This window comes from Nicotiana tabacum, chromosome 6 (genome assembly GCF_000715075.1).
Source record: "Nicotiana tabacum cultivar K326 chromosome 6, ASM71507v2, whole genome shotgun sequence".
NCBI lineage: Eukaryota > Viridiplantae > Streptophyta > Magnoliopsida > Solanales > Solanaceae > Nicotiana > Nicotiana tabacum.
The window spans coordinates 191,786,902-191,931,080 of NC_134085.1; the positions used below are offsets into that span (position 1 = coordinate 191,786,902).

At 37.5% G+C, this 144,179-nt stretch overlaps 5 protein-coding genes and 1 non-coding gene across 6 annotated transcripts; 1 reads left to right on the plus strand and 5 right to left on the minus strand.

The window, feature by feature from the left end:
- Positions 1–15,957: 15,957 nt before the first annotated feature.
- LOC107812606 (histidine-containing phosphotransfer protein 4) lies at positions 15,958–19,309 on the minus strand. Its single transcript, XM_016637752.2, has 6 exons — positions 19,161–19,309; positions 18,740–18,870; positions 18,483–18,551; positions 18,327–18,398; positions 16,593–16,665; positions 15,958–16,291 (listed from the first exon to the last, which is right to left on the minus strand). The coding sequence occupies exons 1-6, from the start codon at positions 19,221–19,223 to the stop codon at positions 16,244–16,246; spliced, it is 456 nt and encodes a 151-aa protein (XP_016493238.1). The 5' UTR covers positions 19,224–19,309; the 3' UTR covers positions 15,958–16,243.
- Positions 19,310–33,233: 13,924 nt separating this feature from the next.
- On the minus strand, positions 33,234–33,305 carry TRNAD-GUC (transfer RNA aspartic acid (anticodon GUC)). Its single transcript has one exon. It is a non-coding gene; the product is annotated as a tRNA-Asp (tRNA).
- Positions 33,306–33,783: 478 nt separating this feature from the next.
- LOC107828338 (NADP-dependent malic enzyme, chloroplastic) lies at positions 33,784–40,054 on the minus strand. The gene is made up of 20 exons (XM_075256254.1): positions 39,895–40,054; positions 39,496–39,773; positions 38,586–38,706; positions 38,395–38,469; positions 38,029–38,180; positions 37,828–37,933; positions 37,554–37,619; positions 37,357–37,452; positions 37,183–37,254; positions 37,019–37,102; positions 36,817–36,915; positions 36,655–36,702; positions 36,481–36,534; positions 36,283–36,381; positions 36,097–36,186; positions 35,897–35,974; positions 35,698–35,772; positions 35,522–35,612; positions 34,194–34,322; positions 33,784–34,091 (listed from the first exon to the last, which is right to left on the minus strand). Exons 1-20 carry the CDS (start codon positions 39,922–39,924, stop codon positions 34,003–34,005), a joined length of 1,932 nt encoding a protein of 643 aa, XP_075112355.1. The 5' UTR covers positions 39,925–40,054; the 3' UTR covers positions 33,784–34,002.
- A 10,394-nt stretch (positions 40,055–50,448) lies between these two features.
- LOC142182250 (uncharacterized) lies at positions 50,449–51,635 on the minus strand. The gene is made up of 4 exons (XM_075256402.1): positions 51,375–51,635; positions 51,213–51,269; positions 50,783–51,052; positions 50,449–50,670 (listed from the first exon to the last, which is right to left on the minus strand). The coding sequence occupies exons 1-4, from the start codon at positions 51,633–51,635 to the stop codon at positions 50,449–50,451; spliced, it is 810 nt and encodes a 269-aa protein (XP_075112503.1).
- A 4,591-nt stretch (positions 51,636–56,226) lies between these two features.
- On the plus strand, positions 56,227–56,835 carry LOC142182251 (secreted RxLR effector protein 161-like). The gene has a single exon (XM_075256404.1). It carries the CDS (start codon positions 56,227–56,229, stop codon positions 56,833–56,835), a length of 609 nt encoding a protein of 202 aa, XP_075112505.1.
- Positions 56,836–63,874: 7,039 nt separating this feature from the next.
- Positions 63,875–74,760, minus strand: LOC107828362 (ABC transporter G family member 35-like). The gene is made up of 22 exons (NM_001326201.1): positions 74,369–74,760; positions 72,417–72,626; positions 72,103–72,187; positions 71,812–71,971; positions 71,535–71,611; positions 71,329–71,382; positions 70,737–70,827; positions 68,955–69,256; positions 67,978–68,576; positions 67,663–67,823; positions 67,280–67,389; positions 66,996–67,149; positions 66,751–66,906; positions 66,496–66,671; positions 66,018–66,350; positions 65,657–65,947; positions 65,467–65,550; positions 65,228–65,361; positions 64,914–65,141; positions 64,636–64,807; positions 64,237–64,491; positions 63,875–64,147 (listed from the first exon to the last, which is right to left on the minus strand). The coding sequence occupies exons 1-22, from the start codon at positions 74,758–74,760 to the stop codon at positions 63,875–63,877; spliced, it is 4,497 nt and encodes a 1,498-aa protein (NP_001313130.1).
- Positions 74,761–144,179: the final 69,419 nt, after the last annotated feature.

Here is a 144,179-nt window from a genome sequence, read left to right on the forward strand (position 1 = left end):
ATTCCATGTCCTAGGTCGCCCACCAGTATAATGCGGGAATACATTTTTGTTTTTTTCATTTCTAGGCCGCCCACCAGTATAATGCGGGCATACATTTCCGTTTTCATTTCATGTCCTAGGCCGCCCACCAGTATAATGCGGGCATACATTTCTGTTCTTTTATTTTCTAGGTCGCCCACCAGTATAATGCGGGCATAAATTTCTGTTTTTCATTTCATGTCCTAGGTCTCCCACCAGTATAACGAGGGAATACATTTCATATTTTTGCATTCAGGCGCCCACCTGTATAACGAGAGGAATACTTTTCAGTCTTATACTGCAGATCTTGAAATCAGTAACCCACCGGAAGGCAGAAGGTTACAACAGGAATCCCCAGCAGGAAACAATAAAAATCCCCAGCACCGGAAAGCAGAAGGTTGCAACAAGAGGTCCCAGCACAAATTCAAGCGCATGAGTCAAAAGGAAGAAAAGACGCGTCTTGAAAGAAGCAACCTGTGAACATTAAATTATGCCCAGCATAACAAAGCTTAATGAAGGAAGCCATATCCCCAGCGGACCGAACAAAATGATGCAAACTGGTGATTCAAGAAAGCAAGAAGCCGGTGTCATCCCCGTCAGTTCTCGAAAGAAAGAAGCACCGGAATCGACGCAAGCCGACAAGAAAGCAAGGCATCAAGAACAAATGAAGAGATCTTATAATCCATAGTCTAGCCTAACTTCTTGATTTTTCTTTTAAGCATAGTGTAATAAGGAGGTCAACAAGCAGTAAAAGTAGTAGCAGTAACGGCAGCATTGCAGTCCCATGGTAGTACCAGCTACCAAAACTTCCCGAACTACATTGACCTGATTCCTGTTCAGCCCAAGATATGTAGGAAACCTCTGAAGCAAAGGTTCGGTCAAATATTTCAAAAAATGCTTCACACGGAGTACTCGAACGGGCAAAAATTGCTCGTATCCGCTCACTTTATCTTTGCACGAAAACCCTTCGTGTTTTCGGACAAAGAGGGGCAGCTGTGAGCACGTGATTTTTGTCCTATATGAGAATCACTCCCAAAAATCCAAAATAAAATAATTTTTCTTTGCGTGCAATTTTGAGAATTTTTGTGACATTTTGGATAATTATTTGTATTTGTCTGTGCATGTTTATTTGTTAAATTAATAAAAAAATATAAAAAATACGTCGCATTTTCGTTTAGGATTTAAGTTTACAATTGTTAGTAATTAAGTTTGTTTTACAAAAATGAAAATTACAAAAAATAGGCATCTTTTGTATTTTTAGCATTTAATGTCCAATTGTACAATTTTATGCTTAATTATTACTTAATTGTGTGTTAATTGTTATTGGGAGTTAATTTGCGCTTTTATAAATTAATTTAGTTCTATATGATAATTTAAGGATTTTTAAAATTTAGTTTTAGAAAAATAAAAGAAGAAAAGAGAACAAAAATGTAAAGAAAATCAGAATTGGACTCTTCTTCAAATTCAAGCCACAGGCCCAAAAAATATCCAACCATCCCTACGACCTGGTCCATTTCAAACCGGGTCGACCCAGTCCATAACCCAAATCCCCTTTGTCTTTCATTTTTTACAAAACAAAAACAAAACAAAAAAAAATAAAAGAAGAAAACCCTAGACTAAGTCATCCGCCCCCACCCCTCCTATCTTCTTCTTCTTCCTCTCTTTCTCCTCCTACCCCAAGCTCCTCCCATGGCAGCCCTTCCCCCTCACACCCCTGCCCCCCTCACGTCAACACACACACAACACAGGCTGTTGTTTCCTCTTCGTCTTCGTCCTCGTTTCAGCTGCGTCAAGCTTGAGCTCAAGCAGCCATGGCTTCCCCTCTCGCTGCTGCGTCTTCTTCATCATGCGTGATGCTGCTGCGTCGCGCCACTGCTGCCATGGATGCGTCCACCTGCTGCTACCCGCTGCTTCTTCTTCGTCGCTACTGCTGCCTCGACGAGCTGCTGCTGCGTCTTTTTCATCCTTCGTGCTGCTGCTGCGTCGTGCCACTGCTGTCATGGCTGCGTCCACCTGCTGCTGCCCGCTGCTTCTTTTTCGTCGCTACTGCTGCCTCGACGAGCTTGTTGCTGCGTCTTCTTCACCCTTCACTGTTGTTGCTGTCCGCTGCTTCCTTCTTCAAGTTCTTCGATGGAACGTTCGGGGTCGTCTTCGGCGTCGAATTGTTTTGGTGCGATAATCGCTTCCGGACGGATTTGTTTTCATTCAAGTTCTTCGTCGTTCTGATCCGGTTAGTTGGTTTAAGTTTCATTTCTGTCCGTAATTTGTTTGATATTTTTCGGATTTGAAATCAAATATGTTTAATATTAACTTCATGTTCATCGTTTTTTTTTGTTTTTTATCTTTCTTCAGTTTGTTTCATTCATTTTTCTTGTTTATTTTTAGGTAGAAATTGATTAGCTTAATTATAATGTTGTAAGATTTAAGTTGAAGATTCAATTAATTATTTTTCAGTTTGTTTTATTAATTTAAAAGGATTTAATTTTAATATAGAAGAGTGTTAGTTTAAATCGCTTGAATCCGTTGTTTGTTGTTTAATATAGATTTAATTCGTGTTCATTTTGTTTGAAATTCGTTTTTAATTCAATGATTTAATGTGAGTTTATGTTTTGGTTTTTCATTTTTTGATTTAGTTTAAATCATGTATCTTTGTTGTATTTTGTTGGATTTAATTTGAAGATCAATTGATTATTTGAGTTTAATGATTTGAATCTGTTTATTTATTTTTGTTTAAGTTTGATTTGAATTTGAGCTCATGCTTTGAATATATTTGTTTGTTATTATTGGTGAATCTGAAAATAGATTTGTTGTTTAAAAAGATTGTTCAATCAAAATAATTCCAGTTGTTTCTTGTTGTTCATCATATAGTTTGAGTTTGTTCATAAAATCTGATTAGGAATTGGTTATAGCTGCTATATTTTGGTTAGAATTGATTAGTTGAACTTGTTATAGCTGGCGGGATAGATTGGTAAATTACAATGTTTTCAGGGTCAAAATGGTAATTTTAGTAAGGTCAGAGGGGTATTTTTGGAATTAAAATTCTAAACAATTATTTATTTTGAGTGCTCTGTCAATTAAGATTAAAATAATATTAAAATAATCAATAATGGAGGGACAAGATATAATGATGGGGAATAATGCAATTGTTTAATATAAGCATGGGGGACAAGATATAATGGGGTATTTGTTTAATGTAGTGGGGGACAAAACATTAGGTAGTGCGATTAAAAGGGGGATGAGTGGGAAGATTGTGGGATTTATGTTTAAAAAAAATGCTGAAAGATGGTGATAAATAGAGGGACTTGATCAGATTTTTAAAGGGGGACAGAAAAAAGATATAGAAAAAAAAGGACAACAAGAAAGAGAACAAAACTGAAAAAAAAAATCTTCTACTTTCCTTCATTGTTTGAAATCAGCATTAATTGCTATTGTTTCATCGAAGCTTGAAGCTTCTTTCTTGGGGTTACTACTCCACCGGTTTGTAAACTCTGATACTGGTCTATTACTGTTGCTGGACTGTTGTTGTTGTGATGTATTGTTACTACTGCTGCTGATTCTCATCTTTATCTTCTCTTGTTTCCAATACCAGGTACATGACTATAATACTAGCTATTGCAAGCTAATAATGTGGAAGCATGAATACATATGAAGAATGGAATTTTGAAGTTTTAATTTCGCTTTTTCTTTGTTCCTTTTATTGATTGTATTTAGGCTCTTTCATTTATTACTGAATAATAATTGGAATAAGAGAAAATAACATAAGTTAGTCTTTAATGAATCGGTTTGGCATAACGGGTTAATTCACTAATTATGAAGGTTTTAACATTATCGACAGTAGGTTAATCGTGAACAAGTAGCTAAATTTAGCTAAGGCATGATTTAAACTAAATTTCGTGAATTAGGCATTAAGGCATGATTTGAGTTCAAACAAGATTAGAAGAACGTTTAAGTTTAATAAACTTTCTAATAAGCTTTAGTAATTATGGTTAAATCTAGTTTTCAAATGGTTGTGAATAATTAATATCAATAGTTTTTTTTATAACAATGCGAGTTTTAATCTAGCTATATTTGATTCTTTTGAATATTAGTTGTCGAATTTTTATTTTATTTATAATTTCGAATTTTTTTTAGTAAAACTCCTTTTCATCAATATTTGTATTAATCTAGCAATTAGTACGCCATGCTTTCTTAAATTCTTCTTCTTCAAAAAAAAAAGGCTCGTAATTAATTAGGATTTTCTTTCTTTATTTTAGAGACTAATTTTAATAGAAAAATGTAGTCGCTTTAAGATTTGTCTATTTAAAATAATGAGATGAGCCTCGCCGAATAAAAAATACAAATTTGCGGGGCTCTCAGTAAATATTTGCTTTAAAATTGCTTAGATTTCGGGATGGACCGTTTAGCAAAATTTCACAGCCCTACCCAAAGTAAATGATACGCTAGTCGCTTTAGGCGTGCCTTTAATAATTTAATCTTCTTAAACTCGGGTGCACATTTATGTGACCCAAATCCAAATCTCAACGGAGTCAAAGTGTGTCGACGATCATGGGTACATTGATTGTGACGCGGTTCGAAATACATTTTCACAACGTTGCAATTCCCTGTAAAATAATAATAATAATAATAATAATAATGAAAGCGGTAAAGAGTTAAAATCTGCACATAAGCTCATAATTGTATGAAAAATCAGATAAACAAGCCGAATATGACAGTTGAGCGACCGTGCTAGAACCACGGAACTCGGGAATGCCTAACACCTTCTCCCGGGTCATATTGGGTCGTCTGCAGGTGGTTATACTGAGGTGCATGGCGGCTTTGATTTCGGGGAGCGGAACGGAGGGGGCACTGCGCTGTTGGACTTTGCCAAGGCATTCGTTCTAGTGATTGCGAACTCAAGTTTTTCGAAGCGGGAGGAGCATTTGGTTACTTACCACAGTTCGGTGATGAAGACTCAGATTAACTATCTCTTCCTCAGGAGATGCGACAGAAGGTGGTGCGAGGATTGCAAGGTTATCCCAGGTGAGACCCTTGCAACGCAACATAGGCTGTTGGTGATGGACATTGGTATTATGATAAGGAGGAAGAAGAGGTCAGTACGAGGTCGCCCGAGGATTAGGTGGGGTTCCTTGACTAAGTATAAAGCTAAGGAGTTGCAACGAAGGTTTTCGGTAATGGGAGCTTGGAGAAGTAGTGGGGACGCAAACACTATGTGGTCGACGATGGCGGACTATATAAGAAAGGCGGTGAGAGAGGTGTTAGGGGTATCTTCAGGCTGCACCGGTGGCCACAAAGGAGACTGGTGGTGGAATGCAGTTGTCCAAGGTAAAGTGGAAGCAAAGAAGGCAGCTTACCTGTGGTTAATAGGGAGCACTAGCGAGGAGGAGAAGATAGTGAACAGTGAGAGGTATAAGGTAGCTAGGAAGGAGGCGAAGATGGCAGTAACGGAGGCTAAAACGACAGCTTTTGCGCGTCTATATGGGGAATTGGGGAACAAAGGCGGGGAGAAGAAGTTATTCTGACTCCCTAAGGTGAGAGAGAGGACGGATCGAGATTTGGACCAAGTGAGGTGCATAAAAGATGATGACGACAAAGTTTTGATGGGAGATGACCAGATTAAGAGGAGATGGCATACATACTTTCATAAACTTCTAAATGAAGAAGGGGATCAGGATATTGTACTAGGTGATTGAGGAATGCCGACAGTCCCCATGAATTAAGTGATTGTAGGGACATTGAGGTCGATGAGGTCATGGAGGCAATGCGTAAGATAAGAAGGGGCAGAGCTACGGGGCCAGAAAAAATCCAATTGAACTTTGGAGATGTTTGGGTAGAGCATGCTTGGAATGGCTTACTAGGTTGTGTAATGTTATATTCAAGACTAATAAGATGCCTGAAGAGTGGAGGTGTAGTACAATAGTTCCGTTGTATAAGAACAAAGGCGATATCCAAAGCTGTAACAACTAGAGGAGTATCAAATTACTGAGTCACGCCATGAAAGTCTGGGAGAGAGTGGTAGAAATGAGAGTGCGAAGGATGGTGTCTATTTCAGACAACCAGTTCAGGTTTATACCGGGGCGATCTACCACATAAGTTATCCACCTTATTAGGAGGATGGTGGAACAATACAGAGATAAGAAGAAGGATCTCCACATGGTGTTTATTGATCTGGAGAAAGCGTACGATAGAGTTAAAGGGGTCCCAGATGCCTACATTTGGGTTATTAAAGACATGTATGATGGATCTAAGACTCGGGTTACGACAATAGGAGGCGACTCTGAGCATTTTCCGGTTGTTAGGGGGTTGCACCAAGGGTCCGCGTTCATCCCTTTCCTATTTGCCCTGGTGATGGATGCACTAACTCATCATATTCAAGGGGAGGTGCCATGGTGCATGCTATTTGCTGATGATATAGTTCTAATTGACGAGACACGAGGCGGCGTCAACGAGAGGCTAGAGGTGTGGACACATGCCCTTGAGTCTAAAGGTTTCAGGTTGAGCAGGACGAAGACGGAATACCTCGAGTGCAAATTTGGGGCCGAAGCCGACGGAAGTGGGAGTGGAAGTGAGGCTTGATTCTCAAGTCATTCCTAAGAGGGGTAGTTTCAAGTACCTTGGGTCAGTTATTCAGTGGATCGGGGAGATCGACGAGGATGTCACACACCATATAGGGGTAGGGTGGATGAAGTGGAAGTTAGCGTCGGGAGTCCTGTGTGACAAGAAAGTGCCACCGTTACTAAAAGGTAAGTTTTATAGAGCAGTGGTTAGGCCTTCCATGTTGTATGAGACCGAGTGTTGGCCGGTTAAGAACTCACACATCCAGAAGATGAAAGTAGCAAAGATGAGGATGTTGAGGTGGATGTGCGAACATACAAGGATGGATAATATTAGGAATGATAATATTCGAGAGAAGGTGGGTGTGGCCCCCATGAAGGACAAGATGCAGGAAGCAAGACTCAAATGGTTCGGGCACATTCAGAGGAGGAGCACTAATGCATCGGTGAAGAGGTGTGAGTGACTGGCTGTGGTGGGCACAAGGAGAGGTAGAGGGAGACCTAAGAAGTATTGGGGAGAGGTGATCAGGTAGGACATGGCGTGACTTAAGATTACTGAGGACATGGCCCTTGACAGGGAATTGTGGAGGTCGAGCATTAAGGTTGTAGGGTAGGGGGAAGTTGTGAATATTTCTACAACGTACTAGAGTGAGACTAGCCAGTTAGGAGTTAGTCTTAAGATGCTATTGGTCAGCTACTGATGCAGGGCTTTATCTGCTGGATATTATTATATCTTCCATCTTTCTTGTATTTCCTATATTTCTTATATTTCTTATATTGCTGTTATTTTGTTATTTTATGTTATTTTGTTCTATGTTATGTTATGTTATTTTATTATGGGTCTATTTATAGTACTAATATATCGTCTCTTGTTTCTTTTTGAGTCGAGGGTCTTCTGGAAACAGCCTCTTTGTCCCTCGGGGTAGGGGTAAGGTCTGCGTACATATTACCCTCCCTAAACCCCAATTATGGGATTATACTAGGTTGTTGCTGTGTATATGATCTCGGATCGGAATTTTATGATTTGGTTAGATTTTTTAGGTGATTTGTGACTTAGGATCGTGATCGGAATACATTTTGAAAGTCCGTGGAAGGTTTAGGCTTGAATTGGCGAAATTGAGATTTTGGCATTTTCTGGTTGATAGGTGAGATTTTGATATAGGGGTCGGAATGGAATTCCGAAAATTGCAGTAGCTCCGTTGTGTCATTTGTTACGTGTGTGCAAAATTTTAGGTCACTCGGAGGTGGTTTGGTTGGTATTGATCAAAAGCGTAATTTAGAAGATTTTGGAATTCTTAGGCTTGAATCCGATGCAAATTGGGTGTTTTGAGGTCCCCGGGACCTCGGATGCGTTTTGGGTGGTCAATCAGACCATTTTATGTTGTGAAAAATTGCATAATCCCTGCTGTTGGTGTTGCAGGCTTTTGACCTTCGCATTCGCGATGCATGTCCCGTGTTCGCGAAGGGTTAAGGTGTGAGGCTGTGGAGTTGGCCTTCGCGTTCGCGAAGATGGTTCCGCGATCACAAATGTGTGTGGTCTCTGGTCATCGCGTTCGCGAGTCTCCTATCGCGTTCGCATAGAGGAAGGGGGATATTTGGGTCCCCAATGCTTTTGTTCTACGCGTTCGCATAGTAGAGGTCGCGTTCGTGACCTGTTGAGTTTGTTGTGCTTCGCATTTGCGAGAAGGTTATCGCATTCGCGTAGAAGGAATTTTGCTCTGTGAAGCAGTGTGCTTCGCGAACGGGAGGGTTATGCCGCGTTCGCGATGAAGAAATGCTTGGGCAGTCAAATTATATTTTGAAAACGGGGGTTTAAGTCGAATTTCATAAAAACCATTGGAGAGCTCGGGAGAAGGTGAAATTTGAGGAGATTTTCAGTGGAGCTATTGGGAAAATTATTCTTCACTCATATTTGGTTTAATTCCATGATTTGGTCTTGAATTTCATCATTTAATTTGAGAAATTAGAGTGAAAATTGGGGGGGAAATGGAATAAAAGTTTGAGATTTGTTTTGGGGATTTGAACTGGCAATTGAGGTCGGATTTTGACGGATTTGATATGAGTAGACTCGTGAGTAAATGAGGATTTTATTGATGTAATTTTTATTGGATTTTGAGACGCAGGCCCGGAGGCCGGGTTTGAGCAATTTCGGGATTTTTGATGTAAATTGGATATTTTCGAGTGAGCTTAGTTCTCTTAGCATATTTTAATGGTTATGTACTGATTGTGGCTAGATTTGGAGCATTCGGAAGTCGATTCGTGAGGGCAAAGACATCGCGGGCTAGAGTTTGGACCGGATCGAGGTGAGTAATGATTGTAAATGATGTTCTGAGGGTATGAAACCCCGATTGTACATCGTTGTTCTATATTGAGGTGACGCACACGCTAGATGACGAGCGTGGGTCGTGCACTGTTGGGGATTGTGACTTATTCCATCCCGAATGATTGTTCTACTGCGTATTTGATTGAAAATTATTTGCTATCATCATATTTTGAGCTGAATGCCATATTTGGGCCTCGTGCCAACTATTTGAATCCTTCGGGGAATTTTTTATTGATATTTTCTCACTGTTTTGACTTTAAACTTGTACTCAGTCATGCTATATTCTACTGTTTTCAAAACTCAACCATGTTTGCTCTGCTTTAACACTTGAAATGATATTTCAAATAATATTTTGGGCTGAGCATGATGTTTTACTGTTGCCCGAGTGGCTTATGTGATTTTGGCTAAGTAAGGCCGAGGGCCTGTATTGTGAGGATATTTTGGTTCGGGCTGCACGCCGCAGCGGTGATACACTGATTATGATTATGAGGCTGAGGGCCTGAGTTTTGTATGCCACGAGGTGGCTTGTTGATATGAGGCCGAGAGCCTAGTGATGATGCCACGAGATGGATTGATATTGCGTTTGGGCTGTAAGGGGCCCCTCCAGGAGTCTGCACACCCCTAGTGAGCGCGGGTACCCATTGTGATGTGAGATATACCTGAGGGACCGGTATTGTTCTAAGATATTGCGCGAGGGGCAGATTTGTTGACATTATGCCCGAGGGGCAAACCTTTATGTGTTTATCTTTCTTATTTGCCTGTCATCCACCTGTTTAATTGTGTAGTTGTGCCCCAGGGGTGGATTTTCTGTGCTTATTTGTTCTAATTGCTTTGTATTTAATTGCTTAACTGTTAAAAAGTCATTTTTAAAGAAGTTTAAACTGAGCTAAGGTGCTTTAAGAGATTTCACAGCTTCATTGCTTTCTTACTGATTTTGTACTACTCTATATAGCATGTTGATGTATTTTTCGTGATTTTTTATCACTCGGTCTTTAGTTATGATTATTACTCACTGAATTGGAGTACTCACTTTACTCCCTGCACCTTGTGTGCAGATTCAGGTATTTCTGCACCCGGTATCGGGTATTAGTTGAGCAGAGGCAGAGTCATTGGAGTTTAGCGAGGTAGCTGCCCGGCATCCGCAGCACTGCTTTACTCCCTCTGGATGTCATTAAACTGTATTTAGTATTTCCAAAATTTCCGTTGTATTTTAGACCTTAGTAGATGCTCGTGACTTGTGGCACCCCAATGTCGGGCTGCATTCATTTCCGCACTTGTTTTTATTTCGCTAAATTTGTACCTGTTGGGGATTTATCCTTATAAATGACTTAAATTGACTTATTAAACTGTTAAAACTGAATTTGGGAATTGTGTCGGCTGGCGTTGTCTTCTCGAGAGGCGCCATCACGACCGGGTCCGGTTTGGGGTCGTGACAAGTTGGTATCAGAGTCTAGGTTATATAGGTCTCACGAGTCATGAGCAGGTTTAGTAGAGTCTCACGGATACAGAGATGTTTGTACTTATCCTCAGGAGGCTGCAGAACATTTAGGAAAAATTTCACAATCTTGAATTATTATCGTGCGTCCTTGATTCAGCTTGAAAAGTAACTCTTTGAATTCTTTCCATGCATTCGTATGCGCGTATGAGCGCTCAGTATCCGATGTGCATCGATGGCTTGTGATTCCCTAATCGAGGGGCGAGATATAATCTTTGTATGTTGATGTTGGGTCAGTCTGGAAGACTTGAGGCCAGATTTTTGCCTATAGCTCGAGCCCTGAGTTGTTGATTTCGTGAGCTCGTGCTTCTGGATTTATATGTTCTGTTGTGTCCCTATTAAGGGGAGTAATGACTGGATAGCTACGTGATGAGTATGTTATGCTGCGAGGTGTATTCATATGATTTAAAAACGACGAGAAGGGTGTGCTGGAGGATAGAAGAACTATTAGGTACTTGATTTTCATCTTGATTTGAGGTATAGCCCCGAGTTATGGGTGTGTGAAGAATCTTTTCATGTTTTCTAGCTTGGAGTGAAGTGAATTTCATGTTACGGTATGAGTTCAGACTCAGAAAGATTAAGTGACTGTGTAATGTTTATGACGGTGGAAGGTATACATAAATGTTAGTTTGAGGCAAAACAGGTTGGGTTATCTCCTGCGAATTGTTCTGAAGTTTGCGTAATCCCTTATGTTATTTATTGGAAGATCTCTGTTACCAGGGAAATATATGTTTTACAATTTGAATTTGGGTTGCTCAAGAGAGTAGGCTAGACTACTACGAGAGTGAATGCGAGATTTACAGAAGATATAAAGTACCAGATGGTCTGTGTTCCATGAGCTTATAAAGGATTGAGTTTAATCTCACTATGGTATTATGGCAGCAATAGAGTATATGCATTATAAGTTATCGAGTGTGTTTTGATCTATGGGTTCGAGCCAAGTGGGGGAGTCTACTATTAATTAGTTGATTGTATCGTTATGTGCTATGTTGGTTCTAGTTTGAGGCGTACTGGTGAATCAGTTATGGCTTACGGAGAATGAGACCGAGGATGGCTCGAGTAAAGGAAAATTTTGACAAAGGTTATGTCATGCTTCATAGGTGTATGAGAATCCCGGATTGTCTTGAGTTGTTGTTGGTAATGGATGCTCGGTGCATAGAACATGAAGTTGCTTGGTTGTTCTAGGATGTGGTTACACTCTATGATGTCAGAGTACTATTGAGGCACGGGTGGTCATGTTCGTTTGTTCAGGCTAATTGTAGTTTGAATAGAGTGAATAACTCTCGAGAATGGTTCTAATGTGTTCAAGGTATTACATGTAATAATTGGAGATTTCAAATGTATAATTTGGCTAGAAACTGAGGTTTGCATTGGAGGGTACCGAGACTTGTGTCATTTATATATCAAATATGGGAATCTATATATTAGTATTAGGAAGGTAATGGTTCCAGATTCATAGGAAGTCTCTTCGGGGTAGATATTTTGAACGTGATGCTTTTGGAACATTTAAGAGAGTACTTAGTAGCTTATGAGCCTTAGATAGTATGGTGTTATGCTTGGGTCTCGTGTGGTGAGTCTGGGTTGAGAAATTGTGGTGTTATAGCAAGAAGGAGTATCAAGTTGAAGGTAAATCAGAAAAAAACCTGGATAGATGGTATAGCTTGGTAGTAGACCAGATCGGTATGGTAAGGATATGAGTAGTTCCTTGGGTGTGAACGGATTAATGAGTTTCTGCTGGTGTTTCGTGTCAATTCTCTTGGGTTTTTAGTGGCATGCGTAGCTTGGTTGAGTTAGAAGGATTCAGTCCTGACGGTTTAGTTTTGTGCGAATGGAATTCGGAAAGTTCTTGATGATTTCTACCACGGTTAGGGGTGTATATTTTCCACGGGCATGAGGATCATGGGATGTATAGTGATTTTCTCCCTGATGGGGTCCAATAGAAAAGTTCTTGGCTAGTTGAGTACGTAGTTGCATGTGGCTCGGAATGGATATAAAGTTCTCATGTTTACCTTAGGATGGTATGGTATATGCGGTATGTTGTGCAGGACTTAAATTTGCATTCGTAAGGTCACAGATCAGTTCTGAAAGAAAGGTCACAAATTTTTAGGCAGCACAGGTAGCTTCAAATAATTAGAGAAATGAGCTCCAGATAATTAGAGAAATGAGCTCCAGATAATTAGGGAAATGAGCTTCAGATAATTAGGGAAATGTTCTTCAGATGATTAAGGAAACGGTATTGCTAACTGGGGCGATTGACGAGGGTATATGTTTCAGAAAAAGGCAATGTGATTAAGTTGATGGTATTTTGGTAGTATTGAAGAACTCTCTTGTTAGATCGACTGCTGATATTCGAGTTTGCTTGGTAGCACAGAAGAATTTTAGAGTATCTCTCGTGGAATAATTGGGTATTAGAGGTGTGGTATGTATTCAGACGGCGGAATTGGGATCAGATATGGTGATTTGTGTGCCATATGGATTTGGATACTGGAAGTTCTCACAAACAGGTTATGTTATGGTTGTGGGTTGTGTGTATCGACACTGTATAGTGACTATCGGGGTTTGGAGACCCGAGTGGATCTTTTGTTGCTTGGTATGTTAGATTATGATGTAATATTGGGGGCAGACTGGTTGTCTCCGTGTCATGTTATTCTGATTGCGCTAAAGTAAGACGGAGCTATTGGCTATGCCGGGAATGCCACGGATTGGGTGGAGAGGTTTGACGGATTATGTTCTTAGTAGGGCAGTTTTATATTTTGAAGACCCAGCGGAGGGTTGGGAAATGTTGTCTTACCTATTTGGCCTTCGTGATGGATGTTAGTGTAGAGACTCCTACCGTTGATTCAGTTCTGGTGGTGAGGGACTTTTCCAGATGTGTTCTTGTGGCCGGGCATGTCGCCAGGCAAGGTTGTTGATTTTGGTATTGATTTGGTGCCGGGCACCGTGGTGTATGGCACCGGCGGGGTTAAAGGAGTTGAAGGATCATCTTCAGGAACTCCTTGATAAGAGGTTCATTGGTAGACCTATATGGATGTGTGTTCTGCATCGAGACAGCTTTGTTGACTTCGAGTTTCTATTGGTGAGGGATGCATTGGTTCGGTTGTTATTTAGCTATTAGTGTTCTGAGGTGATCTATGGATTACTTTTTTGTATTGCGAGACGTTATGATTTGTTGGTTATAGGCACAGATGGTGCGATTCCATTGGGGTTTCATAGTGGAAGTCGAGCGAGAAGAGTACTGGGTATTGCTCGGTGGATGGCGTATCGGTTATGTCCTTTTGGGTTTGTGTAATGTTATGTCCATTGCTTTGCGATGGTTATGATGATTGCCTTGGTTTTAGACATTATATTGCGCATGGTTGTCGATTTTGAGTATAGTGACTTGAGGTATTTTATGTGGATCTGTGTTTGGATGAGGTCGCGCATTAGAGCGAAGCTATATGAAGGAATGATCATGCGGATTGGATTCGTGTGTTTTGTTTCTACGACGTATGTCGGGTTCTCAACATTGTGTTGAGGTGGTATTGGGGAGCTTGCAGTACAACTCTTTCATTTGAGTCATTTCCATGATTTGAGTATGTTCGAATTGTTGCTTATTGGTGCGCGGATTGCGCAAGTTATGGCTTTAGTCTGTATTGAGGTGTCATGCGCTAGAGTAGTTGAGTTGGATTAGACGAGATCATTGGGATCTAGAATGAATACGAACGGATTCAATTTCAGCATGTTGGAAGGATAATATCGAGGTTCGGCTTAGAAATTTGCTATGGTCTTTGCCAAAGGAGAAGTGGCTTCATGAATGGTTGATCTGAGAGAAGGTTATGGTCTACTGCGCGTTCATTTATCATTGGCAGTATATGGAAGTATTGGAACGAGACTTTAGTTGATAAGAGTTTTTCTATTGGTATTCGGGTGTTGTATACAACTACTGTGATTAGAAGTTATCACTACAAGTGTTTGAGTTATGTGGTATATTATGTGATTTCACCTGAGATTACAGGTATGGGTTATCACAGCTTGTTCGGGCTTATTCAGAGTATAGATGAGAGATTCTGATCTTGTGAATGATTTCAGAAGTGAAGTGTGGTTCTAAGGTTTATGGGCTAGGTTGGATTGTGGAATGTCAGTTATATTGTATTATCAGACACATATGAGATAGGGTGACATGGGATCTCCCCCGGGTATATGCATGATATGGTTATTCAGTAATTGGTTGACTTTTGGAACAACTCTGGGCACGTTCGAGGATGAACGTATGTTTAAGTGAGGGAGGATGTAACGACCTACCGGTCGTTTTGGGATTTTGCACTTTGCTCGTTAGTTCTCGGGCATGACTTGCCCCGTGTGATGGATTATGATTTATGTAAATCATTGGTTTTGGTTTTCAGGGTAATCGGAATGAATTTGGAAGAAAGTTCTCAGTTTGAAGCTTGAAATTTGAAAAGTTTGACCAAGATTTGACTTGTTGGTATATGATCTCAGATCGGAATTTTTATGATTTGGTTATCTCCGTTAGGTGATTTGGGACTTAGGAGCGTGATCGGAATGCATTTTGGAAGTCCGTGGAAGGTTTAGGCTTGAATTGGCAAAATTAAGATTTTGGTTTTTCCGGTTGATAGGTAAGATTTTGATATAGGGGTCGGAATGTAATTCCGAAAGTTGCAGTAGCTCCGTTGTGACATTTGTGACGTGTGTGCAAAATTTCAGGTCACTCTGACGTGGTTTGGTTGGGTTTTTTTATATCAAAAGCGTAATTTAGAAGATTTTGGAATTTTTAGGCTTGAATCCGAAGCGAATTGAGTGTTTTGATATTGTTATGAGCGCTCTGAAGGCTGGAACAAGTGAGGTTATGGGATATGTTGGCATATTTTTTTGAGGTCCCGGTGGCCTCGGGTGAGTTTCGGGTGGTCAATCGGACCATTTCATGCTGTGAAAAATTGTAGAATCCCTGCTGTTGGTGTTGTAGGTTTTTGACCTTCGCGCTCGCGATGCATGTCCTGCGTTCGCGAAGGGTTAAAGTGTGAGGCTGTGGAGTTGGACTTCGCGTTCGCAAAGATAGTTTCGCAATCGTGAAGTGTGGTCTCTGGTCATCGCGTTCGGAAGTCTCCTGTCTCGTTCGCATAGAGGAAGGGGGATAGCTGGGTCCGCAATGCTTTTGTTCTACGCGTTCGCGTAGTAAAGGTTGCATTCGCGTAGTAGAGGTCGCGTTCGCGACCTGTTGAGTTTGATGTGCTTTATGTTCGCGAGAAGGTTATCGCGTCGTGTAGAAGGAATTTTGCTCTGTGAAGCAGTAAGCTTCGCGAACACGAGGGTTATATCGCGTTCGCGATGAAGAAATGCCTAGGCAGTCAGATTATATTTTGAAAACGAGGGTTTAAGTCCAATTTCATAAAAATCATTGGAGTGCTCGGGAGAAGGTGAAATTTGAGGAGATTTTCAGTGGAGCTATTAGGGTAAGTATTCTTCACTCATATTTGGTTTAATTCCATTAGGGGTGAGCATAAAATCCGAAAAATCGAATTCCGAACCGAACCGAATTAATTTGGTATTTCGGTTTCGATTTCGGTGAAAACGAATGAGAAAACTAAAGGTGAATAAAAATGTGAAAAAGTCTTCATTTCATGTATACAACAGCACATCCTATATGCTTAATATATACAACCATATTATTAGCTAGCTAGTGCTACTTAAACTCTAATACTAGAACATATATATGCTTCCCTTTATTTTTACGTTTAAGAAGGTAGTAGGGAATGGTCCCTTGTACATGCACCTTTTGTACTACAGTTTGTTCTCAATGATTTCACTTTGTCCTATTCAGTCACTTAGATCATATTCCTCAATCCTCACGCGCGAGTTACTTTAATTTGGGCGACTCGCCGTCTCAATCGGTCCAATTTGTCTTACAAACTGCACAAAGTAACACTGGAATTAGTTAAATATAAATTTGATCGACATTTTTATTTTAATTTTCACCTGATGTCTGATTCTGCTTTAGGACCCGACTAATTAAGATTCGAGAGGAAGTACCATTTTTGGGATAAAGTACTTTCTAACAAAAAGAAAATTCAAGACTCAAACTCAAGACTTTTAATTAAAGATAAAGGAGTACATGCTGTATCAAAAATATTTTATATATATGTTAATTAATTTTGACGATGCAAGTCATTCGAGGTAGAAATAAAACATTATAATAAGAAAACTAGGCCACCTGAAAATAAGCTTCTAGCTTCTTTCTGAGTACGGCATATTCTCTCTTTAATTGCTGGAAAGTTCTCTTGCATCTGCTTTATAACTCATGGAGAACAAAAAAGAACAGAAAAAAATCAGTCACGTAATAATTAAGATTAAGAATTAGACACCCAGTCCAGATGAATGAACATGCATCCCTTGATTCCCTGACAGCCCACCTAAAAATAAAGCGTAAAGACATCTTTGCGCAACAAAAATTGACCTTTTAATTATTTGTTCCTTAATAGTTTCAAATTTTCGAACTTGATGAAAAGTTAAAAAGTAAAGGAGATGGAATAACTGTCGTTTCATATTTCAACGTGTTTGTTAGTGGCATTTGACAAAATTACAGTAATTAAACATGATTTTTTTCGACAATATATACTTTTTGTGGTACACGCGTATTGTCGTTAAAATTTTATCAGTAACCATCTTAGCATACAATTTTGTGATGTTTATAATTTTCGAGAGCAAAATTCGAATTAGTCGAACCTCAAGGCATGCGGATGAATATTCTAGAACGTCACGGGGCAGGGGCGGATTTAGGGGGCGGAAAAGTGTTCATTCCAACCCCCTTCGTGGAAAAATTACATTATATATGTAAGGCAAAATTTATTTTTTACCTCTATATATTATGTTTTGAATCCTCTTTACACGGCCCAAAAACGCAGCTTAGTGGTCAAGGGGGTTCAAAACCTTTGAAAAGTCATTGATTCTATTCTCACTAGCTACAACCTTTCTAACTTTTTTCTTTTCTTGAACACCCTTGACAGTAACCTTTCTAACTTTTTTCTTTTTTAACACCCTTGGCAGTAATCTTGTCTCCGCCACTGATCATGGGCCTCTACCTTAAGGTATACAAAATTAGTATGATATTGCGATTGCATCAGTAGAGAAGGTGAGAACTCGAAGGTAGCGTCATGACAATGGGTAAAAGTTGAAGAAAGAGCCAAAAAATAAATGTGATATATGTAAATTAAAGCGCCATGATGGGGAGTTTTGGAGCAAAGGTAAAGTTTATTTCTATGTGACCTATAAATTACGGATTCGAGCCATGGAAGTAACCACTAATACTTGCTTTAGGATAAGCTGTCTATATCATACCCCTTAGGGTGCGGCCTTTTCTTGGACCCGGCGTGAATGTCAATACATTGTGTACCAAGATGTCCTTTAAATACGTAAAGCGCCATATGTTAAAGTAAATTCCGGATAGGCCAGTAGCATGCATTATGCAAGAGCATCTCGCAAGGCATTGATTACGATTTCCATAGAAACTTTTTGGTATATATATATATATATATATATATATATATATATATATATATAGTTTATATGTATTAGAGATATATATAGTGCCTTATATATATGTGTATGTATATGCTTTGCTCCATAAACATCCCATAAAATGTTGGAATGGAGTAGTCATATGATGCATGGGAAATATATATATGAGTTTAACTTCCATGTATACAATGAAAAATAATTTTTTTATACTATCAGATCATCTAAAAGAGTACCCATAAAAAATGGGTGAGTAACTAGAAAATAAGGAGAAAAGAACTTTTGCATAATCAAGTCGTCATTTAAAAGATACTCATAATAAGTGGAATTAGTAACTTAATTAGAAATAAGGTAGGTAACAAGTTACAAAACATAAAATTGATTTTGTAAAAATTATATATGTATAAAAATTAAATTAAAAAAAATTCCGTACCCTTCCACATTTCCTGCTCGACAGTATTCCCCGAACTGCGTGCATTCAATTTTGACCTTCTTGGCTCCAATGCTGCGCAAGACGAGAGAAAAATATTGGTACTTCTTGAGTATCTAGCTAATTTGTCACATACATTTTTATATATGGTGTTGTTACCTTGAACTACTGCCCTTGAACTGGTGCATATAACTATCTAGCTTTGCAAAATCAAGAGGATGTTTCTCCCTGAAACGCATTAAATATAAACATGATTAACTTCACTATCATCTATAGTTAGACAGTCATTCTTGAATCTTGAATGTAGTCTCGTCTTCAACTAATTAGATCGTTATCAGTACTCTGTTATTACTAGGAATTAAGATGTATGTAAATGTGTATAAAATTAAAGGAGTAGTCATGAAACAATAACTCACAATGCCTGGTCAATGCTATGGATTAAGCGAGCTGAATCTTTATAAAACAAAGTAACAACTTCCTCTACAAAGTTAGGATTAGCATCATCTTGTAGCTCTTCCAACTGAATAAATTGCTCATCAAGATATCCCTGCACCCACGAGATACCAAACTCTTATAATACACGTGCCCAGTGCATGTGGATCGGAGAAGAGTATCGTGCATATCTTATACAAAAAGAACGAATGCATGCAACAACTAGGTAAATATATAGTAGCTAGTAGTAATTAATTAATTAAAGAGTTCAATTACAAGTAACTCTATTTAATAATAAATGAATAGTAATAACTTAAAATAATGGAGTAATTATAAATTTACCTGTTATTACAACATGTTAAATTATATGGAGGATGAAAGCAAGAAAATGAAAGAAAGAGAAACCTGATCAAAAAAAGACTGCCTTAGGTTGGCAAGTTGTCGATGCAAGTGATGATTTCTTTCCATAGGGAGTAATGATTAAATTAAATAGCAGACACAGAGAGAGACGTAGTGATTGATAGAGAGAGATTATTTTTTTGGGATAGAAAGTTTGAGGAATGATAAGGGAATGGGAAATTGGCCATATTAAAGAAGGTTTATATAGGAGCGGGGAAAGAATAATGACGCCATGTGGACTGTTTAACCAAAAATCTGAGTCTTTGGTCAAAGCTAAAAAGAAATTCGGGTTACTGATAATCAGGAGACAAAAATAAAATACTTTTAAGAACAATGGTAAGAAGCAAATAAATGTATATTTCAATAAATTCTCAATAGTATTCCGTGTCCTTACAAATGATGATACTTCTTCCTTTTATAGACAATTCTAGGTAAAGGAATGAAGCCTCAGCTTTAATGATATAATCATGAGTAATAAATGATATTAAATAGGTCGTTATACAATCATTCCTATTAAATACCGACTTCATAGCGTATCAAGTATTTAATAATGAATTTGGACTCCTTTCTGTGACCAAATCTTTGTTTTCAATGCCTTCTATCAGTTGGCTGTAGATAATTTAAATTGGTACGAGACTCGTATCTATACGTTGTCTCGTGCCTATTTAAATTCTTCTTCCCGTGGTTGTTTCCATCCGTGCCTCTTAGTCAATTGCTGCGCTTTGACCATTTAACTAATCCACGTGTCATGCCACATCATCTTTTAATATAAACTCAGTTTTTTCCCAATACAGATAGTCCCTCCACTTTCCATTTTTTTTATCAATTAAATAATTGGGAAGTGGATCTTCATGTAAAAGGAATTTTTACCGTAATTAATGCTCATTACAGTACTAACGTCTCATCAGTCTTTTCCATTTAATGTTCTGCCCATGTGTCATTTTCTAATTGATTCCACTATTCATACTCTTTTTCGAGACTTCTTCACTCTCACTATTTACGAAGTGATAGCTGCCTTCATTATAGGCTTTTCATCATTACACTTAAAAAGTTGACGGTTCCCATTTTACACATAACTTTGTCCTCATTTGTCTTCTTCACAAATCTTCAGCACTTACTTCCTTCTTAACAATATCTTCTTCAAACCCTAACCGTAAAAAAGTTTCAATTCTAGATCAATTCCCCAACGCCCCTGTTAGACACAGAAGAGGCGGAGGAGGTAGACTTCGAACAGGGTTAGAATCTACGCGAGGCGGCTCCTCTGGTTCTTCTTCAAGGAGTTCTATCCCAAAAGCCCCTTCTTCTAAGAGTAGGGAAATTCTTGATCCTTCTCAAGAACCCTCAGTTGATGATATAGTTCCCATCGATTTGTCTTTTGAAAGTGACAAAACGTCTCTTCAAAAACAAATTAAAAATTTAGAAAGAGCCGATACTTACCCAACAATAGTAACCGAACTTACAATCCCCACCATAAGAAGAGATTGTAACTGGAAGGATAGTCTCCGAATGTCAATTCCTTCCCCAAATCAAAGAATTTCCTCTTTTAGAAGTGTGTATTCTTCTGTTTACACTTACCCCTTCACTTTAGGTTTCAATCCTCCGATTGACCCAGTTATTCTCGATTTTTGTCGTTTCTTTACAATTTGTTTGGCCCAAATCGGTCCATTGGTGTGGAAAACAGTGGCTTGTTTGAGATATTTATCTTCCAAGGCCAATGTCAATTTCACTTTTTCTCACCTCATTCATCTATACCATCCTAACTTAATACGCCATGGAGTTTTTACCTTAACTGCAAGGATCAAAAAGGTTTTGGTAAATCCTGAGGATGATAAAGATCGTGGATGGTATATTCGTTACGTTGTTGTCCGTACAGTGGACTTGATTGGTGAAACAAATATTCCCTTCCCTGAGAAGTGGAATTTTGAACATAGGTTTCCTTTTATTTACCGTACTTACTTTTGAGAATTTCAAAAGAAAGTTGTTTTTTAATCTCGTCCCTTCTTGGTTTTTTGTAGCAACCATGGGAGATGTGGAACCTATTCCCAACTTTCGTGGTTGGGTAGACTCACTTTTGAAGATTGCTTCTAGGGAGCAGAGAACTTGGAAATCAATTTCTTCCTTACATGGCTGGAAAGTCAAAACACATGGTATCCCCTCTTTTATAAATTTTTTTACATGTTAAGCGCTTTTTCCTCAACTTTAATCATGTATATCCATCCTTTAATCAGGATTTGGCATTAGAGGAATGACGACTGAAGTAGCTATGGCCATTCGCATGTCTGCGAATGCTGCTCTGGATTTAGATAAGGCTCGAGCCTTGCTGCCTAAAAGAAAAGCTACAAAGGAAAGTTCTGAAGAAGAAGAGGAGGGTACCTCCCTAATTACCAGGCCAAGGGCCAGGAGACGAATAATCATTGATAATGAAATTGAAAACACTCCTGCTCGTACCTCCGCCACCGAACCTGTTTTGATTCAATCTGATGAGGATGCCGAACCAAGAGATAATAATGAGTCAATTCAGCACCTTTTTGACAGTGGTTTCGGGAGTGGCGAGCTCGGGCCTGTTTTTGATGAAGCTCCTCTTTCCTCATTTGTTCCTATTTCCTCCATTCCTCTGCCAGCCGTAAGTATTTCTTTACCAATTTTGACAACTTCCGTTTGTTTGCCAATTTCTACCGCTCCTATATCCGTTCCCTTGGCTGCTTCGACCGCACCTACTTCCGCTCCGGTGTTGGTTTCTACATCTTTTCCCTCCATTCCTTCCACTGCTCCTTTTCCCTCTGTTCATCATACAGAGACAGGTTCTAGCAGCGGAAATATGACAATGAGAAGTGTTACTTCGGAGGTTCCTGCCAATCATAGCCTCTTGAGGAAGACCGGCAGAGCCGATGTTTGGCTCGAACCTCTAATTGAAGATATCGAGAAGAAGAAGATGGAGAGCCATAGCTGCTTAACTTTGATGAATGACGTAGTTCATTCTACTTTGAAGGTATTTCTACCAACAAGTTTTTTTTTTTAAATTATCTTCAATCTCTCATTTCCATGACTTACCTCTGTAGGCTAACCTTATTGGCACGAAATTAATGAGAAGAATTTCCCTACTGGAAAGAAAAGCTCGTGAGTCTGAAAAGTCTGTCCACGAGGTTGAGGAAATAGCTAGGGGAGCCCAGCTTGAAGCAACCAATTGGAAGGAGCAGTTCGAAAATGCTCAAGGGACCATAGAAGAGTTGCAAGAAGATAAAAATCTCCTGGAGCAGCAAAACCGTGGTTTAACTTCTGAACTGGCAACTGTCAAAGCCTCTTCAAGCCAATTGAAAAGAGACAAAGAGCTTTTGGAATGCTCTTTGTCAGAACAGTTATCCAGAGCTAGTGAAGAAGTTAGAGAGCTGAAGGCACTTTTGGCTAGAAAGGAAGAATATGCAGGAGAGTTAGTGCAAAGCTTGACTCAAGCTCAGGCTGACTTACAGACTTCTTCTGACGAGATTCATGCCTTGAAGAGTTCTCATGCTTCTCTTGAAGCTTCCCTTGTTTCCCATTTAGCTGAATATCAAATTTTAAAAAACGATCTTGTTATGTGGGAAAAGGAATATGGACTTCTAGAGGAAAATTTTAACATAGAAGTGAGTTGGGCTTTCCTGAATTCTCGTCGTGATGCTTTGACGGAAGATGCTCAAGAAGGTTTTGACTTGCAGTCTGAACTGGCCAAAGTCATAGATACCATCGAGAAAAGCCAACAGTCTACTGATACTCCTTCTCCTGCACTTGAAGTTCCTGGAACAGAAGAACTTTTAAATGAGGAAGTGAATACTACAGCAATTGGGATTACAATTCCTGCTTCAACTGAAAATGTTGCTATTCCAGCTTCAGAGGGTGAAACTTCTATAACCCAGTCTGTGGAAGTTGAAGCTTCCGTGACAACCCCTTCAATTGAATGATGGTTTTATCCCTTAGTTATTTTTTTTTAAAAGGATTTTTTGGTGAAAGTCCCCAGTTATCATAATGGGGCACTTGTATAAACTTTTATTGACTAAGTTTCTACTTAGTCTTTTTAATTATATCAAGAAGTTTTGTTAGTACTTCAATGTGTTCTACTCTTGCCTTTTCCTTACTTATTTAGGATCGTGAAATATCGATTGCTTGTTGAACCCTGTGAATTGCGTGAAAGTAGGATACTCCAAATTCGGGGGTCAAAGAGTTTTAGAAAACGTTCTTGGTGGAAAAAAATGTGAATGAAGGATCCCGCTGAATTGAATTGGGTCCATGATTATAGAATAGTTTAGCATTTTTATCCTTTGAAAATGCTTTATGATTCTTCCCATGACTTATTGACATGAGGCTTATAAAAGAGGGCCCTTTTATTTTATCGACACTTAATGAAGAAGACGTCTCAACTTCATAATGGTGTTAAAATACGATGAAAGTAATAGGAAAACACACGTTTTGTATGAAACAACTTTGGCAAGTTTTCATTCATAAACTTTTAACAAGTGTTTGACTGTTACATGTATTACAATACATCTACAACTTTTCTCGTAACTGTTTTTCTTGTAACAGATTTGTAAATAACATAAAATAAACAAGGTTTTTCTTCATAACCTGTTTCAGTACATAGTCATGACCCTATCTTTACATGTTAAGAAGGGTTTGAGAGGTGACTTTGTTTATGAGTTTGAGAGATGACTCTGTTGTTCTCATGAATGCTGAAGACTTCGTAACTTTTTCTCAACACTTGCTTCTTTGTGGCCGATTTTTGTTCGATACTCGTATCTGTTTCTCTGCACCTATCTGTGTATAATATGTAGTCCCCCAAGTGTTTGAGCGGTGAAGTATGAAGCCTCGAGCACTTGTTTATTTCTTTTACTTTGGCCCTTTTCCTGAAACAGAAAGATATACGGGACTCGACGGTGCGATTATAGATGAAGACTGCCTAACTCGTGTGTATTTTCCATCAGATTAATTGTAACCCTGGGCTAGGAATTTAAGAATACTCCATTTTGCCTTGCAAGTTGTGACTCATCATTTGGCACGAGTTAGGATATTTTGCCTAGCATCTAAAATCGTTAGTAAAATATTAATAAACCAAGAGAAAAAATTTAACATGATGATACCTGATCGTAGGTACTTTCTTAAAAGTAATATCTTTTTAAGTGGATAGCATTCCAATGTGAGGGTAAAACTTTACCATCCATTGTTTCCAACTGGTATGCTCCTTTTCCCGCAATGCCACGGACTTTGTATGGTCCTTCCCATGTTGGACTTAGCTTTCCTGAGTTAGCAGCTTTTGCAGATTGGAACACCTTTTTAAGCACGAAGTCCCCAATTTTGAAAAATCTGAGGCGTGCTTTCCTATTGTAATATCGTTCTATTACTTGCTTTTGTGCTGTCATCCTTATCAAAGCAGCTTCTCTTCTTCCTTCAAGTAAATCTAGGCTAACCCGCATCTCCTCATTATTGGATTCCTCCGTTGCCTGATCGTACCGTGTGCTTGGCTCACCTAATTCAACTGGAATTAAGGCTTCCGTACCATAAACCATCGAAAATGGTGTTTCTCCAGTGCCTGTTTTGGTCGTTGTACGATAAGCCCATAGTACTCCGGGTAACACCTCAGGCCAATTACCTTTTGAATCTTGTAACCTATTTTTCAAGTTATTGATAATAACTTTGTTAGTTGATTCCGTTTGTCCATTCCCCACTTGATGATATGGCGTAGATGTTATTCTTTTGATCTGCCAACTTCGAAGAAATTCTATAACTTGTGCTCCAATGAATTGTGGTCCATTGTCACACACGATCTCCTTTGGTACTCCAAAGCGGCATATTATATTTCGCCATATGAAGTCTTTAACTTCTTTTTCTCATACCTGTTTAAATGCCCCTGCTTCTACCCATTTAGTGAAATAATCTGTAAGTACAAGTAGAAATTTTACATGACCTTTTGCTTGTGGAAGTGGACCTACGATATCCATTCCCCATTTCATAAAGGGCCAAGGGGCTAAAACAGGATGTAGTAACTCAGCTGGTCTGTGCATATTATTGTCGTACCTTTGACATTTATCACATTTGGACACGAAACTGGTTGCCTCTTCTTCCATCTTAGGCCAATAATATCCTGTGCGAATTAACGTTCTTACCAGTGACCGTCCTCCTGCGTGATTCCCACAATGTCCTTCATGTACTTCTCTCATGACATATTCGGTTTGAGAGGGACCGAGACACCTTGCTAGTGGTCCGCCGAACATCTTTCGATAAAGATTACCTTGATATAAACAATATCGTGCAGCTTTTTTGCGAAGCGCGTAAGCCTTTCCTTTGTTATTAGGCACGGTTCCGTGCTGTAAGAAGGCAACAATTTCATTTCTCCAATCCCATGTTAGATGATTAAAATTTACCTCGTTTTTATCAGGTTCAAGAACGGAATGAAATAGATGTATGACCGAAGCATCTGTATTGTTTGCCACGTCTGCTGCGGACGCAAGGTTAGCTAAAGCATCTGCCTCTACATTCTCATCCCTTGGGATCTGCACTACTTTCCAAGTTTGGAATTGCTTTATTAACTTCCGTACCTTTGCGAGGTATTCTTGCATTCGTGACTCTCTGGCTGTATAAGTCCCCAGCATCTGATTAACCACGAGTTGAGAATCACTCTTGATTATAATCTGTGTTATGCCGAGTTCTCGTGCCAATTCTAAACCTGCAATTACAGCCTCATACTCTGCTTCATTGTTAGTTATAGAATGACATTTTATAGCCTGTCTAATGGTCTCACCCGCAGGTGGTACGAGGACTATTCCTAAGCCTGCCCCTTTTACATTAGATGAACCGTCAGTGTATAAAACCCAAGTCCCCGGGTTCGCACCATTAAAAACTAATAATTCTTTTTCTGCTTCTAAATGCATCCCCTGGCTAAAATCAGCCACGAAATCAGCTAGTACCTGAGACTTTATAGCGGTCCTGGGTTGATAAATAACTTCATACTCACTTAGTTCTATAGCCCATTTTGCTAATCTTCCTGAAAGTTCGTGTTTATGCAATATATTTCGAAGTGGAAAAGCTTTAACAACTACAATGGGATGACATTGAAAATAAGGTCTTAACTTTCTAGATGCCATGATCAAAGCTAATGCTAATTTTTCTAGCTGTGGGTATCGTGTCTCAGCTTCCAATAAGGACTTACTTACATAATAAATAGGAGATTGTTTACCTTGGTCCTCGCGGACTAAAACAGCACTTACTGCGACTTCAGACACGGCCAAATAAATGAGAAGTTTTTCCCCCACCTTCGGTTTTGCCAACAACGGTGGTTTTGACAAATAAGCTTTCAAATTTCTAAGAGCTTGTTGACAATCTTCATTCCATTCAAAATGATCTTGCTTTTTAAGTGCAGAGAAAAACTTAAAACACCTTTCCGAGGATTTGGAAATAAATCTCCCCAAAGCTGCAATTCTTCCCGTTAATCGTTGTACTTCCTTTTTATTAGTAAGTATATCCGGGATTTCTTCTATTGCTTTGATCTGAGAAGGATTCACTTCAATACCACAATTATAAACAAGAAAACCCAAAAATTTACCTGATGCCACCCCAAATGCACATTTTTCTGGGTTGAGTTTCATATTAAATTTTCGCAAAATTTCAAAAGTAACAGATAGATGAGAAACATGGTCGTGAGATTGCTGGGTTTTGACGAGCATATCGTCTATATATACCTCCATCGTTTTCCCTAAATGTTCTTGGAACATTTTGGTGACCAACCTTTGATAGGTTGCCCCAGCATTTTTGAGGCCAAAGGGCATTACCTTATAATAGTAAGTCCCCCTGTCTGTGATGAAAGAAGTTTTTTCTTCATCACCAGGATCCATTTTAATCTGATTATATCCTAAGTATGCATCTAAAAAACATAAAAGTTCATGACCTGCGGTTGCTTCAATTAGTTGATCTATATGCGGTAAGGGAAAGGAATCTTTTGGACAGGCTTTATTTAAATCGGTATAATTTACACAAACACGCCACTTACCAATTTTCTTGGGTACGAACACTGTATTAGCTAACCAAGTAGGATATTTTACCTCACGAATTGATCCGATTTTTAATAACTTTTGGACTTCCTGCTGAATCACCTGGTTCTTGAAAGCACCTTGTTTCCGTTTCTTTTGCTTTATTGGTGTGAAAGAGGGGTCCTCATTGAGTTTGTGAGTGACCACATTTGGTGGAATACCTGTCATGTCAGCGTGGGACCAAGCAAAGCAGTCTAAGTTAGCTTTTAAAAATTCGATTATCATACCTCGCATGTTCGTGCTTAAATTGGCCTTGACATAAAACTTCCGTTCAGGCCATTGATCAAATAACATCACTGCCTCAAGATCTTCAATTGTCATTTTGACGCTTTCATTTTCTTCAGGTTCTTGAATTGTGTCAGGTCTTGAGTCCAAACACTACCAAAAAAACTGGATTTAGCTACGAACGTCGTCGCTAATCTATCGCTAAAATGCTCGTTGCTAGAAGAATCTTTTGATAATCCGTCGCTAAATGAGATTAGCGACGGATTTTTCTTTTCTTCAGGTTCTTGAATTGTGTCAGGTCTTGAGTCCAAATCCGTCTTTTCCTGTTCAGTTGAAGTTTGATCTTTTTTACCTTCAACTGTTTCCTGTAATTGCTACTTTTCTTTATTCTCGGTGCTCGTATTTGTTACAGCGTTGACACTTTTAGCCATCTGCTGATCCCCACGAATTTGGCAAATTCCCCATGGTGATGGGAATTTAATAACCTGATGTAGAGTTGATGGGACAGCGTCCATATCGTGTATCCATGGTCTCCCCATGATCATATTGTAGGCCATTTCCATATCAACTACCTGAAATTTAGTTTCCTTCACAACACCCATAGCAAAAGTTGTTAGAAATACCTCACCTTTTGTTACTACACTTGAATTGTCAAAGCCTGACAAGGTGTGCGCCTTGGGTATCATTTTGTCTTCAGCTTGCATCTCTCATAGTACCCTTAATAATATAATGTTTACAGAACTCCCTGGATCAATCAAAACTCGTTTTACATTAGTATCGTGTACAAGTAAAGATATTACCAGTGCGTCATTATGTGGAGTTGTTACTCCTTCGGTATCTGCGTCATCAAATGAAATACTTTCATTTTCAAGGACCTGCCGCACTCGTTTCCCGTGTGTTATTGTTACCTTAGAAACCTTGTTGGAGGCTGTATAGGTTACGCCGTGAATATCCTCTCCCCCGCTTATGACATTCACTGTCCTTTTGGGTGAAGGAGGTTATGGTGGCTCTTGTCTGTTTTTCATATAAGCTTGTTTTCCTTTCTCACTAAATAACTCAGTAAGGTACCCTTGCTTTAATAAATGATCCACTTCACTCTGCAGGAATCTGCATTCTGAAGTTTTGTGCCCGTGATCGTTGTGAAATTCACACCAATGATCCGGATTGTGTCTACTTGGATTTGACCGCATCTCTTTTGGCCACCGTACCTTATCTCCCATGCTTCTTAAAACAGCTACGAGCTCGGAGGTAGAGATATTAAAATTATATCCACCGAATCGTGCCTTTAAACTCCTGTCATCATCTCGTGATTCTTGTCTGTTCCGATCATTCCTGAACTTTGAAGAAGAACCAGAATCCCGATTCCTTGATTTTTGATCATATTGATGGCTATCTTGTTTCGACCGTGGGTCCTTTACTGCGGGTCCCATATATGGATCGTACCTATTTTTACCTGATCTTTTTTCGGTTTCTGACCTTCGAGTACCACCCCTTTCTTTATGATGGAGCTTAGGTACGGTATCTTCTTCGATCCGCAGCTTCGTGCTATACATGTTGTAAACATCATTCCATATTGTTGCAGGAAATTCTCTAAGACTTTCTTTGAGTAGTCTCGTGGCTTCAGAACTTTTGTCATTTAAATTACTTGCAAAAGCTATAGCAGCCCAATTGTCAAGCACACGAGGTAGAGTCATTCTTTCACGCTGGAATCTATCAACGAAGCTTCTAAGCAACTCTGAATCCCCTTGTTTGATTTTGAAAATATCTTCCATCCTTTTCTCAACCTTTTGTGCTCCCGAATGTGCTTTGCTTTAATAAAAGAATCTGCAAGCTCAGCAAAAGAATTAATAGAATTTTCAGATAAAAGAGAATACCAGGTTAATGCACCCTTGGTGAGTGTTTCTCCAAATTTCTTGACCAATACTGATTCAATTTCTTGTTTGGTCAAGTCGTTGCCTTTTACGCCGGTTGTAAATGCAGTTACGTGGTCACGTGGGTCTGTAGTACCATCATATTTCGGGATGTCAGGCATTTTGAACTTTTTCGGAATTGGAAGGGGAGCAGCACTAGGCTTCCATGGTTGTTGTGAGTATTTGTCCATGTCTACTCCTTTTATTACAGGTGGAACTCCAGGGATTTGTTCAATACGCTCATTTTGTTCCTTAAGCTGTTTCTGCAAGGCTAGTACTAAATTTTGCAAATACGAATTATTTAAATTACCTGGTCCCCCTTCTTGTGGTTCACTGGGGGTTGCTCCGTTTCCAGAATTATCAAGACCAGAACGGGGGTTCTCCAATGTATTATTATTAGGAGTTGGTGTAGGTGGCGCAGCAGGCAAATCGACTAACAAGTGCCTGAAGAGCTTTGCCGACCTGTGCATCAATTAGCTTTTGCAAAGCTTCAGTTGTAACTCCTTCAAAATGTTCAGATTGCTCTTGTTGATCAGCACGTGATTCGGTAACAGGAGTGCCTTCACGAGATTGACGTGGTGAATTTAGAGGAGAGGGAACCACATTATCTTGATTTTGATGTATTTGATTCTCATGGTTTCCCAATGTATTGTTACTATTATTGTCGGCGTTGTTGTTTGACATGGTGACGCCTAATAGATAAGATGTAGTTTAAAAGGAAAGATTATCAGATTCCCGGTAACGGAACCAATTTGTTTAACCAAAAATCTGAGTCTTTGGTCAAAGCTAAAAAGAAATTCGGATTACTGATAATCAGGAGACAAAAATAAAATACTTTTGAGAACGATGGTAAGAAGCAAATAAATGTATATTTCAATGAATTCTCAATAGTATTCCGTGTCCTTACAAATGATGATACTTCTTCCTTTTATAGATAATTCTAGGTAAAGGAATGAAGTCTCAGCTTTAATGATACAATCATGAGTAATAAATGATATTAAATAGGCCGTTATACAATCATTCCTATTAAATACCGACTTCATAACGTATCAAGTATTTAATAATGAATTTGGACTCCTTTCTGTCACCAGATCTTTGCTTTCAATGTCTTCTATCCGTTGGCTGTAGATAATTTAAATTGGTACGAGACTCGTATCTATACGTTGTCTCGTGCCTATTTAAATTCTTCTTTCCGTGGTTGTTTCCATCCGTGCCTCTTAGTCAATTGCTGTGCTTTGACCATTTAACTAATTCACGTGTCATGCCACATCATCTTTTAATATAAACTCAGTTTTTTCCCAATACATGGACGCGGTTGCAAGAATTTTTTGTATTGCAAGTAATTTGCAACTATAAATTAGGCTTGCATGGAACTTATAATTTTTTTAGAGCAAGATAATGGAGTATATTATTTCGCATATGCTGACACTATAGCAACGTTGTTTTCTTATTCTTCTTTAGTTACAAATTGAACTTTTGTGTTGCCTATATATAATATATTCAAAATTAGCACGATGACAGCTCTTCCTCCCATCGGAATAAAATAATTTTATTCATTTTTTTGGTTGGTAATTAATACGTTCGGTGTAGTGTCCACTTGTCCGTTAGGAAGGCACTCATCCTCGTACCCTAAAATCAAAGGAGGAGCCACCCATATAGTTACGGGTTTGACCAAACCTAATAACTTTGATATGAATTTTATATTTGTCTTGAGTTATTAAATATGTACGGATTATTATCCAATAACTTAAAAGAATTAGAATACCGCAAATATAAAATTTAAATTCAACCTCCGCCTCTGTCTAAAATTGGAAGGTTTTATGCATGTAGAAAATTTGCTCGCGACATGTATAAAGAATCCAGGACACTTGTCGTTCTTTGATGCCTTATTGGGGAATATTGAAAAACAGTATCATTCCGCAAGTGACTAAATAAGGAAAACGGAATTTATAAAAGTAAGTGATTAAATACGGAAAACAGAATTTGTAAACGGAAGCCCAAATTGGACGAAGATAAAAAGAGAAAACCCAATGATTGAGTGGCGTATGATGGATCTGTCTAGAAACTGCAAAAAATGAGATAAAGTATATTGGACTAAAGGAGAAGAGATAATTCTAGCTTTATTCCTTTTTACTGTTTTCGTTCCCCATTCACATCTCATCCATTGTTAAAGTACAACCAAAAAGGCTTGTTAGTAGATTGGGTGGATTAGGATCAGAACATTTTTGTTTATCAGCTTCCATTTTAAGAAAATAAAATAAAAAATTATTTTAAAATTTTAGATTCTCTTGTTATATCCTATATATGTTGATAAGAATCGTCGCCCCTGTCCAATGATACACTATTGGCTCCTTTTTCGTTTATCTTTTAGTATTTCTTTGCCACTAATTATTCTGTGTTTCGTTGGTTCCTGTTGCAGGTGCGATCTTTTTTTTTTTTTTTTTTTTTTTTGGCATAGGATATATATCTCTAGAGAATTATCACATCTTTCTCAAAAAAATAATACTAGTTTATTAGTTTTGCAAGAAGAATTGGCTCTCAAGTGAGTATTTAAACATAAATTTGTGAGCATAAATTCAACCATACAAAAGCTAGCTTTTAGGGTGACATTTTTACAGATATTTTCCCCACGGTATCTATTCTGCTCATCCTATTCAACAATGACAAAATGGCTTCCTGACCACTTAAACTTGTAGGGCTTTTGAAAGCCGATACACAAACTTTAGTCTTTCCCATTTAAACACTCAAACTCGTGAAACCTATAACTAATAAACATCTTTGACCATTGACTATGCTTATGTGGCGGTAACTTATCTTACGTGGACATAGTGCATACAAGTCACATTCAAATGGCGCGTGTATCTGTTACTATTCATTAAAAAGATTATAAAATCAAAAAAATAAACAGAAACTATAAGGAAAACCAAAAAAGAAGAAGAAATCTCATCCGCCGATTTCCATAATAGAACCCCCCCCCCCTCCGGAATCTCGTCTTCTACATACCACCCTTGTATCTTCGCACCATCCCCAACGACCAGAAACACGGCTTCACCAATAACCCACAACAACGACCAAACAAACCCAACCAGTCCCTCCTCCCCATCTACGCCTAACAGCGCCTCCCCCCTCCTCCCCCTTTCGGATTTTGAGCTTTTCTTGTTCTCAATCTAAAAGCTAGCCGCCTACCACCAGAAACGGCTGCAAGATAAACACACATACACACAAGGGACAGAGAAACAGATCTGGGGGAGGGGGGTGAGAATGAGAGAAAAAGAGATGGGGAAGTGAGCGAAAAAACAAAGGGACAAAGATATTTTTGTGGTTGTTCGGTTTTGAGTGTTGAGGACGTTCGAGATCGTCGGCGAGTTGTTTTTTTTCCGGTTCGTGGTACAATTTCCAGGTTTCTGTTGATCATATATTATCCATGTTTTTACTTGTTTTCTCTAATTCACCTTAACAGTTCTAAGTATCCATTGTTGTTCCTTTGTGTTCGATTTTTTCTGCCGTAGTATTGTGTAAATTATTCGTGGCCCTCTTCGTAGTTAATTTGGTTTGCTGGGTCATTTTGGTACCTTGAGTTAGGTAAAAGTTGCACAGCTATGGTGAAGAAGAAAATAAGGGAAATAGAAGAAAAATTAGAAATTAATAAATTTATTCCAGCACAGCTATGTGGTTTGTTTTCGCGCCCTTGACGTATAACAATCCCATTGGTCATTTGCTGACTGGATGGACACGTTAGTGAATGTGTAATACACGCCTTACAATGGACACATTGGTCAAATGTGTTTATTAGTTAAGGGTTTCAGGGCAATTACGCCAATTCTTTTTAGTTGGTAGGCGTCGTTCATACTTGTTCAGAGCTTTGATGAATAATAAATAAAAGAAAACATAAACGCCGTTGCCGGGGATCGAACCCGGGTCACCCGCGTGACAGGCGGGAATACTTACCACTATACTACAACGACCTTGTTGCTTCAAGCGGCATAGTTCTATATTTAACTGCCAGCCATCTAAACGTACACTATTAATACGGAAAGACTGCACATTAATCATGCGAGCAAAATATATAGTTTTGTACATTAATATAAATATAATACATATATTTTACTAGCGGATATAATTATTTTTGGGTTATTATCATTTTTAGCCCGTGCCAGAAACTATGTACATCTGGTATCCAAAAAAGCATATAAAATTTAAATAATTTTTGTATATAACATACAATATATATATTATATATATATTTTTTTTACTATTATTTTTAAAGCAACTATATAGTGTCATTTTTCTATTATTTTTGGCCAACTGGCAAAATGCATAACTTAAGCGATTCATATTCCATGTTTCCGCTGTGGAAAATAGCTACACGACGCAAAAACATTACAGCTTACCACGAGACATCCATTTTCTCTGTTTTCATTGCCACTTTTATATTTCATCAACTGAAGATAACAAGGCATGCTATATATGATGATCATATATAGCATTGACTTTCGACTTATATAATATGATGATCACCATGGAATATTTACATTCCCATCTAACAAAAGTAACAAGGCATGCTATAAACTTCTGCTCCCTACATAGGATTGAACTGAGAAATTCAAAAGAGAAAAAAGAACATCTCGATGACTAATTAATCTTCAAAATAACAATAATTGACTAGCGATAGCTACGGTAACTTGGACTGTACATGCAACTCTCAGCATATGCCACTAGGTTCTCAGGTTGCGGTAGACGAGTGGCCAAACCTGTTGGACAACGAAAAAGACACATCAACAAATTGCTAAATTATACTATTATAAAGTGTGAAGTCTTACAGTGACAAGATTGTAGAGGAGAAAATCAGATACCTAGTTCATATGCTTTGGCTGCCACCTTGGCAGCAATGTGAGCTGAAATCTTTCTTATGTTCGAAAATGGTGGGTATATTAGTCCCTTCTCAAAGTTCTCTTGACTAACTTCTGCTGCTAATGCTTCCGCTGTTCAGACGAAAAGATTGGAGAGAGAAATGTAAGAATTTATGAAGCAGAAACGAGAAGGCATTTTCCATGCTACTTTTAAGATTTAAACGAATTGGATAGTGAATATTCATATAGCAAATCTCAACTTGCATGGGATTAAGGGATAGTCGTTGTTATTGTTGTTGTGATCAGTGAGAATATTTTGGTTATTCCTTTTGCTTTTTTCTTTTGGGCTTCAAGGGTTAAAGATGTGACCAAGTTGTGGCAAGGTGTGAAATCCACCCAATACAAGATAAAAGGGCAACCCGGTGCACTAAGCTTCTGCTATGCGCGGGGTCCGGGGAAGGCCGGACCACAAGGTTCTATTCAATTGTATGCAGCCTTATCCTGCATTTCTACAAGAGGCTGTTTCCACAGCTCGAGCTCGTGACCTCCTGGTCACATGGCAGTAACTTTACTAGTTACGCCAAGGCTCACCTTCAATACAAGGAATTGGAATAATATCAGCTGCAATGAAACAACTTCAGACAATGTAAATTTATCCGATGTACCAAAGTTGGAGGTAAGAAGCTTCCAATGTAGGTAGAAATCTGTACACAACTAGCAGATATAACAACTATTGGTAACCATGTTTCTAACAACTACTAGTAGATATAACAACCTTTGTAATTTTAGGATCACATTTAACCTACATCAAGTAAAATGATCTAGGAGTAGTAGAGGTATAAAATGCATAACTTGACGCAGAACATGAGAGACCATTGGAATGAAAATGTAGTTGGACAGTAGATGGACTATTTGATGGTGTCAATGGAGCAACTAAAGCGGACCTGGTTTCGCAGTTCCATATACAACTTTTATAAACATCAACTAGTTCTCATATTTCTTTTTTCTCTCTTTTCCTTTTTTTATGCTTGAAAAGCAACTGGTTCTCATACTTGTTAATGCACCACCTTAGTGTAAAGGTTGCAAAGATGCCAATTCCAAGTTCAAATGTGAGGAATAGCATATGCAAAGAATTTTAATCAAGAAAATCTTGAAATAGAAGCATTTTTTGCATTGCCAGGGAACAGAATCTCTATCCTCTCTTGAAAACAGCAAAAGTAAGCTTCTCGGTCTTAATTATATTTACTGCTGTTCTTTGTTCCACAGATACATTTATTTATTAAGAAAGGAGAGAGCAATTAACAGCAGATATTATAATTTGCAGAACTTACAGGCTGCCAGGAGTATGTCGTCATGAACGCGAATTGCACCGGAAATTAGCAGTCCCAGACCAAGCCCAGGAAAGATATATGCATTATTTGCCTAGTTTATAAAAGAGAGAATTTAGTACTTATATTGTATACTTGTTAAGAGAAAATGTAAGCCACATCGTTTTGACATCTCAAACCTGGCCAGACACGAAGACTTTCCCCTTGTACTCAACAGGAGCAAATGGACTCCCGCTAGCAAAAATGGCTCGGCCCTGAGTGGAACATGAAAATATTATAGAACTTCAAAAATCAAAACATATGGGAGACGAGAACACTGACAGAGCAATACCAACTTCATACATAGTTACATACAAAGTGGACTGTCTAATAACTTACATTACTCCATGTATAAGCCTCTTCAGCAGTACATTCAGACTGTGATGTTGGGTTGGAGAGAGCAAAAATAATTGGTTTCTGCATTGCAAAACATTTAGAACAGTAAGTTACTCTTTCTTAGACATATTACCCAACTCAGGTGGGACTGCAGAATGTAGCTTTTCTCCAAGAAGGAGTTCAAGGAACGAGGAGTAGTACACCTCATTGAAGGTTGCCATAGCTTGTACCACTTCTTTAGTGAACGTCTTCCCAGCTCCGGAAGACCCAATCAAGACGGTTGGCTTAATCGACTGGCACACAATTAATACGAGTTGAGAATAGAATGATACTGGGGGGGGGGGGGGCGAGAGAGATCGCGAAAGAGGGAGGAGGTGATGTATTCGTACCTTCACAGCATTCACCAGTTCTTTTACTGGCTCGTGGTCATGAGCCCAGGGCCTCTTAAAATGTTGAAGTGACGCCATGCGAGACCTAACAATCAACCCCTAGAGGAAGAATGATTTGTGGATGCTTAGTATAGCAAAATAGCAGTGCGGCAGAATGATAGAAAGGATAAGATATATGATGCAGGGGATTTCAAATACCTTAGAATCCACCATCCAAATTTTCTTACGCGTCTCTTCTGGAGGGGCTCCAGTCTACATAAGAAAGACTAATGCATAAAACACCGCATATTTCATTGTATTAAAGGTGGTTGAAACATTTGACAGGAGAGCACTAATCCAAACAAAGACAAATTGCTTCCTTCAAGTCCTAACCTGCTTTGACATCTCAAGAGCTATGAGTTCTGCTATCCCACTACCAGCCTGCATTGTCAACAAGTGACTTACCAAACATAAACGGAAATTTAAAGAAACAGAGAATGGAAGGGATAACTAAAATATGATCAAATCCGGCTCTGCAATGGATGGAATATGTACCTCTCCAGCTCCCAGGAATAAAAATGTATTCTCTGCTAAGGTTCCTCCCACCAAGTTTAGTGCTGACATGAGCCCTGCAAGGACCACAGATGCTGTCCCCTGTAAGAAAGCACAGAACAGGAAGATGTTAGTAACAGCATCGTGTATCAATCATACAAATGCCACACCTACGTCTCCTTACAAGAATGAGTCCTTATCTTACCTGAATGTCATCATTGAAAACAAGGTGGTTAGTTCCATACTTTGCAAGAAGGTCAAATGCGTTATGATTCGCAAAGTCTTCAAACTAGTGATGTATATAATGAAGTTAGAACACAAAGTGAAGTTCGATTTACATATGTACAACTTAGTCAGAAGAAAACCAACCTGAATGAGCACTTTCTCGCCGTAATTCTGCTTGACAGCAGACATAAATTCATCCAGGAGTTCAGCATATTCCTGAATGTGGAAGAAGCATCAAGTAAAGAAAGTAAAGAAGATATACAACCATCTATGAGATGTAATTTACGACCTAGCATTGTAGGAAATAAAATTGTGAACCTGTCCTCTAGCTCTTCTTTGCCTGAGCCCAATGTAAAATTCATCTTTCAACAATTTCTCATTGTTTGTGCCCACATCAATGGTTATCGGCAAGCACTGAAAAGGGAGAAAGGGTAATCAAGATACAACACTATTTGTGAAAGAAAGGCATCATGTCCATTTCTAGCAACCGTTACATTTTCCCTACAGAAACTTACAGCTGACGGCCGAACGCCTCCAAGAGCGGTGTATAAAGAGAGTTTCCCCACAGGTATTCCCATTCCCTGTCAAGATGCAATGATTTTCAGTAATATGCCTTTAGAAAAATAGATAAATATGCGAAGAAATATGTAGTAGGTATGTTAAAAAATAAATTGGTGCATAGAGGATCTGGGAGTATCAGTTATGAGACAAAAACTAGTTTTCTGTTATTCCTTGGAACTCGCCTAAGATTATTTCAAATAATTTGAGTGAAGTTCATATACAACATACCTGGCAACCTAGGTCCCCAAGGCCTAATATTCGTTCTCCATCAGTTACAACGATTACTTGAATTTTCTTCTCAGGCCAATTCTTTAATACCTCAAGAATTTTACCTCTGTAAATGGCTATCGCATTTCAGTTTAAAATGAAATAAGAAAAAACCCCGGGCCACTAAATTGAGAATTATCTATTGAAGTTCCCAATACATACTTTTCTTTCAAGCTGATAAAAAGACCTTGAGGACGTCTGAAGATGCTACCATACTTCTGGCATGCTTCGCCTACTGTTGGTGTATAAACTACCGGGAGCAGCTCTTCTACGTTTTCCATGAGAAGCTTGTAGAATAGCCTCTCATTTCTCTCCTGCAACAGGATGCATACAGCAAGAATTTGTGTATTACGAGGCCAATAAAGTTGGGCATAAAGATGTAGAAGGACTTGATCCAACTAAGATCTATTTGTTTGGGACGTCCCAGATGTAATCAGATTCCAAATATTATTCTGTCATCGTGCTCAACTTAGTATAACTTAACAGAGAGCAGAAACTGAGCATTATCAAAATCATTTGTGCTAATACCTGAAGATCCATCATAGCTATGTACCTTTGCAGTGGTACATCATACTGACGCAGATTTTTCATCAATTTCTCAACCTGAGACAAGAAAAGTGACACAGTGATGCAGTTAAAAAGTGAGCTTCCATTTGATCAGGGAGGGGAAGACTGGGAGAAACATAAATCAAGAATATGCAAAAACCAATATGGACAACCTGAAGCTCCTGATCAACAACTACAGGAGGAAGAAGACCACGCAAATAGTGGGAATCCCTTTCTTTCTCACTGAATGCAAGCCCTTTGTTGTAGTTTGGATCACGCAACAATGAGTATCCGCTGCTCACCAAACAACAGAATCATATTCATAACGGACATAAAAGAAAAACACTTCTCAGGTTCAGCTGTTCATCCTCTTTCTCTATCATATTCTCTCTCTCTATATATATATATAATTTTATTTTATTTTATTTTTTATGTGAAGCTGTTCATCCGCTTAACACTAAAAAATATGAAGTTAATCAACAAAATGACATCATTTTCAGGTGAGTTCAAATTAAAAAAATTGCTTTTGATATACTTTTGTGAAGCCAAATATAGAAATCACCCAAATTTGTGGTGTCCTCATGGCGTACAGAAACCAGAGGCACTATATTTAGGGAACGTTTGGTTGGTAGGATAAAGGATAACAATCCCGGGAAAAAATGTGGGATTATTTTATCACGCGTTTGGTTTAAAATATGTAAACTATTTTATTTATTAGTTTTAAAATAAAACTACTCCTTTATCCTGCATTACTAATCTACCAGAGGCACTAATTTAAAACAAAGGCTTAAAATATGTAAACAAAGTAGCGTATACTGCAAATGCTTAAACTATATATATCTGATTTATTCATTTTCTATTTCTGTGGTTATATAAAAAAATTATAACATAACATAAAAGACCAAGTGGCATTTTAACAATAAAAAGTAATAAAATCTGGCCCGGACAAAAAATTTCATTCTTCAACAGATTCTAATAAATTAATCGAAGAAAATAAACGCAGATTGAAAAAATAAAAAATCGGAAAATCAGATCAGTGCATTGGAATTGTCGAAACATAATGAAAAGGTGAAATGTTTAAACCTAGCAACAGAGTGAGTCCAAGGGGTAATAGTTTGATCTTCAGTGGCACTATCCTCGCCGTAGACGTCGCCGACTCCTCCACTGACCGCCGATTTTGAATCTTTCTCAATAACTGGAGCACTTTCCTTCATCTCCTTCAAAGTATTCTCCATTAAAACACTTGCATGCCGCTCTCCGGGCTTGACATTTGAGCTCACAGACGCCACCGCCACCATTGGAACTGACATCCTTTTCCGAGACTGAGTCAAACATCTTGAAACCCCAGATACCGAATTGTTCTGCAAATAAAAAATTTAGCCACATAAAATCATCTGCTGTAACAAACATTTGTAGAATAAATTAATCTGGTTTATTCCTCTCTTTTTTTAAAAAAAAAATGTGTTATACAAAAGCTATTACCGTACAACTGCTTCCGTTCAATGAGAACATTGTGATAGAAATAGGAGAAAAGACTGAGCTTTTAGCAGTGATTTGAAAATGGGAAAGAGAGAAATTAAGAGAAGAAGGTGAAGAGTGTAATGGTAAAGCTCTTAGCTCTCTTCTCCTTCTTATATACCTCTCTCTCTCTCCTACCTGTAAGGTCGCTTTTTATCAGGGGGTTTTGCAAGGAAAATGCGGCTACTGGACGCTGTAAATTTCGCACTCGCTCTAAAAATAATAGCCCAAAAAATATATAATTTTTTTATATATTTTGTATATATATATATATATATATATATATATATATATATATATATATATACTATGTATATTTTATATAAATTTTATATACTTTTTCGACTGCCACATGTAAATAGTTTCTGCCGCGACTAAAAGTGATAATACCCCTTACACTTAACCTTAGGGGTCGTTTGGCCCATAGACAAGTTAGGTCGAGATAGATTAATGGCAGGGTAACCCGATGCACTAGGCTTCCGCTATATGCGGTGTTCGGGGAAGAGCCGGACCACAAGTATCTATTGTCTGCAGTCTTACCTTGTATTTCTGCAAGGGGCTGTTTCCACGGCTCGAACTCGTGACCTCCTGGTCACATAGCAGCAACTTTACAAGTTACGCCAAGGTTCCCTTCATTTATTTTTTGTCTTTTAATAAAATAAAAAATGTTTTTACTATTATGAGGTTTAATTTTATGAATACAAACTTTAATCCATGTGTTGCTAGCTAGTACCCGTACTTTTATTCCATATTATATTTCACATAAAAATGTACATAAATTTTCACATAAATTTAAGCATGTATTTTGCATGAGAAAACAAAAGGTAACAACCAAACTTATATAACTTAATGTTAATTTAATGTGGAGGTTAATTTTTTTTTCCAAACCCAACGAAACATGATACAAAATAATGCTAGATTTTAGGTGGAGACTAAATTTTCTCTTACCCCCAAACGGCCCCTTATTTTTTTCACGTTTCTAATGACCAAACTTATGACTGATATTTTTTGTGGGCTATCATTTTCTTTTTTGGTTGTCCTGATATTTCCAGGATGGAGTCCACGTGATTCTATATTCCAGGGTTTGGTAGCCACAAAAACATTGACTAATGCCTCCTTAATTAAATTAAATTGTGACCTAATCTTGCGGCTCACGTTCTAAATTAAGGATTTTACCTTCTAGAAGAAGTAAAATATCGTTTAAAGATGAATACATAACCTTATCTTGCATCTCATGTCAAGAATTAAATTCATTTCTATAAAAGAATATACCATTTAATTAAGGAATAGTTTTTATTTTATGCAAGAATGACCAGCGGCAGATCTGAATTGTAAATGAGTTCTCGGGAACTCAATAATTTTTGCGTAAATTCTGAATTTATATTTAATTTTTTCTTATTAAATATCAATAAATATCTAACCATGAACTCAGTTATTATTGCATACTAATTTAAAATTGGTAGGAACCCATAAACTTCAAATCATGAATCCGCCTCTAAGAAATATGATATACTCAACATGGTTTGAGCTGTAAAATGCGAGTAACTGTTCGGATAAATATTAAGTACATTAAGCATTTAATAATTTTTTAATTAAAATTATACGATTTCGATTAAAAAAAAACGAAACATGCAACCAATTTACTGCCCTCTAAGAATTTGACAATACTATTGAATCTAGTTTTTGTTATGTTTTCTGTTTAAACTTTCATAATTTGAAATTGAGTGTGAATCAAACAAAGTTATGTACTTAAAAATGAAAATATGTTTGCTTTAAGTTTTAAGTTAAACTAACAATCCGAGGTTAGAGAATAAGAGTTCAAAGAAGGAAACATATAGGCTAACGATGCTGTCTGATGCTGACAAGGATCTGTTTGGGTGCCAGAAAGGTAAGATTGAAAAGATCCTATGAAAATGAAAGCTGACGTGGGGTTATGACTTATGAAAATATTTGGAACTTGTCTTTATCTTTGGAAAATGCTTCTCCAAGTTGTCGTTTTGCTTACTTTAGATTAAATTAAATAAATTGTTACAATGAAGTGAGATGTTGTTTCCAATAGACCATCGGCACAAGAAAGCATAAGCACCACATTAATAAAAATATAAACAAAAAGGAACAATACCAAAAACCCATATAAAAGCAGAATAAAACAACAAGATAGTAAAATGATCAACTATGGAAAAAAAACAACTGATAGTCACAACATCCTAACCCCAAAATACATCATTTTAATGTTGCTAAGTTTAGATTAAATACCAAACTCAAACAAGCTTTTCTCACGTCTAAAACAACAAGATAGTAAAGTGAGCAACTATGAAAGAAAATATCTGATAGTCACAACATCCTAACCCCAAAATACATCATTTTAATGTTGCTAAGTTTAGATTAAATACTAAATTCAAACAAGCTTTTCTCACGTCTTTTTTTCATTTTTCTCGCACCTGCATACCGTTAAAGTTTTTTTAAAAGAATTTATTTACTTATTTATTTCTCACTATAGTAAAAATACTCTCTAGCTTTCCACGTATCATTTCTCATTGTTTTCTTTTATAAATGTCACAAATTGCTCTTGTACTTTTAACATTTTAGATCAAGAATTCGCGAATGGTCATTAAAGGTGATGTTTGGTGGCATATGAATATATGTATGAGTCCAAATTTGGACGACCACGACTGTTGATGAGTACGACAAGCGATGAGATCCTCGTAACTCGACATCCTATAGAGGACGACAGACGAGCGAATAAGAAACTGTAGAGCCTTTGCAGTAGTGTAGGTCTATTAGAAGGCATTAGGAATATTCTTTCGAATATACTCTATGATTTGTCTTTTAGGGCTTAGAAGGGATTTTGTCCCTTATATATATTGCGTAAAGATAACCTTGTGAGGGGGGGCTTCTTCTGCATTTTTCAACTAAGAACACTTGCTATAATACTCACTTACATAAACGATTGATGTCATTATTGTTTGGGGATTCATCTTGATAAGGTCAAGAAATATCACCCTCTATATTCACCTTGTGTACCTTTTGTTTTAGAGATTATTATACTTAGCTAAGACTTACCCCTTCATTTTCTTTAATTGATTTGTCCAAAAAGGTTCCAATATTTTTTTAGTCAAACAATATCCATGATTTACGTTTATAGGGCCTGCAACTACTTCAAATCAGCATATAATAATAATTGAGTTTATAATTATATATTTATAGACCGAAAAAGTAAGTGCACCACATAAATTGGATTAGAGGAAATACAACTTAAGACCATTTAACTTAATGGGCCTCTAAAGTGATGGTCTGATGGAGTTTAACGCGTAAAAATAACATGGGCTAGCCAGTTTTTGCACTGGTCATTCAAAAATAACCAGCGTTTGCAAAGTCATTGAAAAATAACCACTATTTTGCTGCAAAATGGAAAGTTTCAGCATAATATACTGGAGATCGGTGCACTTGTATATGAACTTCCAACATATTATGCTGGAACTCCAGCACGCGGAAAGTTCCAGTATAATATACTGGATATTGGAGCACCGGTGTTCCATCTCCAGTATATTATGCTGGAATTCCAGTATATTATACTGGAGTATTTTTCTGGGTTATGAACAGTATTTTCGTTCAGATTTATCTTTAGATGAAAAGTGGCTAAATTTTGATTACTTTTAAATTTCTCCCGTTTAATGCCTCTGTCGGAATGTCTGATCCTCCAAAGGCCCACAATCAGTCCATAAACTGTCTCTGCTGTTCCATGACCACCACTTTTGGAAATTGCTAAAATCAACAAGTAGCTGAAACAGTTGTCCTTTTAGAGGATTTCTTTGTTTTAAACTTTTAATTGAGGAGTTTTTTTCTAATGAATATTGAGAACCTTACCATCCCGATCAAAGGCAAATTCAAAATTTGATGGTTACATGTGCCATTGCTGAAGAGATTAAATTTGGTGTACATTTAGTATGTTCGATCCATTTTTTTTTATTAATTCGATTAAGTTCGATTTATTTTGAAACAATTCAATTCAATTTAAAAGTTTTTTTTAATGCATAAATTAATATGTGATCACAAAATCGAATAAGTTTTGTCCAATTCGGTCTAATTCTCAGGATCAAATTTGATTAAAAAGTATAAAGTAAAAATAAAAATTTTAAATTGGAAAATACGCCACTTCAATCTACATATAGCTAGATTAATATTATGTCTTTAATGCATCACTCTAAATTTTTCTAAAATTAATAAAATAACATTAGATGGATAAAAGAGAATGATTAAAATCCCATTCAAATAAATTTTAAGATCTAGAAAAAAAAGAAGCAAATATACAATTTAAAATAGTAAAAGTGGGGATTGTACAAAAAGTTAAAAATGGGATTGTACAAAAGAGTGAATAACAAAGGTGAAGAAATTAAAAGAATTTAAGGAGCATAGAGAAAAGAAAGGGAAGGGAAAAAGATAACAAGAGAACAATTAGGATCACAACATAGAGAGTTTCGATTCTTTTATGTGTGATTTCAGTGCTTTAACCATGGCACCTACAACCATTTTGTGACTTAGGGTGCCACCCGTTATATGTTCAATATTTTGAGGAAAATATTAGTACATATATAAGATTTTACCCGGGTGACCGGGTGACATACCACCCACAATCCCCTACATAGATCTGCCCCGGATCCCGAGGACAAAGAAGCCAGAGAACCGGTGCGATAATGGAGGATCCGCGACATCATTCTTTGCTCGATGGTACTGCTAGTGTCGGCTCTAGGGGGAGGCCATTAAAACAACTGTTATTGAATGCCCCAATTTTATTACTATTATTTGGTATTAAATATATAATATAGTAAAAAGCTATTATTATTATTATTATTGTTAAGAAGATACTAGTTTTATAATTTTTTTGGAAAGTGATAGAAATTATTTAGATAATTATACAATTTTTTAGTATCTATGAAATATTTTAAAAAAAAGCAAATTGATGATGTTATTAATAATTAAAAGAATAAAAACAAAAGTCTCTTTGTAGTATCTTTTAAAGTTGATATTTCTTATAAATAGCGGATCAAGCTTCAATTTAAAGTAGACCTGAACTATTGCAAATTGTGATTATATTTTAACATATACCTAGCAAAGTGAGATCACTAAATAATGAGAACTTATTTAAAAAATTAATCTTAACCATAAATGTTAATATTGTGGAAACTTTGGTGAGTAGAATTACCAGAACGGAAAAGGGCCAAAAATGCTCTTGTAGTATCACAGATGGTTTCATAGCGAGCTCCGTCCATTTATTTGTCTGAAAAATGCGTTCAACATTATCTTGAGGCCTGATAGTACCCTCGCGACTAAGGGAGCCATCTGTGGTCTCCTCATTTAATGTGTTGTCACGATTTTATTGCGACACATGGCTATATTGCCTCAATCACTTACAACCCGCCCCAAATATCTACCTGCCCCATTTTTCGGACCAACCATGGTAAAATCAACATATTTCTACCTACCCATTCCTTTTACCCCCACTTCTTCATCAAATTAGGACAGTTCCCATTTTTCTTCCTTCTTAAAATTTATTCTTCCTTTCAGGTCATAATTGTTTTGTTCCATTCCTCTTCTAAACTTGCTTTTGCTTATAAAAGCTATTAGTTTTTTGGAAAATACAAGCCCACCATGTCTGAAAATTCAATTGCTTCTGATTCGGTTGTCGATGTGGTTGCGGGTTGATTGCTAATCATTTTGTGGCTAAAACTCCTACAAATGCTGGATGTAGATTCTATAAATGCCCTCGTTTTGATGAAGAATCGCCACGTGGTCTTTGGGAATGGCGTGACCCAAATATGTCATCACATGTGACAATGGTGATAAGCAACTTGAATAACTCACTGAAGTGTGTAGAAGTAGAAAGGAATTATTTGAAGAAGATGGTGGTTGACTTAGAGGATGCTGCTTGTCAAGAAAAGGTGAAATTGAAGAATATTGTGGTAGAAATGGAGGGCATTAACTCAGCCAATTTAGTGACAGTGTCTAAGATGGAGAATAAATTACGAAGGATGAAGCTTTTTGTTGTTATTCATGGGCTATCTTTCAACTGATTTTAGTGGCTAGAAGTTAGTGTAGTTTGGTTATTTTTGTTGCCAAGAGCAATATAATGGTCCTTTTGGTTCGTTGATAATCATGTTTTTTTCAGTTTCACGTATTTTCAATGAATTTAAGTTACTTTGTTCAAGTTGAAATGTACTTGAAATATTCTTACAAGGAAATTGCTCATCTATTAATAGTATCATTTATCCTAGCAAGAGAAATGACAATAAAGTCGGCACAAAAGAAGGCTTGATTATGGAGCTTAATTAAAGATGCAAACATATATTGTTCTAGGAATATTTACCTAACAAACATAGATATTAGACAAGTAAATATGTGAGCCAAAAACTTACACCAATCTCACAATATTTACTTGTCTTAAAATATAGAGGTGAGTTACTTGTCTATTACAATCATCACAAAAATAAATTATCAATTACAGTCATTCCAATAACTTGTTACTTTACTTCCCCATACCCCTCTTCTAGTTTGAAGCTTTCGAATTTTTTTCTCCTTCACACCCAATAACTGAGTTCTGGTCATTGTTTGCTTGCCTTTCCAAGTAGTCCTTGTTGGGAATATGGCAGATTTGTTAGTTGTGAGCTACCAGTGTGATCTCCCATGAAGTTTATCTTCCTTGTCCTAGTATTTTGCGATTTATGCCTCAAAACTGGGCCAGGTTCAGTCCGAAAGTCTGAATCAAGTCTTCTTGGAGTGTACATGGTTCTTTTTTAACTTGGTTGTTGAGAAACATCATTGGCTTGCTGTAACGGCTCGACCGGTCGTTTTGAGCTTTTGCACTTTGCTCGCCAGTTCTCGGGCATGACTTGTCCCGTGTGGTGTATTATGACTTATGTAAATCGTTGGTGTTGGGTTTTAGGTTAATCAGAATGAATTTGGAAGAACAGTCTCAGTTGAAAGCTTAAAATTTGAAATGTTTGATCAAGATTTGACTTGTGTGTATTTGATCTCAGATTGGAATTTTTATGGTTTGATTATCTCCGTCAGGTGATTTGGGACTTAGGAGCGTGATCGAATGCATTTTGAAAGTCCGTGGAAGGTTTAGGCTTGAATTGGCGAAATTGAGATTTCGACGTTTTCCGATTGATCGGTGAGATTTTGATATAGGGTCGAAATGAAATTTCGAGAGTTGCAGTAGCTTCGTTCTGTCATTTGGGATGTGTGTGCAAAATTTCACGTCATTTGCACGAGATTTGATAGGCTTTTTGATCGAAAGCACAATTTAAGAGTTCTTAGGCTTGAATCCTATGTTAAATTGGTGATTTGATGTTGTTGTGAGCGTTCCAAAGTTTTGAACAAGTTTGAACAATGTCATGGGATGTGTTGGTATAATTGGTTTGACGTTCCGGGAGTTCCGGGTAGGTTCCGGGATGTTTTAGGCCGAAAATCATAGCTGAAGCAGGTCCATAAGGGTTGCAGGCCTCGGAACCCACCTGCGCGGTTTGCATAAAAAGAAGTGCGGCCGCGGTAGGTGTTGTGCGGACCGCACAAAATGCAGTGCGGCCGCGGTGGGGGACATTTCACTGATCCTACTTCGAAAGCTCATATCTTTTGATCTACAAAGAATTTTGAGATGATTCAAAAAACGGCAGTTGTAGTCCTTCGTATCTAGTTTCCAGAAAGGTAAAGATATCGCAATTTGGACATCTGTAGCGAAAGTTATGGCCAAAATACTAAAGCCTGTCACTGCAAAGGAAAGCCTGTGCGGTCGTGGTCGTTTTTGTGCGGACCGCAGTCGATTTTGTACGGTCCGCGAAGGTGGAAATCTGTGGGGTACTCTATAAATATGAGGTTTTAGGTTTTATTTTATATTTTGACCTAGAGAGCTCGGATTTTGGCAATTTTTCGAAGGTTTTTCAAGAAATTCATCGGGGTAAGTGATTTTAACTCAAATTTGGCTAGAGTACATGAATCCATCATTTAATTCGTGATTTGGGATGGAATTTGGGAAGAAAATTGTGAAATCTTTTAAAAATATAAAATGATGAATTGAAGGACCAAATGGTATCGGAATTGGATAATTTTTGTATAGTTAGACTCGTGAGGGTATAAGGATTCTAGTTTTGTAAATTTTGTCAAATTCCGAGATGTGGGCCCGGGGGTCGGGTTTGACCAACTTCTGGAATTTTGTGGTAATTCGATTGTTTTCGCTTGGGCTTTGTTCCCTTAGCATATTGTGACGTATTCGTTCTGATTTTGGATAGATTCGATGCGCGTGGAGGCCAATTCGAGGGTCAAAGGAGTCGCGAGCTAGAGAATTAGCCGGTTCGAGGTGAGTAATGATTGTAAATGATGCTCTGAGGTTTGAAACCCCGGATTACACATCGTAGTGCTATATTGAGGTGAGGCACACACTTGTTGACGAGCGTGGGGTCGTGCACTATTAGGGATTGTGACTTGGTCCGTCCTGATTGATGATTTTACCGCGTATTTAACTGAAACTTATTTGTTATCATCATAATTTGGGCTGATTGTCATATTTGGGCTTCGTGCCAACTATTTGAACTCTTCGGGAATTTTTATTACTATTTCCTCACTGCTTTGATTTATTAATTGAACTTAGTCATGTTATTTTCCACTGTTTTACCACTCAACCATTTTTACTCCGTTTTGAGACTTAAATAATATTCTAAATGATGTTTTGGGCTGAGAAATACTGTTTTACTAATGCCCGAGGGGCTTGTGAGTATTTTTGACTGAGTAAGGCCAAGGTCCTAGTTGTGAGAAAACATTGATAGTACGCCACGGGGTGGCTTGTTGATATTGTTTATGAGGCCGAGGGCCTGAGATATATACACCACGAGGTGGCTTGACTGATATGAGGTCGGGGGCCTAGATTTGATGCCACAAGATGGCTTGATATTGTGCTTGGGCCGTAAAGGGCCCCTCCCGGAGTCTGTACACCTCCAGTAAGCGTGGGTACCCATTGTAATGTGAGAGATAGCCCGAGGGGCTGATATTGTTCTATGTGATAGCCCGAGGGGCTGGTATTGTTCTATGTGATTGCCCGAGGGGCTGGTACCATTCTATGTGATTGCCCGAGGGGTTGGTACTGTTCTGAGATATTGCCCGAGGGGCGGAGTTGTTGACATTGTGCCCGAGGGACGAACCTTTATTTGTTTATCTTTCATATTTACTTGTCATTTTATCTGTTAAACTATGGTATTTGTGCCCAAGGGGAAAATTTCTGTGCTTCTCTGCACTAACTATTTTGCATTCATTTGCGTAACCGTTGAAAAAGCTATTTCCAAAGAAGTTTAAACTGAGCTAAGATATTTTAAGAGATTTTTACAGCTTCACTGCTTTCTTACTGGTTTTGGACTGCTTCTATACAACATCTTGATATGTTTTAAGTGATTTCTTGCCTTCAGTCTTTATTTATTATTATTACTCACTGAATCGGAGTACTCACATTACTCCTTGCACCTTGTGTGCAGATTCAAGTATGTTTTGGTTGATCGGAGGCAGAGTCATCAGAGTTTAGCAAGGTAGCTGTCGGCGTTTGCAGCACTGCTTTTCTCTCTCTTCATTTCATTAGACTGTATTTGTACACTCAAGGCTTTCAGTTGTATTTATACCCTAGTAGATGCTCGTGACTTGTGACACCCTGGTTAGGGCTGTGTCGGGTTGTATAGCCGCTACTTATTATCATTAATCATGTTTAGACTGCTTTTATATTGTTTAACTGTTTTAAAAAGTGAATTGGATTTAATTATCTGGCCTTGTATTCACGAGAGGCGCCATCACGACCGGGTTCGGGGTTAGGGTCGTGACACTTGCTGAGCGGGAAGCTGACTGGACTGAGGTTCTTGCTGACTGGACTAAGAAACATCACATTGTTGTTGAGTTGCTTGCTGACTGGATTGAGTAGTCTCAGTACATTGCTGAGTTGCATGCTAACTGGACTGAGTAGTCTGAGTGTATTGTTGAGTTATTTGTTGACTGGATTGAGCAGTTTGAGTGGACTGTTGAGTTCTTGACTGAGGTATAAACCCATGATTAGGGATCATAACAAACTCAGATGGTTCACTGGGTTCCTGCCCTGACTGAGGTATTCCTTGTAGATGCATAAAGTGAAGTAAATTGGTCAGTATATTTAAACAAACAAAAATAACAAAATAACTATTGTTAGATGTCTTTACCTTTATTGGATATTTTCTTTGATTGTGATTTTGTTTGCCACAGTAACCACAATGCATTTGAAGGCCTTTCCTAGAAACTGTCCATGTGCCTTGCCTATTAATAGCCTCATCGTTTTCTTTTGTCCTTTTGACTTTTGGTCTACCCACCATCTTTACTAAGGGTGTTGGATCCATAACATGGCGTGGCTCCATCTTCCAAAATCTCTCACCGCTGAAAGGTTGGAGTTTGTATTGATACACCAGCCGGAATACCTCCTTATTATTGATGGTCTTGATAGCACGAGGATATGGGATGCTAAAAAAAGTCCCATATCCTACTTGTGCACGTCTGCAGTTCAAGAATAACAATGTGTCTGTCTGAACCTTGTGATACTTCATAACCCCCTTCTCTATTGAAAAATGTGGTACAATCTTGTGCTATCTCTTTATAATCATTATACAGCTCCATTGTATATGGAATATAATCATCTTTCCAGCTACTCACTTCATTTTCATGGTCCTTTAACAAAGTCATTACCTTCATATAACTAATAGTAACATTAAAATAGTCATATTAAAAATAATTGTTTTTTTAAAAAAAAGTGGAATGAAACAGTATAATAAAACAATCTAAAGATAATTAACTTCACCTTCACCCTAATAGTTTCAAGCATTTTCACAATGGGTTGTTGTCTAATCCATGAGTTGAAAGACTCTGTAAAGTTATTATCTACCATTGGGTTCTTGTATTGGGTGTCTAAATATGCTCTACACCAGCTAGAGGATGGATACTTTAACAAGTCTTTCACATAATCCTCAAATACTTCACCTAGCCGCCTCAACATATCCTTAAATTCTTCTTCATATGTGCTCCAGGCAGACCACCAAAGTAGCTTTTTCATCTCATCACTATGCCAGATCTTACACCAATTTGGTTCATGTGCCTCACACAAAATCTATGATGAGCTTCTGGGCACACTTTCATAACAACATCTAAGAGTCCATGTATGTCAAACACTTTTGGATAAATATAGTTACCACTATAGGGAAAAAGTTAATAGAAAAAAAGAGTCAAAGTACCTTCTGTATATCTGATATGAAGGTTACTCCTTCACCTTCTTTCAAGTCTAAAGAACTCTTCAAGTTCTCCATAAACCAGTGTCAAGTTCTACTATTTTTCTTGTCTACCACAGTCCAAGCTAATGAATAAAAATATTTAGTAGAATCTTGAGCCACAACCACCTGTAACATGCCTTGGCATTTTCCTTTTAAAAAGGTACCATCAAGTCCTATAAAAGGACTCAAACCTGCTTTGAAGCCATTCTTGAGGGCCTGAAAGCACACATACATCCTCAAGAATCTCCTTTTACCTTCTTCCAAAGCAACTTTGGATATCTGGATAACCACATCAGAACCAGGATTGCTATCCCTCAATTCTTGGGCATATGGATCCAACTTGTTGTACTCATCTAAGTAGCTACTTTCTAGTTTCTCTAACACCATTCTTTTCACTCTCTTTAACTTTGACTGACTCACATTTAGCTTAAATTTCTCCTCCAGGACACTCTTACGATAGACACACTCTTTAACTCCATCAGTCTGGCATCCTACGATAGGCACAGGCTAGAAAACTCCTTAATTTTTCTCTCAAGGTTCTTCCAAGGAATTCCCCATACCACTTGAACAACTATGGCTGAAGGTACGTTCCTATTAATATTCCGCTGCGTTGGCTCTATGTTTGTATTCGAATTTCAACATGTGGTATCAGAGCCTACCTTTAGTTGTGTTATTCAGTATCGAGGTTGCATTTACGATGATGGAAAATTAACTTTGGATAAACCGTATGTTCTAAAGATATAAGTCACCAACTATTTTTTGTTTCTGGACAATGGGATTGATATTCTGTGAGTTAGAATTTATGCAAAGAGTCGGTAAATTTTATTTGCAATACCTATTTTTGATATAAGTAGATCTCTTGTGATTCTTTTAAGAATTTATCTACTGTGGGAATCCACATATAATTGATGGGTTTTTAGGCTCTTAAATAGAGAAGTATATCACTGTAGAAGCTTTATTGACTTGTTAGCTTGTCTCACTAATTTATATCTAATTAATTGAATTCTTACAGAATCTGCAACTCCTAATAGGTCCATGTTGAAATAGGTTTGGCTACTGAATTTATGCTTTATTCGTTAAGACCTTTTGTTGACTTTAATCGGTCTTCCTAATATTATAAAGCATCACCCAATTTTCATTGATGCATTTATATCGACCTTGTATTTTGGTAGTGGTTTTGCGGATTCAAATAATGGTTTTAACATTTGCTTAAATCTTGAAGAAGTCATCGTGAATTTTTGCATCTGTTTGTTTATTGTATGTTTATGCTAATAAATAAATTTGCTGCTATATGAAGATATTCTTATAATAGTATAGGAATTAGCAGTTTGGTCCCTTATATCCATTATTATGCTTAAAAATGTGTATTCCCAGTTTTGACTCTAATCAACATACGGTGAAGTTGATTATTGGACATATTATACTGAGATGTCTTTATGAGTTTTCTTTTATATGATGTACTTAGGAGTAGTCACGACATCTTGAGTACTTGATATAAAAGAAATTAAGTTGTTTAATCACATAAAGTCTAGTGATTAAAATTTTTAATGACATCTATTTAGTCCAGCTATCTCATTAGAATAGTAACCCGGCCCTACAGGGAGGTAACTATTTTGGTGAGATTAGTTGGAATGAGATAGTAAACCTTTAAGTTGGAAATTATCTTATGCCCACAGGTGCGGATTAATTTTTATGTATTTTGGTTTACTAGTCTAATAAAGTTAGTAAATTCTATGCATGGGTTGCGACCTCTGCCAACAGGAAGGTCTAGAATTTACTAAGAATCGATATTTTATGTGATTCACCTTTGATGGATTGTAATTCATAGCTTATGTATGTTTATCCTTGTTTTGCAGTCTTTACAGCTTTTTCTACTGCTATTTTTAATGAGAATGCTCGAATTCCAATGCTTTCTGGTGACAATTATGCTGAATGAAAGGAGAAAGTCCTTCTCACTTTAGGGTGCTCGGATCTAGACCTGGCACTCCATGTGGATGAACCACTTATTCCCACGGAATCAAGTACACCAGCTGCTAAGGCTAATTATGAGCGGTGGGAGCGATCTAATCGCTTAAGTTTAATGCTCATAAAAGCTCATATAAGCCAAAGCATTAGGGGTTCTATCCCTACCAACGATAAGGTCAAAGCTTACATGAAGGAAATTTATGAACAATTCGTAAGCTCTAACAAGGCTTTGGCTAGCACCCTTATGAAGAGGCTCTCAAATATGACTTTTGACAGAAGTCGTACAGTACGTGAGCACATTATGGAGATGAGACATTGCTGCTAAACTCAAGTCCCTTGAGGTTGATATGTCAGAACCATTTCTTGTGCATTTCATTCTCAACTCACTTCTTGCGGAATATGGTCCGTTTAAGATTTCTTACAACACACATAAGGATAAATGGTCAATCAATGAACTTTTGACCATGTGTGTTCAAGAAGAAGAGAGATTGAAGCATGAGACACCTGAAAGTGTTAATATGGTGACTCATGGTAAGAGAAATGCAAAGAAGGCAAAAGTGTTCCCATAAAGAAGAAAAGCACATTTGACAAAGATGCTTGTCGTTTCTGTAAGAAGAAAGGACACTGGAAGAAGGATTGCCTGAAATACAAGAAAAGGCTTGAGAAGAAAGGTAATCTTACCTTTGTATGTTATGAATATAATTTTACTGAAGTTTCTGATAATATATGGTGGATTGATTCTGGTGCTACAATTCACATTGCTAAAATCATGTAGGGCTTTCTAACTCAGAGGAAGTCGATAGGAAGTGAACAATACGTCTATTCTGGCAATAGGACGCGTTCACGTGTGGAAGGCATGGGGACTTATAGCTTATTTTGAAGGATGGTTTTCACTTAGATTTAGAAAATACTTTTTATGTTCCAGAATTAGAAATTTAATTTCTCTTTCAAGACTATCGATTAGTGGATATGATTTGAATTTTCATTATCCTTCTGTGAAACTTTTGAAAGATAATAAAGTTATTGGTTTTGGAAATTTGAATGAAAATTTATATAAACTTGAGCTAGACCCCACATTTAAATGCAATGTTTTAACTTTGCATGATAAAGAAATTGCACTAAGCGATATATTATCAATGAGAACTCATCTAGACTTTGGCACGAGAGATTGGGAAACATCTCTATTGATAGAGTTAAAAGGTTAGTTAATGATGAAGTTCTAAAAGCTCTTGATTTTTCTGACTTTGGGACTTGTGTGGACTGCATAAAGGGTAAGCAGACCAACAAATCAACTAAAGGTGCCAAAAGGAGTTCTCAATTACTTGAGATCATACATACAGACATATGTGGACCTTTTCCTACCCCTTGATTGAATGGTGAGAGATATTTTATCTCGTTTATTGATGACTATTCAAGATATATGTATCTCTATTTTCTATTTAACAAATCAGAAGCACTTGATGCTTTTAAAGTTTACAAGACAGAAGTAGAGAAACAAACTGCTGCTCAGATCAAAATTGTAAGAACTGATAGGGGTGGAGAATATTATGGTAGATACATAGATAAAGGACAAGTTAAGGGTCCATTTGTTGAGTTCCTTGAAAGTAAAGGTATAATTGCTCAATATACCATACCAGGAACACCACAACAAAATGGTGTGGCATAAAGAAGGAACCGGACATTAATGGACATGGTAAGAAGCATGATTAGCAGATCAAGTTTACCTTTATCCTTATGGAGTGAAGCCTTAAAAACCGTTGTGTATATTTTAAATAGGGTTCCATCCAAGGTTGTCCCCAAGACACCTTTTGAGTTATGGAAAGGATGGAAATCTAGTTTAAATCATTTACACGTTTGGGGATGTCCAACTGAAGTGAGGGGTTATAACCCATAACTAAAGAAGTTGGATGAAAGAACAATAAGCGGTTATTTTATAGGTTATGCAGTTAACTCTAAGGGATTTAGGTTTTATTGTTCTTATCATTCTCCTAAAATTGTTAAAGCTAGAAATGCTAAATTTCTTGAGGAACATAAAGAAAGTGAGAGCGGTTTGACTCAAAGGGTGGAATTGGAAGAAATAAGGGAACCACATGTGGTACCTTTATATATTGGGAACTTGAATGTTGCTCAGAAAAATTCTCATGAATTATCTGAACAACAACAATCAAGAGCCACCACCACTTAAGGAGCCACATGAAGATCAACCCGTTTTACCTGAACCCACTGAAGAAGTATCTGAACCAGTGGGAGTGAGAAAATCCTCAAGAATTCGAAAATCAGCAATTTCTAGCGACTATGTTGTATATCTCCAAGAGTTTGATTATGATATTGGACTAAAAGATGATCTATGCTCATTTTCACAAGCCATGAGTGGAGAAAACTCCACACTTTGGTATGATGCCATGAAAGAAGAGTTAGAATCTATGGCTAAAAATAAAGTCTGGGATCTCGTCGAATTACCAAAAGGATCCTCCACCATAGGTTCCAAGTGGGTCTTTAAAACTAAAAGAGACTCATTGGGTAATATTGAACGATATAAAGCCAGACTTGTAGCCAAGGGTTTTACTCAAAGGGAAGGCATTGATTACCATGAAACCTTCTCTCCAGTATCAAAGAAGGATTCATTGAGAATAATCATGGCATTAGTAGCTCATTTTGATTTAGAGTTACATCAAATGGATGTGAAAACTACTTTCCTGAATGGAGATCTTGAAGAGGAAGTATACATGAGTCAGCCTGAAGGATTTTGTGATAAGGACAAAAGTCACCTTGTTTGCAAGTTGAATAAATCCATTTATGGGCTAAAGTAGGCTTCCCGCCAATGGTATATTAAATTTCATAATGTTGTTTCTTCATTGGGATTTACAGAGAACATCATTGATCAGTGTATATACCTTAAGATAAGTGGGAGCAAATATATTTTTCTAGTCCTATATGTGGATGATATTTTGCTTGCAAGTAGTGATTTGGATTGTTGCACGAGACTAAACAGTTCCTTATCCAGAATTTTGAGATGAAGGATATGAGTGAAGCCTCTTATGTCATTGGCATAGAGATTCACAGAGACAGATCTCAAAGATTACTTGGACTGTCTCAAAAGGCCTACATTGAAAGAATTCTGGAAAGATTCGGGATGAAGACCTGTTCACCTATAGCATTACCCATAATTAAAGGTGACAAATTTTCATTGAATCAATGTCCACAAAATGCATTGGAAAAGGGGCAAATGAAAGACATTCCCTATGCTTCGCTTGTTGGGAGCCTTATGTATGCACAGGTCTGTACTAGACCTGATATTGCTTTTGCAGCAGGAATGCTTGGCAGATATCAAAGTAACACTGGTCTTGACCATGGGAAAGCTGGTAAAAGGGCCTTGAGATATTTGCAAGGAACCAAGGATTTTAAGCTCACATACAAATATTCTGACTCATTGGAGGTGATTGGATATTCAGACTCTGATCTGGGTGGATGCAAAGACACTGGTAAATCTATTTCAGGATACATTTTCCTTCTTGCTGGAGGTGTTGTGTCTTGGAGAAGTGTCAAGCAGACCATTGTTGCAACATCCACAATGGAAGCTGAATTTATAGCATGCTATGAAGCTACATCACATGTGTTATAGTTGAAAAACTTTATTTCCGGCCTTAGGATTGTCGATTCCATTTCAAGTCCATTGAGAATCATTTGTGACAATTCAGCTGCAGTTTTCTTTTCTAAGAATAATAAAAGTGGCAGCCGAAGCAAGCACATCGACATAAAGTACTTGATTGTTAGAGACTATGTGAAGAAGCAAGATGTGAATTTTGAGCATATTAGTACTACTTTGATGATCGCTGATCCTATGACTAAAGATCTGCCGACTAATATTTTCAAGGATCATGTAACTCATATGGGACTTAGTAGCTCAATTTAGTCTTGCTTTGCTCTTTAACAGTTTGTCTAGACATTATGTTTATTTTGATATACATGACAGTGCACATTTTTGGTTTTCATGTATTATTTATGATCATTGGATCAATAAAGTTGGACTTTGAATGACTTATATTAGGTTCATTCGTAAAGTTGTTAGACGCTTTGTTAGAATATATTGTGCATTGTAATACATGGAAGGAAGTGTTTGTTTAAAAACATGACCGCCATGATTCATGTAATAATATATTCTAGTTAAAGTAGTTGTTGCATAACTTTTAGTTGAGTGATAAAGTTTATGGTCATATTATATGTTTATCTCTCATAAATGATTATCTGATTTTAAATGTGGGTCAAGTGGGAGAATGTAAGAAATTCACCGTCTCTTTCTAGAGATTTCTAGTGTGGCCCACATATAAGGTAATAAATTATTACCTTATCTCCCAAAGGAAATAATATATCAGATAATATTCTGTAGTTATGCATATATGGTAGTTTCTTTGATGGAAAGAAATTACCATATATTAGTAGTCCCTAGGGCTAAAGTATTTGCCTAAGAATCCCTAGCCTACCTATAAATACGTATGTGACTCCATCAATCTGGCATCCTACGATGCACAGACTAGAAGACTCCTTAGTTTTTCTCTCAAGGTTCTTCCAAGGAATTTTCCACACCACTTGAACAACTATGGCTGAAGATACGTTTCTATTAATATTCCGCTGCGTTGGCTCTGTGTTTGTATTCGAATTTCAACATTTTGACTACCTCTATAGCCTTCTTATTTGCAACAAAGTAAAAACCAATAACTTCTTTTCCTTCAGCAAGTTTCTTAAATGTCATACCCTTTACCAAGATTTTGTACCAATCAAGTTGATCTGTTACCTCAAGTTTTTGTTGCTTCTTAAATACCCCAAACGCAATATCACTATCATAATCACTTTGCACAGGTTCATTATCTGTACCCTCTTTCTCAATGTCACAATCAGTCCTAGCAGTTATATTTTCACAATTGGTGTCACGACCCAAACCTATAGGCCGCAACGGGCACCTGGTACCTTACTTAACCGAGTACCAACATACCATATCTTTCTTATTGTACTTTTATTGGCAAATGGGCCAAACGAGCCAATACTCAATATAGGACGATCCAACCTGATATTAAAACTTGTACATGTGATACGGGCCTATAAGGCCAACATGATTATTCGTAAACTCAAAACGTAGGCGGGCAAGGCCATACAAACATCCATATACATGACATCTGTCTACAAGCCTCTAAGAGTACATACTTAACATAAAGGTCGGGACAGGGCCCCGCCATACCAAACAATACGCATCTAAATTATACTGACCAAACAAGCAACTCCAGAGTAAATTGAGCACACCAACATCTTCCACTGAGCTGATAGCCTACTTGGAGGACTCTCGACCTATCTATCGGGACCTGCGGGCATGAACCGCAACATCCCCAGGCAAAATAGACGTCAGTACGAATAATGTACCGAGTATGTAAGGCACATAAATAAATATATAAAAGACATGGAAGAAATATAGAGTAAATGACTCAATCTGTAAGTCTGGATAACTCTGTAAATCATGAAATACTTATAGTGTCATGCATATGCGTATGAATGTCATGTCGTGCATAGGTACATGTGGTCATAACATCATCAAACCTCTGAGGGTATCCTATCATATCATCTCGGCCACTGTGGGCGAATCATCAGCGTATACCAGCTGATCAGGTGGTGGTGCGTATATAATGTTGTAACCTTTTTACATATCCCATATACATATAATATGCATATATACGCGTATATAACATCATCTGGTTATGGGTCAATGTACATGTATATATGAATGCAATGCATGAGAAGTACGTCAATAAAATCTCTCACAATGTCATAAGATCATTATACCTCTGATTAATGTCATGAAGTAAACTTTATCAACTTACGTATTTTCTGAGAGCCATAAATATATGATAGAATAATATGACCCATGGGGAATCAAGAACATAAGCATTTCTAGTATTTCTATGAATATAGTCATTTATGGAAATTATGCATTTGCTCGTTCCAATTGTGTCGTATAGATCATGCTAAAAGAAAGAAGGGATAGCCTTAACATACCTCAACCGATTCTCTTAGAATTTTGCAATTCACGCTTTATAGAATCAACAACTAACGTTATCTAATTTTGGTATGGAACTATTTTTCTCCTTGAAGAACTCACGACCACCCACTCTCTATAAGAGATTTAATTGGATTTTAAGGCAATACATGAATTCATATTGATGAAACATGAAGCAGACTTAATTGTAGAAAGATGGAAACTTACGGTCAGCCCACTCCTTAAGAGATTGAATTCCATTCTTGATCTTTAATTTTTTTTTACCAAGGAAATGAGCATTTCATTAGTTGTAGGAAATCTTAAGTGGGTATGGCCCACTTAGTGGATGACTAAGCCATTCTAAATCTTCCAAAATATGATATTTATGCAAGATTTTTAGAGTCACTTGATGGGGTGCTGCCACATTTTTTTCTTGGGGGAGGGTTTAATCTTATCCCATAATTGTAATTAATCAACCACTAATCCTTACTTAACTAGTTAAATCTTTCACTAACCAATAATTAACCAATTACCCGCATAATTAAGAATTATCTCAAATTACTTAAAATATCGCTCATCTTTAGCATACCTTGTACACCTCACTATCATGGTCATGTAGTACCTTGTACGGCATTAGTCCATGAATACGGGGTATTATAGCTTGGACCGTATTTTATCCTCAAATTGCCAAACTTCGACAGAACTCATTTTTATCGATTCGCTTACCCTCTCACCTTTGCGAATTAACTTATCACTTATTTGAAATAGCTTAATACTTATAATCCCAAAATAAATCTCATTCCCGAACTTACATCGATTAACTTACGACGAAATCTTAACGTACGGAATGTAACATTTCATTTCCGAGCTTATATCAATTTACTTATGGCGTACTTCCATGTACGAAAACATGGGGTGTAACAATTGGTATCAGTATGTTCAGTTATATTAGGAACAAAAACAATATCATCAAGGAGGTCAATAGCAAATAAATTAATAACCTTAAAAATTTCATTAATGAGTGCTTGAAGCTTCCTAATTCCTACATCTCCATCCAACAAATAATATCTACCACATGGAGCAATACCCTAGTACATTTGTATTCATTACACAAATCAATATAGGATAATGGTCTACTTCATACTCTCTCAGCAGGTGCACATCTTTTTTACAATAAAATAAATTGGGTTCCAGTTCTCAATCACCACCATGATTAAAATACAAATCAACTTTATCGACCATTCTTCTGACATATCTACATGCAACAAAAAAATTACAAAAAAGAGGCCCATATCAGTTAGGAATAAAGTAAAAAAAATATCAAGCAATAAATAAAATAAAGGACCACAATTATGTCGACTAACACCCACCCAATAAATACTTACTTTTATCAACAGTAGTCAGTCATATAAGGCTAGAAATGAAATACTCTTTAGTTTTAGTCCACCAGATCGAAGAAAATAGCAATCCTAATTAAACCCCTAAGCACCATTACTGAGCCCTAATTTGGTGAAGAAGACGTGGTAATAAAAGAAATGGGGGTAAAATGAATGGGTAGGTAGAAATATATTGATTTTACTATTCAAGTACCTAGGGTCAACTATCCAGGGAGATGGAGAGATCGATGAGGATGTCACATACCATATCGGGGTGGGATGGATGAAATAGAGGTTAGCGTCTAGAGTCCTGTGTGACAAAAGGTTGCCACTGAAACTTAAAGGTAAGTTCTATAGAGCGGTGGTTAGATCGGCCATGCTGTATGGGGCTGAGTGTTGGCTAGTCAAGAATTCTCATATCCATAAGATGAAAGTAACCGAAATGAGGATCTTGAGATGGATGTGCAAGCACACTAGGCTAGATAAGATTAAGAATGAAGATATTCGGGAGAAGGTGGGTGTGGCTCCCATGGACGACAAGATGCCGGAAGCGAGGCTTAGATAGTTCAGGCACGTGCGGAGGAGGAACCTAGATTCCCGGTTAGGAGGTGTGAACGGTTGGCTTTGACTGGTACGAGGAGAGGTAGAGGAAGGCCTAAGAAGTATTGGGACGAGGTGATCGGGCAGGGCATGGCGCAACTTCAGATTTTCGAGGACATGGCCCTGGATAGGGAGGTGTGGAGGTAGAACATTAGGGTTATAGGTTAGGGGTAGTTGAGCATTTTTTCCTCATTGTTCTTGCTAATCTGATAATATTTCGTCTAGGCCTGCTAGCGGTTTTTGTTTCATCACACCATTTTTATTTTTATTTTCAATTTTTATTATTAACATAATTATTGTCCTTCCACTTATTTGTTGTCTCTTACGATGCTGATATTATTTGTCTGGCCATAAGTTAGGAATAAAGTCAAAAAGATATCAAGCAATAAAAAAAATAAAGGATCACAGTTATGTCGACTAACACCCACCCAATAAATACTTACTTTTATCAACGAGTAGTCAGTTAGACAAGGCTAGAAATGAAAGACTCTTCAGTTTTAGTCCACCAAATCGAAGCAGATAGTAATCCTAAATAAACCCTAAATCACCATTACTGAGAGCCTTAATTTGGTGAAGAAGACGTGGTAATAAAAGAAATTGGGGTGAAATGAATGGCTAGGTAGAAATATATTGATTTTACCATTCAACTGCCTATGGTCAATTATCCAGGGAGATGGAGAGATCGACATGGATGTCACGTACCGTATCGAGGTGGAGTGGATGAAATAGAGGTTAACGTATGGAGTCCTGTGTGACGAGAAGGTGCCACTAAAACTTAAAGGTAAGTTCTATAAAGCGGTGGTTACACCGGCCATGCTGTATGAGGCTGAGTGTTGGCCAGTCAAGAATTCTCATATCCAGAAGATGAAAGTTACCGAAATGAGGATGTTGAGATGGATGTGTGGGCACACCAAGTTACATAAGATTAGGAATGAAGTCATTCAAGATAAGGTGGGAGTTGCTCCCGTGGAGGATGACAAGATGCGAGAAGCGAGACTTAGATGGTTCGGGCACATGCGAAGGAGGAGCCTAGATTCCCGATTATGAGGTGTGAACGGTTGGCTTTGACAGGTACGAGGAGAGGTAGAGGGCGGCCTAAGAAGTATTGAGGCGAGGTGATCAGGCAGGACATGACGCAACTTCAGATTTCCGAGGACATGGCCCTGGATAGGGAGGTGTGGAGGTCAAACATTAGGGTTATAGGTTAGGGGATAGTTGAGCATTTTTTTCTCGTTGTTCCGGCTAGTCTAATAGTGTTTCGTCTAGGATTGCTAGTGGTTTTTGTTTCATCATATTATTTTTATTTTTATTTTCAATTTTTATTATCATCATAATTATTGTCCTTCCACTTATTTGTAGTCTCTTATGGTGCTGATATTATTTGTCTGGTTTCTGTTGTTGTAATAGATCTTTTGTCTCTAATCTGAAGGTCTCCCGGAAATAGCCTCTCTACCCCTCCGGGGTAGGGATAAGGTCTGCGTACACTCTACCTTCCCCAAATCCCACTAATGGGATTATTACTGGATTGTTGTTGTTGTTGGTCCGAAAAATGGGGCGGGTGGATATTTGGGGCGGGTTGTAAGTGATTGGGGCCATATACAACAGAATAAATGAGGGAACCACAGATGGCTCCGTTAGTCGCGGGAGTAATATTAGGCCCCAAGATAACGTTGAATATATTTTCGGATAAATAGGTGGATGGAGCTCGATACTAAACCATCTCTGATACTATAGGAGTATTTTTAGCCCTTTTCCGTTATCAGAAACCTTCGATGATGCGAGCTAGCATGTATCTCAATGCCTAATCAAGATACGTACAAAATGGTCTCTACACAATCGTTAGGCAATCAATACTGTTGAGCCGCCCCCGGGTACTAGCTACCCTATGTTGCTCGGACTTCTAAAAAATTATATCATACCCATGTCAGATCCTTCAAAAATACACTAGATTTAGAGGATGCGACACACACTTTGCGATATTTTTGACGAGTCCAAGCAATATAGATGAAAAAGACATTAAATGTTGGGGCGATAATGCCGCTACTTGACAAGACCGGTGAAGACGAACCAATTGATGAAGATGAAACCAATATTACTTCAGCAATGTCCATTAAATACTTTGCTAGTATGAGTAGCTAGTATGTACATTTAACTGTATGTATTAATGCCTATATGGAATTTCAATAATAGCCGGCGAGTTTTTTAAACAGCTGCTGAATCCTGTACTCTATGGACAGGTTCATAATGTGGCAACTGTGGGTGTATATTAGTAATCCTAAATTGAATTGCAAACTTTACGGATGTCTATTCTTCCTGTGAACAATATTTATTACACTCCATGAAGTAGGAAAAGTAGAAATCTTATTGCATATAAGCATTGGTAATTTACAATTACATTTTGCCCTCGGCAAGCAGATTATAAGTCACATTTTTGTGCTACTCTGAGGAGACTACGCTTGAGTTTCATAACAATGAACAATCCTCAGTTCTCCAAAATTCCTAAATACAATGCATACTAAAGATCCTACTGGTGTATAACGTTTTTGATGTCTCTGTAGATTGTTATACTCTTATGAATAATACATAACAATTGCCACGAAATTTTCTGAAAGAATAAGTGGCTTCAGCAAATATTTACAAGCTTTGTACCTCTACATATCTACCTATCTAGTTTGGAAGTTCAATGTCTTAATAGCGTAAGCGTACATAAAGGCGAAAAAGGCTGCAAAACCAACCAAAACCACGGCAACTGGCGCCATGAAGTCCGGATTGTATCCGAAATGATCTTTAATGTAGTCCTTAATCCTTGGGTTTGGAAACACTCCCGGTACTTGGATAGTATCCTCCACATCACCATACTGTGACACAATGCTACCATAAACAGTCCATGCCACTGGACAGATCCAGTAATACCATATCCACCACTTGGGAATTCTCTGAGATTTTAAATGAGAAATATTAGTATCCTAGTCATGTTCAACACTAATTATATGTTTGAATGACTGTAAAAAAAGATTTCACTTACCGGTCTGGGGATGAAGAAACCCGAGAAAAGATTGAAAAGTGCATAGAAAGCTGCAGCAAAGATCGCAGCTACTTGATGGTTGGGTGTGATGGAAACGGTCATCATTCCATAGTACGTCCAGTATAGGAAGGAGAAGAAGGTTACAAAATAGAACCAGAAGAATTTAGCTGCCGTCCACTCAAAGCCCACCATAGCATACACTATAAGAGTATAGTATGTAGTTTGGACGAGTATGTATGGTATTTCTGCAAATACCTACAAGCCAAATGTAATTATAGCAATTACTGAGACTGAGTAACAAAATATATCCTAAATATATGATATGCATGCTTAGTATGTGTTAGTTTTGTCTTTTTCTTCCCTGGTGCTACAGTCACCATTTAGTTGGATGATGCTTACCTGTGCCATAGCATATGGTAAAGCTGAATACATCCCAGCAGCCCTTTCTCTATAAAAGACGGTTCTTTCGACGGCTACAATTGGCTGTACGGTCGAACAATTATTGATTCCAACAAACAGCACAGCTGCATACATTGCCCCGATGACTGTCATTAGATCACCACTACTTTTTCTGTAGCACAGAAAAAACAGAAGATGGAGTTAGTCATAGCCTTTTAGATTGTCTGGTTTAAACAATCAAGTAAAGCCTCTGGGTTAACTTTAATTTAGAGATAGACCTTTTACTGCCAACATTCCAGAAAATTGTCCCAATCAATAGTGCTGCAGCCAGACTAAAGAAGAATCTGACAAGGTTATAGTCTGGACTTCTCCAGTAAGTCCACCATTGCTTCCATAAGCAGGATTTAAACTGACCCCATGTTGGCTGGGAAAATTGTGTGGTAAAATAGAGGTCTTTGGCTCCAGGAGGAGGTGCACTCAACTCTTTGACAAGAGCCTTATTTCGTCTGCATGAAGCCACATACATCATTACTTTCTTTTTTTTGGTTCCGAATGAGCCAAAGACTATTGCAGTTCACTTATTTTGACTTACTGATGTAAAGCTGATGATCTGTAGTATTCAGCAAAATCCATTCCAAGTCGGGCTTCTGTGCCAATTGAACTCGCTTCTAGCATCCAGGTTGCTGGATTGTATTTCTCTTTAATTTTTTGAACTCCTGGAATTGCCTGCATTAAATGATTCAATAAGTAAACTTTGCGTTGAAACTCATAAGCAAAAACTGAGGTGGTTCTTTAGTAATTTGAATGTATAATTCAGCAATCATTAAGTACCTCGAAATATTCAATAATTTTCTGAGAATGTCGACCCAATGGACCTGCGTAAATTACTTGTCCTCCTCTTTTCATAAGAAGCAGCTGATGTGAAGAAGAAAGCACATATTAGAGAAAGGGGGATTAAGGAGCTAAGAGGCATTTTTTTCAGACTGGGTGGTATGGCAGTTGAGAAGATCTCGTGTTTTACCTCATCAAATGCTTCAAATATATCAATACTTGGTTGATGTATTGTGCAGACAACAGTTCTCCCGGTGTCTACTGTGTTTCTTACAGTTCTCATAACAATAGCTGCTGCTCTTGCATCCAGACCAGAAGTCGGTTCATCCATGAATATAATTGAAGGATTTGCGACAAGCTCTACTGCAATGGTCAATCTTTTTCTTTGTTCCGTTGACAAACCAGTAACTCCTGGAAGCCCTACAATTGCATCCTTGAGATTGTCTAGCTCAACCAGATCCATTACTTCATCCACAAAAATCTGAAAAGAAAAACTTTCAGTATTTATTCACTATAAAACAATTATAACATAATGAGGTGTCGCTCCATACCATCTTATCTTCTTTGCTGACTTCTTTAGGGAGCCGGAGGAAAGCCGAAAATATCAAAGACTCATGGATAGTTACTTGAGGTGAGTGTATATCAGTTTGTTCACAATATCCCGAAACCCTGGCAAATGTTTCTTGATTTTTTGGAAATCCAGATATTCTAACGTCACCTTCGATGTAGCCTCCAGTCTTACGTCCTGCTAGAACATCCATGAGTGTAGTCTTCCCTGCTCCACTGACTCCCATCAATGCTGTCAATACTCCTGGCCTAAATGCACCAGTCACTTCGCGAAGCAATTGAAGTTTGTCCTCTGTCACTCCTTGGTCCTTCATCTCCTGACAAAATCATTAAGTAGATTCTAGTTCAGTCATAGAACACGCCCCGATAAGCAGATTGAGGAGCTACACGGTTGAGCTGATTACAATTCAATAATTTATTGCACTAATTATTGAGAAATGGTGAAAAGGATATGGCTCTTACAGGTGGCATGTCAACAAAATAGCTCACATCCTCGAAGGACATTGCCAGAGGGGTAAATGGCAGTATCATTCCTTTCTTTGCTGCGACACCATTTGCAGCCTCAAGATTTGCATCCTCATTTCTGTAGAGGCCACTAGAATGGATATGACTGCTCATTCGTCGGATTTCCATTTCTCCTGCAAGAGAATTATATTATTGTAAGCATTACTTATATTCCCCAAACAGATTCTGTGATTGATGGGCTAAAGATCATACTTGTCTTATTTCCATCTGCTGCAGATAAGGATCGAGGGAGATCATCTCTCTTCGACTGGCTGATTTTAAGTCTTGGGCTTCCCGTGCTTTCTTCTTGATCAGCTTCCATATCGCTGGCCTGCTCTTTGGATAGTGTAGCTTGTGGCTTGTTTAAAGCTGATAGTTTGACAAAATATTTAATAGGTTCAGATAATGCACTGAATATCAAATCCTATTGTATATTTGAAGGAGGAGTGAGTACTTACGGCTGAGATACATAAGGACTAAGGTGAAAAGAACGTTGAAGAGAATTGTGAACCCTAGAAGAGCAGCAGCACCAATCCAGAACCATCGTCTTTCAGTAAAGACGTCAAAATTTTTCATCACTTGCAGACCCAATCTAGTTGTGCCATCTGGGGCCTGTGATTGGATTACATATGATTATGAACTTTGAAAAATCACATTGTTCCTTTCTGGAGCTGCATCATGTTTCACTTGATAATATGGTCAAAAGAGGTAAAAGCCAAGGAGAATGTAGAAGTGAACTTACAAATTTGTTCATCCACCTTGGAGCAAACATTTCGTTTACAGTGAAGGCATTGAACCCATAGGAAAGAGGTGAAACCCAATAGCCCCATCGCCACCAGTCTGGAATTGAGCCTGTTACAAGTAAAGCAGCACTTTCTCAGTGATTGAAACTTCTGAATAACCCCCCAGAAAGAGGACGCCGGGATAAGATTGGAATGTTATTACTAAGACTAATGGGGTCAGCGTATCCGATGTACATATTCTATTACATATTCTATTACTTCCTTTCATTTTATCTTTTATTCTTAATTAGTAAAATCTATTGCCTTCAAGAATCAACGCATTGCTATTGCTATATTATGTTGAATGGTATTATCTTCTACATGTTAATGTTCGTGAACTAACCTCTAGGCAGGATGAAACCACCCAATAGGAACACAAGAAGGAGCATGAGTGCTCCACCAGTATTTGCAATAATCATAGTCCTACAAACTCCTGCAGTGAGCCTAAATAATCCAGCAGCCATTTGTTGGATCAGAAAAGTCAGCAGTGATTGCTTGAAGAACCTGCGCAAGAGAGAATAGCAGTAACGTTAATTTGTATACTCAGCCAAGGTACGCACATATCTCAATAAAACCACCAGCGGCATATTATTTTGGAGTGCTGCATGCTTTTGGCGTATATACAATGAGAAAATGTGTGAAATGATTGTTGAGTTACCTGCTAGCTTCAGGGGCATAACCAATGGTATAGTATGTCATGACCATCCACACAATAGTCTCGAACACAGAAATTGGTACCTTTAGGAGCACAGTTGGTAAAGTGAAAGCCCAAGGTGGATGGAAGAGAAGGTCCCTATGCTTGTAGAAAACGGGAAGCCTCTGTATGATCATTGAGAGTTCAGAGAAACCGTTAAACATATTGATGACCATTCCAAATAGGAGTGCACCAACATAGGTAGCGCCATCATCTACAGTATTAGTGTGCATTTTGGTCCTCAAGAACACAGTTGATCCAATGAATGCAACAATGATGATTTGAACGGTCTTGAAGACGTAAACAAAAGAGTTTCTCTTGATCAAAAGCCATTCCTTGTCAAAGTTTATCTTTAGAAGCTCCAGTGTAGGGACAGTGTACTTCTTGAATATTAGAGCTGCTGGGTGACTTCTTGTTTTGTCATAGGGAACAGAGAGCTCATTTTCTATACGTAAGCCGACGTGGAAGCGCTTGAATCTCTTTGCAAATTCAGTTACTGAAATGTACTGGTATGGTCTATGTCTATTTGCCCAGTACTGCTCTTGGTCCTTTCTTGATGTAACCTATTCAACACATTACATGTTAGATTAATTGTAATTACAAAAAATGGGATTTAACTCATATGCACAACAATGTAAAAATAATTCATACACTCAGAGAAATGTAACTTGTGGCAGCAAACTGCCTACTTTAATTTTCAGGTTACTAATTCCACTTATTATAAGCTATACTGCTCGGAGCCTCGCCTGCGTGTATATTCCAAAAAAGAATTTTATTTGGAGGAATCCAACACATCCACCTGACGCCATTTTAAAAGGATTCGAGCAATATAGATTATGAGTGGTATGTGGCTAATTACTTATGTTATCTTTTAGGTGACTTAACAATGCTTTATTTAAAATGCAGGCTCGCTAGCTTTTTAAGGTTCATTTGATGATTACCTCTTGCAAGAAGTCAGCAGTACCCTTTCTTTCCGGACATTTAAAACCACAAGTTTCAAAGAATTCGAGGACATGTTCACGTGGGCCCTGGTAAACAATCTGGCCTTCAGATAAAAGAATGATATCGTCAAAGAGATCAAATGTCTCAGGAGCAGGCTGGAGGAGAGACATCAAAACAGTGGCCTCAGTGAGATGTACAATCTGCTGCAAGCATTTCACTATCTGAAATGTGGTGGAGCTGTCCAGTCCAGTAGATATCTCGTCCATGAATAGTGTTTTTGTTGGCCCAACGATCATCTCACCTGCACCAAGCCCAACATTATAAGCCCATTACTGTAGCCGAAGGTCCTCCTATTACTATCGCTTTTCCGTAGATATAATCATATAAATTATTGATTAATGTGTATATGGTATTAAAAAGAATATTATTTCTGTCATTTTTATTAGATGTCTACCATTCTTTTTTAATCTGTAATAAAATAAAGTTTTATTTATTTAAGTAGCAGTTATTAAAACTTTCGATACTAGCAAATACTTTCTAGTTATACCAAATTGCTACTATTTTCTTTTTTTTGTAATATCAAGTTAAGGTTCTTTTAATTTCTTTTTCTTAGTTATATCGGTAGTTTAGGGGGGGAAACTACAGTAAGTTTTTACTGCTTGTTTCTATTATTATACGTTTCTTTAAAAGTTAAAGCTAAGCAGTTAATGTATTAGCAGGTCCACTACAAGTAAAATATAATGGACCAAAGTTCCACTTTAACATTTTCCTATAAGCACGTTCTATTATCATTTTGAGGTGTCGCGTAGGAAAGTAATACTTATGCTTTTGAATGAGACAAAGTCTTAATTAAGACACTACTTATTTCAGAATATAGTCAAATTAATTAAGTTAGGTGAAGCAGCTATTTTGGTGGTCATCCAACAACAAAGCGCGTTAAAGTCGCGCAGACTTATGTGGGAGACTGTGAGGTGTGGTTTGGTATGGCAAACAATTTCTGGTTATAATCATGGGAGGACCTGTATTTAAACAAATTATATATATTAATACTGCATAATTTAATCTGTTATAATATTTCCAAGTTATTAGATCGTATTTGTTATAATCTGATACTCGTTAATCTTATAAATGTATAATTTTTCATATATACTTTTAAAACTTTATGTAGAATTTCTTTAAAAAATATCTAAAAATATTTCGGATCCTCTCATGGATGTAATATTTAAGTGCATTTATCATAAGAACATTATAATAGATCATATATTCACTTATCAAAATTTTATCTATAATTTTAACAAAGTAAAATTGAAATAATATTTATGTAACAAAAAAATCTGAAACCCGAAAAATCTGACAAAACTGAATCAATCCAAATCTATGTAGTTGGTTTGGTTTTGATAAAACCCTAACCAACCTGGTCAATGTACACTTAGACAGAAGCATTACTTGGTTAAAGCCTTTAATTGAGTATATGTTTTCATTAGAAAGTTGATTATGTTAATTTGATATGGCAAAATATTTCTAGTTATAATCACGGGAGGACCTGTATTTAAACAAATTATATATATTAATACTGCATAATTTAAACAGTTATAATAAATTATTAATTTTTATTTCCAAGTTATTAGATCGTATTTGTTATAATGTGATACTCGTTAATCTAATTGAAGGTAATTTTTCTTGATAGTCTAAAAATATTATAGACTGTTAGTGCGCATTATTTAAACTCCTTTTACAAACTATTGTGGAATTGATAAGGGGAAGGGAGTTTAGAAGTTAACCTGTAGTGACACGCTTCTTCTGGCCACCAGAAATGCCTCGTATCATTTCATCCCCAACAATGGTGTCCCGACACACATCAAGTCCCAAAATCTGCACATTTTTTTAATATTTTTTTTACTTCATCACAATTCCAACTGTAATATTGGTATATTTAGTTCAACAACCAACGTTCTGTTTGTTTACCTAATACCACTTTCTTTTCCAAATAAAAAAAATTCAAGCTATTTTTTTCTTGAGCAGAAATAATAAGTTATAACCAATAATAAAAAAAATTCCTTTTCTAAATAGAAGTCAAATCTCAAAGACAGTCAAAGGGCTGTGCTCAGTAGACTAAACATCTGAACATTAGAGAGTTGGTGAGTGGAGACTTTTGACCCGAAAACAGAAAACAAAGAAATTTCAAGAAAAGGTAGGAGGAAAAGAGGAAAGAGGAAAGTGGTTAGTTCAGACACATCAAAACCTAATATTTTCAAAAGTCGATTACAAGTTGTAAGTAGATGCCAAATTCCCTCTCTCTTTTTTTATTGCTTAATGAAACATAAAGTTTTAAAAAAAATTGAGAAGAAATGGTCGGGTCTAAGTCTCACTTACCCTGAGTGTGTAATCAGTGATAAGGCTGCTTTCAACTCCCTCCATAGCAGTTGCCTAAATTACAACATTGAAAGAAACATCACAATGTTAGTATATTGTTGTGACATCACATAAGGGATTAAAGAAAATACTATAGTAAATATTTTTAAAAAAGTTTAATTTCTTAGATCATGAAAATGTGTCATATTTACAAAGCCTCTTGTTACCTTCATGAAAAGATCGATTTCAGCCTCCGGGAAGATTCCAGCATCCCTTTCTCTCCTTGCAAGCTCCGTCAGCAATTCTAAGAATTTACATATATTTTTTGTAAGTAAAAATAAGTACATATTATACCCTCACAAAATATAGAAAAACCTTAGTAGTACTTTTTATTTTAATTTAATTTTGTATAATATTGACATAAATAAGTTTAAATGGAGTGATATAGACAGTAATAGAGATTCAAGTAACCGACACAACGTGCTTGGGATTGAGAAGTAATACCATATCGAGAGCCGACTCCTTGGCATCTAGCAGAGAAATCAAGGGTTTCTTTAACAGTCATTTCAGCAACATGAACATCATTTTGACTAATGTATGCCGATGTTTTCTGTGGTACAAATTCCTTTAACCCGTGCCCATTGTAAGTGATTTCTCCTCTAACCTGTTTCATAATTTTCATATAATTAACATGTTTGTTTAATGTTCACAATTTACATTTACAATAAATAATAGTATGAAATAGGAACGCAGCAAATAATTAATTAATTATAAGCATGATTAGAAGAAACTGACCTTTAAGGTAGGGTCTAATTTTCCAGCCAAAGCCAACAGAAGGGTCGTTTTCCCAGAAGATGGTGGACCTAATAAAAGGGTCATCCTGTGGAGATTGTGTTTACACATTTTTACGAAAAAAGTCAGCATTGGATATACGTACCCTTTGACAAATTGGTTGCTTCTCATTTTCATAAAGTAAATTAAATACTCTAGCTTGTTTGAAAATTTAATTTATTAAGTACTATGTAATACTCTATAATTAGTAGCATGCGTAAAAGTATACGAGGTCAATAGTACGAAAACTAATGAAAACATTAATCAGAATTAATTACCTAGAGGGCTTGATTATTCCAGAAGCATCTTTAAGGATGGTTAGTTTTGTTTTCTCTGCCAAATTAATTCCAACACAACTCAAAGCTGATTCAGCAATATTTCTAGCAGCATTAGGAAGCGTAGGAAGAGCTCTGTCGCCGATATAGCAATCTGCCTCTATAGTTAAATGCTCGTACCGAACTTCTACCGTAGGAAGGGTAATCCCAACTCTGCAACCACACAATTATATATGCAATTAACTTTAAGTAAATCATCGAAATTAATTTAGAAGTTTACTAGATTTTAATACGAGTTTAACTTTTGTACACAGGCAGTATAAAAGATAATTCATCATACTATCAGTCACCTAAACAATATTTATAATTAATTGCCCAAAAACGAATCTAATGACAAAAATTAAGACAAATTACCTGCTAGAACAAATTAAAATACAAATTTAATGAAACAAATTTTAATTGTATACCCCACAAGTTAGTGAATTTTTTAAATATTATATGCGAGGACGTGTTGAAGTAGTTGACCGAAGAACTTTTTTCCTCGATGGTTTGCCAGAATACACGTAAGGATGGAGACAACGTATTCGGCAATCATCATAGTTAGCTGTATTGACTTTTGCTATGGATTTATGTGATCAAATTTTTGGTAAATATATGGTTCGTACATGCCGTCTTTGATTCCTAAAACGAAAGCTACACGACTTGATCACCGTTTCTAATTAGTTTTTCGTCTTTTCCTTTGTTTTAACATAAAAAAATAAGTGGATTAGAGGCAAGTGTAATCTGCATTACGTTTCCAAAACAACCACAAACAACAAACCAAAGTACGTCTGAATCCTCATCGGCAAATTCAATTCGTCTATATAAATTCTAAATATTCGCTTCATTTAAAGTTTGTCATAATCCAATATTATTTAACTATAAGCGAAACTTAAAATAAAATTTTAAAAAAAATGTATGTTTATTTGTGGATAGAGCGGTTCAATAATATTGGTTTTGGGTTTGTTAGGTTTTTAAAGCATATTCCCTTTACATGACTTAGAAAAACAAAAAGAAGGGTTTGGTTAGCGCAAGTTGCATATATTATGATGCAATGCATACGGAAGAACCGATCCATAAAATGTGTGACATGATTTGTAGTCGTTGGAGATTTGACTCATTCTTATAATTAAACCGAAGACACTTCAGATAACTTCACCAACCCATCCCACCCACAAAAGAAATAAAATGATATTTTTCATCAAAATGAAAATTAAAACATCCCTCTCTTGCCTACAGTTCTACCGTCACAATCATAATCGCTTCATTAGTAGCATAGTTGTACAGACTATGCTTCCCAGCGGGAATATATTGGGTTTGTTGTTGTAGTAGCACAGCTGTAACGAAGTTATGTAAATCAAATTATTTTTTCATATATATATATATATAAGGAAATTGGAAATTTTTTTAGGTCACAAGTTCTAATTTCATATGTATCAATTTTTTTCTAAAATTTACTTGTTAGAATTTCTTACTCTTTTAATAATCCCAAACTTCTTCTCCTTCATTCTAATGAACTAACATCGATAAATAGCTAGTATAATATTAATATCTTATGCTGTAATGACTAGAGATTATCGGTCTTGATTACTCCCCGAGATAAAAGGAGGATATAGAAGTAAATTTATTTATGTATAGGTAGGAGCAAAGCAACGTCTCGCTTATTTCCATTGCAGGAATTACTGTCATAGGGGCGGCAGAGCAAAATTTCATGTAAAGTAGAAAAAAATTAAGGGTTTTTTAGCCGTGCTAGAAACTACTTATATTCGGCAGTCGAAAAGTACATAAAATTTGTATAAGTTTTGTATATAACATATAAAATATATATATATACAAACAAAAAAAAGCCGGCTATTATTTCGAGAGCGCCTATATAATATAATATCATTTTCCAAAAAGTAATACTGGAAACTTACTTGTCAATTCGATTTCTGAACTTTCTCAGGAACTTTTCATTATCTTCCTCAGCAACCCTGAAAAATCGATCAATGAACTCTTGTCGCTCATTCATTCCCAGATTCCGAACATCGACTTCCTTATGAACAACTTTTTTATTGCCCTGATTATTCTCACTTTCCATGACCGATTTAAGGACCGTTTTTCTCAACCGATCGTAAGTAGGCAATTTCTCTAACGCAGCCCACGTAAGAGCTTCTTCATCTTCTTCGCCACGAGTGCTTCTTCTGCTCGGCATTGGATTGAACACATCTTCTACATTCCAATTTGCTCTGCTTCTGCTTCGACTCATCGTTCTGCTCATACTACTCCTACTACTCCCCAGCCTTCTCGGTCCCCCATTTGCCTCCATTTTCACAAAAATCTCTTAATTTCTCCTTTTTGTCGCTTTAGAAATACAATTTAAAGCTCAATTGGAGAAATTAACAAGAGAAATTGTTAATTGAGCAAAGAATGCAGAAAAACAGAGCAGAGAAAGATGTTTTTATGCGACTCATATAAATGGAGAATTGAAGAAAGGGGATTTCTCAGGGGTTTGGTGGCTAAAATCTGAATAAATTTTTGTTTTGTGAATTTGTGTTTGATTTTTTCCTACCAGTTCTAATTGAAAGGGTCTCACGCTCTTCTGGCTGTGAAGACGGAGTTTATGATCTAAGAAAAGTTCGTGCCTATTTATATATCAAAACTCAAAAGCCGATACTTAGAATAGTAATGTGATAGATACTTTAATATATACTATTTTTCTGAGACATTTTGTCTCACCAGTGTTATTTTATTTGTTATTATCTACTTGCTGGTTTTGAAATTATAATTAGACTATACGTTGATAATATTATTTAATAATATTAATTATTTAAAAAATTGGTTAAATTATTCTTATCTCTTCCTTAAATAAGTAATTAATGATTATATGCCTTTTTAACTTTTAAGTAGTAACGGCGGGTTTAGAGAAAAAAAATGTTAATGTTTTTTGCCTAAATGAAGGACAAGTATTTTAGACCAAATTTATTTGGCAAAAATGACAAATGAAATGGACTAAAGAAGTAAATTTTGGTAAAAACTAACTCGCATCGTGTGTTTACACCCTGCTAATTTATCATAGTTATGTGATTACTTAGGGGTCGTTTGGTACGAGAAATAAGGGATATTAATCTCTGGATTAAATTTGAGATGAGTTTATCTCATATTTGGTTGAGATAGAATTGTGGTATAACTAATCCCTGAATTAGTTATCCAGGATTGTAATATTTTTTAATCCCTATGGGAGGATGAGATAATTAATCCCAGGATAACTAATTTCGGAATAATTAATCATGAGATAACTTATTTTCCAACCAAAAGACCCCTTGCGGTAAAAATATGTATTAATTAATATGATTTAGTGAATAACATATTTATAAAGATAAATGTCATGTATTTATTGAATTGGTGTAAATACACTGTACAACCATTTATTTATCTATATATATATATATATATATATATATATATATATATATATATATATATATATATGTTTTATGTTGATCTATCTGTTTCTTATTTTATTTATTATGGATTTGGATTGTTGGTCTTGAAAGTATGAACTATTCTAAGGCAATTATATTAAAAATATTTTTCCAATATCTTTTTATGGTTTGACAGGTTTGAATTCAAACATGAAGGCTTTAGTCCACTTGCAAAACAATATAATGCATCACTGGATTGGGTTGGTGAGGGTGGCTATATACAATTTTACAACTCAATTGGTCAACGTAATTCTACACTGCTTCCTGGAAATTATGTATAAATAGTTTACGTTTATCACGCTTCGACCAACATTGAATTATAGTATTTTTTTTGTTTTTACGTGCATGTTTGTAGATGAGCTGCATGCTTGTATTAATTATTTCAAGTATACGCAAGATAAATGATACAACTTGCTCCATAAAAACTTTTATAATTGAAAGGACAAGATCAAATAATGTTGAGACTAAGGGCACTACTTGAAGTTAGTTAGTTAGACAAGGGTAGATTAGTCTATTTATACTAAGTCAGTTAGCGGACTGTTGAGAGGGTAAGAGAGGCGGTTATATTGTAGCTTGAATATACAGCTTTAAACATAGAAAAATTTCTCTCCATTGTTGCTTTCATCTCTGCATGTTCTCTCTTCTCTTCTTCTTAATCTTCTATTCACAATTCTAGCATGGTATCAGAGCAGGATTAGAGATCCTTGACTCGAACTAAGCTGTTCGTCGAAGCTGGAACAGAGTAAGAGTAATTGAATTCGGAATTTGAAGAAATCAATTCCTCAAAAATTCAAGCAATTGAAGCAGAGCAGCCATGGGAGATACACCTACAGATACACCTGTAAATCCTGGAGTAATTGGAGCTGGAGCTACAGGAACAAGTAGATCTAGTGTTGGCACTCAAGCTTGCAATGAATTTGGAGTTGATTTGCCACATAATCATCCTCTGTATCTCGGACCTTCAGATACAAGTGGAGCACAACTCATTTCCTTTCAGTTAACTGGTACGACCAATTATACTCTGTGGAATCGCTCGATGAGAATAGCTTTACGCGGGAGGAACAAGCTAGGGCTTGTAGAAGGAACATGGAAAAAAGAGAAATTTCATGAAAATCTGTGGGAGCAATGGGAAAGGTGCAATGCAATAGTATTTTCTTGGCTTATGAATGTTGTAACTCCACAGTTGTTTGGAGGAGTAGTATATGGATCTGATGCACATGCAGTGTGGGAAGATCTTCCTGAGAAATTTAACAAAGTTGATGGCTCTCGATCATTCAACCTACATATGGAGATTGCAACACTGTATCAAGGTACATCTTCTGTTTCTGAGTATTACACGAAATTGAAAGTTCTGTGGGATGAGTTTGAAGCACTAATCTCAGCTCCATGTGATTGTGAAAAGTCCAGGGATTATGTGAATCATATGAAAAGGCAAAAACTGTATCAATTTCTGATGGGATTAAATGAGTCTTATTTCCAGGCTAGAAGTCAAATTTTAATGATGTATCCTTTACCTTCAGTCAATAAGGCATATTTCATGATTATGAGTGATGAAAGTCAAAAATTCATAGTTGTTACAGCAGTGAATTTAAGTTTACAGTTTAATGCTATGCCTGAAAATTATGAGTCAACTGCATTGCTTAACACAAGATCTGGTGGTTTTCAGCCAAGTTTTCAGCCTAATAACTTTCAGTCCAACAACTTTCAACAAACTGGGAATTACCAAAAACCAAGGAGAAACAACAATGAATTTTGTGATTACTGTAGAAAGAAAGGTCATAGTAAAGAAAACTGTTGGAAGCTCATTAGTTATCCACAAGGCTCTAAGTTCAAGAAGAAAGGGGGAGCATCTGCATATAATGTAGTAGCAAATGAGCCAAATCAGAACAATTTTATGCAGCCTCAGGTCTCTCCACAGATGCAAAGCCAGCTAATGCAGACTCAACCACAAACAATGATGCAGAGGCAACCTCCAAACACCAGCAGCAATTTTCAACAGCCTATAGCTTGCTCTTTCACAAAGGAACAGTATGAACAAATACTGCACATGCTAAACAAGAGTTCAGGAACATCTGCTTCTGCAAATATGACTAGTGCAACAGGTATCAGTAATGCCTTTCTAGTAGATACTGCCAATAAACCTTCCCAAGTATGGATAATTGACACAGGGTCTACTAATCATATGGTTTCTGATCTTAGAGCATTATCCACTGTTGAAGAAGTTAAATCTAATAGTCCTAGAAAAGTACATTTACCTAATGGAGATGTGGTCTTGGTTAAACATATTGGTACTTGTCCAATCTCAGCAAGAAGCATAATTAGGAAGGTTCTTTATGTTCCACAGTTCAGATACAATCTGCTCTCAGTGTCAAAGCTAACCAAGGATTTGCAGTGTTGTATTGCATTTTATCCTGATTTTTGCCTATTTCAGGATCTTTACAATGGGAAGGTGAAGGAGATTGGTAAAGAAACAGAAGGGCTATACATCCTAAGACTACAGGAAGCTGAGAGTTATACTGAGAAGGCGTTGGCAGTCAGTAAATCTGAAAGTATTGATACAGATTTGAAGAATAAAGGAGAAGACAACATCAGCTTGTGGCATAGAAGATTAGGACATGTGCCTCCTATGATTCTAAAGAAGCTATTCACAATAAAACATGACAATTGTGTCAATGTAGTGAAGAATTGTCATGTGTGTCCTTTAGCTAAGCACACTAGACTTCCATTTCCTAGTAGCAATATTAAAAGCACTAATTATTTTGAACTGCTACATGCTGATGTATGGGGCCCTATAGGGTATCAACATTTGATGGAAATAGATACTTCTTAACCTTGGTGGATGATTTTTCCAGAATGACCTGGCTGTTTCTTTTGAAATTAAAATCAGATGTGTGTGTTGTGCTGAAATATTTTTTTCTTTATGTGAAGAATCAATTCAATAATAGTCTCAAAGCAATCAGAACTGACAATGGCACAGAATTCACTAACTCAATCTGTGCAAATTTGTTCAAGGAGTTTGGAATAACTCATCAAACAACTTGTGTCTATACCCCTCAGCAAAATGGAGTAGCTGAGAGGAAGCATAGACACATCCCAGAAGTTGCCAGAGCTATGAGATTCCAAGCTCATATTTCTCTTAAGTATTGGGGCCATTGTGTGCTAAATGTTGTGTATATCATAAATAGGATGCCTACTCCAGTTCTAAGTGGATTAACTCCTTTTGAGAAGTTATACAATAGAAGTCCTTCACTACAACATGTAAGAGTTCTGGGGTGTTTGTGCTATGCAAAGAATGTGCAAGAAAAGGATAAGTTTATGAGTAGGGCAATACCAGCAGTACTAATGGGCTATTCTGGCACACAAAAGGGATACATTCTTTTAAATCTAGCTAACAGTACTTTCTTTGTCAATAGGGATGTTATATTCAGGGAAAATATCTTTCCTTTTCAACATTCTAAATCAAAGCAATCTCCTATTTTTGCTCCACATTCAAAATCAACCTACATTCATGTTCCTGCACCAGGGGCCATGGCTCCAATGTCCCAAACCTCCCCTGGTACTCATCCCTCTACTGATGATATGCTCACTACTGATGCCATTGAGGAGACTCAAAGGGCAATTCAACAGGAAGAAAGTTCAGAGGAGACTCAGCAGGCTGTATTACCATACACAGTGCAATCCCAAGATCAGAGTTTTCATCCAAACACTGCAACAGATCAGCCCATTGGGGCAACCACTACAACAGAGGTTAGGAGATCCTCTAGAGAGAAGTGTCCACCTATATGGATGAAAGATTTTGTGTCTCTAAATGTGCATTCCTCAGTACCATACTCTATAGCAAATTATGTATCTTATGATAAACTGTCCCCAAAGTATCAATTATATTTGGCTGTTTTCTCTACCATAGTTGAACCTACTACATTTACTGAAGCTCGTCAAGATCCTAGGTGGGTGGAAGCTATGAAATCTGAGATTGAAGCACTGAAAAGCAATCATACTTGGGATATTGTATCATTTCCAGAGGGTAAGACTCATATTGGTTGTAAGTGGGTCTATAGAGTGAAGTACAAGGCATCAGGTGAAATGGAACGATTCAAGGCAATATTAGTTGCCAAAGGTTACAGCCAAAAAGAAGGCATTGATTATCAGAAAACTTTTTCCCCAGTGGTGAAGATGGTGACAGTCAGAACTATTCTATCACTAGTTGCTGCTCAACATTGGCACATTCACCAGATGGATGTGCACAATGTTTTTTTGCAGGGAGATCTCTTTAATGAAATTTACATGCAACTGCCTCCAGGATTCAAAAGCCAGGGGGAGTCACAACCAGTATGTAGGCTCATTAAATCCCTATATGGCCTTAAGCAGGCTCCCAGGCAGTGGAATGAGAAGCTTACTGAAGCTTTATGCACATTTGGTTTCATTCAGAGTCAGCATGACTACTCTCTATTTGTAAAAAGAAGCACAGAAGGCATAACAATAGTACTGGTTTATGTAGATGACATGTTGATTATTGGCTCACAGCTGAAGCTAATTGAAGACACCAAGGTAGCATTACAGAAGGCTTTCAAAATGAAGGATCTAGAGGAGTTAAAATATTTTCTGGGCATATGATTTGCAAGATCTGAGAAAGGTATCCTTATGCATTAAAGAAAATATGCACTGGAGCTTATCTTAGAACTTGAACTTGGTGCAGCCAAACCTGCAGCAACCCCTTTGGAAATAAATACCAAGCTAACTACCAAGGAATTTGATGATCACATTGGAACAACAAACAGTGAACCAGATGAGTTGTTACCCGATCCAGGGGTGTATCAGAGGTTGATAGGGAAGCTACTCTATCTAACCATGACAAGACCTGATCTAGTTCAGTGTCCAAATACTGAGTCAATTTATGCAGCAACCTAAGAACTCTCATATGGAAGCTGCTACAAGGATTGTGAGATATGTTAAAAATCATCCAGGACAGGGACTTCTACTGTCGAGCAGCAGTAAAGGAACCTTAAAAGCCTATTGCGATGCAGACTGGGCTGCTTGTCAGAACTCCAGGAAATCTGTAATAGGATACTTGATCAAACTAGGAGACTCTTTGGTCTCATGGAAGTCAAAGAAGCAAACAACTATCTCCAGAAGTTCTGCAGAAGCTGAGTACAAAAGTTTAGCAGCTACTGTTGCTGAACTTATATGACTAGTTGGACTGATCAAAGAAATTGGGATTGAAGTAGAGCTACCTGTGGACATCTACTATGATAACAAGGCAGCAATACAAATTGTTGTTAACCCAGTCTTTCATGAAAGAACGAAACACATAGACATAGACTGTCACTTTATAAGAGAGAAAATACTACAAGGCTTAGTCAGAACAGAATAGATCAACACAAGAGAACAACAGGCAGATTTGTTAACAAAAGGATTAACCAAAGTTCAACATGAATACTTAAGTTCCAAGCTAGGCGTGTTTGATGTGTTTACACCACCTAGCTTGAGGGGGAGTGTTGAGACTAAGGGCACTACTTGAAGTTAGTTAGTTAGACAAGGGTAGATTAGTCTATTTATACTAAGTCAGTTAGCGAACTGTTGAGAGGCTAAGAGAGGCGGTTATATTGTAGCTTGAATATACAGCTTTGAACATAGAAAAATTTCTCTCCATTGTTGCCTTCATTTCTGCATGTTCTCTCTTCTCTTCTTCTTAATCTTCTACTCACAATTCTAGCAAATAAGCATGCAACTTTCTTCCTATTCGAAACATTAAATTAAGTTGATTAAAATTATCCTCTGTACAGAAAAATTAAAAATATGTGAAATAACATATTGTGAACTTGTTCTTACGAGGGTTTAACGGTTTAACCACGGTAAGACAGTATTTTCTTCAAATATTTTGAGAGAAAAACATAAATAGGCAAAATTTAAGAAAATATTTCAAGAACCTAGCACCAATTGGGATTTTACATACATGGCAACTAAATAATTATATTCCCTGCAATAAGCTTTAAACATTTATTCAAAGCACCCATAATCACGTATTTAAAGTATTTATTTCCTTAAGAAAAGGTAATCAAGTTATACTATTAAAAAAGACTTGTACTTAATTATTTCTCACATTGCATAATTTGTTCGTTCTTATTTATAGTAAAATAAAATTAACAAATTTTAAATATAGCATATATAATTAATATACATACATAAGGTTATAAATATAACCTTATAGTTGCGATAATATACGCTGAATAAATTATGTATAAATTTATAATATAACTATGTACAAATTATAATAGATAATTATACTCCATTTAAACATGTATAACCGTATAAATCAACCAAATAACATACCAAGTAAAAATCATATTAATGTCATATTTTATTATTACTTCTTCAACCATTGTATATATTGATTATGTATAAATATCAATAATAGTGGATAATAAAAATATACATGGAATATATCAATAATAGTGGATAATAAAAATATACATGGAATACATATATACATAGTATTATAATAGAATATAAATATGTATATATACGATAGAATAATGGTATTTAATAGTGTATAAATTACAAGAAAATTCTAGTATACTAATATATACAGTATAATGATGGTATTTTATAATTTATAAATTACAGTGTTATTCTAAGTATATTAAATTAATATTATATTTTATCATTCTAGTTTTACTTTAGTGTGTGGTTAAAGAAAATATCCTTGCAGAAGAAGATGGCATAAATGAGCGAAATAAAGGAAAAAATCTTTGAGAATTTTGGTAATTGTTAGTTTATGGAAAGAGAGAGAAAATTCATAATCTTTTTACAAAATATAAGTGAGAATGGAAACGATTTCCTTAAAAATTGGGTGCTCCATTTTGAACTTTTAAAATGAATGCACTGACAATTTAAGAACTTATTTAATACTATTAGTGAAAGATTTGTTACTATACCATATTATCAAGTAATGTTTATCAAGAGATTTACGTGTAATTAAATTTAATTGTATAAATATTTTTATATTGTCACATACATGTATTGAGGTGTAAAATGTGTTACCACACTCAAGTGACTTAATAAGTTTGGTAATTATAGCTAAATTTCTGTTGGAGTTCCTGATTTGTCTCGGCTCACTACAAAGTTCAGCAGGCCTAATAAGTGTGACCAGGCCCAATTGCAGCCTTCTTGACCCATTAGACTTAGTTTAATTATTCATTCAATTCTTTCTTTACTGTAAATATATAAAGAGGTCTATTTCTTTACTTTTAGACAGATTTCTCAATTAATCAATAATATCATTTTTCTCTCTCCACAGGTCATCGATGTTCTCTTTGAACCTACGGTTAGTGTCAGATATTTCATCAAAATTAGCTGGAATTCTGAATGTTATCATTGTATCAGAGCAAGGAATTGACTAGCTCCGATTATTCCGGTTCGTCCGGTGTTGCCCTTGTTGGGTGATTCATCATTTTTGTTCGATTTTTTTGGTGGCCATTTTTTGGCATTCAGGCGAGTATTTCAGCGATTGTTTTTTACTCTTCTGCTATTGCGGTCTTCCTTTTCCAAAGTTATTGTCAAAGTTTGGTAATTTCTTTTCATTCTCATCTTCCGCTACTGCTTCTGTGCACTTGTGTTTATTATCGTCGGAATTTCACCAATTTTGCTCGATTGTGTTTGGTGTGGGTGATTTGGTCTCGGTGAAATTGTTGTCTGATTGTTTGTATGATAATCATAATCCGATTTTGTGCTTCAGTATAATTGACATATGGGATCTGTTGGGGCTTCTCCTATTGTCAGCTCTTCCAGCACATCTTCTACTGTCGAACCATCCCATCCATTATATTTGTACCCTTCTGATTCTCCTGGCACAATATTGGTGACTAAATCCTTTAATGGCACGGGTTATGGAGGTTGGAGGAGGAGTATGTTGATAGGCTTATCTTGCAAAAATAAATTAGGGATTATTAATGGGGTCGTTCTTTGTCGGAAAACTCTTCGTGTTTCCAGTCAAAGAGGGGCAGCTGTAAGCACGTGATTTTTGACCCTCCCCGAGAATTTTCACATTTTTAGCATGAATATGTGAAATTGGGTCTAGTATAGCTATTTTAACTATTTTTACTTTATTTCGTTGCAAAAAGAAAATTTCAAAAAATATATATATAAATTTTAGTTTATGTATTTCTCATAAACTTGAAAAATACAAAAATTGCACTTTATTTTTGTACCTTATATAATTTCGAAAAAATACAAAAATAATAATTCTATTAAAGTTTTATAGGCATTTTTAACTTTGAAAAAATACAAAAATATTACCTCATATTTTATCTTAATATTTAAAAACGAAAATTACAAAAAAATAGTTTTATTAATATTTTGTAGCTATTTTAAACCTTGAAAAATATTTAAAAAAGATATAGTTTTGTTTAAATACTAGTCTTATTTTTGGTAGTTATTTTGCTTACATAGGACTAGTTAAGCAACGTGTTTCTATTTCTCGGGTCCGGGCAAAAGAATAATATTCGGGTTCAAACTACCCGGTTTTAGGCCTAATTTTCGGACCTAGCCCATAATAAACCGTGTCCAGGACACATGGGGAACCCCACCACGCGTGGGGGACATATGCCTCGAACCCCACCACGCGTGGGCTCATTTTTCTGGGCAAAACCCAGTACAAAACACGGACAAAAGCAAAAAGGAACGGACAGACTTGGAGGACTTGGAAAATTTTGGGGGAAGGGGTACTGTTCACGCATCTTCTTCTTTGAGAAGAAGAAGAAAAACCCTACCCTTAAAAAACCACATTTCCGGACCACCCCAAACAGGAAAAAAACCAGTCGACCTCCATCACCGGCAACCACCCCTCCTCCTCCTAAGCTTCCCACCGGAAAAACCAGACCCGTCGTACCCCCGTCACCAAAAACCAACGTCAACCACCCTACTATCCGAACGGATTCCTCCATAACCACCACCAAGCGACCACCCTCCTCCCACCTTCACCACCGAGTAACCAGCCCCCCTCCCCCTCGTCGTCATTTCCAGACGACAACCAAACGACCAGAACCACCTCCGCCACCGTCAACCTCCCAGCTGCCCATCAACAAACCATCATTCCCTCCGTCACCCTCATAACGAAAACCAGCAAAATCACGTCCAAACCCACCTGCCCGTCAACCTCTTGCTTCATCCTCCTCGCAGCTTCAACCTACTCCCTCACGTCGCTGCTGCCCAGTTCCGTCGACCACTACCCCACGACGACCCCGTTGTCACTGCACCCCAAACCCACTGCCCAAACAGCCTGTTGCACCCCCCGTCGTCAAACACTGCCCGCTGGCCCCACAGTCATCGACCAAACAGTCCGTCAGTGAGGTCGAGTTGAAGTCGAGTTCCAGTCCAAAGTCCAAAGTTGAGTCGAGGTCCGGTTCGTCGAGTTTGTTCCGGGGTTTTCGTTGTTGTTCCTTGTTCAGTGAAGTCCGGTTCGAGTTCCGTAGGAAGCACTGTTTGTCGTTCTAGGATTGTCGAGGTTCGAAGGTTGGTGTTCTTCGTCCCTTGCTTCATTTTGTTCGTTTCGCATGTTATGATTCAAGGCAAATGAGAGTGTTTGTTATCGATGAATGTCGACAATGCAATCTTGTTGTTTTTGTTAAAAAAATGTTTATTTTTATGGATAGTTACTGCGTGTTTAAAGTAAATGTGAGAATGTATGAACGGTTTGCGAGTCATCTTGGTTGAATCGTTTTTTTTTATTTTTACCATGGGTATTATTATTTATTAGAATCGTTGTTTTCATTTAACCTCAGATGACGTCATGGGTAGAAAATCTTAATTATTTTAGGCTTGCCTTTAATAAAAATGAGACGAGCCTCGAAAAAAAACGCACAAGCTGCGGGGCCCTCTAAATGTATATATTAAATACTTAGATTCCGGGACGGGTCATTTAGCAAATTTCACGGCCCTCCCCAAAAATAATAATGCGCTAGTTGCTTTAGGCGCGCCTTTAATAATGTTATCTCCCTAAACTCGGGTGCACATTTATGTGACCCAAATCCAAATCTCAACAGAGTCGAAATATGTCTCTAGTCACGGGCGCATTGATTGTGGCGTGGCCCGAGATGCATTTCCATGACGTTGCAAATTCTTAAAAAAAATAAGAACGAGATGAGCCTCGCCGAATAAAAATACAAATTGCGGGGCCCTCAGTAAATACTTGTTTTAAATTACTTAGAATTCAGGAGGGCCGCTTAGTGAATTTCGTGGCCTTCCCAAAATAATAACGCGATAGTCTCTTTAGGCGCGTGTTTAATAATTTACTTTCTTAAGCTCGGGTGTGCATTTCATGCGACCCAAATCCAAATCTCAAAACATCAAATAAAATGCGTTCCGGATTGTGGGTGCATTTCATGTGACGCAGTCCAAAGACGTGTTTTAAGCGATGTTCACATTCTTGTAAAAACAACAATAATAAAAGCGTTTAAAAGTCAAAATTTGCACATAAGTTCATACTTGTATAAAATCAGATAATCAAGCTGAATATAACAATTGAGCGACCGTGCTAGAACCACGGAACTCGGGAATGCCTAACACCTTCTCCCGGGTTAACAGAATTCCTTATCCGGATTTCTGGTACGCAGACTATAATATAGAGTCATTATTTTCCTCGATTCGGGATTAAAATTGGTGACTTGGGACACCCTAAATATCCCAAGTGGCGACTCTGAAATAATTAAACCAATCCCGTTTCGATTGTCCTTTAATTGGAAAAAACTCCCCTTGCGCCCCATCGGGCGCGTAAAAGGAGGTGTGACAATATGGTGACTATTTGGATACTAAATAGTTTAGAGACCGAAATTAGGGAAAGTGTTATGTACACCGAGTCTGCACAAAAACTATGGAAGGAAATTGAACAACGTTATGAAAAATCGAATGGTACTAAGCTCTTTCAGATTAGAAAAGGCCTTGCTTCCATCTCCCAAGGTTCTTCAAATATTGCTTCTTATTTTAATCGCATCAAGAAGCTTTGGGATGAACTGGCCTATTCCATCTCGTACCTAGAATGTAACTTTGGATGTAAGGAGGCATTTCAGAAGTTGGAGGATGAACAAAAGATGCATCAATTCCTTATGGGTTTGAATGAGGCTTATTCCGGTGTTTGAAGGAATATCTTACTCATGAAGCCGCTGCCTGATATTGACAGTGTTTATGCTATGTTAATTGAGGATGAGAGTCAGGTATAGGTTCAACCTGTTACTCCAAGTTTCAGTACTGACTCGGCCTCCTTCTCCACCGGGGTTCAAAAACCATATACTTCCAGGGTAAATTTTGATGCTTCTAATAAGGTGAACTTTGATGCTTCCAGAAAAGGGAATTCTAATATGGTGTGCAGATATTGTAAGAAGCTCGGGCATTAGATTGACAAATGTTATAAATTGCATGGATATCCCCCTGGTTCTAGCTCTAAGTTCAAAAGAACAACAGCTTATGCTCATGTCTCGGATCCATCTCGAGTAGGTATGTCTAACAATCACCATCATGTTACTGAAGGGCCTAAGGCTGTTCCACTCGATATTGAAGGCAATATTTTGTCGAAAGAGCAATATGACCAACAGGTTTCTCTGCTTCAACTTTCCAAGCAGTCCTCTACTTCTCAGGAACGTAGTGTTGCCTCTGCCAATTTTGCAGGTTTGATCAGTAGTGTTGATTTTAGTAATTGTATATCTCATGCTTGCAATTTCTCTAAAGTAGATGATAGTTTGTGGATTATTGACTCTGGTGCTACTAATCACATGACACCTCACAAATCTTTACTTACCTATATCACACCTCTACCTTTGACTTACCTTGTAACTCTCCCAAATGGGTACAAGGTTAAGGTTACTTGTACTGGATCACTTTCTATTTCTCCCACTATTTATCTTCCTCATGTGTTACTGGTTCCTTCCTTTCACTATAATCTGATTTCTTTGCATCAGTTGCTGTTTCATCTCAAGTGTAATACTTTCTTTACTCCTGTTCTTTGTGCTTTGTTGCAGGGCCCTTTTCTGAAGAAGCCTCTGGTTCTTGGTAAACTTCAGAAGGGGCTATACGTTCTGCAATCTAATGTTTTCTGTGATTATGGTTTTTCTAGTCTTTTCTCTGTAAATACCATAACTGCCAGTGTAAATAATTTGAATAAGAGCAGTTTTACTTATTGTTCTTCTGTGTCTGCTCCTTTTGATATTGTTTTACCTTACTTTAATATTTCTGTTGTTTCTACTTTTTCTGTTGACCATATATGGCATTTGAGATTAGGTCATGTTCCTTTCAATAAAATGAAACATATTCCATGTCTTTCTAGTAAATTGCCTCAAAAACAAACTTTCATTTGCCCTATATGTCCTATGGCTAGGCAGCAAAGACTTCCTTTTCCCGAAAGTTCCATTAATTTTACTTGTCCTTTTCAATTGATACATGTAGATTTATGGGTTCCATATCACACTCAAACTTACAATGGATTTAGATATTTTTTGACTATTGTGGATGACTTTACAATGGCTACATGGTCTCACCTTTTGTCTTCTAAGGCTAATGCCTTCACTGTTTTGAAATCTTTCATTCATATGATTCATACTCAGTTTGGTTCCCCTGTTAAAACTGTAAGATCAGATAATGCATTTGAGTTGGGTAGTAGTTCTGAAGCTATTTTTTGCTCAAGGCATTATCCATCAAACTTCCTGTCCACACACACCTCAACGGGATGGTGTGGTACAGAGGAAGCACAAACATCTTCTAGAAACTGCTAGGGCACTCCTTTTTCAATCTAAATTGCTTGTTAAGTATTGGGGTGAGTGTGTTTTAACAGCAACGTATCTCATCAATAGGTTCCCCTCTCCTTTACTTCAACATAAATCACCTTTTGAACTTCCGCATGGACATTCTCCATCCTTCACACACTTAAAGACTTTTGGTTGTTTATGTTTTGCTGTTGTGCCTAAGCCCTATAGGGACAAATTCAAGTCTATGACAATTCCCGCTATTTTTATTGGTTATAGTACTGGCAAGAAATCTTATAAATTGCTGAACTTGTCCACTTCTGCTATTTTTTATTCAAGAGATGTAGTGTTTCATGAACATATATTTCCTTACTCTAACTCCTATGCTACTTACTTGTTTCCTCCTCCAACTCCCTCCTCACCTACGACTTCTCCATTTTCTGTCCCTTCTCCTCTATCTTCTACTCCCTCTTCAGCTCCTAGTAGTTATTTCCCTCCTTTATTCCTCCTCACAGCCCTACTACTTCTGCTCCACCTCTCATAAGATCTGGTAGAATAACTCAAACTCCTACCTATCTAAGTGATTATGTATGCACCTATGTTTCTGATTCCAAGGCTATTCCTTCTTCTTCCTCTGAGAGTTGCCAGCTTGAGCCTCAATTTTATCATCAGACTGCTTCAAATCCTGCTTGGCAGGAGGCTATGATGCAGTAATTTCAAGCTTTGGAGGCAAACAATACTTGGTCTATTATGCCTCTTCCTTCGGGGAAGAAAGTTATTCCTTGTAAATGGGTGTATAAGATAAAACAAAAAGCAGATGGTTCTATTAAAAGATACAAAGCTAGACTAATCATTAGGGGTGATAATCAACAAGAGGGAGTGGATTTTACCGAGACTTTTTCTCCGGTGGTCAAGTTGACTATAGTTAGATGTTTGTTGATTGTGGCTATTAAAAGAAATTGGGTTGTTTATCAATTGGATGTGAATAATGCCTTTTTGCATAGTGATTTGGATGAAGAGGTGTACATGAAGATACCTCCTGGTTTGTCTGTCTAGTCCACTGATAATTCTACTCTTGCTTGTAAACTTCAGAAGTCTCTTTATGGCCTTAGACAAGCTTCTAGGCAATGGTATACTAAGCTGTCCGCTGCTCTTCAATCTAAAGGATTCCAGCCTAGTTTAAATGATTACTCTTTGTTTACTAAGCTTTATGATGGTTGCTTACCTATGGTGGTTGTTTATGTTGATAATATTCTTGTGTCTGGGGACAGTCTCTCTGAGATAGATGCTCTCAAAAGATTTTTGGATGCTCAATTCAAGATCAAAGATCTTGGTGAGATACATTATTTTCTTAGGCTTGAGGCTGTCAAGCAGTCCTCTGGTTTCTTGATCAACCAGCACAAGTTTCTCCAGGATCTCCTATTAGAGTTTCATTGTTCAGATGTTACCCCTGTGGTGTCTCCCCTTGATCCTCATATTAAGTTGTCCTCTGAGGTTGGGGATTTGTTGTCTGATCCTTTACTGTATAGGCGGCTCGTAGGCAAATTGAACTTCTTGCAACACACTAGGCCAGACATTTCTTATACAGTGCAACACCTAAGTCAGTTCATGTCTGCCCCTAGATTGCCCCACTTGGTCGCTGCGTATCATGTTCTCAGGTACTTGTCTGGCACTCCAACGTTGGGTATTCTCTCTCTCATTCTCCTGATTTTGGTCTCAAAGGCTATTGTGACTCTGACTGGGCTGGTTGTGTTGATTCCAGACGGTCAGTTAGTGGTTTTATTTTGTTCCTTGGTGGCTGTCCCATTTCATGGAAGTCTAAAAAGCAACCAACTCTTGCTCTTTCTTCTGCTGAAGCAGAATATAGAGCCATTCGACTACTGTTTGTTGAGGTTGTTTGGGTTATTCGCCTATTGAATGAGTTTGGTCTTGCCAATTTGGTTCCTGTTGAGGTTTATTGGGGTAGTCAGTCGGCTATACACATTGCCAAAAATCCTGTCTTCCATGAACGGACTAAGCACATAGAGGTCGATTGCCATTTTGTTAGGGATGCTTTAAAGTCTGGGCTTATCAGTTTACATGCTACTTCAACTTCTTCTCAGATTGCTGATGCTTTTACCAAGTCTTTGTTAGGTGTTCAACAACAAGGCTTCATTTCCAAGCTTGGAATGGGCTCCCCTTCTAGCTTGAGGGGGGCTGTTGGAGTTCCTGATTTGTCTAGCCCACTACAAAGTTCAGCAAGCCCAATAAGTGTGACCAGGCCCAATTGAAACCTTCTTGACCCATTAGACTTAGTTTAATTATTCATTCAATTCTTTCTTTACTGTAAATATATAAAGAAGTCTATTTCTTTACTTTTAGATAGATTTCTCAATTAATCAATAATATCATTTTTCTTTCTCCACAGGTCATCGATGTTCTCTTTGAACCTAGGGTTAATGTCAGATATTTCAATCCAAATTAGCTGGAATTCTGAATGTTATCAATTTCTTGATAAACATTAACTAACCGATTACCACATTTTAAAGTTCATTGACTATGAACATAATTCAAACCCGATTTTTAGAAAAAAAACACATAGAAATAATTAAGAGGAGGAGAAAATGGAGATCAGCCGAACCTTACCAACATGGAGGAAGTAATTTGGGCAACCCAGGAAGGCAGCTATCCTAATTAATTCAATTGCAACATTGACTGATTCAATAGAAAGAACAAATTGATGGTGTCTGGTAAAAGATGAGCCAATTAAATTTGAAACTGAATAGATTAGATAGATTTGAGAAAAGTCCTATAGTTGGTTCTAATTAATTTTGTTTGAGAATAAAAAATAGTTAAATTGATTGACTGACTGAGTCCGCTAGCCGGGCAGCTTTAAAACTAGTAATTCGAAATTTGGAACAGTCGCATACTTTAACTTTCATAAAAAATTTAAAGCTTACCAAAAAATATTATGTGGTAGAGTGATAAGTATCCATTTATCTTTGACAGAAATTTTGGAATCGAGCCCTGTATAGAGTCGTATTTGTTAGAGAGTTTTTTACCTCCAAATGTCACAATCCGATTTTATTCGAGTCCCAATCCGGATGAGAAACAAAATACTACTTAAAGCTTAATTTCTCAATAATTATGTTATTAACTCGTGCCGACATCTGCATCTACAACAAAAACAACAGAATGTATTAAACAAACTACCACATGGCATTCGTCTGGTGACTGGATTCTCTGTCCACTATGCTGACAATGCTAACTGCGAATCTAATAGTTCATCAACGTTTAATAAATTACTAATTTATGGAATATATTCATATCATAATGGATTCTAAGGGAAATATATAAGAGAAGTATCATAGTTGATAATTGCTGAATGTTCTGCTTTCGCTTTTTCCCCAATGGTTTCTTTCATTTTCTTTTAATCAAAAGAAGAAAAATAATCCTTCATTTAAAGAGCACAACATTTAAAATTAAAACCAGCAAAAGTGGACCTTAGATTCTAGAACAATACAAGCAAAAAACCAGGTCCTAATTTAATCTAAAGCTAGATCTTATTATTTTGATACATGAGAGGGATTTAAGATCGATCCCATAACGAGCCTTTCCGTCCTACTATTCCTAATGAGTAAATGCATTATGTAGCACTTGAAGAGCCCATCACCAAATCTTTGAAGTTTTATTTCATCTTGAAATATTGTTCCTTTCATTTTGCCATCTCTTTGCTATTGAAACTTAATTTTATCAATTTCTTCTATGACCAGATTTTCTATTTAGGGAGAGATATTTAGCCACGACATTAACTTCATCTTAGCGAGGACGTGACCCTTGATAAGAGGATATGCAGTGTGAGAATTAGGGTGAAAGGTTAGTAGGTAGTCCAATATCTCTTTCCCATACCAGCAGCTTTAGTATTATTCTCGTATTTTCTTATCCTCAATTTTTATTACTACCTCTTATTTCTTTTGCACCGATTATCTTATTATCTTGACGTTGGTACTGCTTTTTTTTTCACTACTCCATTTCTTTTAAGCACTGATATAGTTGTGCTTTGTTTGAGCCAAGGGTGTTTGGGAAATAGCTAGCCCCTCTACTTTTGCAAGGTAGAAATTACTAATGGACGGAGCTTAGATTATGAGAAAATCCTCTAATGTTTAGTGCAAGATGCCAATTTGTTCACACTCACACCATGGGAAATAGTCAAATAGGGAAAGATACAATTAACTATAGTGAGTAGCTGGGATGATGTAGATGTTTCTCGCGTTTCCAACGTGTAGTTTTCTTACTTTTATACCATTTTTTGCTCGGATATGACGAATAAAAGATACTACTATAGTATCTAACTACCAAAACAAAAGGTGCAGTTATCAAAAAAGGACCGCTAGATTGTCACCGATTATGATTTGTGATTCTCCAGCTTAACTTTGAATCTTCAATTATTTAGACTAGATCAGAAACAATGATGGTTAGTTAATTCGTGATTCGGGTTTAATCTCATACACAATTTTCGGGTAATTAGAAAATTATTTTATTGTTACAGCATCTCATATCCTTACTAAAGTTAAGATTCTTAAAAGGTTTCTACAGTCAATTTTTCTCATCTAAGAAAGAAAACCTACATATCTAGCTTCAACTTTACTTTCAACATGTTCCTATTGAACAAGCATATTTTGTCTACAACTGTCTCTGCCGCGAAAGATACACTTCAGCTGTTGGAATTTGGGCAGTTAGCCAGTTACACGCTTTTCTTAAATTGAATTAAAACTTTCATATACACTAAAACAACGTATAATTAATTTGCAAGATACATACGATAATATATTTCCTTTTTTGGTAAAAAAAATATGCTCGATATTCTGTATTGCCAAGTGAGGCGTACGAAGTTCAGTAAGTACGGGAACCGCATGTGTATATAATTGATTAGAGAAATATTGTTCACCAACCTTAGCATATTAAAATATATATATATATATATAAAATGTGAAAGGGATGAATATTTAGACCATTTCAACTATAATTTCCAAGTCTTTGTCAGAGGTAGGTAAGTTTTTTCTTTTTGTTATTCTTTATTTATACAAACACTGTACACTTTGAGTCTTTTGACACTGAGCCATTCCTAATTAAGGACCTAAGGTTAGACAAATTGGATTTTGTTTGTTGAATTAGGCCAAAACGGGTTGTTAGATACCCGCCTCTCTTTGTCTCATAAGCCAGAATTATGATTTTTCAAACCCTCAAATCTCTGCCCCAAATTAAACTCATTTTTTTCCACATTTTTTTTTGTTCGCGAGCTTCTGTTCTAGTAAGTTAGGATAAAAAGTGTTGTGAGAAATTAAACAACTATCTACGTCGCAATATTTGAGAAGTGGCAGTCATGTAAGATCTAGAGCAGAAGCTTTGGATTCATGAGCTACTACTCTATTCATCCTAGTATTTTATATGAAAATGTTTAAGTGGGCATGAAAGTTAAGAAATTAAAGTAACGTTTGACATGTAAGCAGACATAGTTATGCATCATCGAATCGTCTTAGTTGGGAAGCGCTTTATTCCCCAATATGAGACTTTTAGGTGCGAATCCGAATTTAGTCGACCCCAATAGGTACCGACCACCGGATAGGAAACAAAAAATAAAATAAAAAATACATAGTCATCCTTTTAAATAGGTCGAGGTAGGAGTTCCACACATCTTTTTATTTGCTTTCTCTTTAATTATAAAAAGTGAACTTTTAAATTAAGTGATTCCTCAAACAATTTATGACATCAATGAAACATTGAGATGCTAAGCGTAAATAATTTTCAGTTCTTTTTCAAATAGACTAAAAATAGCAGTGTGTAACGTTAAATGAGGCAAAAGGGAGTATAAGTAAGGATTTTCCTCTCAAAAGCCTCTCGATCTACTGAATTAGCTCGGCTTCGTCATCGTCGAACATTTTAGTGAAGAGAATGTTCAAAATAACAATAAATGGAAAAGATAATGTGGAACTTATGACTTTGTTGAAGTTTCAAAATATTCTAACAGTAAAGCTACTTTTGCCTATAATTTTTTTAAAAGGTTTATGGTCTCTGTTTTCCTCTCATTTTTCCACACAAAGTCACAACTTGTCTCGTTTACGTTAGAACGTTTGTGACTAATAAATTGAAGTAGGTCCAACGAAAAATCCTATGATTCGTAGAGCATTTGGGTTTTTGTTCAATCAACTTCGTTGAAGACAAAGAATTCTGCAAGATTTCAAAGTTGGGAGAAATTCTTGGATATGCTTCGAAGATTGAGCCATCAAGTTGGTTGAAATCTTTTGACTTTTCTTAATCCCCCAACAATAATTGTTGCATAACTCCAAGAGAAAATAGTGGGCCCATTGGGTTGTTGATGGTGGCTAGTTTTGGCCCATTATACCGACCCAGAAAATGACAACCCCTCTTGGCCTATTTTATACCCGGAAGCGGACACGTGATATGCTTGGCTTGGAGTGAGTGAGAGAAACAATTGACAAGTGGAATCATCAGTTTAAGTTCTTAATTTTTGGCAAGATAAGGTGCTTTGTCTAACTTTAACAAGTGGATTTACAATTTAAATTTGATGAATTCAACTTGTATATTTCAAATATGAATAAGTTGCATGTTTCTAGTTATAGGTTCATATTAATTGAATTTTTCTTGATTTTATATATACATTAACACTACAACAACAACACCCAGTATAATTTTATTAGTGGGGTCTGGGTCTTACACCTACCTTAGGGTAGAGAGGTTGTTTCCGATAGACCCTCGACATTCCTCCCTCCAAGAACTCCTCGCTTTGCTCTTGGGATGACTCGAACTCACAACATCTTGGTTGGAAGTGGAGGGTGCTCGCCACTAGAGCAACCCACTCTTGCTAAGCTCTGTTTTAAGAGGCAGAATTGGGACTCGCCCTAGGGCGGAACACTCGTATAACGCCCCTGGGCTTATGTGTGGGGCTTAGTTCCGTGAGGCTTACGCATCGGCCGTCGGGGCTTACGCTCTGGACACGCCCAACTCCCAACGGACTGTAAGCACGTGATTTTTGCCCTATGAAAGAATTACTCCCAAGAAATTCAAAATAAAAACGATTTTCCTTGGTGCGCAATTTTGAGAATTTTTGTGACATTTTGGGTAATTATTTGTATTTGTCTGTGCATGTTTATTTGTTAAATTAATAAAAAATATAAAAAAATACAACGCATTTGCGTTTAGGATTTAAGTTTACAATTGTTAGTAATTAAGTTTGTTTTACAAAAATGAAAATTACAAAAATAGGCATTTTTTGCATTTTTAGCATTTAATGTCCAATTGTACAATTTTATGCTTAATTATTACTTAATTGTGTGTTAATTGTTATTGGGAGTTAATTTGCGCTTTGATAAATTAATTTAGTTCTATATGATAATTTAAGTATTTTTAGAATTTAGTTTTAGAAAAATAAAAGGAGAAAAGAGAGCAAAAAAATATAAAAAAAAGTCGGAATTGGGCTCTTCTTCAAATTCAAGCCACAGGCCCAACAAATACCCAACCTTCCCCATGACCCGGTCCATCTCAACACGGGTCGACCCGGTCCGCCCCATAACCCCTCTTTATTTTTCATTTTTTTTTTCAAAAAACAAAACAAAACAAAACAAAAAAAAACAAAAACCCTAACCTAAACCTAAAAACTAACCATCCCCCCCCTCTCTCTTCTTCTTCCTCTCTTTCTCCTCCTACCCCAAGCTCCTCCCATGGCAGCCCTTCCCCCCTCACACCCCTGCCCCCTCACGATACACACACAACACATATACGCACGCATACACAACGCATACACACACAGCTCGTCGACCTCCCTCTCTTGTCCGCCATGGCTGCGTCTTCAAGATCTTCAAGACGAGCACGAGATCCCGTCGCACTGTTGCCATCCGCTGCGACCACTGCTTCCGCTTCTTCCAGCTTCGTCATCGTCGAGTTTGAGCTCGACACCCATGGCTGCTGCTGCGTTTTCTTCTTCGTCGCGGCCAAACGACCCTTGTCGTTACTGCTGGCCTCTTCTTCTTCAGATCGTCATTGTTGTTGTTTCTTCTTCTCCATTCGTTGTTGTTGTTGCTGCGTTTCACATCCAACGCCGAGCTGCTATCGTTGCTGGTCACTTCTTCTCCGTCCGTTGCTGTGTCTTCTTCTCCTTCACGTCGCCATGGCCGTTGCTGCGTTTTTCTTCTCCACCTCGTCGCTACTGCTGTTGTCCGCGGCTTCCTTCTTCCGTTCTTCGATCGTCGTTTCGATCCGGTTAGTGGGTTTGAGTTTCATTTTGTCCGTATTTTGTTTTGATATTTTCGGATCTAAAATCGGTAAATGTTTGATTCTTGTTTTGTTCGTGTTCATCGTTTAATTAATTAGTTTTTCAATTTGTTCATGTGTTTTATTTATTAAAAGAAATTGTTAAATTAATTTTAATGTTATTAGATTCAAATTGAAATTTAATTAATTAGTTTGCCAGTTTGTTCATTTGTTTTTATTTATTAAAAGAAATTGTTAGTTTAATTTTAATGTTAATTGAAATTTAATTAATTATTTCTTCAGTTTGTTTCATGTATTTTTATGTATTTTTTTAGAAATTTTTAATGTTGTTAGATTTAAGTTGAAGATTCAATTAATTATTTTTCAGTTTGTTTTATTAATTTAAGAGGATTTAGTTTTAATATAGAAGAGTGTTAGTTTAAATCGCTTGAATCCGTTCTTTGTTGTTTAATTTAGATTTAATTCGTGTTCATTTTTTCTATTTTTGAAGTTCGTTTTAATCCAGTGATTTAATGTGAGTTTATGTTTTGGTTTTTAATTTTTTGATTTAGTTTGAATCATATATCTTTGTTGTAATTTTGTTAGATTTAATTTGAAGATCAATTGATTATTTGAGTTTAGTGATTTGAATCTGTTTATTTATTTTGTTTAAAGTTTAATTTGAATTTGAGCTCATGCTTTGAATATATTTGTTTGTTATTGTTGGTGAATCTAAAAATAGGTTTGTTGTGTAAAAACATTATTCAGTCAAAATAATTCAAGTTGTTTCTTTGCTGTTCATCATTTAGTTTGAATTTGTTCATAAAATTTGATTAGGAATTGGTTATAGCTGCTATATTTTGGTTAGAATTGATTATAGCTGATGGGGTAGATCGTAAATTACAATGTTTTCAGGGTCAAAAATGGTAATTTTAGTAAGGTCAGAGGGGTATTTTTGGAATTAAAATTCTGAACAATTATTTATTTTGAGTGCTCTGTCCATTAAGATTAAAATAATATTAAAATAATCAATAATGGGGGGACAAGACATAATGGTGGAGAATAATGTACTTGTTTAATCAAAAATGGGGACAAGACATAGTGGGATTGCGGGGCTCAAGAAAAATTGTTTAAATAAATAATAATTGTATTTTTATGTAGTAGTGGGTTTGGTAAGAGAAAATAGTTGTTTTATTAATTGATTAAAGAGTTTGGGAGGAGGGATAAATAAGAGAACTTGATCAAATTTTAAGGAGAGACAGAAAAAAGATATAAAAAAAAAAGACAGCAAGAAATAGAACAAAACTGAAAAAAAAATCTTCTATTTTCCTTCATTGTTTGAAATCAGCATTAATTGCTATTGTTTCATCGAAGCTTGAAGCTTCTTTCTTGGGGTTATTACTCCACCGATTTGTAAACTCTGTTGCTGGTTGTTACTGGTTGCTGGGTGTTGCTGTTGTTGTATGCTACTGAATTTCTGTTGATCTCCCTTTTCTTTTGCTTCCAATATCAGGTACACAACTGACACGCTGGTTATTGTAAACTGAAACATGAAGCATGAATACGAAAATGAAGAGTTGAAGTTCTAAATTATATTCTAAATTTTATTTGTATATATAAATTATTTAGCTTACTCTAATTAGAATCATGTAGCTGTTTAACATATATAGTGGAACGTCTGACGATAGCTTAACGGACGAACTATCTATATATTGCCTAAAAATAAATAAATGGTGTAGTAACTCTGTCTAGTTAATTCGTTATTGTTGGATGATTACCATGTCTCAAAAAGCCCGTTAGTTCATCAAACGAATAAATCATTTCGGAACTTATAGGAATATTGTTTTATTAAATACTATTGGTTAATTTCAGCATGTAAATGGTCTAGAATTAAAATTAGATTGCTAAGTTTTTTTTTAATTTGACAAACTGTAAACATGCCTAGTATAATGTAACTAGGTAGTAACATGTGAATAAGATGGCCCAGGTCTAGTTTTATGCCATACACGTTGGGCCTGGGCCCGCATTGGCAACGGACTGTCCTGTTTGCATCATTTTCAGATTTTATTAATCATATTCGAAACCCAACTATAACAACTCAAGCATGTAAATAAATTAAGACCTTTTCTCTTTCATTTTGTAGAGACAAATTTAATAGAGAAAAATATAGGCATTTTAGGATTGTCCTTTAAAAATAAATGAGATGAGCCTCGCCCAATAAAACGCACCAATTGCGGGGCCCTCAATAAATGTTTAAATGAATACTTAGATTTCGAGATGGGCCGTTTAGCAAATTTCATGGCCTTCTCCAAAATAATAAAGCGTTAGATTCTTTAGGCACGATTTTAATAATACTACATCCCTAAACTCGGGTGCGCATTTATGCGACCCAAATCCAAATCTCAACGGAGTCAAAACGTGTCAACAACCATGGTGCATTGATTGCGATGTGGTTCGAAACGCATTTTCACGACGTTGCAATTCTAAAAAAATAAAAAGAAAAGCGGTTTAAAGTTAATAAAAGCACATAAATTATAATATGTATTATATCAGATAATCAAGCCGAATATAACAGTTGAGTGACCATGCTAGAACCACGGAACTCGGGAATGCCTAACACCTTCTCCCGGGTTAACAGAATTCCTTATCCGGATTTCTGGTTCGCGGACTGTAATACAGAGTCATTCTTTTCCTCGATTCGGGATTAAAATTGGTGACTTGTGACACCCTAAATCTCCCAAGTGACGACTCTGAAATAAATAAACAAATCCCGTTTCGATTGTCCTTTAATTGAAAAAATCCTTCACCCCTCACGGGGGCGGAAAAAGCAGGTGTGACAGCTCTGACGACTCTGCTGGGGAATCAAACCCAGAACCACTGGTTCAGGGTTAGAAATCGAGCTTAGAATAAATTGTTATGTTTAGCTTTATCTGATTTTGTTACATGATCTGTGCTTAATGTGCTAACTAACTGCTTTTACCGCTTTGATATTTTGTGAACTGTATATATAAACTGTGCCGAAACCCATATCCTCTCTGAGTCTTCTGAATCATGAAGAAGGGTGTACTTCGTACGACTTCTTTTCTGTATAGTGTCAAATCCCAATTTAGAACGAGGTTCGGACAAGTTTCTAAGCCGGTGAAGCTTCTGTATTCCCGGTACGCTGCCCCCCCCCCAGCTCGAGCTGTCCGCTCGGGTAAGCCAGGTCTAGAACAAACACCCAGGTTCTGAACCTAGAATAACTCAACTTCATGTCGGATCCCTAGTAGGAACGCTTATCTGCATCATGTGCATTTTTGACTTAGGGGACTCAATACAGGGGTTGAGTCCGTCTAGGAATAGCAACCCGAAACAGAAAAGACCATCCTGATGCATCCTACTCACTGCTTGTGCATTTATTTGCTTTGGACTTTCATGATGTCCGGTTTTTTAATATTGGGAAAAAATTTAAAAAAAAAAAAGATAAAGAAAGGAAAATAGCAGTGTATAGAGTTACTCTTCTGCTTTGAAAAAAATAACAATGTCCAAATACTGGCGAAATTCTGCCGAAATTCTGGGAAAAATTGGAAAAAAAATAATTTTTTTATATAGTTTGTTTCACTCAAAAAAGCAAAAGAAAAAATAGAAAAAAGTCTCTTATTTTTAGGTTGAAGAATAGGTTGGTCATTTTGTTGAAACAAAAAAAAATATTCACTTTGTCTTGTTTTCAAAATGAAAAAAAAAATAGTTTGTCTTGCCATGAAAAATGAAAATGAAAAAAGAGTCTTGTTTTTAAAATGTTTTTTTATTTATTTATTTGTTTATGAAAATGCCAAAAATGAAAATAAAAAGAGTCTTGCGTTGAACGTGGTTTTATATATATATATATATATATATATATATATATAAATCCAAAAAGTATTTTTCTTTATTTCCTTTCTAGAAAAGTTTTTTTTAGACCCCCAATTTTTCAAGAAAAAATCCAAAAATATTTTCCATTATTGATGTCTTTAGAAAGTCTTTTTAAGTGTTTTAAAAAAATAATAAAAAATAAAAAAATAAAAATATTTTCTTTTAATTTCTTCCAAAAAATCCGAAAATATTTTCACTCTTCTTTCAAAATTGAAAAGAAAAGTCAAAATTCAAAAATATTTTTTAGAAGCATTTCTTTCATTGAAAGTAAAATTCCAAAAGTATTTTCTTTCTTCTTTAGAAGTTTCTCTTTCAAAATTCAAAAAAAAATTTCTTTAGAAATCCTTCTTTGAAAAAATGCTCCCTTTCTTCTTTATAAGTCTTTCCTTCAAAAAATAAAAAAAAATAAAAAAAAGTTAGTTTATTTACTTTATTCATGATCTCCCGAACTACGCGGGTTTGATTCTCACCGGATGTGAGATACGTAGGCAACCCTCATCGGGTCCAACCTCCCCTATTTGATAAAATAACCAAAAAACAAATAAATAAACAAAAAACATGTCAAATTTTAAATAAGTCGGGTGATGTCCAACCTCCCCTTTTGCAAAAAAAAAAAAAAAAAAAAAAAATATATATATATATATATATATATATATATATATATATATTTTACAAAAAAAAATAGCAAATATATATATGTCGAATTTTAATTTCATCATAAAGAAGTTGGGTGATGCTGTTTTGTCAAGACATAGCCGAATGTTCCCGAAAGGGACGCCGAAAGGCTGACTTTGCATAAACGGCCACTTTTTGGGTCATGTTTAAGATTTGGTCCAGTTTACCCACACAGCCTTAAAAATCTTCGTCCCTAAGGCGTTAAAAGGCCGTGTTTGCAATATTGAGTTTTCTATTTTGAAAAACGATAAAAAGAGTCATAAATAAGTCGGGTGATGCTGTTTTTGTCAAAAATAGCCGAATATTTCCAAAAGGGACGCCGGAGGGCTGACTTTGTATAAACAGTCACCTTGGGTCATTGTTTAGGATTTTGGTCCAGTTGACCCACACAGCCTTAAAAATCTTCGTCCCTGAGACGCTGAAAGGCTGTGTTTGCAACACCAGGTCTTTTATTTTAATTTAAAAAAAAAAGTCAACGGCCAGGTGAATACTATTTGGATTTTAGTCAAGCCGAGCCAGCTTCGGCAGCGTCTTAAACCGTTCTTGCCGAAATAGCCTTAGAGTATCTTTCAGTTGTCGAAAGGCTATTTTCGTAAAAGAACGGACAATTTTGTGAAATGTCATAAAATAATCCTCCCCGGCCTCAAAATTCATGAGAAATTTGGAAGGGGCCACATTTGCAAAAATAATCGTTTGGTTGCATTTGTCAAACGGAGAAAGGAAGTTGGCCATTTGTTTTTGGAGTTTGTAAATCTCTTGATTAGAATATGTGGGTTGTTTGATTTTCGAGTTTGTAGGTCATCTTCAAACCTTTGAAACCCAGTTTGTTTTAATATGAAAATTGAAAAAAATGTTTATTATTGTTTATCTTTTATTGGGCCGAACTACGCAAAGTCTGATTCATGCGGGGTCATGATACGTAGGCAATCTCCATAAGATTCGACCACAACAAAAAAAATCGAAAAAAAATCGAAAAAAGAAAGAAAAATGAAAAAAAAAAGAGAAAAAGGGGGAAAAAGATGTTGTTAATAATGAAGAACGACTGAGTCCATTCTAACCTGTTTTGTTTTGAATCGCAAGAAAGCTAAGGTGGTTGGTTTGTGGTAAGCCGGAAACACAAGATCCAGGAAACCCTGATTGTAATCCAAGACAATGACACCCAGAATATCGCGCAGAATCCTTTATCTGCACATCATGATACACACTTTGCGGGGATCAAGCTTGATAATAGAAGCACTCGAATCCTATCGGGGACTTGTTGACTAAGCTTGATGATATTGAAGTTGGCAATGGTCTAGGGAATACTGCTGCGAAGCCCAGTGGCTAAGATGCCAATTTTGATAAAGTGGGAGGACGCTCCGGTCCTTGGTTAGCAAGAGAGAAGCTTGTGGTGACTTATTTTGTTATCATTTCTGTTGTCTGGATTATTAGGGTTGTAATTCGGATATTGTCCTGTGTCAAACTTTCTTATCTTTCCATTTCTGTCATAGCGGTTTGTTTAAGTTTTGTCCAGGTTGTTTTAGGATTTTATTCTGGTTTGTTTTTGTTTGTTTTGTTATTCAAACCATTTCACCGTTAGTCTAATGCAAATCCGGTCTTTTATTATTTCCAGTCATCTTTTTGTTTAGTCCTTTTATCATTTTTGTTCAGCGCCAATTCTAGTGACATGACATGCACACACAGTTTGGGCCTAATCTTAAAAGTTAATCATAAAACCCCGGAAAGGTGATCAGAATGTTTAAAGGAAATAAGGACGGTTTGAGATTATTCGGAACTCGAGTCATGTGGAACTAGGGCAAGTAAAACACAAAGAAAACCGTTAAAAGCAAGATTCGCCAAATTGGCATGAGGGTCGTTCATGATAATGAGAGTGTCGCCCAACGGTGATTTAGAAATGACAAATGAAAAAGCAAATGTGAATATAATTGTCAAGTCCATCACCATCAGAAGAGACTGCAAATCTTTGTTTAATTGTGTTGTTTGCACTTGGCATGTTTTGAAGACTGGAATGACGAAGGCATTTTGTTCTGCTACCTAAACACTTTATCCTTCGTTACCCCTTTTGAGCCTTATTTATTTTCTTTCATACCCCTCGTTCGGAATCAGTAGCAACGACTAGAAAACACAGCATGGCAAGTAAACAAAAGAAAAGAAAAAAAAAAAAGAAAACAACAAAACAACAAAAGAGAAAGGAGAAATGAGAAAAAGAAAGGAAAAAAAAAAGAAAATAATAAGTAAATGAAAAAAAAGAGGAATTGGGAACTACGTTTGACCTGATTCCTCAAACAAAAAGGATACGTAGGCTCCTCACGGCTCGGTCATAGGGTGCATAGTGTGCATAGTGTAACATAGTATAACAAAAATAAAAAAATCCCCAAGCTAGAAACTGGGGCAAGAGTTGCGCTTGTTGTAAGCGAATATGGTTCCGAAGGTTGTAATTTTGAACCCCAAATTTATTTTGTTTTTGAGCCTTTAATACCCTTTCTTTCTAACCCTATCCAAAACCCCACATTACGGTCCAAAAAAAGACCTTTTGACCAATCTTCGAAAGATGTCAAGTCATACAAACAAAAGTCGGGGGTAACACCCCGATTCCCAACAGAGAAAAGGATCATGGATTGGACATGAATTGATAGCCGAAAAGAATCCCAAGCAGAAAGAGTCATATCGGCAACCTCCCAAATCCCCAGCTGGAAAGTGATACAAATGAGAGAGTCTTATCGGTGAAAATCTTTACGAACACCATAAGGCGATGAAAGCTGAGAGAAAACCAAAATGAGAGAGGCACTACAAGTCGAATAAGATTGAGAATCAGATGGGGAATCGCCAAGGGAAGATCTTGAAAGACGATTGACGGCAGAGGATAGGCCACATGGGCATGTCATGATCATTAGAGTCGGTATCTGCGTTTGATAGGCTTTTATTTATAGTTTCTCTTGTTAAAGAGTCATCTTTTTACTTTGTCTTTTGTTCGGTTCCCTTTTTATTTATCTTTCTCCTTTCGTAGAAAAATTCCCCAATAGAGTCTGTTTGGTCAGAACAAGTGAAAACTGACTTCAAAATCTGCCATCAGCTTTCCATATATGCAAGACCAGATCCGATTAGAACATCCAAATGGTCTAAATCAAGAAGGAACAACGCGGAGAGCAATGTGCATGATTTGGGAAATTCATATGAGACTAAAAGGTCGGGGGAAATGCCAGTTCCACTTGCTATGCCGCAAAAGAAGAGGGATATCCCCAACAGAAAAGGTCGCTTTCAATGACACGAATAAACAGAGATTTGGAGTGTTATCCCCAGCAGATCATCTCAATGAACATGCCCGATCTTCAAGTAACATCGGCTGTCATGAAATGCGTGAGGTCAGATAAGGAGACCGGGAAAATGGTTAAGAGGTTTGGGAATGGTGAATCGTCAAGAAGGGCGGAAGGTATCAACCCAAGCTTCAAGATGGACAGACAACGCATAGATGGAGAATGGTTGATGGCATCCCCAGCAGGAGTATCACAACCAACCATCACATTTAAGCTGACCAAATTTTCTTTGATTTGAAGCAGGGACAGAGAATGCTACCAATGACAAAAAGATGCGCCACAAGAAAGATTGGCAAACTGGGGCAGAAAATTTTCGTTCATTTCGAGAATTTTCGGGAAAATATAACACAAGTTTGGTGAAAAGTGGTATCCCCAGCAGTTTTTCGGGGAAAGGCAAAACTAGTTTTAAGGGAGGTAGTCTTCGAAGGAAGAAGCTAACAAAATAATAATAATTTAAAAAAAAAAAGAAAAAAAAACAACAACCAGTTCTGCAAAAGGAAACAGTTTGCAGAGGAATGAAACATCCTGCTTAAAGGAAGTAGTTTTGGAAAGAGTAAGATAACATATTTTACTCAGCAGAGTTATCCTCAGCAGTGTTATCCCCAGCAATGGTATTCAGCGGTTTGCAGTGTTATCCCCAGCAGATCATCGAGATGAAGAAGCATCCTCGACAGATTTTCGACCAAGTTCCAAGAGGGTCGGACAACACAGAGTGGGGAAGGAAGAAAAGGAAAATTCATCCCCAGCAAAATAATCCCCAGCAAGTTTTGATAGCATAATGAAATACAGAGCGGGGAAGGGAGAAAGGGAAAAACCATCCCCAGCAGGAGTGGCACGACCACTCACCATGTTTTAAAAACTAACAAATTTCCTTTGATTTGAAGCAGGAAAGGGAAAACTTATTAATGGAGAAAAATATGCCACAAGTAAAAGCATCAAAACTGGGGCAGAAAAGTTTCTGCCATTGTCGAAAATTTTCTCGGAGGAACGAGGAAATCAATTCAAGCTTTAAGGGATAGCAAGACAACACAATTTTTGAAAAAAACAGTTAGAGGTAAGTCAATTTCAAGTTTTGAGGATATTTTGGGTTCATCCGCCTTCGAATAGGATATTTTTGGGTTCATCCGCCCTCGAATAGGACATTTTAAGGTTCATCCGCCCTCGAATAGGATATTGAATTTAATCCTTCCTCCAAAGGACATTTAATTTATTTTGACCCGAGTGGTCTTGCTTGTATAAATATTGCCAAAATATATATTTTCATAAATCATTACAAATTAGGCGCCCACATGTATAACAAGGGAATACATTTCTGTTTTTTCATTTCATGTCCTAGGTCGCCCACCAGTATAATGCGGGTATACATTTCTGTTTTCATTTCATGTCTTAGGCGCCCACAAGTATAATGCGGGAATACATTTCTATTTTTCATTTCATGTCATAGGTCGCCCACCAGTATAATGCGGGTATACATTTCTGTTTTCATTTCATGTCCTAGGCGCCCACCAGTATAATGCGGGTATACATTTCTGTTTTTCATTTCATGTCCTAGGTCGCCCACCAGTATAATGCGGGTATACATTTCTGTTTTCATTTCATGTCCTAGGCGCCCACCAGTATAATGCGGGAATACATTTCTGTTTTTCATTTCATGTCCTAGGTCGCCCACCAGTATAATGCGGGTATACATTTCTGTTTTCATTTCATGTCCTAGGCGCCCACCAGTATAATGCGGGAATACATTTCTGTTTTTCATTTCATGTCCTAGGTCGCCCACCAGTATAATGCGGGTATACATTTCTGTTTTCATTTCATGTCCTAGGCGCCCACCAGTATAATGCGGGAATACATTTCTGTTTTTCATTTCATGTCCTAGGTCGCCCACCAGTATAATGCGGGTATACATTTCTGTTTTCATTTCATGTCCTAGGCGCCCACCAGTATAATGCGGGAATACATTTCTGTTTTTCATTTCATGTCCTAGGTCGCCCACCAGTATAATGCGGGTATACATTTCTGTTTTCATTTCATGTCCTAGGCGCCCACCAGTATAATGCGGGAATACATTTCTGTTTTTCATTTCATGTCCTAGGTCGCCCACCAGTATAATGCGGGTATACATTTCTGTTTTCATTTCATGTCCTAGGCGCCCACCAGTATAATGCGGGAATACATTTCTGTTTTTCATTTCATGTCCTAGGTCGCCCACCAGTATAATGCGGGTATACATTTCTGTTTTCATTTCATGTCCTAGGCGCCCACCAGTATAATGCGGGAATACATTTCTGTTTTTCATTTCATGTCCTAGGTCGCCCACCAGTATAATGCGGGTATACATTTCTGTTTTTATTTCATATCCTAGGCGTCCACCAGTATAATGCGGGAATACATTTCTGTTTTTTATTTCATGTCCTAGGTCGCCCACCAGTATAATGCGGGAATACATTTCTGTTTTTCATTTCATGTCCTAGGTCGCCCACCAGTATAATGCGGGTATACATTTTTGTTTTCATTTCATGTCCTAGGCGCCCACCAGTATAATGCGGGTATACATTTCTATTTTTATTTCATGTCCTAGGCGCCCACCAGTATAATGCGGGAATACATTTCTGTTTTTCATTTCATGTCCTAGGTCGCCCACCAGTATAATGCGAGAATACATTTCTGTTTTTCATTTCATGTCCTAGGTCACCCACCAGTATAATGCGGGTATACATTTCTGTTTTCATTTCATGTCCTAGGCGCCCACCAGTATAATGCGGGTATACATTTCTGTTTTTATTTCATGTCCTAGGCGCCCACCAGTATAATGCGGGAATACATTTCTGTTTTTCAATTCATGTCCTAGGTCGCCCACCAGTATAATGCGGGAATACATTTTTTTTTTCATTTCATGTCCTAGGTCGCCCTCCAGTATAATGCGGGTATACATTTCTGTTTTCATTTCTTGTCCTAGGCGCCCACCAGTATAATGCAGGAATACATTTCTGTTTTTCATTTCATGTCCTAGGCGCCCACCAGTATAATGAGGGAATACATTTCATATTTTTGCATTTAGGCACTCACCTGTATAACGAGAGGAATACTTTTCAGTCTTATATTTCATGTCTGGAAATCAGTAACCCACCGAAAAGCTTAATGAAGGAAGCTATATCCCCAGTAGACCGAGCAAAATGATGCAAACTGGTGTTCAGGAAAGCAAGATGCCGGTGTCATCCCCGTCAGTTCTCGGAAGAAAGAAGCACCGGAATAGACGCAAGCTGATAAGAAAGCAAGACATCAAGAACAAATGGAAGATAGATGTGATCTTGTAATCCATAGTCTAGCATAACTTCTTGATTTTTCTTTTAAGCATGGTGTAATAAGGAGGTCAGCAAACAGTAAAAGTAGCATGCAACAACAGTAACAATGCAGTCCCATGGTAGTACCAGCTACCAAAACTTCCCGAACTACATTGACCTGATTCCTGTTTAGTCCAAGATATATAGGAAACCTCTGAAGCAAAGGTTCAGTCAAATCTTTCAAAAAATGCTTCACACGGAGTACTCGGCTGGGCAAAAATCGCTCACTTTATCTTTGCACGAAAACCCTTCGTGTCTTCGGGCAAAGAGGGGCAGCTGTAAGCACGTGATTTTTTTCCTATGAAAGAATTACTCCCAAAAAATTCAAAATAAAAACGATTTTCCTTGGTGCGCAATTTTGAGAATTTTTGTGACATTTTGGATAATTATTTGTATTTATATGTGCATGTTTATTTGTTAAATTAATAAAAAAAATATAAAAAAATACATCGCATTTGCGTTTAGGATTTAAGTTTACAATTGTTAGTAATTAAGTTTGTTTTACAAAAATGAAAATTACAAAAATAGGCATCTTTTGCATTTTTAGCATTTAATGTCCAATTGTACAATTTTATGCTTAATTATTACTTAATTGTGTGTTAATTGTTATTGAGAGTTAATTTACGCTTTTATAAATTAATTTAGTTCTATATGATAATTTAAGGATTTTTAAAATTTAGTTTTTAGAAAAATAAAAGGAGAAAAGAGAGCAAAAAAATATAAAAAAAAATCGGAATTGGGCTCTTCTTCAAATTCAAGCCACAGGCCCAACAAATACCCAACCTTCCCCATGACCCGGTCCATCTCAACACGGGTCGACCCGGTCCGCCCCATAACCCCTCTTCATTTTTCATTTTTTTTTCCAAAAAAAAAACAAAAAACCTAAAAACTAACCAATCCGCCCCCCCTCTCTTCTTTTTCCTCTCTTTCTCCTCCTACCCCAAGCTCCTCCCATGGCAGCCTCTTCCCCCTCACACCCCTGCCCCCTCACGTTACACACACATATACGCACATAACACAGCATATACGCACACACACAGCACATATACACACACAGCTCGTCGACCTCCCTCTCTTGTCCGCCATGGCTGCGTCTTCAAGATCTTCAAGACGAGCACGAGATCCCGTCTCACTGTTGCCATCCGCTGCGACCACTGCTTCCGCTAGTTCCATCTTCGTCATCGTCGAGTTTGAGCTCGACACCCATGGCTGCTCCTGCGTTTTCTTCTTCGTCGCGGCCAAACGACCCTTGTCGTTGCTGCTTGCCTCTTCTTCTTCAGATCGTCATTGTTGTTGCTTCTTCTTCTCCATTCGTTGCTGCTGCTGCTGCTGCGTTTCACGTCCAACGCCGAGCTGCTATCGTTGCTGGTCACTTCTTCTCCGTCCGCTGCTGCGTCTTCTTCTCCTTCACGTTGCCATGGCCGCTGCTGCGTTTTTCTTCTCCACCTCGTCGCTACTGCTGTTGTCCGCGGCTTCCTTCTTCCGTTCTTCGATCGTCGTTTCGATCCAGTTAGTGGGTTTGAGTTTCATTTTGTCCGTATTTTGTTTTGATATTTTCGGATCTAAAATCGGTAAATGTTTGATTCTTGTTTTGTTCGTGTTCATCGTTTAATTAATTAGTTTTTCAATTTGTTCATGTGTTTTATTTATTAAAAGAAATTGTTAAATTAATTTTAATGTTATTAGATTCAAATTGAAATTTAATTAATTAGTTTGCCAGTTTGTTCATTTGTTTTTATTTATTAAAAGAAATTGTTAGTTTAATTTTAATGTTAATTGAAATTTAATTAATTATTTCTTCAGTTTGTTTCATGTATTTTTATGTATTTTTTTAGAAATTTTTAATGTTGTTAGATTTAAGTTGAAGATTCAATTAATTATTTTTCAGTTTGTTTTATTAATTTAAGAGGATTTAGTTTTAATATAGAAGAGTGTTAGTTTAAATCGCTTGAATCCGTTCTTTGTTGTTTAATTTAGATTTAATTCGTGTTCATTTTTTCTATTTTTGAAGTTCGTTTTAATCCAGTGATTTAATGTGAGTTTATGTTTTGGTTTTTAATTTTTTGATTTAGTTTGAATCATGTATCTTTGTTGTAATTTTGTTGGATTTAATTTGAAGATCAATTGATTATTTGAGTTTAGTGATTTGAATCTGTTTATTTATTTTGTTTAAAGTTTAATTTGAATTTGAGCTCATGCTTTGAATATATTTGTTTGTTATTGTTGGTGAATCTAAAAATAGGTTTGTTGTGTAAAAACATTGTTCAGTCAAAATAATTCAAGTCGTTTCTTTGCTGTTCATCATTTAGTTTGAATTTGTTCATAAAATTTGATTAGGAATTGATTATAGCTGCTATATTTTGGTTAGAATTGATTATAGCTGACGGGGTAGATCGGAAAATTGCAGTATTTTCAGGGGTAAAATAGTAATTTTAGTAAGGTCGGAGGGGTATTTTTGGAATTAGAAGTCTGAGCAATTATTTATTTTGAGTGCTCTGTCCATTAAAATTAAAATAATATTAAAATAATCAATAATGGGGGGACAAGGCATAATGGTGGGGAATAATGTACTTGTTTAACAAAAAATGGGGAACAAGACATAGTGAGATTGCGGGGCTCAAGAAAAGTTGTTTAAATAAATAATAATTATCTTTTTATGTAGTAGTGAGTTTGGTAAGAGAAAGTGGTTGTTTTATAAATTGATTAAAGAGTTGGGGAGGAGGGATAAATAAGAGAACTTGATCAGATTTTAAGGAGAGAACAGAAAAAAGATATAAAAAAAAGACAGCAAGAAAGAGAACAAAACTAAAAAAAAATCTTCTATTTTCTATCATTGTTTGAAATCAGCATTAATTGCTATTGTTTCATCGAAGCTTGAAGCTTCTTTCTTGGGGTTACTACTCCACCGGTTTGTAAACTCTGATACTGGTCTATTACTGTTGCTGGACTGTTGTTGTATGCTACTGAATTTCTGCTAATCTCCCTTTTCTTTTGCTTCCAATATCCGGTACACAACTGACACACTGGTTACTGTAAACTGAAACATGAAGCATGAATACGAAAATGAAGAGTTGAAGTTCTAAATTATATTCTAAATTTTATTTATATATATAAATTATTTAGCTTGCAAAAATCAGAATCATGTAGCTATTTAATATATATAGTGGAACATCCGACGATAGCTTAACGGACGAACTATTTATATATTGCCTAAAAATAAATAAATGGTGTAGTAACTCCGTCTAGTTAATTCGTTATTGTTGGATGATTACCATGTCTCAAAAAGCACGTTAGTTCATCAAACGAATAAATCATTTCGGAACTTATAGGAATATTGTTTAGTTAAATACTATTGGTTAATTTCAGCATGTAAATGGTCTAGAATTAAAATTAGATTGCTAAGTTTTTTTTAATTTGACAAACTCTAAACATGCCTAGTATAATGTAACTAGGTAGTAACATGTGAATGAGATGACCCAGGTCTAGTTTTATGCCATACACGTTGGGCCTGAGCCCGCATTGGCAACAGACTGTCCTGTTTGCATCATTTTCAGATTTTATGAATCATATTCGAAACTCAACTATAACAACTCAAGCATGTAAATAAATCAAGACCTTTTCTCTTTCATTTTGTAGAGACAAATTTAATAGAGAAAAATATAGGCATTTTAGGATTGTCCTTTAAAAATAAATGAGATGAGCCTCGCCCAATAAAACGCACCAATTGCGGGGCCCTCAATAAATGTTTAAATGAATACTTAGATTTCGAGATGGGCCGTTTTGCAAATTTCACGGCCTTCTCCAAAATAATAAAGCGTTAGATTCTTTAGGCACGATTTTAATAATACTACATCCCTAAACTCGGGTGCGCATTTATGCGACCCAAATCCAAATCTCAACGGAGTCAAAACGTGTCAACAACCATGGGTGCATTGATTGCGATGTGGTTCGAAACGCATTTTCACGACGTTGCAATTCTAAAAAATAATAATAATAAAAGCAGTTTAAAGTTGATAAAAGCACATAAATTATAATATGTATTATATCAGATAATCAAGCCGAATATAACAGTTGAGCGACCGTGCTAGAACCACGGAACTCGGGAATGCCTAACACCTTCTCCCGGGTTAACAGAATTCCTTATCCGGATTTCTGATTCGCGGACTGTAATACAGAGCCATTCTTTTCCTCGATTCGGGATTAAAATTGGTGACTTGGGACACCCTAAATCTCCCAAGTGGCGACTCTGAAATAACTAAACAAATCCCGTTTCGATTGTCCTTTAATTGGAAAAACTCCTTCACCCCTCGCGTGGGCGGAAAAAGCAGGTGTGACACGTACTGAGCTCGCCTAATAGAACTTTATGCAATTGAGTGTAACTAACTTTGTAAATGCACAAATTTTCTTAATAAATTGTTGACTATTCAAAATTACTTTTTTCTTAATCATAAATCGTTAAGTTGAGAGTATTTTATGTCATAATTAAAATAAAAATTATTGCACGTTATCCGCTAAGACTACTATGATAGTAAATTTTAAATAAATCTTTCATTTAAAAAATATTTATATTAACTTTCGTTATGTCTTTATTATATAATAGTCCACAATTGTTTTATAATTATTTTCCTAAATATTATTTTTTTCATGTTTACGTGATACAATACTTATTAATTTAATAGCTTAGTATTAGTTATTAACCATTTACAAATAATTAGTTATCATGGTATTGTATGGTACGAATTATGTGTCACTTTATTAATTTGTTGAAACTTAAAAATAAATGATGCTAGAGAATCATATTTAAATTGTGAATAATGTTTTTATATAAATTCTATTTCAAATAGAAAGCATATTAAATAAAAGGAGTAATTTATAAAAAATATTAAATTATAATATCGAAATTCTTTCAAGATTCATTACTCCTTAAGAGATACGTATAAAATTTTGTATCGAATACATTACTTTTGATGTTTGAGTTGTAACGACATTGCAACTAATCTGCACATTATTATATATGCCATACTCTTCGTATTATTCATGGTTGAATTATAATTTATAAATATTTTAAGATTATTTATTATAATTTTGTGATTTTAATGTAATTTTTATAATTATTTTTTATTTTATACTATCTTAAAATTAGTAAAATTTAAAAATCCGTGGGACTTACGCCCCATGTCTCAGGGCTTATGCCTCACCTCGTTAGAGGTAAAACGCCTCGCCTCACGCATGGCGTTTTAAAACATTGTTGCTAAGTTAACAGCCTTTTCCTAAAATAAAATTATATTCAGTTGGACCCGTTAAAACTATACGACATGCGCCAGCTAACTATTGGTAACAGTTCTAACTAATAAATTAACATGGCAAGCCAATGAACAATCTTCAAACAAGAAGAAGAAGAAGAAGAAACAGCCTGATATTAACATTTTCATGATTTTCTGGAAATAAAGAGTTACGTATTAAGTATCTAAAATAAAATAAAAAGAGTGCAAAGCCTTTTAGCATAATAAACTTTAATTACGTATGAATAATTCAATGTAGGTGGAATAGGTCATAAAATGTGAAAAGTATTTAGCAGTTTCAATATTCAGGTACCAGAAACCAAATTAACGGACTTCGTGTATGATGTAAAGTCGTTTTTCAACAGATCTGAAATTTGAATAAAACCATCTTCCTTTTGCAGTCTTGTTATATTTGCGTATGTGGATCTCGGTCTCGGTCTTTGGAAATGTGAACATCATAAGGTAAAAGAATGTTGAAGATTACCCAATTTCTACTTTTGACTTGATATCTTGTAAGTTCCCAATGACTCTTTCGGTGTACAAAAAAGTCATGTGTCCAGCAACCACACTATCTTATCTCCGATTTGGCAATTTTTATTGGTTTTAAGGTATCAATCAAACTTAAGATTTGAAGGTTATGAAGTTCGGATTTTAAATTTTTTTAAGTTATTAAGCTTTAAATTATAATTTATGAATTTTTTAAGACAAATATATAATTTAAACCAAAGCTACTGGATTCAACTGAACCTGCATATTCGACTCCACCCGTGAATAGATATAACTCAGTGATGCAAATACTAATAACAAGTTGATAAAGACTATTCTTACTTAACAATCTCACTCAGAAAAAGAAAAAGAAAAAGCCATATACTTCAGTACTCTCACATCCTTTTCTTTTTGTCATAGCTAACTGTTTGCTTGTCTCAGTACAGTATTCATAATTGTAAATTGTCCTTATTATACAAGTTAGGACCTTGTTATACTTCTAGAAACGTTTCGATTGGAGACTAAAACAAACTAGAAGCACATCGAAATATATTCCTTTTAGGTTTTTGACTTTCAGAAATCAAAAAAAGAAAGATGGGATAAAGTGAATACTATTGTTGTTCCTCTTAATATCAGTAATACGACACTTTTTAAACAAAACTTTGAAATCGTTTTAGCATTCAAACTCATTTGTCTTTTCAAATTTAAAATCCTATAAAGTGGAAATAAACATCCATCGCCTCTTTGAGGTAGACAAGGGATTAGTAGATCATTCTTTGGGCAATTGGGCTAGAATCCCAGCTTCAGCGACAGACCATTTAATTTCATAATGGGCCGGGACTTCTCCGTTGGCTCAGAAAGCCCATAATTTCCTTTGCTAATTTAGTACTTACTCAAAAATTGGCTGAAATATGATACTTTTTGGGGGTGGTCTTTAATTTTTGACCCCCTCTTGTCCCATCGACAAAACTTTAAGGTCAAAGTTTAAAAGTGGTGCTCGTGAGTCAAGCGAGGGCGAGGGACAACACTTGTTAAATTTGAATCTATTGAGCAAAAGCAAGGATAAAATTTAAGACTATCTACTTAAAGGGTTATTTCCATGCTTACTGGAATGTGTTCAAGAATTCATCGTCTGGACCCGAAAAAGTATGTATCATCTAACGGGCCTGGACAGTGCTTTCAAGGGGGAAGTGCACGGTTAGTCACTAATAACACATGTATTTATTAAGCCACTTGTGAACACCTAATTTTTGACCGCACTCAAATTTTATACTAGTTTAGTGTAAATATTTCTTTTAGGTCTAATCTTAATATTTTAAAAAAAAAATTATCTTACTTTTAATATGTTATACTTTAGAAAAAAGGGGTGCCAAGAAAATTTAAAATAAAATAAATAATAAACTAACGGAAGAACAAGAATCAGTAAATTAAGAAACCGCCCCGCGATTTCTCCTCCTAACTCCCATTTTTCCACTTCCTCATGTTAGTGACTTTCCCACTTCCTCATATTAGTGACTTTTCCACTTTCTCATATTAGTGACTTCCCCACTTCCTCATGTCAGTGCTCACTCCCTCACGTCTCACATCACGGGCACACACATAATCACTGGCACACACACACAATCTTACACAAAAACACACATACACATCTATATAATACACTTCACAAATAAAAGGAAAAAAAGAGAGAAAAAAACAATAATTCAAGTAAGAAGAAACGAGAGGAGAAGTTCAAAACATAGAGACGAAAAAAGAGATGGCTTCTTCTTAACGGAGACAGGGGGTATACACTCGATATACAGTCACTATACATTTTTTATAAACTAGAGATACTCTCGTTATACACTGGATATACACGGGTAGCCATTGAAAAATACAATGTCATGAACCCCACCCCAGACCACCACCCTTAACTTCATCTTCTCCAAAGGACCCCCCCCCCCCACTTCGATTTTCATCTTCTCCACTGGAAAAACTCAAAAAAAAAAACAACAAGAAAATCAGTCCAAACACACCTCACAAAATAGCTCCATAACCACCAAGTGCTAGTGTCGGAATTTTGGAGTTTCGAGGTTACAGATTGTTGGTTCTGTTTGTGGTTCGAGAGGTCCATCGAGGTTGCCGCCGGCAAAGGTTTGTGGTCGTGGCCTTTGTTCTTGGCTTGATGGTTGAGTTACAGAAATGTAAAGTTTGATCCGGTCAATATAAAGGTCCATTCCCAACCTAATCTTTTATCCTTCAAATGCATTTGGATCTAGCAAAAGAAAATTTCGTTAGCTACAGGTTGCTTGCGTGCCATATTTTTGCCATGCTTTAAAGTCTAATTTGATCCTTTAACTTGGTGCCATGATATTTGCTACAATTTTATTTGCATTATGAATGTTTAAGTTAAGTGAAATTCTTGTTGTTTAAGTTAAATAAGTAAGTTAAATGATATTCTTGTTGTTATGTAGTTGCAAGTGTGTTAAAGTCATGAATGTATATACATACTATTTCTATAATCTGATGTCCTAGGTATAAATAAAAGAATATTATTTCCTTTATTAGATCTAAAGGGAAACAACAAACTGAAATTTGTTAGAGCTAAAAGTCGTGTAGGCTAGTTGCTATAGAATGAGCCAAATAACTGGCCACTGGTATTGGAAATCGGACATAAGCTTGGTATAAGAATGATGTTTTGGTTGAAATAAATCACATTGCACCTTGGCGTTTTAGTTAAATGCTGACCTATTTCTTCGATAATCAAGAACGTCGAATTATTCAACGATACTAATATGTCTGTACCCACGTTCTCTTAATAATCTATTATCGTAATTGTGTACACGTTCGCGTGACATAATCACGATTTTTAGAATAAATCAAGGTACGCGTTCGCGCGATTTTGGCCAAGTTTTTTTTTGTAATAATAATAAAGTGTTGTTAATCGTGTACACGTACGCGTGACATGATTTTTAACGCGCCAAACAAAATGAGTACACGTACGCGTGACTCGTTTCAGGTTAATTTCTTAATTAAAAGCGGTAAAAAGGGAAATGCACATAGGTTCTAAAATGAGTAATTACACAATTTTAATAAGCCAAGTATGATCAAAGCAACCGTGCTAGAACCACGGAACTCGGGAGTGCCTAACACCTTCTCCCGGGTTAATAGAATTTCTTACCCGGATTTCTGTGTTCGCAGACTGTAAATAGAGTCAATATTTTCCTCGATTCGGGATTCGAACCGGTGACTTGGGACGCCATAAATTATCCCATGTGGCGACTCTGAATCTTTAATTGAAATAAATCTCATTTCAATTGTCACTTTAATTGGAAAAACTCCTTTATACCCCTCGGTGTAGTGAAAAAGGAGGTGTGACAACCCTGGCGACTCTGTTGGGGGACAAGAACCCAGAATTTCTGGTTCAAGGTTCAAGAATTCGAGCTTACAGTAATTGTTATATTTGGCCTTATTATTTTTTCATGTTTTGCTTAATGTGCGAAATATTGTTTTTTACCGCTTTGATATTATCTGAACTGTATATATAAATTGTTACGAAACCCTTCTTCTTTCTGAGTCTTCTGAATTTATGGTGCACACCTGCGCGTGGCCCACCTTTCTGTTAGAGGTCATACCAAATAGAACGAAGTTGGTCCAAGTAACTAGGCCGGGTAGACTTTCGTGGTCCCGGTATGTTACCCCCACTTCGGCTTGAGCTGTCCGTTTGGGAAAGCCAAGTCTAGAACAGTATACCCCAGGTTTTACACTTAGAATAAATCAGCTTCATGCCGGATCCCTAGTAGGAGCGTTTGTTTGCATCATGTGCATTTGACTTCGGAGACTCAACACAGGGGTTGAGTCTGTCTAGGGCAGGTGTACCCTGAAATGAAAAGATCATCCTGATGCATCTTACTTGTGCATTCATTTGTTTCGGATTTTCATGTTGACCAGCTTATAGTAAAAGTTAGAAAAGGAAAATCATGGTGAGGACCGAGAAAGAAAATTGGTTGTTTTTAGAAAGAAAAAAAAACAATTTCCAAAATATTTTGAAATTCTTTCGAAATTTTGAAAAAACAAAAGAAGGAAATTATGTGTTTCTTTTAAAAATAGTTTTATTATTACGAACTACGTAAGTTTGATTCTCGCCGGATGTGAGATACGTAGGCAACCCACATCAGACCCAACTATTTAAAAAAAGAAGAGAGAAATAGATAATAAATAAATAAAAATGTGGGTACATAAATGTCGTTGTGTTGTCATAAGTAAGGCGATGCCATTCTTGTCCAAAATATGCCGAATGTCCCAAAAGGGCGCCGTAAGGCTGTTTTTGCAAGAACAGCCGCCTTTGGTCGTTTTTTAAAAAAATATATAAATAAATAAAAAATCTGTCGGTTAGCAAACACAGCCTTTAAATCTTCTTTATCGAAGTGTTTTTTTTATGATTTTTTTTTTCAAAATGAGTCTTGATTTTTGTTTTTAAAATTAAAATCACTCGCAGGTACAAAAAGAGCACCATCCAAAACCCATCGTTCACAGATGTAGATGAGTTTCTATTTCGGCTTCAGATGTGGTGGTATGAATTAGGAGGAGATGGTCAGAAATGGGTCATTAAGTATTTGGGAGCTCTCACAGATATTATGAAAGTTAAACCACACGATGATTTGATTACGGCACTAGTAACTTTTTGGGACCCTGTTCACAATGTCTTTCGCTTCTTTGATTTCGAGCTTACTCCCACATTAGAAGAAATAGCTGGATATTCCGGTTTTGATGGAGATTTGAGAAACCAGAATCTTATATTCCCAAAGGCTCCCGCAGTACACCGATTCTTTGGTCTTCTGAATATCAGTAATCAAATCAGAAAAAGCAACGTTGTCAAAGGGTGTTGTTCTTTCAACTTCCTATATTCAAGGTTCGGAAAGACGGATGAATTTGAAATTCATGAAAAGGGCCTTAGTAACAAACAAAACAAGGACACTTGGCAGATTCACCGTCTCTTCGCTTTCATGGTGGCTTTTCTGGGAATCACGGTCTTCCCAAACAAAGAGCGGACGATTGATATTCGCATAGCCAGAGTCGTACAAGTCCTCACTACCAAAGAACATCACACTCTTGCCCCGATCATTCTCTCAGACATTTATCGGGTGTTGACTTTGTGTAAATCCGGGGCAAAATTCTTTGAAGGGTGCAATATTTTGTTGCAAATGTGGTTGACTGAACATCTCCGACATCACCCCAAGTTCATGCAGTATGGTCCGAGCAAGGACAATTTTATTGAGAGTTATGAAGAAAGAATAAAAGATTATAAATCTCCATAATGGGTGGAAGCCTGGATATCTCATCTAAGATCTTTAATGGCAAGTCAAATTGAGTGGACTTTGAGATGGCTCCTGGTAAGAGAGGTGATACACATGTTAACCTTAAAGAGTTATTTGCTGTTGTTGGGTTTAAGAAGTGTCCAGCCATATGCGCCATAGAGAGTTCTAAGACAACTAGGGAGATACCAAGTGGTGCCTGATGATGAAGATTTGAGTGTGCAAGTGATTGAGCTACACCCCGAAGCCACTCTCCCTGAGGCTTTAATCCAGCGGATTTGGAATGGTTGTCGATACTTGAAAGATGATACCCAAGTTCCAGATCCTGCGAAAGGTGAGATAAGTCCGGGTTATGCTAGGTGGTTTGAGAAAAGATCCTGTATGTATGATGCACCAGAACCTGATCCTAGAAGGCCCATAAAAAGACCGCATGGTCAAGCCTTTGATGATAAAATCCAAGAACGGTTGGCTTGGGGTAAAAAAAGGAAAAGGGGTACAAAGCAACTATTCATGCCTTAGAAGAAAGCCTGAGGAACCTCAATTTGGAGAAAGACTTACAAGCACAAGAAGCAGAAGGTGAAAAGAAGAGTCTGATTAGCAAGAATAAAACTCTCCGCGCTCAGTTTCAACAGATGAAGAAAGCCTCTGAAGCGCCAATGAGAAGTTGGAAAGATCAGAAAATCATTGCCAATCTGATGAAAAAAAATGCAAGATTATGACTCCATCTTGACAAAGACTGAAAAGGCATTAGACAAAGCTAAGGAAAAAATCATACAGTTAAATGATGAGGCCAAATCTAGTAAGGAACGCCAAGTAATGAGATGTGAAGAAGAAATGGCTCAATTCAAGAGAGAGAAGGACCATTGGATACATTCAAAAGCTCAACTCCATGCACAGTTGGAAGAAATGATAAGGTACAATAAAGAACATCAGCACGCAAATATTGATAGGGAGAGAGCACATGCAAGACTCGATTAGGCCAGACTTCGGGCTCAATTGGAGTCGGCTTTAGATCGCGAAGGCCACATAAGAGATATAGCCACCACTCGCCAACAACAGTTACAAAACCAAGACCAGAATCTCCAGGACTTCAGAGCACAAATCCATGATTTGGCTGTTTACACCTCTCAAAGTTATGTGAACTACAAGGGATGGATTATGAGAGGTTTCTAGAGCATGCACCTAATTTTACCCGTCATCTTGCAATGGAGTTAGAGAGGATGTACCCTACACTAGGAGGTCAGCCGGGTCAAGCCCCACCGTGAGCAGATGTTCCAGTGATTAAAAGCAAAAGATTGTGGAGTGAAGCGTGGTCATAGTTGTTGGAATTTTTCATATAATAGTCATGTTTTAGTTTAAGTCCATGTTGAGTCTTTTAAACCATTTTTTTAAAGTATTGTCCAAATGTAATGTCATTTCTGTCTTTGTACTGTTTCATTTGTTAAAATAAATAAAAGTAATAATAATTGTTTCCGCCAGAACTACGCTCGGTCTGATTCATGCGGGGTCATGATACGTAGGCAATCTCCATAGGATTCGACCACAACCAAAAGAAAAGAATAAAATGAATAAAGGGAGAGAGGAATAAAAGATAGGCGTGAGTGACAATAAAAGGGAAAGGTCAGGAAAAGCTGGGATGACACAAGCAACCGAGCAAATACATGGTAGAAAAGACTAATTGCCTAGGTGCATTGCATCCCTATATATGGTTGTTTATTTGTTAAAACTCTAATTACTAACAAGTTTGGTTGTTGTTATCAGAATTCAAGCAGTTAGTACACCTAAGCATACTGACAACCCACCCCTACCAAACCAGATCCAAAGGAGAAATAATCATGTCTATCCCAGATGTAGACACCAATGTCATTGAAGGAGAAGAGTTGGACGTTAACGCCATAAAAGAAGAGATATACAAATTAAAACAACAAATGGCTGAAATGTATCAGGCCTGGGCTAAAGGACAACCGCCATCTGCCTACCCGGCTAACCCTACTTTCACTTCACCACCGGCTCAAACTCAGGATTATCCTGCCACCGATCTATCCCCGAGCTCCCATTTACCAACACTACTGGGGCACCACTTCTCATACACCACAATCTCCACCCCCTAAACCGATTCCATATCCCCCTCTACCAGTAACTCCTGTCTTCGTAACATCTCCACCAGCTACACTCCACAAATCTCCTAGAGAGCCTATGTTTCAGGCCCAGGACAACCAATACTACCCCTCAGAGCCCACTTTCAAAGCTCCAGAAACCCTTTCCTATACTCCTCACTTTGACCTCCCGATAGAAGCTGATAAACCAGTCAAAAATACCGAACAGGAGGAGATGTTCAGGAAAGTTAAAAGCTTAGAACAATCATTCAGAGACATGCGGGGGTTGGGAGGGCAAGTCAGCGTGGCCTACAAGGACCTATGTCTGTTCCCGAATGCGCAACTACCGGCAGGTTTCAAGATGCCCAAGTTCGATCTATACAACGGGCACGGCGATCCAGTAGCCCACTTGAGGGGTTTTGCAGCAAGATGAGGGGAGCTGGAGGAAAAGATGAATTGTTAATGTCTTACTTCAGTCAGAGTTTGAGTGGATCATCATTGGAATGGTATACCCGCCAAGACCATGGGAGATGGTACACATGGGATGATCTGGCGCAAGCATTTGCTTGTCACTTCCAATACAATCTTGAGATCATTCCAGATCGACTGTCCTTGACTAAACTTGAGAAGAAGCACAGTGAAAGCTTAAGAGAATATGGTTTTAGATGGAGGGAGCAAGAAGCAAGAGTAGACCCCCCAATGAAGGAAAGTGAGATGGTAGATTACTTCCTACAGGCTTTGGAACCTACTTACTATGGCCATTTGGTCTCAGCTATGGGAAAGTCATTCAACGAAGTAGTAAAGATGGGGGCATGGTAGAAGAAGGCCTCAAGTTGAATAAAATCATGAGCTATTCGGTTATCAAAGCGACTACTCAGGTTATTCAGGGCGACATATGAGGGATTGGAAAGAAGAAAAGAGAGGAAGCGGCAATGGTTGATTCAGGAACTTGGTCCGGATCCAGAGCTTCACCTTACCATTACAATCAACCTCGACCCCACTAACAAACTTATCACCACAATCCACCCCAACACTACTATCCCCCACCAGAACCTCATTTTTCCGTCCACCATGCACAAGCATACAACCAACCTCTTGCCCACACTCAATGGCGTGCTCATGTCCTACCAAATACTTATCCACATCCACGAGCCTACCAAAACACTTCCGGACCAAGTTTCAGGCCTAGTCAAGCATTCAAGGGCGAAAGGTTGCAGAAAAAGAAAACCTTTACTCCGTTGGGATAATCATACACTAGTCTGTTCCACAGGCTAAAACAGCTAGATATGCTAAGGCCGATACAGTCCAAACTGCCAAATCCTCCTCCAAAGAATCTTAACTATACTGTCAGCTGTGAGTATTGTTCTGGTACTCCGGGTCATGATACAGAAAAGTGCTGGCACTTGAAAAGTGCGATACATGAGCTTATTAATACCAATAGAATTGAAGTTCAAGCTCCCGAAGCACCCAATATCAACAGGAATCCGATGCCAGCCCATCAGGAGGCAAATATGATCGAAATAGTGCATGCGGAGGGAGAACCCAAGAAGCCATCACAAACCGTCATGATGATTCGGTCTAGTGGAGTCAAGACAGATGAACAATCAGCAGATGAGAAGTTGGTGCTCAAGCAAAGCAAAAAGAGTGTTGAGCCATATGTGGCAGTTGAGAAGGGGTCTTTAAGCAAAGTTGAAACGAAACAGGAAGGGGTGAAGGTGATTGTACCGGGAGCGGCCGACAAACCCCATCATAATCGTGGAAGGAGACCACGCAGATCGAGTTATTATCAAGCCAGTAACCCAGTTACCAATAATCAACAACAAGGCTATTCCATGGAATTACGAACGGGTAACGGTGATGTACAAAGGGAAGGAAGTCAAAGAAGAAATCTGTGAAGTACATGGTTTGACTCGCTCGGGAAGGTGTTTTACTCCCGAGGAGTTAAGAAGAGTTAAAGATAATCCAACGCTAGTAAAGAAAGCCGTAACTGAAGAAGAAGCAGAAGAATTCTTGAGGAAGATGAAGTTACAGGATTACTCTATCGTGGAACAATTAAGAAAGACGCCTGCTCATATTTTCCTATTGTCATTATTGATCCATTCGGATGAGCACCGTCAAGCTTTAATGAAGATCTTGAATGAGGCGCACGTTCCCGATAAGATCTCTGTGAATCACTTGGAAAAAATAGCCAACAAAATCTTCGAGGCAAACAGAGTCACGTTTTCTAATAATGAATTGCCTGTAGAAGGTACTGAGCACAACAGAGCTCTTTACCTCACATTAAAATGTGAGAACTCTGTGGTGACCCGGGCATTGGTTAACAGCGGATCAAGCACAAACATCTGTCCTCTCTCCACTCTAAGCAAGTTGAAAATAGAAGATGAGAGGATCCATAAGAACAATATTTGCGTGCGGGGATTTGACGGCTGAGGTAAAGATTCAGTTGGGGACATAGTGCTGGAGCTGATGATAGGGCCAGTTGAGTTCACAATGGAGTTTCAGGTGCTGGATATAGCTGTTTCCTATAATTTACTATTGGGTCAATCATGGATCCACGCCGCTAAAGCAGTACCATCAACACTACACCAGGTAGTCAAATTTGAATGGGATAGACAAGAAATAGTTGTGCATGGGGAAGACAGTTTATGTTCTCGCAGTAATGCCATTGTACCAGTCATTGAAGTGGAAGTTGACCAGGGACCATGGGTCTACCAGGTTTCTGACACGATGTTGGTAGAGAAAGTTCCGGAGGGGAAATACATTCCAAATCCAAAGATAACCACCGCATCAGTCATGGTAGACTACGAGATGTTGAAGAATGGTTTTGTACTCGGTAAAGGTTTGGGCTCATATTTGCAATGCATCATACAGCCGGTGTATCTTCCCAAAAACTTGGGAACATTTGGTTTGGGATTCAAGCCCACTGCCGCAGACATAAGAAAGGCCAAAAAGCTAAAACAGAAGGCATGGGTCCTTTCAAAGCCAGTCCCACGTCTTTCCAAATCATTTGTCAAGTTCGGTACCAGAAGTCACCCAATAACAGCAATTCCCAGTTCTGTGACTAATCCTGACAATGAGTTAATTGAAAGATTTGAGAAGTTGTTCGACAGTGTGAACATGGTGGAAATTGGAGAGGGTTCTAGCAATGCGGAAGTGCAATTGTCGGGCCAAAAACAAAGCTTAACAATTGGAAGGCTACTCCTCTCCCCACTCGGAAGGAGTCTTGGTAGTTTATTTAGAGTTTCCTTCAGTTTGTCTGGGTTATTCCAGGGTTGTAATCCAGATTTTTTATCTTTTAGTTTGTTTGAAGTGTGCAAACTTTGTTATCTTTCATCATTTAATGAAATGCGATTTCCCTTTCTTTATCATTCCTGATAGTTTTTCTTTTGTTTTTCTTTTCTTTTCTGTACAGTTCTTTTTACACTGGTTCTAATGACATGACATGCATGAGGAATCTTCAGCTCAGTCTTAAAAATCAATCTGATTCCGAAATAATAGTTCAAGAAGTAGATTGTGACTACGAATCAGAATACGATGAAGATGAAGCCTTTGAAGAGATCAGTTAGGAGTTAATTCACTTCGAAGAAAAACCCAAACCCAACCTGAATGAAATAGAAACCGTCAATTTAGGGGACACAGATAATGTTAGAGAGACTAAAATAAGTGTCCATCTCGAGACAAAGATCCGGTAAGAGTTAATTAAAGCACTCATCGAATACAAAGATGTTTTTGCATGGTCGTATGCCGACATGCCGGGTTTGAGCACTGATTTAGTGGTCCACAAATTGCCCACTGATCCAACGTTTCCTCCCGTCAAGCAAAAGTTGAGGAAATTCAAAACTGATATGAGTGTGAAGATTAAAGAAGAAATCACCACGCAGTTGGATGCAAAGGTTATTCGGGTCACTCGATATCCTGTTTGGTTGGCTAATGTTGTACCTGTGCCAAAGAATGATGACAAGATTAGAGTATGCGTCGATTACCGCAATCTCAACAAAGCAAGTCCGAAGGATAACTTTCCACTACCCAATATCCACATTTTGATCGATAATTGTGCCAAGCATGAGATTGGATCTTTTGTGGATTGTTATGCAGGGTATCATCAATTCTAATGGATGAAGAAGATGCAGAAAAGACGGCATTCATCACACCATGGGGAACTTACTGCTATCGGGTAATGCCATTTGGTTTGAAGAACGCTGGGGCAACTTACACGAGAGTGATGACTACTGTGTTTCATGATATGATACACAAGGAGATTGAGGTATACGTGGATGATGTGATCATAAAATCAAATCATCAGGCCGACCACGTTGGGGATTTGAGGAAATTCTTCCTGAGACTTCGCAGGTACAACCTCAAGCTTAACCCTGCCAAGTGCGCATTTGGTGTTCCATCCAGAAAGTTGTTGGAATTCATAGTCAGCCGGCGAGGCATCGAGTTGGACCCATCAAAGATCAAATCCATCCAAGAATTTCCACCTCCGAAGAACAAGACTGAAGTGATGAGTCTGTTAGAAAGGTTGAGCTACATCAGCAAGTTTATTACTCAGCTCACAACAACTTGTGAGCCTATTTTCAAATTGCTGAAGAAGGATACTGCGGTCAAATAGACTAATGAGTGTCAAGAAGCATTTGATAAGATAAAAAGATACTTGTCAAACCCACCTGTGTTGGTTCCGCCAGAACTAGGGAGACCTTTGATTCTTTATTTGACAGTCTTGGAAAATTCATTTGGCTGTGTACTGGGGCAGCATGACATTACCGGCAGAAAGGAACATGCTATCTACTATCTTAGCAGAAGTTCACGGCTTATGAGGTTAAGTACACTCATCTGGAAAGGACATGTTGCGCCCTAACTTGGGTGGCTCAGAAATTGAAACATTATTTGTCATCCTACACTACTTACCTCATTTCGCGCTTGGATCCGTTGAAGTATATCTTTCAAAAGCCTATGCCGACAGGGAGACTTGCGAAGTGACAGATATTGCTCACAGAGTTTGACATCATCTATGTGACTCGTACTGCGATGAAAGCCCAAGAATTGGCCGATCATTTAGCCGAAAACCCGGTCGATGAAGATTACGAGCCATTGAGAACTTATTTTCCCGATGAAGAAGTGTTGCATATCGACGAATTGGAGCAAAGTGAAAAACCAGGCTGGAAACTTTTCTTTGATGGGGCTGCCAACATGAAAGGAGTCGGAATAGGAGTTGTGCTTATTTCTGAAACAGGGCATCACTATCCTGTTACGGCTCAACTTCGGTTTTATTGCACCAACAATATGGTTGAGTATGAAGCCTGTATTTTGGGTATAAGGCTAGCTGCAGACATGGATATCCAGGAAGTCTTGGTCTTGGGAGACTCGGATCTTCTGGTACATCAAATTCAAGGAGAATGGGAAACGCGAGATTTAAAGCTCATACCGTACCGACAATGTTTGCATGATCTCTGTCAACGGTTTCGATCAGTGGAGTTCAGGCATATTCCAAGGGTCCATAATGAGGTCGCCGATGCTTTGGCTACCCTGGAATCAATGTTGCACCATCCGGACAAAGCTTATGTCGATCCTCTGCATATTCGAGTCCGAGATCAGCATGCTTACTGTAACATGATTGAAGAAGAACTGATGGCGAACCATGGTTCCACGATATCAAGGAGTACATCAGAATGGGGATATATCCAGTGCAAGCCACAAGGGATCAAAAGAGAACAATTCAATGGTTGGCAAATGGATTCTTCTTAAGTGGAGGAATTTTGTATAAGAGAACACCAGACCTTGGATTATTAGATGCATAGATGCTAGACAAGCTACGGCTGTCATGTCCGAAGTACATTCGGGAGTCTGCGGACCACATATGAGTGGATATGTGTTGGAAAAGAAAATTCTCCGAGCAGGCTATTATTGGCTTACCATGGAGCGAGATTGTATCAATTTTGTGCACAAATGTCATCAATGCCAGATACATGGAGATTTGATTCATTCTCCACCATCGGAATTGCACACAATGTCGGCACCATGGCCCTTCGTTGCTTGGGGCGTGGATGTCATTGGACCAATTGAGCCAGCAGCATCCAACGGGCACAGGTTCATTCTGGTATCTCAGGAGAGTGCATTGAGTATATTACTGTGATTACTCGGGAGAGATTTATGGTAGCTAGCTCTAATTAACATGGTTCACTTTAGATTGCACTCAAGGCTTCGTTATCCCTAATCCCGCCTTTAAACCCGCAGTTATAGATCCCTCTTATACTCTGGGAGTGGTGTTGTTCAACAATAACCTAAATATGCACTCTCTCCCGAGTTATGCACACTAAATAGGCACAGCTAATTGAGGATCCTGTCAATTAACTACAACATGCACAAAGTTGAACAAATAAAGATTGAGACTAGCAATTTGTATTCGCATAAACAAGAAGTTCATCCCCCAATAGGTTCCATCAAAACCTTAGACAAAGGATTTAGCTACTCATTGTAGACACCTGATTTTTGACCCTCCCCGGGAATTTTTACATTTTTAGCTTAAATATTTAATTTAGGTCTAATATAGCTATTTTTACTATTTTTACTTTATTTTCCTCGCAAAAGAAAAATTACAAAAAATATATATATAAATTTTAGTTTATGTATTTCTCATAAACTTGAAAAAATACAAAAAAATTGTACTTTATTTTGTACTTTATATAATTTCGAAAATTACCAAAAAATATAGTTCTGTTAATGTTTTATAGTCATTTTAATTTTGAAAAATTAAAAAATATTACTTTATATTTTATCTTTATATAAAAAACGAAAATTACAAAAAATAGTTTTATTAATATTTTGTAGCTATTTTAAATCTTGAAAAAATATTTAAAAAAGATATAGTTTTGTTTAAATATTAGTCTTATTTTTGGTAGTTATTTTGCTTACATAGGATTAGTCGAACAACGTCGTGTTCTTAATCGGGTCCGGGCAAAAGAATAATATTCGGGTTCAAATTACTCGTTGTTAGGTCTAATTTTCGGACCTTGCCCATAATAATCCGAGTCCACCACACATGAGGGGACACACGTGGGGAACACGGATGGAATCCCATACACGGGGAACCCCACCACGCGTGGGGAACACAAGCCTCGAACCCCACCACGCGTGGGGCTCATTTTTCTGGACAAATGGGCATTAATACACGGACGAGGACTTTTTTGGGAAAAATTTGGAACGGATACTGTGGAACTTCTTCTTCCTAAAGAAGAAAAAGAAAAACCCTAGCAAGAACCCAACCAAAAACACTAGCCCATCGTCACCTTCCCCGTCGCCTACAACCACCGGCAATCACCATTGCTGCTTCAGCTCGCCGTCCAGCTTCTCCGTCGACTACTGCCCAAACTACTAGCCCATCGTCACTCTTCCTCCTCCTAGTTCCATCATCCCGTCGTCACTGTCCCTCAGCTCCAGCTCCACCAAAACAACCATTGCTGCCACCTAGAAACCTCCATCGACACCGTCCAAACACCATCTCCGACCAGCTTCCCCCCCGATGCCATAACCACCAACCTTCGACGGAAAATCCAGTCGCACCCCCCGTCAGCCATCGTCCTGTCCAAACTCCCTTCGTCGACCACAAGCGATGCCCAGCTCCAGTCGTCGACCACTGAACTCCGACGTTGCCAAATGACCCCCAGTCCAGCAACGCCTCCCGTCATGAACCACTGCCCAAACGACCCCTCGTAAGCTTTGCAACCAGTAGCCGCGTCGACCACAGCCCCAAACGACCCTCCATAGCTGTTTCCTCCTCATATCCGAACGACCCCTTCTGCTTATCTTCACGTACCTGCTGCGTCGAGAAAAATCCAGCAGCAGCCGATATCTCGTGCATTGATAGTTTTGGCCGAGCTCTCTGCTTCCATCGAGGTCGTCGTTGTTCAGTGAGGTCCGGTTTGAGTTCCGTCGGGGTCGTGTTTGTCGTTCTGAGGTTGTCGAGGTTCAAAGGTTATTGTTCTTCATCCTTTGTTTCATTTTGTTCGTTTCGCATGTTATGATTCAAGGCGAATAAGAGTATTTGATATTGATGAATGTCAACAATGCAATTTTTGTTGTTTTTGCTAAAAATGTTTACCTTATGGTTAGTTACTGTATGCTTAAGGTAAATGTGAGAACATATGAACGGTTTGTGAATCGTTTTTGTTAAATTGTTTTTTTTCTCGTTTTATCTTGGATATTATTACTTATTAGAATCGTTGTTTTCCTTTAGCCTCGGATGACTTCATTGATAGAAAATCGTAGTTGTTTTTAAGTTTGCCCTTAAATAATAAAATGAGACGAGCCTCGCCAAATAAAACACATAGATTGCGGGGCCCTCACAAAATATATGTATTAAATACTTAGATTCCGGGACGGGCCGTTTAGCAAAATTCACGGCCCTACCCAATATAATAATGCGCTAGTTGCTTTAGGCGCGCCTGTAATAATTTATCCTCCCTAACTCGGGTGCACATTTATATGACCCAAATCCAAATCTCAGCTGAGTTGAAATGTGTCTCTAAATCGCGGGTACATTGATTGTAATGTGGTTCGAGATGCATGTCCATGACGTTGCAAATTCCTTTAAAAAATAAGAATGAGATGAGCCTCGCCGAATAAAAATACAAATTGCGGGGCCCTCAGTAAATACTTGTTTTAAATTACTTAGAATTCAGGAGGGCCGTTTAGCGAATTTCACGACCTTCCCAAAATAATAACACGCTAGTCCCTTTAGGCGCGTGTTTAATAATTTACTTTCTTAAACATGGGTGTGCATTTCATGTGACCCAAATCCAAATCCCAAAACATCAAATAAAAATGTGTTCCGGATTGTGGGCGCATTTTATGTGACGCAATCCAAAGACATGTTTCAAGCGATGTTCACATTCTTTTAAAATAATAATAACAAAGTGGTTAAAAGGTCAAATTTGCACATAAGTTCATATTTGTATAAAATCAGATAATCAAGCCGAATATAACAGTTGAGCGACCGTGCTAGAACCACAGAACTCGGGAATGCCTAACACCTTCTCCCGGGTTAACAGAATTCCTTATCCGGATTTCTGGTACGCAGACTGTAATATGGAGTCATTCTTTTCCTCGATTCGGGATTAAAATTGGTGACTTGGGACACCCTAAATCTCCCAAGTGGCGACTCTGAAATAAATAAACAAATCTCGTTTCGATTGTCCTTTAATTGGAAAAAACTCCCTTGTACCCTCGCGGGTGCGGAAAAAGGAGGTGTGACAGCTCTGGCGACTCTGCTGGGGAATTAGACCCAGAACCACTGGTTCAGGGTTAGAAATTCGAGCTTAGAATAAATTGTTATGTTCAGCTTTATCTGATTTTGTTACATGATCTGTGCTTAATGTGCTAATTGGTTGCCTTTTACCGCTTTGATATTACGTGAACTGTATATAAATTATGCCGAAACCCATATCCTTTCTGAGTCTTCTAAATCATGAAGAAGGGTGTACTTCGTACGACTTCTTTTCTGTATAGTGTCAAATCCTAATTTAGAACGAGGTTCGGACAAGTTGCTAAGCCGGTGAAGCTTCTGTATTCCCGGTACGCTGCCCCCCCTCGGCTCGAGTTGTCCGCTCGGGTAAGCCAGGTCTAGAACAAACACCCAGGTCTGAACCTAGTATAACAAGGCCACATGCCGGATCCCTAGTAGGAACGTTTATTTGCATCATGTGCATTTGACTTAGGGGACTCAACAAAGGGGTTGGGTCCGTCTAGGACAAGCAACCTGAAAATAATAGACCAGCTTTTGGCATCCTATGTGCTACATGTTGTATTTAGTCAAGGGCGAAAGGGTCATTTGGTCATTTCCAGCCTGATGTTATTTTAATCAAAGCATGGGGAATGTCACACCTCCTTTTTGCGCGCCCGCCCCGAAGGGTTAAATGCGCGAGAGAGTTTTTCCAATTTAAGTGACAATATTCGAAATGAGATTATTTATTTAATTCAGAGTCGCCACTTGGGAAAGGTTTGACTTTTGGTGTCCCAAGTCACCGGTTTATCTTGAATCCCAAATCGAGGAAATTTTCGACTTTTCCAAATGAAGTCTGTGAACCAGAAATTCTAAGTAAGGAATTCTGTTGACCCGAGGGAAGGTGTTAGGCACCCTCGAATCCCGTGGTTCTAGCACGGTCGCTTAAATTGTTATAATGGCTAAATATCTGATTTAAATACATGTTGTGACTTATGTGCTTTTATTAAGTTTAAACCGCTTTTATTATTATCATTTATTTTTTATAGAATTGCAACGTCGTGAAAATGCATCTCAAACCACGTCACAATCAATGCACCCGTAGTTGTTAACACATTTCGACTCCGTTGAGATTTGAATTTGGGTCACATCAATGTGCACCCGTGTTTAAGAAGGTTAAATCATTAAAGGCGCGCCTAAAGCAACTAGCGTATTGTTATTTTGGGAAGGCCGTAAAATTCGCTAAACGGCCTGTCCCGAATTCTAAGTATTTTAATATATACATTTAGAGGGCCCCGCAGCTTGTGCATTTTGTTTGTCGAGGCTCGTCTCATTTTATTTAAAAGGATAAACCTGCAGTGACTACATCTTTACTATGTTCAGTCTAAAATAGAAGAAGGAAGATGCATGTCAATTCAAGTATATGCTTTGAGCCTAATTCTTATCAATTTCTGATTAATTATTTATAAAGTAAAAAAAACGTCATACTTTATGAGAAATGTTCTAATTTGACAAAGAAATTACATGACAAATGCTATGCTTATATCCAAAACATCTCTTGAATTGAATTCAAACTAGACTCATTTAGGCTAGATTAAGGGAATTAACCCACTAGGCATTATTACCACTGGGGGTTCGAACGTGCTCCTATATACTGCCTAGCGGGTCCTGATGAATGAAACTAAAATAAAACAGAACATCATTGTGTAGGGTGGAAGTATTCTATCATATGCATATCATTATAGCTAAACAAGAATCCGGTCAGTCACTATGTCAAATATTTGTACATTCTACGTACTGTACCATTACTTAACTCATATCAACAAACAACTATAAACTAAGATACAAGAGGCTAAAACTCAGTTAAGTATTAACTAACTAGATTTTTTTTGCTATTGAATTACACACTAATCAATTTATACAAAGAAATCAATAGACCATGAGCATTACAAACAGACATTTAAACTTCTTCGAACTCCTTTCATTTCATGCTTTCGAACTGTTACAGTTTACACCAACATGGGACTTGAAATGTGTACCTGGAATGCTGAAATGCAAAGAGGAAGAAGAGAATAACAGGGAAGATCAGCAGCAACAGGAATCAGAGTAACAGCAGCAATCAAAACAACACAGCAGAGCAGATTCTATTGCAAGAGGTGGAACTATAGTTGAAGAGAAAGCAGCCAAATGAAGCAGCACACGGTGTGGTGGAAACAAAACTCCAGACAATCCAATTCCGAGATATACCAAATGCAACAAAACACTAACAGTAATCTCGATTGAAACTTAGAAGAAGCAACACTGCCTAACACATTGACAACAGATGAACTTCAGACAAACAAAACCAAGTTTCTGATTTCCTAATCTGTTTTATCTCTTTCTTGCTCTCTTTCTATTTCTGTATCTATGTGTATCTATGTATGTCTCCAAACCTCTCCTCTCAGATTTCTCTTGATCTCCTCTATCTTTTCCTTAACAATTTCCCTCTGTCTCTCTCTATTATCAGATGTCCTCCCTCCTCTCTATGATCAAATGTCTATCTGTGTGTGTGTCTATGTGTGTATATGTATGTATTTTTGCTCTCCCTTTTCAAAAAAAATCTCTCCCCTAGAACTGATGGAAGTCTTCCCTTTTATAAGCCTCAAATCATCCCTTCAACAGCCTGTTTAGACCATCAGAACACCCTCCCATGTGCTGCCCTCTTTTCAGTTCCACTTAGTCATTTAAGTATTAACAAAACCCCATGATATTCCCTTGGCAGGCTTACCTTTAGTAATGTTTATTATTTCTGAAACTAAAGTAGGGTGTGGGCAGCAGGATGTAGTCTGACAGCACATGCTGTCAAACTATTTAATTCAAAAGCACTTTGGCAGGGCACAGGCTGTGCACAAAATGCACATGTTGTGCATAAGTGCACATGCTCTCCAATTTCAGAACTGTGACTAAACAGAACATTGATTTTTTACATTTCTGATTCAAATTACTAATTATAAGCACTAAACTCAGTTCCTAAGTGATTCAAACCATGCTTATCAAAAGTAAATCGATTTGTTATTGTTCAGGCAGCTGAAACTAATTGACGACACATGTCGACTCAACTATATTAATCATAACATGCACAATCGTAGCCAAAAATCAGACATTTAACAGTATCGACACATGATTTGAATTATACTGACTAAACAAAGTGGTATTCGAGGAATCAATCAGTTAGTTCAAATTTGAAAATCAGCTAATTGCACAACACTTACATACACATTATCAGAACAAATAGAAAGACTCAATCAAACAACAGAGGTTCAGGCAGAGTGGACAGGGCACAGTTGATAAAATTCAGGGACACAAACAAAACATGAACAGACCTTTAAAACAATCAGATGAACCAAAACAAATAAAGGAAAGAAAGCAAACTCACCTTAAAACCCGAAAAATCAAAAAATCTTGACTTGGATTCGAACAGACCTTTCTTAAGGCTGAACGAACTTTAATCGAAGTGTTTCTCAGATGAGAAACACTTCGATTAAGGTCCATTAGACCTTAATCTTTTGGTTTGAACAAGACACAGACCATCAACGAGGACCTTTAAAGTTTCAAAAGTTAGATCCGGGATTCGTGCTTCCCTGGTCAGATTCGGACCAAACCAAGCATGGTTTGGTCACGAGGGGGGTCCGGGGACTGCCTGGTATGAATTTAGGGCAGATCGGGGTAGATCGAGTTTTTGACTCGAATCTTCAAATGAAGATTCGAGAAGGTAGGATGGGATTCGAGGTGTGTGGTTGGTGGATTTGGGTTCAGGACGGTGAGGAGCATCTATGGTGTTAAAGGTAGGGTCACCGGCGTCCATGCCGCCGGGTTTCTGATGAAGGGAGATGGGGGCGGCTAGGGTTTGAAGGGGAAAGGTTCGGTTAAGACGAAGGCTGGGGTGTTGGATAGGGGGGCAGGGTATGGTAAAGGGCTTATATATGGAATGGGTGGGTTGATTTCAACCGTCGGATCAATCGAAATCAATGGCTTGGATCTGAAGGCTTAGGGGAAATGGTGTCGTTTCATCTAAAGGGGGTTTGGGTTGGTCCATGTGGAAATGGGTCGGGTTTATCACGGGTTATGAGGAAGTGATCTTGGCCGTTGATCAATCTGAGATCAACGGCCCAGATCAGATTGGATTAAAACGGCGTCGTTTGGACGTTCTGGGTGTCAGCTGGTCACGGACCGGGCAAGCCTGGTCTTGGGCTGAGTTTGTTTGGGCCAATTTTAAAATTGTTTAAAATTGGCCCAAGTCCGAAAAAAGAAGGGTTTTTATTATTATTTTATTTTCTTCTTTATTTTTAAAAAAAAACAAAACCTAAGTAAATCAAATTAAAATTAAATAAACATTTAATACAATTAATTGCACACACATTAAAATATTTTAAAACAGGTAAAATCAAACAAAAACAAAATCACGGACAAAGATGCCTATTTATGATTTTCTATTTAACAACCGTGTTACGATTCAGATTACGCATGACACATACATTTTTTGTATTTTATTTTAATAAAAATAAAAATGGGCAAAAATCATAAATAATTAACAAAGTGCCATGTAAAAATCCAAAAATTGTACAGCAGGGCCAATTATTATTATTTTTTATTTCTTTTGGAGCGATTGTCGCGCGAAAACAAAAATCACGTGCTCACAGGGAACATTTGTGGAATCCAAGAAGCCTTGGTATTCCCTATGTCCCCCACGCTTTATTTTTGGAAAAAGCGCATGGGGAACATTCGCAGAGTCCAAGATGTCTTGGAAGTCCTTATGTCCCCCATGCCACATTTTTGAAAATAATAATAAATATATATATATATATATATATATATATATATATATATATATATATATATATATATATATATATAAAAGGAAAAAAGCATGAAAATTCAAAATGATTTTGTTGTCATCATTTTCCACGAATTAGAAAATAGTGAAAAAGATGAGAAAATGACAGTGTAGAGATATAACTACTTATTTTTAGAAGAAAAAAATCAATGTCCGAGTAGTATCAAAACTCTTCCGAAATTTTGAGAAAACGAAAAAATGTCTTATTAGTTTGTTTTATTAAAAGCAAAGGAAAAAAGTCGTCGCTCTGTTTTATTTTTCAAAAAAAAAAAGGGAGAAAAGATATATAGTTTGTCTTGCCATGAAAATGAAAATGAAAAAAGAGTCTTATTTTTAAAAAATGGGTTTTTTATTATTTATTTGCTTATGAAAATGCAAAAAATAAAATAAAAATATAAAAAGAGTCTTTCATTATTTGTCGCAAGTATATATATATAAATCCAAAAGTTTTTTTATTTTCAAAAAAAAATATATATGTTTTTACTTGTTGCAAAAATATTTATTTTGCCAAAAGTCTAGAAAAGTTTTTAGACCCCCAATTTTCAAAACAAAAAATCCAAAAATATTTTCTATTATTAACTTCTTTAAAAAGTCTTTTTAATTATTTTAAAATATATATATATATATCCGAAATACCTTCCTTCTTCCTTCAAGATTGAAAAGAAAATTCAAAAAATATTTTTTTTAAGCATTTCTTTTATTAAAGGTAAAAATTCCAAAAAAAAAAAAAATATTTTCTTTAGAATAAGAAAAACAAATGAAAAAGAAGGAATATTTTAGGTTTTACGTTAGTTAGTTTGTTTGTTATGAATGAAAAATAATAGTTTGTTTGTTTGTTATATATATATAAAAAAAAAAGAAAAAAAAATAGAGAATGGAAAAGGGTCTTCTCAAAAATAGTTTACTGGCCCGAACTACGCGGGTTTGATTCTCACCGGATGTGAGATACGTAGGCAACCCTCATCGGGTCCAACCCCACCTTTTGCTAAAATAGCCAAAAATCAAAAATATTAATCTTGTCATAAATAAGTCGGGTGATGTCCAACCCACCTTTTGCTAAAATAGCCAAAAACAAATAAATAAAAAATATATGTCATATTTTAATTTTGTCATAAAGAAGTCAGGTGACGCTGTTTTATCAAGACATAGCCGAATGTTCCCGAAAGGGACGCCGGAAGGCTGACTTTGCATAAACAGCCACCTTTGGGTCATGTTTAGGATTGTTGGTCCAGTTCACCCACACAGCCTTAAAAAGCTTCGTCCCCGAGACGTCGAAAGGCCATGTTTGCAATGCAAGGTTTTTATCGTAATTTGAAAAAAAAAAACAAAGATTCAACGGTCGGGTGAATGCCGTTTGGATGTTTAGTCAAAAAAAAAATGATGAAAAAATAAAATAAGCCGAGCCAGCTTCGGCCGCGTCTTAAACCGTTCTTGCCGAAATAGCCTTAGAGTATCTTTCAGTTGTCGAAAGGCTATTTTCGTAAAAGAACGGATAAGTTTGTAAAGTGTCATAAATAATCCTCCTCGGCCTCAAAATTCATGTGAAATTTGGAAGGGGCCACATTTGCAAAAATATCCGTTTGGTTGCATTTGTCGAACAGAAAAAGGGAGCTAGCCTTTTGTTTTTGAGTCTGTAAAGCTTTTGATTAGAATATGTGGGTTGTTTGATTTTCGAGTTTGTAGGTCATATTCAAACCTTTGAAACCCAGTTTGTTCTAATATGAAAAAATGTTTAGTATTGTTTATCTTTTACTGGCCCGAACTACGCAAGGTCCGATTCATGCGGGGTCATGATACGTAGGCAATCTCCATAAGATTCGACCACAACAAAAAAAGCAAAATGAAAAAAAAAAGCAAAAAATGAGAATGCAAAAAGGGGAAAATGAAGAGAAAAGAAAAAAAAAGAATGAAAAAATGAAAAAAAAAATAAAAAACAAAAATGAAGAGGAAAGGAAAAGAATGGAAGAAAAATCGAAAAAAACATCGAAAAAGAAAAAAGAAAAAAAGATGTTGTCAATAATGAGGACCGACTGAGTCCATTCTAACCTGTTTGTTCTACAAATAAAGTTAAGGTGGTTGGTTTGTGGTAAGCCGGACAATGACACCCGGAATCCTTTACTTGCATCTCATGATGCACACTCTGCGGGGAACAGGCCTGATAGCAGAAGCACTCAAATCCTATTGGGGACTTGTTGGCTAAGGTTGATGATATTGAAGTTGGTAACTGTCTGGACAATACTGATGCGAAGCTCAGTGGCTAAAATGCCAATTTTGATAAAGTGGGAGGACGCTCCGTTCCTTGGTTAGCAAGAGAGAAGCTTGTGGTGGCTTATTTTGTTGTCATTTCTGTTGTCCGGATTATTAAGGTTGTAATTTGGATTTTGTCCTGTGTCAAACCTTCTTATCTTTCCATTTTGTCATAGCAGTTTGTTTAAATTTTGTCCAGTTTGTGTTAGGATTTTATTCTGGTTGTTTTATTATTCAAACCATTTCGCCGGTAGTCTAATACAAAGCCGGTCTTTTGTTAGTTCCAGTCGTCTTTTTGTTTAGTCCTTTTATCATTTCGTTCAATGTCGATTCTAGGGACATGACATGCGCACCCAGTTTGGGCCTAATCTTAAAAGTTAATCATAAAACCCTGGAAAGGCGATCAGACCATTTAAAGGAAATAAGGACGGTTGAGATTATTCAGAGCTCGAGTCATATGGAACTGGGGCAAGTGAAACACAAAGAAAAACCGTTAAAAGCAAGATTCGCCAAATTAGCATGCGGGTCGTTCATAATAATGAGAATGAGAGTGTCGCCCAACGGTGCTTTAGAAGTGACAAATGAACAAACAAATGTTGAATATAGTTGTCAAGTCCAGCACCACCAGAAGAGACTACGAATTTAAATTGTATTGTTTGCACTTGGCATGTTTTGAAGACTGGAATGACGAATGCATTTTGTTCTGCTACCCAAACACTTTATCCTTCGTTAACCCCTTTTGAGCCTTATTTATTTTCCTTTCATACCCCTCGTTCGGAATTAGTAGCAACGAATAGAATACGCAAGCGCGGCAGGTAAACAAAAGAAAAAAAAGAGAAAGAAAAGAAAACAACAAAACGAAAAGAAAAGAAAAGAAAATGGTAACAAAAAAAAAGTCAAATGAAAAAGAGGAATTGGGAACTACGTTTGACCTGATTCCTCAAAGAGGATACGTAGGCGCTTCACGGCTCGGTCATAGTTTTGAAAAAAAAAACCCAATTAAAATATCCCCAAGCAAGAAACTGGGGCAAAGGTTGCGTTTATTGTAAATAAATCTAATTCCGAAGGTTGTAATTAATAACCCAAAATCGATGCATTTTTGAGCCTTTAATACCCTTTTTTTCTAGCCCTATCCAAAACCCACATTACGGTCCAAAGAAAGACCTTCTGATCAGTCTTCAAAAGATGCCAAGTCAGACAAATGAAGAGTCTTGACGGCGAACCTAACACTCTGTTCCACAACAGAAAGGACTCTAAGCCCCAGCAGAAAGAGTCATACTGGCAACACGCCAAATCCCCAGCTGGAAAGTGATACAAATGAGAGAGTCTTATCGGTGAAAACCTTCACAGGCACCATAAGGCGATGAAAGCTGAGAGAAAAACCAAAAATGAGAGAGACTTGATAGTGAAAACCCTTCGGGCACTACAAGTCGAATAAGATTGAGAATCAGATGGGGAATCGCCAATTGAAGATCTTGAAAGATGATTGACGGTAGAGGATAGGCCACATGTGCATGTCATGACCATTAGAGTCGGTATCTGCGTTTGATAGGTTTTTATTTATAGTTTCTTTTATTAAAGAGTCATCTTTTCCTTTGTCTTTTATTCTATTCCCTTTTATCTTTTCCTTTCATAGAAAAATCCCCAATAGAGTCTGTTTGGTCAGAACAAGTGTGAATTGACTTCAAAATATGTCAGCAAGGAACAAGCGCGAGGCCAGTGTCAAGAAAAATATCTCCGGCAAAAGGGAATTGACAAAAGGATTGACGAGTGTCAAGAGGGATATCCTTGCCAAAACCAAGGTTATAAACCTCAAGGCCAAAGCCCATGAACAGAGCAAGGAGAGCAGTGAGCATGATTTGGCGAAATCCATACTAGACTAAAAGGTCGGGAAAATGCCAGTTTCCGAGCTATGCCACAAAAGAAGAGGGATATCCCCAGCAGAAAGGGATTATCCTCAGCACATAATATCATCCCCAACAAGTTGTGGAACGCAGAGCAAGGAAGGAGAAAGGGAAAACCATCCCGGTAGGAGTATCACAACCAACCACCGTGTTTTAAACTAACAGGTAAATGAAATGGCATTGATGACAGAAATGCATGCCACAAGGGATTATCAAAACTGGGGCAGAAAATTTTCTTTTCGTTTAGAAAATTTTCTGAAAGTCAGATACCCATTCGGGGAGGAATAAAGGTAACGTCAGCCTCAAGGGAAATGGTCTTAGAACCAGTGTTGCCCCCAACAGCAAATAGATGAAACTTGAGCTCAGTGAAGCACTAGTTCTGACGGAATCAGAATCCCCCAGCAGTGTTATCCTCGACAGCGTTATCCCCGGATGATAACATTTTACCCCCAACAGGTAAGTAAATAATCCCAACAGTGTTATCCCTAGCAGGTTTGAGGAGTCCAACACAAGCTTGGTGAAAATTGGTATCCTCAGCGGTTCCTTTCAGGTTAAGGCAAAACGAGTCTCAAAGGAGTTAGTCTTCAAAGAAAGAAGCTAATAATAATAAAAAAAATAAAAAAAATGGGGAAGGTAGAAAGGGAAAATTCATCCCAATCCCCAACAAGTATTCAAGGTAAGACATCTTCAAGTCTTAAGGATATTTTGGGTTCATCCGCCCTCAAACAGGATATGTTGGGTTCATCCGCCCTCAAACAGGATATGTCGGGTTCATCCGCCCTCAAACAGGATATGTCGGGTTCATCCGCCCTCAAACAGGATATGTCGGGTTCATCCGCCCTCAAACAGGATATGTTGGGTTCATCCGCCCTCGAACAGGATATTTTGGGTTCATCCGCCCCCGAATAGGATATTTTGGGTTCATCCGCCCTCGAATAGGATATTTTGGGTTCATCCGCCCTCGAATAGGATATTTTGGGTCCATCCGCCCTCGAATAGGATATTTTGGGTTCATCCGCCCTCGAATAGGATATTTTGGGTTCATCCGCCCTCGAATAGGATATTTTGGGTTCATCCGCCCTCGAATAGGATATTTTGGGTTCATCCGCCCTCGAATAGGATATTTTGGGTTCATCCGCCCTCGAATAGGATCTTTTGGGTTCATCCGCCCTCGAATAGGATATTTTGGGTTCATCCGCCCTCGAATAGGATATTTTGGGTTCATCCGCCCTTGAATAGGATATTTTGGGTTCATCCGCCCTCGAATAGGATATTTTGGGTTCATCCGCCCTCGAATAGGATATTTTGGGTTCATCCGCCCTCGAATAGGATATTTTGGGTTCATCCGCCCTCGAATAGGATATGTTGGGTTCATCCGCCCTCAAACAGGATATGTCGGGTTCATCCGCCCTCAAACAGGATATGTCGGGTTCATCCGCCCTCAAATAGGATATGTTGGGTTAATCCTCCCTCGAACAGGATATGTTGGGTTCATCCGCCCTCGAACAGGATATTTTGGGTTCATCCACCCTCGAATACGATATTTTGGTTTCATCCGCCCTCGAATAAGATATTTTGGGTTCATCCGCCCTCGAATAGGATATTTTGGGTTCATCCGCCCTCGAATAGGATGTTTTGGGTTCATCCGCCCTCGAATAGGATATTTTGGGTTCATCCGCCCTCGAACAGGATATGTCGGGTTCATCCGCCCTCGAACAGGATATGTTGGGTTCATCCGCCCTTGAACAGGATATGTCGGGTTCATCCGCCCTCAAATAGGATATGTCGGGTTCATCCGCCCTCAAACAGGATATGCTGGGTTCATCCGCCCTCAAATAGGATATGTCGGGTTCATCCGCCCTCGAATAGGATTTTATTTTCAAAGTTATTGTTGAAGACAGACGCCCACCTGAATAACGAGAGGAATACTTTTTTGTCTGTTCATTTCATATTCCAGGCGCCCACCTGTATAATGAGAGGAATACATTTCAGTCTTTTTTTTTTCAAGTGATGAAACAGGCGCCCACCTGAATAACGAGAGGAATACATTTCAGTCTTTACATTTCATGTTAGGCGCCCACCTGTATAACAAGGGAATACATTTCATGCCAGGCGCCCACCTGAATAACGAGAGGAATACTTTTCTTGTCTATTCATTGCATATATTAGGCGCCCACCTGTATAACAAGGGAATACATTCCACACCTTTACCAATATGAGACGCACTTCCTAGGTTTAGTTTACCCATAGGAGACGCATTTCCTCCTAAGTTTACTTTTACCCATAGGAGACGCATTTCCTCCTAAGTTTACTTTTACCCATAGGAGACGCATTTCCTCCTAAGTTTAGTTTACCCATAGGAGACGCATTTCCTCCTAAGTTTAGTTTACCCATAGGAGACACATTTCCTCCTAAGTTTAGTTTACCCATAGGAGACGCATTTCCTCCTAAGTTTAGTTTTACCCATAAGAGAGGCATTTCCTCCTAAGTTAGCATTGAAGACAGGCGCCCACCTGAATAACGAGAGGAATACTTTTCAATCTTTACATTCCATGCCAGGTGCCCACCTGTATAACGAGAGAAATACTTTTCAGTCTTTTTAATGCCAGGCACCCACCTGTATAACGAGAGGAATACATTCAGTCTTTACTTTCAAGTGTTGAAACCAGGCGCCCACCTATATAACGAGAGGAATACATTCAGTCTTTACTTTCTAGTGTTGAAACCAGGCGCCCACCTGTATAACGAGAGGCATACAATTCAGTCTTTACATTTCATGCCAGGCGCCCACCTGTATAACGAGAGGAATACTTTTCAGTCTTTACATTTCATGCCAGGCGCCCACCTGTATAATGAGAGGAATACATTCCAGTCTTTACTTTTCAAGTGTTGAAATTGGGAGCCCGCCCATAATAACAGAGGAATACATTCCAGTCTTTACTTTTCAAGTGTTGAAATTGGGAGCCCGCCCATAATAACAGAGGAATATATTCAGTCTTTACTTTCAAGTGTTGAAATTGGGAGCCCGCCCATATAACAGAGGCATACATTTCAGTCTTTACATTTCATGTTTCAGGCGCCCACCTGTATAACAAGAGGAATACTTTTTAGTCTTATACTGCAGATTTTGGAAATCAGGCGTCCACCTGGAGAACAAGGACAAAGAAAAGAAGAAATCAGGCATCCACCTGGAGAACAAGGACAGAGAAAGAAAGAAATCAGACGTCCACCTGGAGAACAAGGACAAAGAAAAGAAGTAATCAGGCGTCCACCTGAAGAACAAGAACAAAGAAAGGAAGAAATCAGGCGTCCACCTGGAGAACAAGGACAAAGAAAGGAAGAAATCAGGCGTCCACCTGGAGAACAAGGACAAAAAAGGAAGTAATCAGGCGTCCACCTGGAGAACAAGGACAGAGAAAGAAAGAAATCAGGCGTCCACCTGGAGAACAAGGACAAAGAAAAGAAGAAATCAGGCGTCCACCTGGAGAACAAGGACAAAGAAAGGAAGAAATCAGGCGTCCACCTGGAGAACAAGGACAAAGAAAAGAAGTAATCAGGCGTCCACCTGGAGAACAAGGACAAAGAAAGGAAGAAATCAGGCGTCGAGTTTGTTGTAGGACAAAGAAAGAAGTAATCAGGCGTCCACCTGGAGAATAAGGACAAAGGAAGGAAGAAATCAGGCGTCCACCTGGAGAACAAAGACAAAGAAAAGAAGAAATCAGGCGTCCACCTGGAGAACAGGGACAAAGAAAAATAGAAATCAGGCGTCCACCTGGAGAACAAGGACAAAGAAAAGAAGAAATCAGGCGTCCACCTGGAGAACAAGGACAAAGAAAAAAAGAAATCAGGCATCCACCTGGAGAACAAGGAAAAAGAAAAGAAGAAATCAGCCGTCCACCTGGAGAACAAGGACAAAGAAAAGAAAGAAATGAGGCGTCCACCTGGAGAACAACGACAAAGAAAAGAAGAAATCAGGCGTCCACCTGGAGAACAAGGACAAAGAAAGAAAGAAATCAGGCGTCCACCTGGAGAACAAGGACAGAGAAAGAAAGAAATCAGGCGTCCACCTGGAGAACAAGGACAAAGAAAAGAAAGAAATCAGGCGTCCACCTGGAGAACAAGGACAAAGAAAAGAAGAAATCAGGCGTCCACCTCGAGAACAAGGACAAAGAAAGGAAGAAATCAGACGTCCACCTGGAGAACAAGGACAAAGAAAGGAAGAAATCAGGCGTCCACCTGGAGAACAAGGACAGAGAAAGAAAGAAATCAGGCGTCCACCTGGAGAACAAGGACAAAGAAAAGAAGAAATCAGGCGTCCACCTGGAGAATAAACACAAAGAAAGGAAGTAATCAGGCGTCCACTTGGAGAACAAGGACAAAGAAAGGAAGAAATCAGGCGTCCACCTGGAGAACAAGGACAAAGAAAGGAAGAAATCAGGCGTCCACCTGGAGAACAAGGACAAAGAAAGGAAGAAGTCAGGAGTCCACCTGGAGAACAAGGACAAAGAAAGGAAGAAATCAGACGTCCACCTGGAGAACAAGGGCAAAGAAAGGAAGAAATCAGGCGTCCACCTAGGGAACAAGGACAAAGAAAAGAAGTAATCAGGCGTCCACCTGAAGAACAACGACAAAGAAAGGAAGAAATCAGGCGCCTACCTGGAGAACAAG

Excerpts from the sequence above, each read along its gene's own strand:
- LOC107812606 (XM_016637752.2), bottom strand. The coding sequence starts at position 19,223 with ATGGAAAGAAATCATCACTTGCATCGACAACTTGCCAACCTAAGGCAG. Across the intron at positions 18,552-18,739 it reads CATAGCATTGACCAGGCATT|GGAGAAACATCCTCTTGATT; the intron begins GTGAGTTATTGT and ends AATGCGTTTCAG. Across the intron at positions 16,666-18,326 it reads CGAGCAGGAAATGTGGAAGG|ATGCAAGAGAACTTTCCAGC; the intron begins GTACGGAATTTT and ends GTTATAAAGCAG.
- LOC107828338 (XM_075256254.1), bottom strand. The coding sequence starts at position 39,924 with ATGTTCTCATTGAACGGAAGCAGTTGTACG. Across the intron at positions 38,707-39,495 it reads TGGACTCACTCTGTTGCTAG|CGGATACTCATTGTTGCGTG; the intron begins GTTTAAACATTT and ends TTTGGTGAGCAG. Across the intron at positions 36,916-37,018 it reads TTTTCAATGATGACATTCAG|GGGACAGCATCTGTGGTCCT; the intron begins GTAAGATAAGGA and ends GCTTTCTTACAG.
- LOC142182250 (XM_075256402.1), bottom strand. The coding sequence starts at position 51,635 with ATGGTGTTAGAGAAACTAGAAAGTAGCTACTTAGATGAGTACAACAAG. Across the intron at positions 51,270-51,374 it reads AATGCCAAGGCATGTTACAG|AGTTCTTTAGACTTGAAAGA; the intron begins GTGGTTGTGGCT and ends GAGAACTTGAAG. Across the intron at positions 51,053-51,212 it reads TCATATCAGATATACAGAAG|ATCTGGCATAGTGATGAGAT; the intron begins GTACTTTGACTC and ends AATTGGTGTAAG.
- LOC142182251 (XM_075256404.1), top strand. The coding sequence starts at position 56,227 with ATGAAGGATATGAGTGAAGCCTCTTATGTCATTGGCATAGAGATTCAC.
- LOC107828362 (NM_001326201.1), bottom strand. The coding sequence starts at position 74,760 with ATGGAGGCAAATGGGGGACCGAGAAGGCTGGGGAGTAGTAGGAGTAGT. Across the intron at positions 64,808-64,913 it reads TGGAATGTTGGCAGTAAAAG|AAAAAGTAGTGGTGATCTAA; the intron begins GTCTATCTCTAA and ends TCTGTGCTACAG. Across the intron at positions 64,492-64,635 it reads TACCATATGCTATGGCACAG|GTATTTGCAGAAATACCATA; the intron begins GTAAGCATCATC and ends TTTGGCTTGTAG.